General features: G+C 38.9%; 7 protein-coding genes across 19 annotated transcripts; 3 read left to right on the forward strand and 4 right to left on the reverse strand.

Moving 5' to 3' along the window:
* Window positions 1-5,408: 5,408 nt before the first annotated feature.
* Window positions 5,409-22,248, reverse strand: itgb1bp1 (integrin beta 1 binding protein 1). 5 transcript variants are annotated; one of them, XM_042500507.2, is made up of 9 exons: window positions 22,112-22,134; window positions 17,522-17,638; window positions 14,850-14,958; window positions 7,934-8,049; window positions 7,754-7,832; window positions 7,536-7,666; window positions 7,316-7,408; window positions 6,589-6,738; window positions 5,409-6,503 (listed from the first exon to the last, which is right to left on the reverse strand). In XM_042500507.2, the coding sequence occupies exons 4-9, from the start codon at window positions 8,003-8,005 to the stop codon at window positions 6,432-6,434; spliced, it is 597 nt and encodes a 198-aa protein (XP_042356441.1). In that variant the 5' UTR covers window positions 8,006-8,049; window positions 14,850-14,958; window positions 17,522-17,638; window positions 22,112-22,134; the 3' UTR covers window positions 5,409-6,431. The 5 variants fall into 5 exon arrangements, with proteins under 5 accessions (XP_042356441.1, XP_087943485.1, XP_042356439.1 ...); XM_088087359.1 differs by lacking the exon at window positions 14,850-14,958 and having other exon boundaries at window positions 22,112-22,248; XM_042500505.2 differs by lacking the exons at window positions 14,850-14,958; window positions 17,522-17,638; window positions 22,112-22,134 and adding an exon at window positions 9,867-10,111.
* Window positions 10,187-18,154, forward strand: LOC121953421 (cleavage and polyadenylation specificity factor subunit 3). 2 transcript variants are annotated; one of them, XM_042500502.2, is made up of 18 exons: window positions 10,187-10,369; window positions 10,472-10,535; window positions 11,246-11,343; window positions 11,509-11,637; window positions 11,721-11,898; window positions 12,001-12,090; window positions 12,180-12,330; window positions 12,491-12,666; window positions 12,759-12,917; window positions 13,617-13,763; window positions 13,878-14,030; window positions 14,147-14,255; window positions 15,704-15,802; window positions 15,933-16,027; window positions 16,122-16,209; window positions 16,464-16,530; window positions 16,636-16,732; window positions 16,822-18,154. In XM_042500502.2, the coding sequence occupies exons 1-18, from the start codon at window positions 10,299-10,301 to the stop codon at window positions 16,921-16,923; spliced, it is 2,073 nt and encodes a 690-aa protein (XP_042356436.2). In that variant the 5' UTR covers window positions 10,187-10,298; the 3' UTR covers window positions 16,924-18,154. The 2 variants fall into 2 exon arrangements, with proteins under 2 accessions (XP_042356436.2, XP_087943484.1); XM_088087358.1 differs by having other exon boundaries at window positions 10,333-10,369; window positions 11,149-11,343.
* On the reverse strand, window positions 18,373-22,142 carry LOC121953422 (uncharacterized). The gene has a single exon (XM_042500503.2). It carries the CDS (start codon window positions 22,140-22,142, stop codon window positions 21,126-21,128), a length of 1,017 nt encoding a protein of 338 aa, XP_042356437.1. The 3' UTR covers window positions 18,373-21,125.
* A 786-nt stretch (window positions 22,249-23,034) lies between the features above and the next one.
* iah1 (isoamyl acetate hydrolyzing esterase 1 (putative)) lies at window positions 23,035-26,086 on the forward strand. Its single transcript, XM_042500453.2, has 6 exons — window positions 23,035-23,189; window positions 23,350-23,402; window positions 24,332-24,483; window positions 25,185-25,346; window positions 25,438-25,559; window positions 25,734-26,086. Exons 1-6 carry the CDS (start codon window positions 23,058-23,060, stop codon window positions 25,908-25,910), a joined length of 798 nt encoding a protein of 265 aa, XP_042356387.2. The 5' UTR covers window positions 23,035-23,057; the 3' UTR covers window positions 25,911-26,086.
* A 40-nt stretch (window positions 26,087-26,126) lies between these two features.
* Window positions 26,127-49,202, reverse strand: adam17a (ADAM metallopeptidase domain 17a). Of its 6 annotated transcripts, none has more exons than XM_088087357.1 (21): window positions 48,970-49,202; window positions 48,519-48,651; window positions 47,168-47,301; window positions 46,756-46,844; window positions 46,086-46,281; window positions 43,713-43,843; window positions 42,571-42,657; window positions 40,691-40,813; window positions 39,739-39,883; window positions 38,155-38,246; window positions 36,754-36,906; window positions 34,726-34,925; window positions 34,491-34,594; window positions 33,781-33,915; window positions 33,443-33,573; window positions 33,166-33,244; window positions 31,495-31,583; window positions 31,283-31,342; window positions 29,934-29,970; window positions 27,795-28,213; window positions 26,127-27,472 (listed from the first exon to the last, which is right to left on the reverse strand). In XM_088087357.1, exons 1-20 carry the CDS (start codon window positions 49,073-49,075, stop codon window positions 27,819-27,821), a joined length of 2,619 nt encoding a protein of 872 aa, XP_087943483.1. In that variant the 5' UTR covers window positions 49,076-49,202; the 3' UTR covers window positions 26,127-27,472; window positions 27,795-27,818. The 6 variants fall into 6 exon arrangements, with proteins under 6 accessions (XP_087943483.1, XP_087943482.1, XP_042356386.1 ...); XM_088087356.1 differs by having other exon boundaries at window positions 26,127-27,476; XM_042500452.2 differs by lacking the exon at window positions 29,934-29,970.
* Window positions 49,203-51,277: 2,075 nt separating this feature from the next.
* On the reverse strand, window positions 51,278-61,722 carry LOC121953205 (14-3-3 protein beta/alpha-B-like). The gene is made up of 6 exons (XM_042500145.2): window positions 61,567-61,722; window positions 59,841-60,240; window positions 55,175-55,292; window positions 53,734-53,894; window positions 53,546-53,641; window positions 51,278-52,359 (listed from the first exon to the last, which is right to left on the reverse strand). Exons 2-6 carry the CDS (start codon window positions 60,171-60,173, stop codon window positions 52,285-52,287), a joined length of 783 nt encoding a protein of 260 aa, XP_042356079.1. The 5' UTR covers window positions 60,174-60,240; window positions 61,567-61,722; the 3' UTR covers window positions 51,278-52,284.
* A 42,321-nt stretch (window positions 61,723-104,043) lies between these two features.
* On the forward strand, window positions 104,044-124,968 carry grhl1 (grainyhead-like transcription factor 1). Of its 3 annotated transcripts, none has more exons than XM_042500564.2 (16): window positions 104,044-104,227; window positions 107,430-107,619; window positions 107,910-107,983; window positions 109,496-109,629; window positions 109,741-109,952; window positions 110,492-110,574; window positions 110,915-111,068; window positions 111,185-111,296; window positions 112,829-112,923; window positions 115,441-115,684; window positions 116,079-116,206; window positions 118,485-118,513; window positions 118,726-118,814; window positions 121,020-121,105; window positions 123,077-123,141; window positions 123,660-124,968. In XM_042500564.2, exons 1-16 carry the CDS (start codon window positions 104,208-104,210, stop codon window positions 123,772-123,774), a joined length of 1,830 nt encoding a protein of 609 aa, XP_042356498.2. In that variant the 5' UTR covers window positions 104,044-104,207; the 3' UTR covers window positions 123,775-124,968. The 3 variants fall into 3 exon arrangements, with proteins under 3 accessions (XP_042356498.2, XP_042356497.2, XP_042356496.2); XM_042500563.2 differs by having other exon boundaries at window positions 104,045-104,227; window positions 109,717-109,952; window positions 118,729-118,814; XM_042500562.2 differs by having other exon boundaries at window positions 104,046-104,227; window positions 109,717-109,952.
* Window positions 124,969-135,537: the final 10,569 nt, after the last annotated feature.

The following is a 135,537-nucleotide window of genomic DNA, read 5'->3' on the forward strand; positions in this document are numbered from 1 at the left end:
CATGCTTAAAAAATAGCAGGAAAGTACACTTTGTCTTGCATACTGCAGCAAAACAGCTCCAGTGTTATTTCATTGTTTAGCTTCCCATCTTATTCAGTGTCCCATGAGACTGTTGGAGGATGAAGACACCTCAATTGAGCTCTCACTGGCTCCTACATAATAAAAAGGTGAGGGGCTGGGAATTCTTGCTCTGTGTATATTGCTGATCATCTCCTCTGGTCCCCAAACAATACAAACCACAGGATGTTAATTGTTAAGCCGCAGAACAAAATCACACACACAAACGTGATTATGATTTCTGAAATCTCAGCAGTTCATTCCCTCTGCCTCTGTGCTGGGAGTATGCAGCTACTTGCAAATATTGCTGTAAGCAGATAAACACCGTATACGATTAAAAATTCATTCATTTGGCAGATGTTTTTGTCCAAAGCAGCATACAATAAGTGTTTTCAAACTCAATAAGAACAAGAGCTGCTGCTGTAGATGCAACTCTGCCAAACAAACAACTAAAAGTGTATGTGAAAACTAGAATTACCACCATGCAGTTATTTGCCTCCATGTAACAGTAAAGTTGTGCTTATAGTTTACATCGATGTCTGTGAAAACATGGATGCCTCACAACTCTTCAGTGTCTGAGCAAATATCTCCCCTTCTGTTTTTTTTTTTAGCCATGATTTTGAATAACGGCCAGAAAAGTGTTTCTGCTGAACATTATGATGTCAGAGTGAAGCTGACCTATTAGATATATAATATTATCACTACATCTTTTTATCCGATTAGATATTTGCGTAAGATTTTGTCATAATTAGCGCATAAATTCTTGAGTTATGGACAAAAACATGTTTTGTGAGGTCACAGTGACCTTGACCTTTGATCATCAAATTCAAATCAATTCATTCTTGAATCAAACTGGATGTTTGTGCCGAATTTGAAGAAATTCTCTACTGTTTTATTTATATATCGCATTCACAAGAATGAGATAGACAAAGCCACACTGACCTTGACCTTTGACCTATGACCACCAAAATTAAGTTCAGTTCATTGTTGAGTCCAAGTGTAAGTTTGCGACAGACTTAAAGAATTTCCCTCAAGGCGTTCCTGAGATATCTTGTTCAGTGACTATCTTGTTCTTATTTTTTGAAAAATATGTGTATTCTATATATTTAGATCTGGGGCTATTTATAAAAAATTTGGGGCTGAAGCCTCGGACTTCCAGGCCTCCCTTGTGTAAAACATCACAAGGGCAGTGCATGTATTAGAGGTATGCTGACCATGCAAGACATCTCCTTTATCACACAATCATCTTTTTTAATGTACACAATTAAATATTCATTCCTCATCTTCATTTCAGCCTAACCTCCTCACTGAACACAGAGCAGGTTCAGTGGCTTCTCTCATCTCGTCTGACACCACAGCAGAGGGTTGAAAGCCTCTCAGCTATTTGAACTCACTATGTTAAAGATCCGCAGTGATGGGATCATTGAGGGAGATAGTAGAGGATTCAAGTGTGCCCCGTGGCTGTTCAGATTCAGCTCTGTTTTGTCTCAATTATGTAATTAACTGCACAATCTTGTATCCTGATTCTCGTATCATTTCAAGTGTCCAGTAAGTTCAAAGAGGATGACAAGTCGACTACAGTATGATGGGCCACAGGAAATAATAAAGAGGAACAAGCATGTTGTGTGGAGTCAGTCTGTTGGCATCCTCTTGGGAATGCTAATGGAGGGGCAGTGAGCTCAGTCCATGTAACTCAATGACAGCGTCTGTTCCTCCCACAGCGAAGGGGTCAGACGGACTGTACACAGAGTGGAGCCCCCACGTCCATCATGGCCATCCATCTTCCTGACAAGACAGAATTTAACCCTATGGAAAAACTAATCAGTGCTACTGTAAAGTAGTAAAGGAAAACACAGAGTATGTCATGAATATGAGACAGACATGGAAGCTCGTTATCTTTTCTGCATCAGATCAATATAAAAGCCCATCTTAGAAATATTTATAATGGATCACTTAATAAGGTTAATCCGGTTAGCCAGCTACAGCACAGCTGAATGAATCTCTACGACAAGCCTTATTAGTGTATTGATTTTATTGCAAAAAGTCACCTTGAACAAGAGATGATTATCTGTCATTAATGGAGTAGGATTATCTGGTTTACCTTATTAGAACGACGCAATAATGAACGCCGGAGCTCTTGTTTTTGCCAAATTTACATGAGATTTAAAGGTATTTGGAATTTGATATCTGGAGAAGTACTTTTGAGAAATATGTTTATACAAAAAACAAACAAAAAGTTTCTCTACAAACAAACAGACTATACTGCGCTCCATGTTAATATTTTCATTAGGGTTGATCCGAGTACTTAGATGAAACGAGTATCTACAGATGAACTTTTTAAGAGTTCAAGTATCATCAGAGTAAAATGTGTCAATCTCTGTACTCCCAGGGAGGAGTAATCATCATCTGGGTTGCTCTGTCCAATCTCTCTTTTTTTTTTTTTGATAAAAAAAACTGAAGCTTAATCCTGAGAATTTCTGTAAATACTTTTCTAATAAATAACAGTTAGAGAAATGTCTGATCAAATCATATCAATATAATCTTACAGATGCAGATAAAGATAAAATAGTTATTTGAATAGATACATCTGCAGATACAGATGACAGTGTACTCGCTCATCCCTAATTTTCTTAATGTTTTTCTTATTTGGTTTTATTGATCCAGACAACAATTTAATAGCAAACTACTAAACACAGTATATGACTGCTTTTTAAAGAGAGCAAGCCCTTTTGCAATACTAACTACTGGCAGTACATTATTTGTGTATTTGCATTTTCATACTGTAAACAGTGATTGTCTTCAAGTACCTCATATGCATTGCATGATATAGCATGTTATTTAATGAGCTTTAGAGGTGCTGGGAGGCAGAGCCAGGTTAAGTGATTTCCATTCTTTACAGTCATTGTTATTAGATATGTAATCTGGCTGATCATTGTGGCTTCAAATACACCTTTCAGAGCATTAATTTTGTTGTTAGAAATAGCAAACAGTACCATTATTTTTAAAGATGAAAATAACTGCGAAGCTTCACAAGCCGCCTTAAATTCTGCTACAGTCTCTCCCATTCTTTCACTCCTCTGCAGCCTCTATTGTGAGTCCACTTTGCATGCTGCACTGGTTTGTGCAGTGCTACCAAACTTTGGTGCATTGGCCATAGAGTGACTATCACTGAATACAGATCTGAGAAAAACAGATTTTTTTTAAAAAAACTGAGTATTTTGTGCATTTGCTCCCAGAAATAATTGAGAATACAGATAAAGGGCAAGTGTTTACTGAGTGGATATCAAGCCTAAGATCCATTTCTCGTCACTCACCCTGTTTGGGTAAAACTTTTTGCTCTTAGAAGATATTTATCTTCAAAAGGGGCAAACATAGTTTATTTTAATTAAGAGAGGTGCAAACTGACAATAAACTGAAAGAGAAAAAAAAGGAAGGAGGAGCAAGGCATTAGGACACATAAGGTCATACTATAAGTGAGGGAAGATAATGGTCGCTCCACCCTACAGCTCACTGTGGGCAGAAAATGAAACAATGAGCTGAGAGCCACTAAAATAGATGGTGGTTACAGATTTGACTCTACTTTTTCCAAATATTCTGTTTATGTGGGAAAAGGATGGCCATGTGTGCAGTTATTGCATGGCATAGCATGTAATGATTTGCTGTACTATTGCATTTCTCTTTTCCTCTCTATGTTGTAAAATGAAGAAGACACACTGGCCAGCAATAATGTCAAGGGATGAGCCTCATTTCTTATGAATGTAAAGTAATATATGTGTATTTCTTTGGTTTGGGATATGATGCTACACTCATTCACAGGATGTTTTAACTCTAACATCCAGGAAGTCTTTACACTGATATATATTCCCAGTATTCCAGAGCTGGGATTTGTCAGTGAGCAGGGGTGTATTGATTGAGTAACACTGTTTATTGATTGGAAAATATGGCCCCGGTCTTAAGCAACATCTCCCGCAGGTTGAACTATTTTGAGTGATGATGATAATGTGCTCCAGGAGAAATCCCAACTGGATCGCAGAACCATTAAAACAGTCTGCTTGCTAAGTAAGCTTTCTGTGTCTGCAGGCAAGATGGGAAGGGGGAGACAGAGAGGAGGGGGGAAGATAGTGGAAGAGTCATTACACGACTTTTAGAAGATTGTTGTGGTGAAAAAACATGTTCATCTCTGTGGATGTTCTATTTCAAGCAGCCTCGTCCACTGGAGGGGGGGGGACTCTTGCCTCACCCCCAAACACAAAGACATTTCCTGTCTGATCTGCAAAGAAAAAAGTCCCAGGAGGAGCGAGCCTGAGTGCAAAACATGAACTGTTGACTATATAAGGAGCTTATGGACTTTGTCACCACAATACAGACTTAGCATGTAAACAAATGTGAGTCACACGATGATGGGGAGTGCTTTTGCAAGAGAAGCAAGCAAAAGAAAGACAAATGCAAAGTCATCGGACATGTATACACTTGTGAGCTGCCTGGCCTTCCTCATGAATGAGTGGGAACCTCTTGTAACTCATCCACTCATTCACATGCTGCTACAGCCTCTTAAATAGATTAGCGGAGGCTTTGTCTCACCCTGCTCTTTCTCACCGTCTCTTTTCTGTCCTCTAACACCAAGCTCTTTAGGTGGAGTATCAGTCTGTTTGTGAGAGAGAGGCGGTGGAGAGAGGAAGGAGACGGGGTTGCCATGACGATGCCAACTTAACGAACTGTGTCTCTCTTCGTGATTGTGGGCTTAATTGGGTATCGTTGAGAAAAGGAACAAAAATGCAGTTGAATGGAGTGAAATGAATGCGATGGAGCTCTGTCTCCATACGGCTGACTTGATGTCGTATTCTCTTTGTGTAGTTATGAATGATTAAACAAGTCGTGTTTAGTTTGCACCACAAATATGCTTCACTGGAACTTTCAGGGCTTTTAAATCAAGGCTGAAGACTTCTCTGTTTACTGCTGCCTTTTATAAATCAAATATTTATTCATTTCTGACACTGCGAAGTAGGTTTTTACTTGTTTTTTTACCCGTCTTAGTATTATTTTACTCTTTTTATGTTCTATTCTCTAGCTCTCTAAGTTTATAATTGTATTTAAATGTCGTTTTTGTTATGTGCGTCTTTTGCACTTTGTTTTGATTCTTTTAATGTTTTATGTAGAGCAGTTTGAATAGCTTTGTTGCTGAAATGTGCCATATAAAAGAACTTCCCTTGCCTTGTCGCCGAGGCAAAAACTGAACTAATTCTTGATTAAAAGACAAAAAAAAAAGAGACGGCTCAAAAATGATGCTGAAATATAAAGCAAAAATTACATTTTGATTAGTAAAATAATTCAAATCAAAGCTGTCCTATCCATTAATGTACCAGATCAAATTCTTTAATTCCCATAATGTCAAACATTTTCAACTCAATCTTAACATGACCATGTTGAAAAGACGGACAGAAAAGTGGGAATGGGCTATTATTATTTACAAGGTGAGGTCATGTAAGTACCACAATTGTAAACACATTTTTCCTGCAAAAGTCTAGCATATTTGCTACAATTTTAATCACTACATAAAAACAAAGTCAACACACACAGAAAACACATCAAGCTTTTGGTACCAAGATATTTGCAGTAAAAAGAACTTTAAAAACAGGATACAATAAAAGTCAAAACTGTCATTGAGTACTTCCCACAAATGACAAAAAGTTAAACTCCTCTCACACAGTTAAAGCCGCTTTGTGTACCTTCAAGTCAAAAAAGTGACTGCTGTTGTACCAGTACTGTTTATCTCAGCAAAACACACAAGAGGATACTTACGTTTAAAAAGAGATAGAGAAACAAACTGAGTGTGACGTGTGCATGTCAACAAATTTTTGTACCGTGTCGTTTCTTCACCGATGAATGTCTCCCATGAATTACAGCATGCTGTCACAGTTGGGCGGAGACGGGTTATGACGCATTTTCTACCATTATTTGCATTAAATATGATATACATTGTGCACTATACTCAAATCCTTTATAAAATGCAACCACCTCCTTTTTTATCCAAACTTTACTTTTTGACTTCACGTGAAAGTTCAAAGGAACATGTGAGGTAAAGGAAACACATTCAAAGGAAGTGATTCAGACAAATTCACAGTGTCTCAACTGGAGAATGATGAAAAGGTGGTATCACAAACTGAGCAGGACGTGACTTTGCCATCGATACAAAGGCTTGAATCATATTTCCCTGCAAATTAACCTCCAGTTAATCTCTCTTAAACAAAGCAAAGTTGGAGAAAGGGAAATGGTTGCAGTATTTTTTGGCAATACTACTGATTTACTGTTTCTGGTTTTGCAGTTGTTTCATTTCTCTTCTGGACAGATCTCAGCTCCTGTCTTTCTCTCTGCTCTCAGGACTTGTCTGATGTGAGAGCGCAGTCAAAGGAAGCTGACAGCACCTTGCAGATGGAATGAGCCTGCTCCTGTTCACACAGATGATAGAAAACACAGCAGGGAAAAAAAAAACAAATCCAGAAAACTTTCGGTTTCCGCTTCAATCACACTCACCGAGCTGCTGCACTGGTACACCCAGATGCTGCACTCCTCTTGCTTTGCATCGGTGGTTTTGAGAGCCAAGAGGTTCTTCCCTGCACCGAGGCCGTCATCGTAACACAGCATGCGCACTATCAGGTACAGAGGGTGGCGGTGCAGCACATCCTGGAGCAGAGGTAGGATCAAAAGCACTTTATTAGATCAGGCATACATTTATTTGTTTGTATTATGTGGTTAGAGAGACTCTTAACAGATTTTCAACCAGCTTTGTAGCATAACAAAGGGTTCCTGCAGATCCTTAAAAAGTCTTAAAAGGCACTGATATAATCAATCTAAAATAAAAGGTCTTACTTGGTATTAAAATTACTTAAATTAATCTTACAAAAGTTTTGTAATTCTTAGAAATTGGAAGTAGGGTTTTATGAATTGTTTTTGTCTTTATGTTACATTGTAAAATCTCAAAATAAAATTCTTCAAATTCTTCTTTAAGAGTATTAAACAATATGGATCAAATTTGGCTTCAGAGGTAAATCTCTGTGTTGCACTACACCAAAGATTTGCTCCAAACATCAGGGGAAAACCTGAAAAATTCTCAGTCAGCAGCTTTGCACATAAAATATAAATCGATGCTGAATTCATAACCATATAACTGCTCAGCTGTATTGAGGACCCAGTATTACTGCTCAGTCTAATCAATGAGCATTTCATCTGAAGGGCAGTAAATCACTTTTTCTCTACTCACACACTGGTCAAGTGAGGCCACCTTGACTCCGTACTTCGACACTCCAAGAATCATCTCTTCGTCTCCGGGCACGAAGGGCAGCTTTCCATCTTGCTGTAAAAAGGAGAAGAATATTTATAGCATCGTCATAAATGAATGATTTGATATTGACCCCTGTAAACATGGAGTGACCGTGAAAGCAATGATTACTACTTGGAAGTGTGTCCCTTCATCTTTGTACCTGAGCGGCATCAATATAGTTGATGAGGTCCAGAGGCTCCTGGAGGGTCTTGCTCATGTCGAACTGTAACTTCTCAATGGCTCCCACATACTTCACCCGGAACTCAGCACATGTTTCAGATGTGCTGTTACCTTTATGGAGGGTATACATCAAATAATCAGTTAAAAAATTAAAGGCGGAGGTGAAAAATGTTGACCTCCATGAGTTAGTTGACTGACCTGAGCTCTTGGTGGAGTCTGTATCGAGGCTGGCGACGGTGCTGGATCTGGAGAGCCCTCCCAAACTGGAGTCCACAGACTACACAGGCAGAAACAGGAGAAGGCTCCACACAGTAAGGAAAGAATGGCTTTGTTGTGACATTAATGTGAGTGTGTGTGTGTGTGTGTGTGTTGCTGTACTTTGCTTTTGGTGCTGATCTCACTGCTTTGCGAGCTGCTGCTGCTGTGGCGCTTTTTGACTTTCCGGAACATCCTTCACCATGACGAACGCATCCAGCCCTCCAGCCTCATTGAACCTGCATCGTCATGTATTGCAGTGTTAAAAACATCACAAAACTGCTTCTCAGGTCTCAGTAGAGATGATGAATAATTAACGTCTGAATCCTGAATAATGGATAAATCTGTGTTTATTTTTTTGGGAACAACAATTTTTGATAGTGGTCCAGTATCCAGTCACAAAGTAGTCTTTAGTGTAACCACTCGTGGCATTTGTGCACTGTCAGAAGGGTTTGTTTTTGCCATTGACAGACTCAGACTGTCATTTTAAATATTTGGCAACATTAACAAAATGATCCATACAGAGATTTTAAAGACATTTTAAAGACAAAACATTTTTAAAGACTAGGATCCTTTTTGTTTTACCAGAAACAGCCCAAACCCACCAGAGTCAATTTAAATTAACAGTAATTGAAATAAACATAAGTCCTAATACAAACATCCACAAATATTATCAAAAAGATGAGCAACTCAGATCCCTGGCTTTTCAAAATGAGTGTGGATTCAATAGCTTTTGAGATATTCTGTAAAGTTTGATGTCATTATTGCAAAACCAGCAATTTCCTCAAATCATACATACTTTGTAAGCAACTGACAACCAAAACAAAAAAACTAAAGCATTTTCAGTGTCATTTTTGCCATACTTTCATTTTGTAAGAAGAGGTGACTTTTTAAACAGAGAAAGTTTCACTAATAATGTAGCCTTTTTAATAGTTACAAACTTCTCTGTACATCTCCATTTTACAGCTAAAGTTTTTTTTAGAAACATTAAATAATTTGAAAATTTTGCAAAAAACTTGCATTAACTACATACTAGGCTATAGGTACTACAAAGCCTACCACAGATACTACATACTACTTTTACTTAAGGAACTGCACACTATGTGTGTATAATATTGTGTGCATTATATGCATGTGCCATTTTGGACGACATACTACACTTGACTTGTTTGTCTTTTTTTGATGACATGACTTATTTATGCCTATTAAATGACATACTATTTTATAACTTTTTATGCCATTTTGGATGACAGTACAATATGACTTTTTTTTTAGACGACATATTATTCACAATACGTTACACTGTATTTAACATTAAGAATCCAAACGGTAGCATCAATAATAGCAGTAGTAGTAGTAGTAGTAGTAGTAGTAGTAGTAATGGTAGTAGTGGTAGTACTGGTAGTGATAGCAGCAATGACAGGATCGACATTAAATAATAAACCAACACTCGCACATTACAACAGTAATATGCTGATATAACACTGCAATACATACTTCCTTGGTGGTTCAAATCATATTGAGTAAAAAATGAGATTTTGACAGAGGTGATGATTAAATGCTGGTAGTATTTAAGGCTGTAGTTTGTTATAGTCACAGCGGGGCACCAGTTAAATAGAAACCCAGTTTACATGTAACACCTGTTACTGTAACTAACCTTCCGCCTCCACCACGTTAGAGCAAAATATGCTGCAGGTCTCTGTGATGGAGTCGGAGGAGGGTGTATCTGTATCGTGGAGAGGTTGGGGGACATACAGAAATTACAACCCCACGACACAAATTAAACTCCAGAGTCAACAGGTTAACTTGAACGCATAGTTTATCTAGCTGACTAAAAAGCAGAGGACATTATTAGTTAGCTATTTAATATTGTACATGCTAAAAGAAGAAAAGATGAAACTACTCCACCTTAAATGTCCCCCACCGCATTTATTTTCTCACTGAAGTTAGTAAGACTTTCACAGGTGGTTAACAGAGTAAACGGCTACACAAGCGATAATGGTTTCTACCGTAACCATTTCAGTGTTAATTTTCTATAAAGCAGCTTTCTGTTTACCTTCAGTTTGACTCTTTAGCTTCCCTCTGAGTTTCACAGCCTACACCCAACACCGCTTAAAGGGGACGCGACGAAGTACCAAAAAAGTGTCTTTAAAGTTTCAATATTGAGCCGAAAGCCCCGTGGGTAATATATTAACTAACTGACTATAACGATTAAAGAAAATGTTTCGATAAATTTATGATTATCGTGTTTCTTTTAATATTCTGTCATTTTATTAATGAGGATTCGTAGGTGAATAAAAAAAAAAAAAACAACGGCCAACGGCTGTCGCGGAACGTTGTGTGCTTTTGATTCCTCGTCGGCTGTATTTTGGCACACCACCACCGGAAGTGTGACGGCACAAGAAGCCGCCCCCTCCTTTATTCATTCAGCAAACAGGACCGATTTATTTCTTCAATTTTCACATTTATATGCAACATTTAACACACAATGGCGACCAAACGCAAAGTAGAAGTGATTGTTCCCGCAGAGGAGAGTGACCAGCTCCTCATTCGCCCACTGTGCGTTAAATATATATTTTTTAAATGAATAAAGGACTGCCTCTGTAGTCATTATAACAAATGTAACGTTAACTTAAACGCTGTTTTCTCGTGTATCTGCAGGGGTGCTGGTCAGGAGGTTGGGAGGTCATGCATTATCCTGGAGTTCAAAGGAAGGAAAATTATGGTAAATATCTTTGTCTCGACTTTAACTAATATTTAGTTTAGTATTTAGCCTAGAATAGATGTTATTATTGCACCAGAATACATGTAAACACTTAATTACGCTTAATTATTGCACTACAATGATATTATTGTTATTATTATTAATGTTATTATTATACTAGAAATAAATGCATGTATTGCACTATACTAAATCCAGTAATTGTGCTTGAATGTTTTTATTGCACTAAAATAAATGTAATTATTGCACTAGAATAAATGTAATTTTGCACTAGAATTATTATAATTATTGCACTAGAATAAATGTATATATAGAATAATTATAATCAGTGCATTAAGATAAATGCAATTATTGCATTAGAATACATGTTTTTTTGCACTAAAATAAATATATTGATTGCAATAGAATAAATGCAATTACTGCACTGAAACGCCTGTTTTAATGCACTAGAGTAAATGTATTTATAGCAGTAGAGTAAATGTAATTATTGCACTACAATAGGCATAGTAATACTAATATTTTTATTCAAATAACAAATTTATTTTAGAACAGCAGCAACTATAACATTTACGAACTGTGAAGGCTGTTGTTATCAATCATTCTGTTGTTTCTTTAGGTCCATGTTAGTGTACCTGGGACTCCCTGGAAAGCAGCAGTGATACTGTGTGCATTGTCCCAGGTGGAAGAAATACAGTAATACTTGTGTTTTGCAGCTGGACTGTGGTATCCACCCTGGCTTGGAGGGAATGGATGCTCTTCCCTACATAGACTTGATTGACCCAGCTGAGATAGACCTGCTGCTCATCAGCCAGTGAGTCTTCCCTTCTCTCTTTGATGTGTTTAACTGTCTATTTTTAATAATGTATTGATGCTCAATCATATCTGTAATGGTAATGTCCTTACTAAGGCCTGTTCTATTTCTATTATATTCTAAAACATATGCCATTTGATGTTTATGCATCTATCCTCTCTCCAGTTTCCATTTGGATCACTGTGGAGCTCTGCCTTGGTTCCTCCAGAAAACCAGCTTCAAAGGCAGGACCTTCATGACCCACGCCACAAAGGCCATCTACCGCTGGCTGCTGTCGGACTACGTCAAAGTCAGGTAAGAGCAGAGCAGTCGTTCTTATGGAGCACTTACAAATCAGTAATGCACCTACAATAATTTTGTTGTTGATTTTTTTGCAGCAACATTTCTGCAGATGACATGCTGTACTCTGAAACTGATCTGGAGGAGAGCATGGATAAGATTGAGACCATCAACTTCCACGAGGTGAAGGAGGTGGCTGGAATCAAGTTCTGGTGTTACCACGCTGGTCATGTGCTGGGAGCTGCCATGTTCATGATTGAAATAGCTGGAGTCAAGGTAACAACAGTGTTCTTTTGTTTGTTTCAGAGAGTCCTATCGATGCCTAAAAACTAAGCTCACTTAACAAATCCATTGTTTTTCTGTTTTTTCCCCCTGAAGCTGTTGTACACGGGTGACTTCTCCCGACAGGAAGACAGACATCTGATGGCAGCTGAGATCCCCAGTGTCAAACCTGACATCTTAATCATAGTACGCCGCTTGATGATTCTCATCAAACGCTATATTTAATTGATCCTTAGGCGATCACAATGTTGTGAATGCTGTTATTCTCTCTGCAGGAGTCGACCTACGGCACCCACATCCACGAGAAGAGGGAGGAGCGTGAAGCTCGGTTCTGTAACACAGTCCATGACATTGTCAACAGAGAAGGCCGCTGTTTAATTCCTGTGTTCGCTCTGGGGCGGGCCCAGGAACTGCTGCTTATCCTGGGTGAGAGACTGTCACAGAAACCCACAGAATGGAAAAAAAATATTTACTATTGATTTTTACTTTCACAAGATGCCAAATATTTTTGTTATATTAAATTTTAAAAGTTAGTTTTTTCTTTAGCATCTAAGTCTGTAAGATTGTTTTTCATGTTCTCCTGTAGATGAGTACTGGCAGAACCACCCAGAGCTCCATGACATCCCCATCTACTACGCCTCATCGCTGGCCAAGAAGTGCATGGCTGTGTACCAGACCTACGTCAACGCAATGAACGACAAAATCCGCAAGGCCATCAACATCAACAACCCTTTTGTCTTCAAGCACATCAGCAACCTCAAGGTAGACAGCTCTACAGACACGGACACACAGACGAGTATATCTTCAGGCTGCTGCCGAGTATCTAAGACTGTGGGGTGGGTGTTTTTTTCCAGAGCATGGATCACTTTGATGACATTGGTCCCAGTGTGGTGATGGCGTCTCCAGGTATGATGCAAAGCGGCCTCTCTAGAGAGCTTTTTGAGAGCTGGTGCACTGATAAGAGAAACGGAGTCATCATCGCTGGATACTGTGTGGAGGGCACACTTGCCAAGGTGAAATGACAACGGGATGGTAGATGGGGGTTTAGAATCGAATGCCTCACAACGAAATAATACAATGAAATTAAGAGCGCTGCTCCTGATCAGTGCAATAACAAGACATAGCAAAAAAACAACTTCAGCAAAGATGCAGCCAAATTAGCTGATGTAAACTCTAAAATTTGTAAACATACTAAAATTTATTACCCTAGAATAAATGAAATTATTGCACCAGAATACGTTAAATAATTGAACCAGTGTGGATGTGATAATTGCACTGGAATAATGTAATAATTGCACTAAAATAGATACAATTATTGCACTAGAATAAATGTAGTTATTGCACCAGTATGAATGTAATAATTGCTCTGGAATAAATGTGTTATTGCACCAAAATACATAAAATATTGCAATAGAATGAATGCAATTATTTGCACTGGCATGCATTTAATTATTGCACTAGAATAAATGTAATTATTCAAATAGAATAGGATTATTTATTGCAAAACCATACAAGTAATTATTGCAATAGAATAAATGAATTTTTTGCACTATATTGAACTGAAATAAATTAATTTATTGCCCTAGTTTAAATTTAGTGTTGCACTTCATCGACTAGTTTCTTGTCATTTACATTTATTTCTGGCCAACTCTGTAAAACAGAGAATATATAATTACAGTAACTTGCTGTGGTGTGCTGTGTGCTCTCTGCAGCACATAATGTCTGAGCCAGAGGAGATCCCCACCATGTCAGGGCAGAAGCTGCAGCTGAAGATGTCAGTGGACTACATATCTTTCTCTGCCCACACGGACTACCAGCAGACCAGCGAGTTCATCAGGGCCCTCAAACCACCACATGTTGTAAGAGGGAAAAAAACACTGATTTGCGTTTAAAATTCTCAGTTGCCTGCACCCTTCAGTTTTGTCCTTTGTAAATAAAAATCCTTGACTCTCCTGTTTGCATGTTGTGGTCAGATCCTGGTCCACGGGGAGCAGAATGAGATGGCCCGTCTGAAGGCTGCGCTGATCAGGGAGTACGAGGATAACGATCAGGTTCACATCGAAGTCCACAACCCTCGCAACACAGAAGCTGTCACACTCAACTTCAGGGGAGAAAAACTGGCCAAGGTCAATAAACTGTCTGTTGGTCTCACACTGACTCTGTGTTTGAGTATTTTTATGTTAAACACATAAATCCAGTCTGACACTTGAGTGAAGTTACTGAACACCGTTCCTGCTCTCAGGTGATGGGCTCTCTGGCTGATAAGAAGTGTGCTCAGGGCGAGAGGGTGTCAGGCATACTGGTGAAAAAGAACTTCAACTACCACATCCTCAATCCCTCCGATCTTTCCAGTGAGTATTTTTTTAATTTCTCCAAACTGCACCACCTGCAGGCAGCAGTGTTGGACCAAATATGTGTTGTTAGTCAACCTCAGTACACTGAGAAACTGTCTTTTCATTTTCCTGCTGTCAGTGACATCAGATATACAGATATACTGTTTGTTTTGTTCTATAAAGGCATTTCAAAGGTCTCAACAGTAATAGTGGCCAGGTTACCCTTTAAAACTATAATGAGAATTTATCAAATAATACTAATACTAATACTTTTTTAGATACATATATTTATATTGTTTTTAGAGTGTAGAAAATAAACAGAAAGCCAACAGGCATAGCACAGGTTCCAAAATCTTATCAAACACAACACCTCTATCCTCATAATGTAGGTAATTTGACCGCAAATCATTCATTGGAACAGAGTCCATCTTCCAGGCTTATGAAATTTAATTTGCAATCAACTTAAAAAAAAAAAACAACATACTTTTTTTAATATCTACTAGCAGAGGATAAGGAGCCAGTTGCTCCAAAGGCAACCTCTTTTTTTAACATACAAAAAAGGACAGTAAAGCAGAATGCACACCCCAAAATAATATAATACCCTGAGCTCACCAGGTAGAGCGTGTGCCCCGTGTTGGCTCAGTTCTTGTGTGGACGCTCAGAGGGTTCAGTTCTGACCTGTGGCACTTTTCTGCCCCTTTTCTGTCACTCTCCAGCTGCTCTGTAAGAAAGGCAATAAAAGTCCTGAAATGCAGCAAAAGGCCCTGGGTTGGAATGAAACCTGCGGCCGCACACGTGACGCCTGCTCTACCAGGTGAGCTACTGGGCGACCCCACGGGCATCTGTTTTAATTGCAAAGAAAATTGAGTTGTTTGACTATAGGGTGAAAAGTTCGACTAATCTTTGAACATCACAAACAAATGTGCAAATTGATTTAACTGACAAGGAACCAGATGAACCGGGACAAAAAAAACAAAACATTTCTTTTTTAAGCTTATTTTTTTTAGGGGTTTTATTACCATTGTAATTGTAGGGCAGCTGGAGAATGACAGGAAAGTGGGGGAGGACGTCACTGGCAAAAGGCTGCAGATAGGAACAAACTCAGGGGACCATCATGGTCAGCCTACATGGGGTGCATGCTCTGCTAAGTGAGTTAGAGGTTTCCCCAGTATTTCAGCATCTTTAGGCGGGACCAAAAATTACACTGCAAAGTATGTACAGCACACACCTCAGTCAGTGACATGTCAGGTTCATAAGGTTTGGATAACTGCGTAGTATATTAATTATTTGGCAACAAAAGCTGATGTTTAGTTGTCAACCTGGCAACTGTTTTTTAAAAGTTAGAGTTAAGCCCTACTTCAGAATACAACAGTCTCTCTGTTCATTTGAACACACTGCTGCCACTTCTTTTTATATTTGACAACAAGTGAGACATCATGAGGTGGTCTGATGTGTCTGTTCTGTAGCGTACACAGAACTCGCCATGAGCACAGTGAAGCAGACCCAGGCCATCCCCTTCACTGGACCTTACTCTCTGCTCGTCTGCCATCTGAGGAACCTCACCGGTAAGACCGTCATATATGCAACGTTTCAAAATATATTCCTGTTTTTGGTTTTTCACCATTTTTATAACTTTTACTGATTCTTAGTTTGCATCATAAAGACTGTGGCGGCCTTTTTTTTATCTTGTCTCAGGTGATGTGGAAGAGCTGGAAGGAACCGAAAAGAACACCTTGAGGATTTTTAAAAACATCTCTCTGACCCACGAGGTCGGCATGGTGCTGCTGGAGGTGAGTGGTCAGACGGATAACTGTGGTCCTGCTTAGTTTCTCCTCAGACCGGCTCATTTATCCCACCACCCTCGCTCCTTATCTCCTGTCTCAGTGGCTCGCAAACCCTCTCAATGACATGTATGCCGACGCCGTCACCACCGTAGTGCTGGAGGTCCAGTCAAACCCAAAAGCTCAGAAAGGTCAGTCTGGACCCAGTTTTGGGCCTAAGCCTGATTAAAAAACAGAATTTCTAATGTAAAAAAATATGTATATATTATACTTATACTACAAATACAGAGAAATTACAGCCAAACACGGCCCGAAAAGGCTCAAGCAGAGAATCTGAACCTGGAGAAGTTTGTGCTGGTTGCAGTTTCCAATCCTCATCAATAAATGCCACTAAATCTGCCTAAATCTAACACACTGTTCCTTTCATTTGATATATAATCAACAGCCATGGAGACCCAGAGTGTTGTTATGGACATGGACATCTTCCAAACGCGACTAGCAGTTATGTTGCAGTGAGTGAGACACAATACAGATGAACTTGTGTATGACATCAGAATCACTGTGTTTGAAAGGATAACTGCACTGTACTTTATAATAATATATCTCTGTGTTTGCAGGGACATGTTTGGGGAGGAATGTGTGGATTTCAGCGACAGTAAAAACATCTCCGTGACCGTAGATGGGAAGACGGTTCTTATCTGCTTGGAAACGAGGGTGAGAAGTTTTTGGCTTTTCGATATATGCGGTGTATGATTGTTTTTGTTCTTTTTTCTCTCTCATTGACTTCCCTCTCCCTCCATCAGTCGGTGTGCTACGAGGATGAATGCACAGAGGACGACTCTCTGAGAGAGATGGTGGAGCTGGCAGTGCAGCGGCTCTATGACGCCCTAAACCCGGTCATCTGAGAGCAGACGCCAGCGCAGAAGTGTTCATGACCTTCAACCTTCTGCAGGACGCAGGTTCTTAAGCCAAGTCATCACAGAAACAAGTTTAAGTTGAAAGGTGAACGAGAAGTGTTACCAAGAGTCAGAGTGACTACAGTACCAGGATCTACAGTATTTTAATTTGTTATATCCTGGATATGTTTCACAAAGCAAAAAACAGCACAGCTTAGAGGATTGATCTGCCTACAGATCCAATCATTTAGCATCTGTCCCATCTGGTTTGCTGTAACAGAACACCTCGATGGCCAGTCTCAGCGGGTGAATGGAATTTGAAAAGATTATATCGGCCTTTCACTAATTAAGTGAACATTTAAATGTCCACAGGATTCGTCATTTCCCATTTATTGTCTTTGTAATTAGCCGTGCAATGCATTCTGGAAATGCGCATTGCATTTTCCGTTTGCTCTGCCTTTTGCATAAAGTTGAATCTAGGCTATTTTATGCAAGTTTGGGGCATCCAACATGCCTCACCATCCCTGGAAATTCCCAAAAAACGTGTAAGCTAACCGTTGTCGATCTAAAATGCATTCATTCAGCAGCTTAATGGCTTATTTCTTACCTCAACTGTTTCTGTAATATAAGAGAAAACTTCAGAACAAGCCGACGTGTTGGTCCAGTTTGAAGTCTTGGAGGAAACCACCCATGGGCCTCGCGACACCCTCGTTAAATGTCCATGCTGGGAAGACAAAAACGCCACACAAACACAAACCATTAGTAAAGATTTTCACCTGTGACCATGTAGCTAAAAAAAAAGGGAAATTAAATAAGCTGTGTAGATAACATTTGTTTTTTTAAGATATTATTGTTGTTTAATGTCATACAAGCACTTTTAATTATTGTTTATTTTATTTGTGTAGTTGCACTGTAGGTTTTGTTTGACCCGAGTTTGCTACTAATGTGCACTGAAACGACAGATTTGTTGACTTTTTACTGTGATGTGGATCCCGAAATGCACTAAATGTTTGTGTTCATTATATCATGTTTGAAACAGACTTTTGCAAAATGTTGCGTCTTGATTAACTGAGCAGTTGGTGTGGCCAGTCATTTCATCAGGTAGTGTTGAGATGTTGTTTATGCCTCCGTGCTGGTAAAACGTCACCGTCACTGTGACATCTTCATTTTGGACATTATTCAGTGATAACTAAGACATTTGGTCAGATACTGAACTGGTGACACTAAACTTAAAAATGTGCTGGTTGTGTAGATCTTCTGTTGTGCTGGGGGGGGAAGATGTGTGTGAAGCATCAATGTTTACACAGATGTGTGTAAACATTAAGAGAAACTTGACCGGTGTATGGAGGCATATAACCGGCGGGCTTTAATTCTTTTTTTTTTTTTGCATTAAGATTACAGTTAATCAGCATTGGCGTTTTTGACTAACAGTGATGTGAATACAAGACTCAAGCAACATTTGTCTCAATGTCCTCTGACAGGCACTGCTCAAAGGTCCTTTATTTGTTAAAATATAACATGTTTTACAATAAATATCATCCAAGGCACATTTTAAATGAGCATAAACCTTCAGTTCCTATAATGCCCCTATTTAATGGGCTTTCAAAATACAACTGATTCGCACATCCCTTACTTCCTTACATCACCATCATAAAGCATCATTGCTTTACCTTTAACAATAAAGAAATCTGCAGGACAGATGACTTTATAAAAGCCAAAGTTAAACTGTACTTTTACCAGGTTGTAAATCAACCATTGAATTGCGGATTACGTTTAAAACTTTTGTTATCATTTGTGTTTGCAAACATGCTTGCAAATAGTAACTCGCCAACAAAAGTAAAGTAAAAGCCAACCCCAGATTCTCTCTCGTTTGGTGTTTCACCTCATTATAGTTACTGATTACAGTCTGGCACCTGGTTGCTACACCAACCTCACCTGAGCGCTGTGGAGCTTCACGAATGTACCGAACACGGCAAAATAAGAAGAAAATACAGGCAGAGGGCAGAGTCTCTGCTGAAAAAAAAAAAACAGTCACACACACGGAGTGTTTCATTGGGAAATCATGCACAGTAAACCTCAAAAGACAGCCATCATGGCACAGTGGGAGATTAACATGTGGGCAGAGCTGGATGCTGATATTTTTTGGGAACAGGCTCAAAAGTTTCTGTATCAGTATTTTTGAAAAGTTGTCAATGCCTGGTTTTACTCATAATCTTGTGACTTTAATTTAATTATCTAATAATCTTTAATTAGATAATTACAGATTTAGAAGAACTATTTTATCATTATATTTTGATCTTGTATGGCTGCTTGAGTGTGGACGACATTTAACACTTCAGAAGTCTGTCTTATTTTGCTTAGTGTGTACTTTGGACAAAAAATGCCTCAAATTTAAGTTTCAAGAAAAAAAAGAGATGATAGGTAACCTTACGTGCACAAGCACAGAAAACATCAGTTCTTGCAGTCCCTGTGTGTGACTGACAAAGCAACAAAGACGACAACAGACAAAAACCAGTGACGCTGCGTTCACGGACACAGTAAGAATTCAGTACTGTTGTGAGATGCACAGACATGCAGACTGGGGAACTGATATCCCAGGGTGTCTACAGGTATCAAACACTTACATTTTAGATTTTAAGGCCTTTTCAATCTAATTTTTATCCAAATTTTCTGACTTTTTGACTAAGCGTTTCAGACCAGTATGAAGGCTCGTTGTATATACGTGGTCCTGTGCAGAGGTGGGTTTAACAAATGAATATGTAGTTAGGGTGGGTAAGGTTAATCCACGTTTTGCTGACTTTCACACAGGAGAGCTTGACCCTTGTTGAGTCGAGTCTTGGTGACAAATAAGACCTCAAAAAATCAAACTTGAGACTATTAAATGACTTTTAGGGCCTAATATTTATAAAATCAAATTTAAGACTTTTTAAGGACCTGCAAACACCCTGTGTACAACAGAGACACGTCTTTGTTTTTTCAGCTTTTCAGAAGACAGTGTTATCCTAGTTTAATTGCACAATTGCACTGTGTCACATTGGCCTAAAGGATGATGTTAACTCATCCATATTGTACAGTACCTTATGACATAGAGGTCAGAGGTCAGTATGGAGATAAATTTGACTCATTGCTATTTGTGTGAGCAGTTTGACAATTTTGTGCAATCTGTAAATACAAAACACCTTCCATAAAGACAAAAAAAGATTTATAAACTTGAAAAACTATTTTGTTACTTTGCTACTTTGTGTTTTATTTTAATATAAAATGGATCTGCAAATAGCCAAACAAATGTCACTTAAAAAGTAAATATCTGTGAATATATTAAATTATTTTTTTTGGAAATTAATTTGTAAAATCAAATATGTTTCACAATATCAAAGAGATCTGCAAATAGACACACACACACACACACACACACACACACACACACACACACAAAGACTGTGTAAAATGCAAATCAACAAGCATAGATATTGAGATACACAAAAACTGGATTCACAAATATCTTCCAAAGGTGTAACCTTTGGAAGATATCTGCGAATGCGTTGCATTTATTTATTTTAAAATCAAGGACTTTCAAGTCCTTTTACCAGCACATATTTTTATGTTCATTATTTTCATGAAAGAAACTGTTTTCTTCACAACCATCTGTTTCAGGAGAATTGAGCAAATCTGTAAATGGATCAAACATGCTACCAGAAACTAGAAATGACTTATTATTAATAACTGGCTGAATTATTAAGGCGTGTGACTGGCAGAGGACAAAGAAGTTTAATACATTTATCAAATATGTTTCATAAAACACTTCATCACTCTGTTTGTCTCTCAATTACATTCAAGAACTTTTTCAAGGACCAAGTTACAAGGTGTCTGTTTTTTGGGGATTTTGACAGGACAAGTTTGAGTATTTCAAGCACCTTCTACGAAGCCTGTTCATTGTGTAATTTGTCTAGGTATTTGCAGATCCATTTTATATTTGAAAAATAGTATTTTGAGTTTACAAGTCTTTTTGTGGAGGGTGTTTTATATTTACAGAATACATAATAACACATGATTTGTCGATCTGTTCGCACAAATAATAATGAACCATGTCTATCTTCACAAGATAGAGTCAAACAAACGGAGTTTAATAGCAGTCACGTGAACAGCGTTGTTGATTTAAGTGTGTCCAGAATTCATAACAAGGACAACAACATCCTCCACGTGAGTGAGCTTCATCCCCGCTTTAAGCTCATCAGCAGCCACACGGCCATCGCCAGCATCAGCACAGCTCCAGCCTCCACCACAAAGTCCATCTTCTTCTCCTCAATCCTCTCCTGCTTCTTCCTCAGCATCTCCTCTTTGCGGGCTGCGATGTCTCTTTGCCTCTGCAGCTGCTCGCTGTAGTGAGCCTTGAAAAACTTGTCGAAATCAAAGACGCCTCCGCGGCTGTCTGTGCCCATCACAGACCGCTTGCTCTCGGCGTGCGGTCTCGCAGAGCTCCCCGTGCTCTTGGCGGAGGGTCTGGCCGTAGCGATGAGGTCCGACTGGCTCAGCAGACCTCGGTCGTACTTCTTCCGCAGGGCCTTGTTGCCCAGCACGGAGTAGGCCTCGCTGATCTCCGAGAAGCGGACAGTGGCGTCCTCGCTGCCGGCGTTTCTGTCCGGGTGGTAGACGAAGGACTGCTTGTAGTAGGCGGTTTTTATCTGGGCTTGAGTTGCAGCTGGTGACACCTCCAGGATGTCATAGTAGCCCGTTTTGGTTTTGTACAGCGGCTCAGACTGGGCTCCGTTGCCGCTGTACGCTCTGACAAACTGACGCCAACACAAACCGAGGCTCTGCTGTCGACGAGCGGACCGGAAAGTCCTCCGAAAATTTGCGTTAACCTGGCACCGAAATAAATTACTTTCTCGATTTCTAACCTCAGACGTGTGAGAAAGTGGGTACTCTCTGTTGAGTCCAGAATTACAGTTATAATCAGCGACATGTCGGTTTTCCCAAACAGCACCAAACAGCGGTGTTACTCTTGTGTAACCGTCCTGCGAAACTCCAACGGTCACGGTGTCCGCTGCCTTTTCGGCTCCGTACAGGTCTCCATACTGAGTACCACCGAGCAGAAACCCCGCCGATAGAGACGGGGTTTGTATTGCACCTTTACCGTGTTTATTTTGGCTTTCCAGGAGGTGTCGGTTACATGTTTTGTGTGCAAAGTTGTACGTACCCCTTACAAGACGCAGCCTGACCTCCGCCATATTTTAAGGGGGGTAAAGAAGAAGGCTAACATCCGGGATGCTAAAGGAGGCTCTTTTCCCCGCAGCTCCCCCCGGTGGATCATCAATGTACCCGGGGAAATCTAAAAGAAACGCCCCCAGCTCAATTGCAAGCAGATACTTCTACAAATTTCTGTTATGGTCTCCTTGTTTCAAATTTATATATTTTTCGCTGTTTTCAGGAATTTCAGTCCCGCAGCAAAATTCGACATGACCGCGACTTTTGAGGTGTTGTCATAAAAAATACATTATTTGAAATAAGTCGAGGGGGCGTCATTATTAGTGTAGCAGTGAATAGAAAATAACCAAATTTCCCTGTGAAATTAACCAAGACAGAAACAGCCGTGTAATTGAAAGCGGAACAAAAGGCCAACTCTCTTCCGCTGCCGGAGCTAAAGAGTGTAATACCCAGCGGAAGTAAACAATACACACGCTAGAGCGCCTTCACTATAATACACCATGGATGTATTATAAGGAAGTAATACACCCATGCGCCAGAGGGGTGCTGAATGGCTGAAATGTGAGGGGTTTTGGACTCGAGCCGGTATTTTTGTTGTGGTTCTAAAAAAATATTCATCTTGTAAATCAGCAACAATATCTTCAGTTCTGTGGTCGAGAGACTATCTCCATTTTATTTATTTTCTTAAACTTTACTGGCTTACATGTTTTAACTAACTTCACTCCAGATCCTAACTACCAATATATATGCCTTTAATGGATAGGATAGCACACGTGTGAAAGTGGCAGAGAGATACTTGTTTTTTTCACGATACGAGGCAGGCAGGGCGCACTTCTTCATATCATATCTTGTTTTAGGTTTTAGTGCCTTTTCTGTTTTCTATTATTTCTTTTAATGGATATTCCAGTTTTTCTCTCAGTAGACTTTTACTGTGAAGTATGGTAAAACGTCACAACATCCGCCTTTGTTCCGCTTTCCTAAAGGCTGATTGTTGTGCCAGTTTCGTGATGTCTAAACTCAAAACAGTCATTTGGCCGAAAGTGATTTTATTTGGGGACTCCATCACACAGGTTAGCTCACGATGAATCGACTTTAAAATACCGTAATACTTTTTAGGCTAGCAGCTAATGCTAACTGACCAACTCATTCACACCATCAGTAGTTAGCATCACGTGCTAGCTTGTTAGTTTAAGTTTGGAGTTAATGAAACACTGCTTTTAATTCTTTCAGTATTCATTTCAAGCCAATGGCTGGGGTGCAGACATTGCCAACAACCTTGCAAGGTTAGAAGTTTCCCTACATCTACTCTTGATTTTCGTAGAAATGCTCATCTAATTTCACACACATTTCCGTTATTAAGTTCAGTATGAACGGTGTTTTTTAAATTCAACTTTATTGAAAATAGTTAATAATACAGAGACAGCGTAGGAACACTTATTTTTTATATTTATTTTCTCAGTTGCTAAGTAGAAACTACATATTGCCAAAAAACAGGTGACAGACCTAAACTGAACAATAAAGAAAAGAAATTCAAAGGGACAAGATCCAAACCAAAAACCAACATAAAAGAAATGATTTATTTAATGGAGTAAATGGGATAAACTTGTTAGCCTTAAGAAGGCTATATTATACATATATTAAGTAGGGTGGAGTTCTAATTCCTAATCAGGAGAAATTGTTAATAGGTTACTGAAATAATCAATAAATAGTCTCCTTAATATAATGACACTTCAGCAGCTCCTCTGAGAGCAAATTTTATTTTTTACAAGCTCAGAAAAAAATTCACATCCCTTAGATTTATGTATATGAAATTTAACCAGCAGCATCATGAGGTTTACCATAAATTAAAAGAATTAACATTGCTTAAAAACAAACAGTAACATCCTCGAGCTTGATTTTCACAGAGTGACTAACGTTCCTTAAAACACACTGTATGTATTTCCAGTTCTGTCTCAAACTGAATAGAATGTAAACAACTATAAAAACAAATGTATTATTGTTTTGGGTTCATTGCTGCAAAATGTACATTTTTCATCCAAGTCAGTAAATACTGACACCATAATATTAAAAGGGGAAAAACTGTGCAACATTTAAAGTAAATTTAAGATAAATAAATAAAATTCATGAATTTCTCAAAGTATAAGTCATGTAAGCAACCACGCTAATTTGCCATTGACTAATATCTGAATGTGATAATATGTTTTTCCGCCAGAAAGTGTGATGTTGTCAACAGAGGACTCTCTGGTTATAACTCCAGATGGGCCAAAATCGTTTTGCCTCGGCTCATCAACAGCTCAAACTCAGCGGACAACAACATAGCTGCTGTCACTGTCTTCTTTGGAGCCAACGACTGTGCACTGGAAGGTACAATTTCACCGACACAACCGATAAAGACAATTTAAGAGGTTTGGTATCGATAAGTATTTTCCTGAAAACTCTGTATCCGATTACAGAGGTATAGATAACTGTTTTGGTGCACAGAATTTGCTCATGAAGAATTATGTGATACAGAGTGATATAATATAGAACGACACGGTACTAAGACATTGCTATGGCATACAGTATGATTTTTTTATAATATTATGACATATTTATGACATACGATACTATGACATATGTAGAATATTTTTTCATTATATTTATGAGGTACCATAGCATGACATTTTTATGATGTACAATGCCATGACATTGTTAAATAACATTTTCATGACATTTTTATAACAAAGTAAACTATAACTTTTTTCATAAAAAAATGTATATCATACTATATAATGGCTTTTCTTTTTTAATTTTTTTTTATGGCATACAATATTGACTATCTTTAATATGACAAGATGCTGCTGCTAAATGAGGGATCCTGTGTGTTTAAAGATTGGCCCACGCCAAATCTTTAAACAAAACTTAAATAATCAATAAAAATGCAGTATGAAGTTGCTGTAGTACCCCCCTTTAATGTTTTCAGATGTCATACAATGTTTGACATTGAGATATTGTCACTAATAATTATTCATCCTGTCCATGTTTTTGTATGATTTTGCCCAATTTTCTCTGCTCCTGTTACAAAGACAAAAACCCAGCACAACACGTACCTCTGCAGGAGTATTCAGAGAATCTGAAGGAGATCACCAGGCTTCTGGTTTCCGCTGGAGTGTCTACAGACAGAGTTATTTTCATCACCCCTCCACCACTTCATGAGCCTGCCTGGGAGAAGGAGTGCTTTCTGAAAGGTATCGCTCCTTCACAATCTCTCCTGTCTCTTGTTCTTGTATCATGACACAGGCGGGAGGTCATGAGTGCTCCTTAATGTCTTTTTTTCAGGATGTCCTCTCAATCGCCACAACTCTGTGGCAGGGCAGTATGCCCAGGCGTGTGTCCAGGCTGCCAGTCAGTGTGGTGCAGACGTCCTGGACCTCTGGACTCTCATGCAGAAAGATGGACAGGTGGGTTTATGTTAGTGTGGCTGCTGCATGTTAATAGAAGACACTGTAATATGAAATCCCCTCACATCACAGTGGTGGATTTTTTTTGTCCGTTTGTTTCTTTTACAAGCATGTAACCTTCCTCTAAATGAATAATTCAACAAAAGCCATCCTATTTCCATCTCTGCTCCACAGGACTATTCTGTCTATCTGTCTGATGGGCTGCATCTCTCAGAAAAGGGAAACCAGTTTGTAGCTAAGCACCTGTGGGGACTGCTGGAGAGCCGTGTGGCCGATCTGCCCTTCCTTCTGCCTTACTGGGGAGACGTGGACCCCAAGAGCCCAGAGAGCAGCCTCCTCTGTGACCAGTGAAAGAGTGGACTTCGTAACCCAACCGCTGACCAGCACTCTTTTTTGCACAGAGAGCCTGACATGGGCCTGCTTTCCTGCTGTGAAACAATGGAGCAGCCGATTCATTTTTTGCTGGAATGTAAAATGCGACACCATCTATTAATGTCTAAAATGCACAATAAAGATTTTTATTTTGAGATGTGTGCTATTGTAATGCAAGCAAGAAACTTTAAAAACTCAGGGCAGACTTTTATAAACATAGAAACATTAGATATACACATCATCAGAATATATATGACACAGGACACCTGCTTGTTGTGTAACATCAAGCCATTAGAGCCACTGTTATCTACACAGTGTATTTTTTTTTCCTTGACCTACAGATAAATACAAAGATGTGACACAGCAGGAAACAGTGGTGAGACAGCATTAACTAACAGAGAAGTGCGTAACTCACATTGGCACAAGGACAGGAAACCAAGCAGAAAAAAAATAACATTTGATCACCTCAGGAATTTTCTTTTAAAATAAAATTCAGGATTGTCCAGATTCACTTTTCATTTTTTTCAAGTTTTGCACAGAGATAAGTTAAATGTTTAGGCACAAAATTGAAAAAGGCACCATGTTTCACACAGATGATACAACCTTCTCTTAAAGCTTCAACAAGCTGGACAAATAAGTGAAATACTTAAGAAACTATCACTCGCCTCCACAGTGTTAAAACATCGCATCCTTAAGTATAAAGGGGCCAAATATAACAGAAGCCAGCTTTGCTTTTTTTTTAAAGGAAATCTTTCAGGACACACAGCACAGTAAGAACACAGAAAACTTATTTATATCCTCCAGTGATGTGAAAAATACTTCAAGTGCAGTTATGACACAAAGATTCAGGAATAAAACATTTTAAGGTCAAAGTTTGCATCTGAATAACATTATACTGAAAAAATGACCACCGCTACATCATCAATATTATGTTACACTATTGACTGTTAAACTGTTAAAGGAACAAACCAGTGAGGTTATATTGGAGACAGGACTTTGTGCACAGGAGTTGAGGGGGAGAAAGGCCAGGATGTTACCATGATAATTCTGTTTTTAAAAGTTTAAAGTTCTGATCCACGATGATAGCTCGAGTTTTGTTTGTGGTTTTTTCAAGCACACACTAGCAAAATTGGATGAAGCCTTGGGATCTGTCATTGGTTAACTTTATTTGTTCCTGAAAAAAATAAAATATTCAGAAAGCATTTAGCCACTGGGGGTGTTTTTTTTTTTTTTTTTTACAAAAACAACTCTATGATGTGTAATCAGGGAGTTGCACAGTCTTCAGCAGTAATTTTTGTTTGTGCCGCATGTCTGCGTCTTCACAACCAGCAACAGAAACACGAGTTTGGTGACGTTAGATGGGGGACTGCTGTGATTGTTAAAATTTACGAGAAACTACGTTTTGTTATGGTTACGGAGAGGTTGACAGTTTGTGTGAACTGTTGCAATTGCAACATTGCATCATCCTGAAGGGTCTGGAGGACGTATTTCCACAAACCTACTCCGATCTCCCCGGCTTCATCTGGCCAAGGCTCCCCGACCTAACTGAGAAAAAGCACTGCATTATTTCACCACAGTCACACAAACAGATTCACTCAGCAACTTTTTAACTGTCACAGAGGTTTGTGATTACTCGGTGCAGTGGTTCAAACTGAGCTGAAGCTGACTGATTAATATCTACATCTAGTGGTGCCTGAAATGTTGTCCATCGCTCTGTTTAACACCAAATCTGACCTGCCAAAAATATATGCCATTATCTTTCAACAGTTGCTATGAAAATGCACATGATGCTGCAAGTTGTTCCCTAAAATCATGTCGCATGTACGTATTGGTGTTTTTAATCAAAACATACTGGTGATTTACCCTCAGCACTCAGTCTCTTTTGTGTCAATGCATTCCTGCCTCTTGAGGCGCCGCCGGTCCCTGGCTGACGGGTTCTGTTCTGTCAGATCCTCGTAGGAGGATTTCGTAGCCAACGAGGAGGCTCCTGCGGTTGTGAAATCGTCCGACAGGCCCTCCTCTCCCAGGTGAGAGTCGCTGCTGGTGTCCTCCTGGATGGTGGCCATCCGTGGCCCCCCTGCGCTGTCCGGGGTGGGGACGTAGTTCGGGCCGGGGGCCTGGGTACTGGTGCTGGCCGCGGGAGAGGCCGCGACCTGGTTCTGCTGCTGAGGCTGCGGGGGCAGGGAGGAGGGCGCGGTCCGGCCGCCGGAGGAGGAGCGAGGCGGAGGAGGCTTGACGATGCGCACGGATGCTGACTCGAGGTTGCTCAGCATTTCTTGACTCTGAAGAGCAAAAAGAAAACATGTGAGACTGAAGCTCCTCAAAGCCGACTGTCTCAGACTGAGGTGGGATCCATTCCCTTTTTACTGCATTCTGCTCAGTTCTTCATAGTTAAAAGAGATGGATCGGATGTTTTTGACTCTGGGGAAGTATGAGGTACTTGACCACAGTCAGTGTACTACACACAGTAGATGCCGTTTATGGTGCTCCCAGTTTGGAGAAGCAGGCAGGCTTACCGCCATAAAAGACAAGCAATGTACTGCCGTGGACAGAGGCAGCAGCAAAACACATTTTAGCCACAAACAATTTATATCAGTTTAAAAGTACGCTATGTTTAGAATAATAATTTCAACGCATTCCCTTGCCGTCAGACAGCCCTTTGTGACGGGGAACTCAACAGAAATTTATTCATGCTCTCAGCAAAGCCAGACTCCTTTGAAAAAAACAGTCATTTTACCTTTGGAAAGCACGTGAGTTGCTGGTCTACTGCAGCCTTGATTGGTTAGTTTGTTTGTATGATTTCAGTGTTTTAAAAGTTTATTTTGGATTCAACAAAGTTGGAGTGACACATTGGAGTGAAATGATGCCACCGTTGTTTGGTTCTCTGTTAAAATGCAAAAAAAGTATAAAGAAGGGAATTCTTTGTGACGATCTGCAGATAACGGCTTCAGTTCCTTGTCGGAAAGAGCTGTCTGACAGCGATGTAAAGCCGTGAAAATACTCTAAATATAGCGTACACTTACACTGATACTGATTTTTCTTTTAGGTGGCTAAAATATGTAGTTAATACACTGACTGATAAGTACCTCAGACAACCCACTCAACAAAAGTCCAAACTCTCTCTTTAATATCACGAATTAGTTAATTATCAAAACCTTAAAGCTGTTTCCATCATAAAGAGAAATTTAAAAAATAGCTATCTGCTATTTCCATCCCGTTATCTTCCCCAAAAAGCCCTTTCAAAGTGGGAATGAGTAAAACAAACATTTCTCATAGTGGACATTTTGTGCTGTCAAACAGAGGTGTAAGTAATTTTAATAATGGCTGCAGTCCATTTAGGAGCAAAAGGGCCCTGATACTTGCAGGACTTACTGTCACACCTAAATGGAAATAAGCCATCGTTAATGTTATTAGTTGCTCCTGTGCTTTTTCTGCTCTTACAGATCAAAATGTCTGCCATGACAAAGGTCCATAGAGGAATGTACCCTCAGTCTCCACTTGTCCTAATCAAACCTAAAAAAAACCACAGTGCAGACAGCCATTACAAAAAAGAAAACAAAAAAAAGGTAAATAAAAATAACAAATAACAACCTAAAGGACATCGCCCTCTTCTTGTTGTGGCTTTGAACAGCAGGAGATGCAAACTTAAAACGCTGACACACACCGCATCCGAGTTCACAAAAGACAACAAGGTGCAACCTGTTCAGTCCTCGCTCTGTTTGAATACTCCTAAAATGCAATCTTGCTTTCTTGAGGTAATTTCTGATCAGATATGACTCTGCGTAGACGACTCGTGTGCAGAGGAGCACAATTATGGCTATTTATGCACATTATTTGACTTAAGTTTGAGAAGGGCGCAGGTGAGTTTGAGGGCTGGAAAACAGATCAGTGATTACATCAAGGAGTAAGTGACTGCAGGAGTATCCCAAGCGTGGGCCACTGACCATGCATCATCATGGACTCAATGGCAACGCAACACCAAACCATGGCACACGCACTCACCTATGGCGGGAGCTCTACTACAAACTTCCACCATCTGCTGCAGTTCCAATGAGAATGGAAAGGGCCAAGGCAAAGAGTGATGGAAAGGTCATTCGGAGCTTGACAGTGACAGTGAGGCTCTTACTGACGGACTCTGAATCCGTTTGTGTTCTGCTCTCACCCCTGTGTTTTCAAGATTGTGAGCCAATTTAGCACCACATTTCTCAGGACTTCTTTTGGGTATGGTGTTACAAAAATGTTTTTTAGGTATAAGAGTAACAATAATTTGCTGTAGCACATTCTGAATGTCAAAGAGATACTAAACTCTGTGTTAAATTGCAAGGCAAGGTTTTTTTTCCCTCTTTAAGAATCCTTTCAGTGTTTCTTTAAGCACCTGACAACGGAAAAGCGATCAAAGTTAAATTTCTGAAAGCGACAGCCTTAGATATGATCACATGCTATCAACTTTCAAAAGCTCAACTAATCTGCATTATCAAGTCTGTGTGCATGAAGTTTGACCAGATTTGAATATCTGCAGCACCAACAAACAATCCCAAAACTGTTAAGAGATTTAACAGAGTACTGCAGAGATGATGTTTTTTTTTTGGGCCAATCCAGAAGTTAGCATCGCCCTGATTCCCTCGACAAAAAGCTCATGGTGTTTTTTTTAATTGGATTATGGATTATTGCAGGAAATGAGCTCTGTGGTAAACAAATGTGTATGATACTTAAACATTTTTTACAGCAAGATAATCTTCATAATTAATTAATCAATTAATAATTCTCATGTTTTTCCAGTGGAGTTCTGGCACTTCAAACCAGTGAAACAAGAACAGACATGAACACAAATACAAAGATTTCACATTTAACTGCTTTAACTTAAGCAGACTATGTTGTGCTCATGTACAACTCAGTGTTCAAAGCAGACTGAATAAAGAGCTTTGGGGAGCCTTTTAAATTTAAAATGCATATATTTCTTTAACGTTTTAAAAGTTAATTACAAAAGCCAGTCATACAGTTCAAGATTGATTTGACTAAATTTAGACTTAATTAGACTACATTTTTAAAGCTTTTTAAAACACTGCAGCGCAAAGATACATTTGGTGTTAAAAATGCAGGAATTCTGATTTTATGTCAGTTTTTTCATCTTATTTATTTTCTTCCCGGCAGGATTTTTACCGAATGTACATGTTGTATTTTAATAGTGACAGATGATGCAGGGATCCAGGAATAGATACAGACAAAGGGCAAATGCCTGATTAAAGATGTCAGTGTTATAAAAAAAGGGATTGTATTAGTTTGGTTAGTGTGGCAGCAAGGCTAGTGCACAGGATCAAACATCAAGGGCATTTGAGGGATGAGAAACTTACACTTGGAGGAAAGTAGAAGGACTTTGTGTTCTCCTCATACTGCTGGTCTAGTCGTTTGTCCTGCAGGAAGAACACAAAAGTATAGGACTGTCAGGATTTGACCAAGTTAGATAATTAAAGTTGTTACTGTAATGAACAATGGCTACAGTTGGTAATGGCACTATAGGGACACAGGAAACTGCGGTGAAAATTGCTGTGCAGCAGATTCTTACCACACAGTGAACCAGGATACTAAGAGGAATCCAGAAGATGAGCGAAAACACCACGACAGAGCCCACGATGTTATCAGCCAGGAACTTTCCTAATTTAAAGGTGACGTTGAGGACGGAGACAACAAAAGCAAAGTCAGGAGTGGGACCAGGTAGTGACTCAGCGACTACAGTCATCAACAATAAAACACAGTACTGAATTTCCATATGTTTGCTCTGCTCATTCTCAAACGGTTGATTAGATTACAAAATAGGTATCTTGCTTTGTTTTGTTGTTTTGGTTTTCACCCTGTGCGTATGTTTGTAGGTCTACATGCAAAAAAAGCACACATACAGTAGTGTTTTATCGTTTTTATAGTGTGGTGATCACTGATTTGCTGTAAGTGTCAAAGTTACCCAAGAAAAATCAATGGGTAAATTTTCTTACATTTAAAATGTTGTGCGTAAGATTTAGTGGTGTAGGGGTGAGGACTGCAGATTGTAACCAATTCCGATTAAAATTCCTTCTGTGTTTATGTTCAGGAGGTTTTTAACAGGAGCCCAATTATCCACAGAGGCCTCTTTCTCTACAAAATAAATGGACCCTGTAACTTGAATCAGTGAAAACACTCAGTAAAGCAGGTTCAGGTTACAAATCAGTGTTTCTATATGCTGTTTGGCGTGTCAGAGACTGGCGACTCGCCCAGCGCATGGTTTTGCATGCGCACCCCTTTACCCTGATAAATTAAGATCCAGGGTTCATATGCACAAAGATTTTGAGAAAACTCTCACAGACTTTACCACGTAACCTAAAATTTTCAAGCAATGAATCCTAGCTTGAGGTGTGATTTAAAATTCTCAGAGTAACACTGAGCAAGGAAGGGACAGAAACTTTTACCATGATGAGGAGGTGTGGTTTGTGCTAGGTATTATAGTCTTTTAAAAGATGTGATTGGTTGTCACAGACATGTGCTTTTGTGAGCCTTTAAGGTGTGGACACCCAGCCGATATAAAATGAACAGTGTCACAATACAAGACTGTGAAAGCACTTTCTGTGTGATCAGTCTGCTGCACGGACGCATTTTTCCAGTTGCCAAATATCTTTTTGATGGGATCACTTTATCTCTTGTTGTATCATTATATTGTCTGGTAGGAGATGTGAGTGCATCTCTGATTAGATCGACCACAAAAATGATCCCTGCACGACCTAATCTATACCATTTCAGATACTCTTATTCAGAAGAATATTTCTTCTTCCCATTTGTGTTTCAGCTGTTTTCTCCTCTGCTTAAGAAACTCTTAGGCCTCTAAAAAGTACTCCTCTCTACTCCTAAGAGGTTTTTCACCTTACTAGCCCTCTTAAACAGGGTTTTCGTCTCAAATTTTAGAGGAAATTCTAAGAAAATGTCACAAATCTAAGAATTTTTGTTGGCCAAAAACATACGTTTTGTGAGGCCACAGTGATCTTGGCCTTTGACCTTCAACCACCTAATTCTAATTAGTTTATTGTTTAGTACAAGTGGAAGCTTTGGCTAAATTTGAAGACAATCTCTCAAGGAGTCTTTTAGATATCCCATTCACAAGAAAGGGATGGACTAACGTACAACCTGAAAACATATTGCCTCAGTCCACAGTTATTGACACCGCGAAGGCATAAAAAAAGGATTTCAAAGCTGTCTGTTGTAACCAGCTTACCAAATGTGTTAATATCCAGCTTGTCGATAAAATCCCACAACCTCTCGATCACATCCTGCACCTGCTTCATGCATTTTCCCTGTTGTAACAAGAGAAAGTTGATACTTTCCATAAAAACAAGTAAAGCAAAAATCAATAATCTAATTGTAACATTCATACAATTTCCCAGAGCTTGACTATGTTAACACCCACAAACAGAATACTAAACATGATAGAAACATGGTGAGATCAGCTATAAGTCTGTCTGTAGAGTGAATAGATATAAAAGGTGACTCACGCCCTCGTCACAGAAGCCCACGGTGCAGGGTTTTCCTTTGCGGAGAAAGAGGAAACTGCCATTGGCCTGGATAAAGGGAGAGCAGGTGCCATCTTTTCCCCTGCAGCACACTTTACAGGAGTCCTCCGTCTCTGCAAATGGAAGAGGGGATTAATATTTTATTTACATTTTCAAAAGAAAAAACCCAATTATACCCTCTTTTAACAGTGGCAGTGCACACATGACTTTATTTTTCAGAGCAGAGATTAAAAAATCCATTATTCACTAATTTATAATCTACTTAAAGCTTTTATCATCATTTCCCATTGATGATGTGACAAATTTGGACTTTTCTTTACCATTGCAGGCACAGGACTGAAGGTTTTGCATGGCCTCACAGAAAGGGTGACACTCTCCATTGCGACACTGGCCGTTGTCAACACACGTAGTGTTGTCGTCAGCATTTACAGGAGGTGGACATTGACTGCTGTAGCCTAAAATGTAAAAGAAAGAAAAGGTATTTCTTATTTAGCAGTTTAAAAAGGTTCCCAACACTGCCCCAAACAGCTTTGCCAGGGTTCCCACAAGTTGTTATAGACAAAATTTTCACATTTTTCCATGACTTTAAAAGACCCATATTAAATCATTTTGTTTTCTTGCCCAACTAGCCCAGCATTTTTCAAACATATCAGATTCAAACTCTATTCTAACAAAATTTCAGCTAGCTGGCATACATGAAGCAAGAGACGAACCCAACATAAAATTAACATGTATGATGGTAAATAAAATGTTTTCGCAAACTGATGCATATTAAATCAACCTTATGTTGCCACAGAAAATTAATTTGCCATAATGCTACATTATATGGATAGTTATCCATAGAAGTTTATTGTAACAATTTTATTATAAGGCATAAAACTCAATGGCTTTCAATGATTTTGACCAATTCCAGGCCTGGAAAATGTGATCATGAAATTCTATGACTTTTCCAGGTTTTCCATGACTAAGGAAATCCCTGCTTTGCAGTGATTGCTGCAGTTCTTATGTTAGACCAGCAAGAGGCGCTCACCTGTGCAGGAGGATATGCCTTTGCAGGTTGCATTAATGGGTTCCTGGCATGTTGTTTTTGCAAGCTCAAACTTGCAGTTCCTACAGCAAGGGCTGTTCCTGTCACTGTGGAGAGAACAGAGAGGTGTGGATGTCTCAAACTAGAACCACAAAAATTTTAAATTCCGTTAATCCAATGTTTGCATGAGTTTTAGACTGTGTTTAGAGTGTGATTTGTACAATTTATACACTCATACCTGCACTGTGCACCAGGTTTGAATTTGCAGTTGGCTGAGCAGCAGGGGTCGTCATTGAGGTGGAGGAGCCCAGGGTCGCACTCCTCTCCTTCCTCCACTCTGGAGTTCCCACATACCCTACTGTTCCTCTCCTTAAAGCAAATGGGAGCCTTGAAACTTAACGTCTTCCCCACGGAGATCTTGCTGCAGTTGGAGAAACGCTTTGGGAGGGAGAGGAAGACAAGGGTTAGATATAAACCAGGAGTGGATGCTTTATGCTCAACTGCAAAAGATAATGTGGTAAAGGAATGAAGCTAAAATACTAGAATAATAACATGCAAATCTCTTTCTAATACAAAAAATCAACAGCTGCTTAGTTAAATAAAAAGTTTTATTGATAGAATATATAAAAAGTCAGTGAAAGATCTTCAAAAACTAAGCATGAATTTACAGCCACACAAGTTTCTTGGCCTTTGTATGCAAATGCATTACAGTTTTTCTCCATTGTATACACACAAAAAATTAAACTATGCACACAATTCGCAAAACTTGGAGCTTGTGTACAAGTATCAACAAGACTCCAAACTGCTAAACTCTAAGCACAATGTCATTGTTTCCACTGAAATAGAACTTCTGAATATCAGTTTTTTACAACTCTAAGCACAAATTGCATCATCTAAAGCTGCATTTCCACCAGGTTCAGCTCAGTTCAGTTCATTATGCATTTATTGATGCAGTTGTTGATGGTACCACTGGAACTGTACCTTACAGTGCCCATTTTTCATCACCTAGCACACAGATCTGGTACTAAAAGGTGAGGCTAGAAATGCTGCAAACAACACTCTCTGCTCAGAGCTAAGCTGTGGCTGGCTCAACCACTGTTCAAACCGTGACAAATTTTCATACATTGATAAACAACAACTATAAAATTAAAGGATGTTTCACAGCAGCGGTAGACTGAGAACTCAATAATTGAATTCACTGGGACGACTGTCAGCCTTTAAGGAGGAACGTTTACTTGTAATGTTACTCAATACATGAGATGACGATGTAAAACCATCAATGCACCGTAAATATCAATATGACAAGTCTGACCATTCAATTTGTTTTTATTATGTCTCTTGAATTACATACAATTTTAGAGGTGAGTGGATCTTCAAGCATTTAAAAATGTATATTAATTGCAACCGGATTATGTGAACTGCATTTTCTAATCCTCACTTGGAGAAAAAAATGTGTGTCTGAGCTTTGTTCAGTGTGCTCCAGCAGTACTCAACACCTGTTCTTTCCTGACCAGGAGTCAATGCCCAAACCCGCTATTTTTAAATATCCCATAGAGAGAGACTCTAACTCCAGTCTGCAGCCACATTCTGAGGACGATAAATGGGGTGCACACTTCACCCTGTATCACCGATGCACAAGGAAATACAGCAACTACTGCCAGACTGAGCAATGAGTGACAACACCCCTGTCAGCACGCAAGAGTACTGTCCGCTGTGGAAACGTTAAACAGACCTAGGGTCTAGGTTACTGTTCATGGGTGTTACTGTCGGTTCCAATAGTACTATACTGAAAGATTTTAATGCAAACATGCATTTAACCAAACTGTAATGCATACTGTTGTTACTGAGGATTTAGTTTCAACCTTTTAAAAATGTCATCAAGAGTGTCTAATTCAAGTGCAGAACAAGTCACAACAGATAAACAGCAGCTCTTTTTACCCCAAACTCCAGCAAAAAAAAAAACAACAAAAGAAAACGACATATGCATAATAGCTGTTAAGGCCAATGGCGGAGGAGGAAGTACAGTACATTTACTGTCTGTCATCCCTTTTTCACAGGAACAACTGTGACTCACATTTATCAAACGCTCTGTAGATTGAGCAACTCAACTTCACACTTCATGTCACACTTTGCAGCATAAACTCAGTGAATCACCATAACCGTCTGCAGCTTGTAATGTATCGAGAGTTATTTGATACTAATCTGTCTGCAACTGTATGTTGAAGTTTCAGTATCTTTTTTATTTGCGCACTGTTTGGAAAGGTACCTTGTTGTTGACGTGGTCTCCGCTCACAGCAATCGGGTACATGACAAACTTCCCGCCCTGGTCGTCACTGGGAGCGCAGTAAGGGATGTTGTCAGGATCGTGCTCTGCTCCAAAGTTATGGCCCAGCTCGTGAGTCGTCACCAAATCTGCTTCCTGATGAAACACAAAAAACACCAGAGTAAACTTCAGACAGAACAGAGGAATTTGATGCAAAACATGAAACCAACTGTAAAATGCAGAATATTGCAAATTTCCCTGACATTATCAGCATTTTATTGCCAGTACCTTAGCTAAATGAATAGAAGAAACTATATCGAAAATAAGATTAATTGGTTTATATTCACAGGAACTAAAAAAAACAAACTGCATTCCTTATAATTTAAAAAATCCCATTAAATCAGGAATTACTTTATTCTTTGATGTTGGGTTTCCTAAAATCTTGATAACGAACATTATTGTCAGAGCCTGCAGTCATGTGAAAGAGGTCCTCTAAGACTGCTACGTCAAAATTTAGAGCAGAGCAATGCGAAGCTAAGATGTGAAGCACTTTATTTTAGAAAAGAATGGGATTTTTGTTTTATAGCTGTACTCAAGCACTTTCTTTGATGACAAAAAAAGTGCAACGTTGTGTTAGATCACAATTTACTGATATTCATTGAATTTTGAATATTTTCTTGTTAAATTTCTGAAATTCTTCTTCACCTAATACATGATTGGATAGTCTCTCTGATGACAAAATGGGCTTAATCGAAAGAGAAAACAAAAAAAACCTACGAAAAAATGTAAATGGAAAAAACAGATTTAAACTGCAGCATTAAGCAGCTAAAAGACAGATACCAATTAACTGAAAGCTTCAAACATTCCTTGAGGCGATCTCAACAGAGGGAGCTGGATCTAATCTTTCTAAAATGTATAAAAGTGAACAACTGCAGATAGTCACACTGGACAGGAGTAATTCAGTACAAAGATATAGTTTACTATTGTGTGAAACAATAAGGAATAAATCACACAAAATCAATTCTGTCAAGAAACAATTGCGGGACTAACAGTATGTCTTGTTGCACGATCTCATAACACTGACTTCAGTGATTAGAATAAATATGCTTACTATGACAGAGGCTGTAGATACCAGTTTCAAAACTTCCTCCTTGCTTTCATTGATGTTTTGAAACTTGACTATAAACTGTGCTGAGGAGCACGCAACATACTGATGACAGAGGCGTCAAAATGCCACAGCGTTAATATCGTTACTCACAACACCCACACAAAAAGGTGTGTCTGCTCTACTTACTGCCTACACTTGGCAGGATGACATGTTGCATAACATCCTGGCTCCAGGCCGAAATTGCACCTAGTAATTTTTTTTACTAAGTCCTTACCTAAGTCCTAAGTTAAACCCACCTTTGTCAGGATGGTTTTGCCATAGTTCTGTGTGCTGGTCAGCCCTGTGTTGAGGTAACTGGGCTTCTTCGCAGCGGCAGATGGGTAGTACACTAGAAAAGGACAAAGAAAAGCAAGATGTCAATACCCATTTTGCTTTACAAAAATTCATGATAGTTTATCCACACCTCCATGCCACTTTTGGCACTTCCCTGGCCCGTGTTCAGCCAGTTGGAGTCTGTCCAACTAGTAAACAGATCAATTAGCAGCTTTACAGTCTACTTTCACTTTAAATGGTTGTAGCAGATTTTCATTTATACTGCAACAGAGATGGTCTTTAAAACATGGCAGTCGGCCTGCATTAACCATGTACTGTTACTGTAGGTGTTGCAAAATGTAGATGTATAATATTTAATGCACAGCATGTCAAAACAAAGCCATTTTGCCACAATAACTCCTTTTTCACCAACATGATACCAGTTCCTGCAACTGATTTTGAGCCATTCAGAGCATTTCAACAAAAAATATATTGAGTCAGAACCTGAAAAGTTGGTTCCCAGCTGGAACCAAAAAAAAGCAGGTTTTCCTCAGGGCCCCCATGAAAACAGCTCAGCCTTTCTGTCAGTTTTTCTCAGTGGTCACTTGCAATGTTGCAGTAAAAAAAAATACCATATGGCCCAAAAACAGGCCCCAAGGAATGGCGCCTTGCTTAGAAACCAATTTTCAAAGTGGCCAAACAGTCGAATCACAACTCCTGGGAACTTCATGTGATGCCACTGAGCCCAAAACAAATTGTTCCAATTTACTTGTATTGAGAAGGAAACGTCTGTCATTTTTTGAGCGTCACAACCCCTGCTAAAAGACTCTTGTCCCTTGGATTTGATCTGTTCAGTCGATGACATTTGGAAAGTCTAAAAGAGCCGCAAGATTAAATAATTTTATCCCGATTCAAGTTAGCCGAGCGCTAAACCAGGAGTAGCCAGCTCTTTCTAATGCACTTGCTCGATGGGCCCTATAGTGCTGGAGCAGCACTGATCATCCAGGTAAATTCATATAGCGAAAATAGAGTTTTTTTGGCTTCCTGTGCCACTGAGCAGCTTCCATTGGAATGAACGAGGCCCTGCTGCGAATGCTGTATCCCCATCCCTTAATGAACCCTTGCCCAAAAGCATCATCCCCGTAGACCACCATTTTTAAGAGACATCTGTAAAAATGCTGCCAGGACACCTAAAACTTCAAAAAAAGGTCAATTTTGAATCTTTCTAATGAGCCATGGAGGTTATATATTAGTTTAACTTTCCTTTAGCTGAAAAAGCAATTTAAAAATCTGTGACATGATCACAATGTAAAGTCTATGAGTTGAGTGGGAAGAAACACTAATGTGCATTTTCATTAGGCTGCATATCCCCGAAGTAAACCCGGAAGCTAGAAACTTTCTGTAGCGTATTGATTATATAAGTCTGATGACAATGCTTCTGCTCAGAACTGCTTAAAACACAGGATGGCTCACTAGACAGCATCCAGGTTCAGAGAAGAAAGCCGAATGGAACCAGTTCAAGAACCACAGTTGACAGATGCAAAGGGGTATAAGGGATGTGTCCTTACCTTTTGGGCAGAGGCCGCCAAGGGCCTGAGGTTTGGAGGGGGCCACGTAGGCCAGCCCCAGTGTGCCCTCATTGAAATCCTGGTAGGTGAACAGGTGGGCCAGACACACAGCGGAGGCGTTGTCAGCGATGTCTGAGCTGAATTGCTGAGGGAGAAAAGCAGAACTATTTTTTACCAACATTTTATATGTCAGAGTTAGATTTACTTCTTTTTTCCCCACAAGGACTCAAAACACTGACATTGGTTTTATAAGATTATTAAGACGGGGACTTTAACATATGGAAAAGCAGCTATGTGTAATATCATTAATCTAACTCACATTTATCACATCTAATCTTTACGGCAGCATTCGGGCAAAACATTTTTCAATACATTATTTTTTAACCAAGATTTAATGTCCCCATGAATGAAATTTAAGACCAATCCAATTCTACAGTGTCTAAAATTAACAGAAAAAACAAAACTTTTATTTACTTAAGGTTAAGCACAATTTTGCCCAAATTTTTAATGTTACATAAAATATTCTAGTCCAGCGAAAAAGTTAGAACTGATTAGAAATTGGAAATACCTGGCCATGTTTTCTTTGTGATTTTTATCAAAAAAAAATAACATAATTTAAAAAGAAACATGTTATCATTTATTTGGAGATTTTATAATGCACAGTACAAAAAAATGACACATAAAATAATACTTGCCATGTCTAAGCATTTTTAAGACTTTTAAAATACTAATTTGGCAAGTTTTAATACCAGTTAAGGACTTATTTTTATAAAAATAAATTCAATGCCTTAGTGGTATTTCTTGTTACTTATTGGCCAAGAACTTTGGTAAGCTTCCAGCACATTTGTACATTTTTCGCATTTGTGTAAACACATTACACAAAAAAACATCAGAAAAACAGACCCATTGTTTTCCTCAAACATTCCCTTTTTTGTGTCTTTTTCTTTCTCACCTCCAGAAGTTTCTTTACATCCCAGACCTCCTTGTCTTTCACAGGGCTGTCCTTCATGTTATAATGGACCCAGCCTTTGTCAGCACCAGGAGGAGGCTTTGTGGGCTCCTTGTTGATGATGATCTGAAATTGTAACCAAAAACGATATTTAGCAACAATAAATCAAGTTTTATTAAAATAATTTAAACAAATCATAGCACACTGGCTCATATGTATTGTAATGTGAAACATTTCCTAGTCCAAATTTTATGATGCATGACACACATTTAATCTATTTTGATCTCCAAATTACTGATGCAGCATAAATTATTTTATATTTAACTGCTACATAGTTTGTAGGTGCCCAAGTAGTAACATTATCAAAGCGTTAATGCAAAGGCAGAGTGGACCATGTGACTCTAAAGCCGCTATGTCAGCATCCTGTTTTTAAGTTTGCATTTTAAGTCATTGAGGTTTTTTTAAAGGTATTGGACTTCAAAGTGGTGCATTTCAAGTTCTTCTTGATATGTATGGTGAGGAAAATTGGAAAGTAACTCTAAGCTGTTAAATGAATGCATATCTTTTCAGTGAGAAAACCCACAACTCACAGTATGACAAACAGTGTCTCCATTCATTCCCAAAGCCTGTGGAACAAATTAAATTACCCCACAGAGCACACACAAAAGCTTTCAGTTCCTCCTAAACATGCTGTTCTCAAACACACTGAGGGACAGTGTTATTCTCAGCTTCACTTCCGGGAGTAACTCCATGTAAGACAAAGCTGTCATGCTGCTGGGAGCACTGGTGTCAGACGCTAAAACGCCTCAAACTGTTTCACGAGTCAGACTTTGACTACATGTGACTGCCTATATGATTTTCAGTCACATTGACCCTCAAACACGTGTTGAGTTTTATACACTGTTGGAAAGAGGTGGTTAGCTTTCCAATGACAGCAATATTGTTGTTGTACTCAAAATATTAAGCAAAATACATCACACTACAAAAAGATTGTCAGTGAGCAATGATTTTGGGATTAAGGACTTTAAAGTTTGCAGTACGGTAGCCAGAAAGATATGTGACAGAGCACATTAGAGTTCCTAACTGGGAGCCTATGCTGTCTTCAAGGGGCTGTCTCAGGTCTGAAAATACACTGAAAAGATTTTCCTTTTTTTTCTAGCCAGCAAGGTAACAGAAACAAGCATACCCAACAACACGTGTAGGAAGAAAAAAAATGTTTATGTCAATAGAACTGCGGTCAGATGAAGTTAGTATACAGTGAGCATCAGACTTTTAGACAATTCTCAAGACTTGGATTTGTTTTCATTAAAAAAATAATAATAGTAATCATTAGACCTTTATAGACTAAAGTAAAATAAATAATTGAGAAAGGGACAGACCTTAAAACCACTTAAAAGGTAAGGAGTCAACACTTTCCCTCCCTTGTTTACCATGAAATTAAATCTGATGAACGATACTTTGGTGCTCACGGTTTCTGTAAATCGAACTTAACTACTTAATTGTGGAGAATCTAACTGCCATCAAATGTGCACTGCAAACCTGTTTCTGAGAGCACAAATGTCTGAATCAGTTGGATCAGACATGAATTTCATGAAGACATGAAGGGAGGGAGAGAGGAGCCGAGTAGGACAAGAGTGCATTTGATAAATGTTCGGTTTGTTTATCATCATGCCTTTACAAGCTCCAAATCTGAATTTGGCAAAAGAGTTTCATACAGTGAAAGCTGAGGCTTTGTTGAAAATCAAACAAAAAACAAAATGACCAAAATTTGAGATGCTGACAAAAAATCCTCATACATCTAGAAGGAGCCGTAAACATCTGACTGACTTTGAAAGCGTGCCCCATAATACAACAAAGTACAACTCACAGCCAGTCAAACTCACCTGATGGATCTGGACCCCATAGCCTTTGAAGTCGTCATTCCAGGTTGTGTTCCTGTAAATATCATCAACTCGATCAATCAGCTCAATCTGGAGTGGGAAAAATAATAAAAAAAAGAATAAAATACATAGATTTATTTTGAATTTCTTTCACAGATACAGTAGACATTCTGATCATAGATTATAGATTTGTCAATTGTTGGAAAACTGTGGAAATCAAAAAAATACATTCTCTTTTTCTCCACAGGGATGCATGTTAAATCTTAACATAGTGAATTCTTTCTGCACTACTTTTGCACACGGCACCACAGAGCCCGTTTACACCTGGTTTCAACATCACATGTGGACAGTGCTACATAAATACAAACAACCACCAATACGCATTGTGACCACATCAGCCAAATCTTTTGCAAAGGTGGTCTGGGATTCATTTGACCACATCTATTGTAGTGTAAATGCTAATGCATCCTGATGCATGATTTTTAAAGGGTTTTTAATGCCACATGGAATTACATCTAAGACTTATTTCTTTTCTAACCAAAACTGAAGAGAAACAATATTAGTGTGGCTAAATGTTTATTATGACATAAAACAAGAAATTTCTTTGACCAGTGAAACTGTTTGATTATATGTGTCAAATGCAGAAATAAAAATCCCTTCTTTGTGTGAAACACATTGAATATATTATCATTAAAGTTTCTATTTGGTTTACCAACAGAAGTAGGAAATATCTGGCACTTCTGTCTGGTTTTCTTAGTGATTTTGTGTTTACTCAAAACTTTGTGAGATTCAACTGCCTAGATGATGAGTTGAAGAAGAGGAATTTATTGAATTATTTAACAAAAAGAAATTGACTGAACTGATTCTTTGAGATTTTACAGCGTGCACGCACGTGCGCACACACACATACACACACACACACTCACTCTCTCTCTCTCTCTCTCTCTCTCTCACACACACACACACACACACACACACACACAGACACAGTCGTCAGCTACCGCCACACATGCATTCTCAATAGACGTTATAATAATGCCCAAGGCTTTGACCTTGTAGCATAAGTGGCATTAACAGTCACTATATCAGATTGTGTTTGGATCACTTAAATGCATGTTAATACCAACAAGCTAATAAAGACAAACCAGGTAGTTGAGCGTGACACTCTCTTGTCCGCGGCCCATGTGTTCAAAGAAGCGGTAATCTGCGACCAGCAACAGGGGGCAGGTGTTCTTCTTAGGATCGTGAGCCTGTCTCTTCTCTCTGTGGTGGTAACCTACGATGGAGGAGTAGCAGGAGCAGTAAGAGAGAGATGTGGGAGGGTGTAGAGAAAGAAAATTGGTCCCAGCAGAAAAAAAGGGGGGAAAAGAAGCAATAATCAGATTTTATGAGGACTGCTATAATCAAACAGTCAAGTGTAAACTTACATAAGGATACATCAAAAAGTCAAACAACCAGGCCATGTTCCAGTATCCCGTTGTTAATTGCCCTCATTTTCACATTTAGCAGCATGTCTTTTTTCTTTGCCTGTGAACTTATTAAGCTCTCCTTCTGTTTGTCGAGCCTGAATTAAAATCTTATCTTAACAGTAGAGAGCATATTACTACAATGAGTGAGGTCTACTGTATTTAGTACAACATTAAACTACAAAGACCACACAACCTTAAGATCAATTATAGATACTCAATGGTTTTGACTAACAATTGTGTGTTGAACCAAATATTTTGACTTTTCCAAATAGATTAAGTGATGCTCGTGCAAGACATAGCATCTACAAGAAAGCATTTTATAGGGGTCATACAGACAGGGCCAAGTCAAATTCAAGGATTTTCAAGGATTTTTTCAAGCACTTTGAGGAATGAAATCATTTTCTCCACAACTATCTGTTACAAGAGAATTGTGCAAATGTATAAATGGAGCAAACACACGCTACCACAGCCTAATATTAACTTATTATAAATGAACTGGTTATTACTATTAAGGAATGTGATTGCCAAAAGACAAAAAAGCAGGAAAATATACAAAGAACGGCAGAAAAAAAGGAAATAAACCTTAAAACTTCTCAAGACAGTCCAGATCTCAATTGGATTAACAGATGTGAAGTCCAGCAGCTGCTTGCTTTGCCTGCATGCTGCTGATGCGGGTCAGTGGCTAACAAGCAGAGTTAGGTGCTAACAGCCACTAGTGCAACCAACAAACTCTTCAAATCCATTCAACAGCAACTAGAAAATAGTGAAAACTGCATGTCAAAATTTTCCAGAGACCATGGTGAGTAGGGATGCACAATATTGGATTTTTTGCCAATATATAACAACTTATTTGGACAATAGCCATTACTGATACCAATATATCGACTTTTAGTTCCATCTAATTTTAGTGATCATCAAGTCTCCTCTGTGGTGGAATTAGCATCATATTATGCATACTTTATTGCGACAGCCCCCCAGCAGATCGAGACATAAAATACAATGCTTTTCAGTGTATGCTTTCACTCATTGTGCAAAATTAAAAAATAAAAATCCACTTCGGGTTGATATTTTGTACATGTTCACTTTGTCAGTAAAAAAATGGTTTGTGATATCGACAGAAATCAGCACGTGTGCTGATTCTGATATTCCATTTTAAAGCCAATATCTGCTGATACTGATCAAGTGCCGATATTATTGTGCATCCCTAATGGTGAAGTCGTCGTTTTTGTCGTCGTCATTGTCGTTCACATACAAATTAACCAACAAATTATCACATTATCCCACTGCCGCAGGGAAGCATTGAGGAGATCTGCCTCATAACTTTATGTAACCTAGACGCCTCAAACAATGAGTAGTTAAAAAATAACAGAAAAGGACAACAGGAAGACATAACATTGGAGCATTACGACACACACTTGGCTGTACACTGCTGAGAAGTGTGGGTGTGCGCTGCCCTGGCTTCAACAACAAGCAGTGGGAGACCAGTGACGCCTCAGAGTCATCTCATTGGGCAGCAGAGCCTCTATGAATTTTAATGCCTCCTCCATAAGAACCTTCACCTAAACTCGTATCCCTGACGAGAGCTTTCAACAAGCAGCCAGTGAGAGGTGTTTTAGATATCTCCTCTGGCACATTATCATCGTTATATGCTTTACATTTCCAAAGCAGCACAAAAGAATCAAAGCATTCGATCATTACATAATACCCACTTGTCAGCAGTGTGTATGTGCATAACTTAGGCTGGGTTTTACAGATAAAAAAGGCTTTTATTAAAGTGACTGTTACAGAATCTAACACCCACCTCCTTTGTCTCACTACTACAGCCTACCGCTTCCTTCTCTCCACCTCAAACATTTGTTATCCTCCTACTCTTTTTTTATCCACTCTTTACCATCCACAAACAAGAGCACGGAGCCTAGGCTCCACTAGATTTATGCTCTCCAACCCCTGATATGCTCCATCCTCCTCCTACAGATAACCACTATAAAGATGACCACACATTTGCAAGACTCTCCACCTCTATTGAGGAAAACAGACAGCAGAGCTCACCTTTCTCCTCGTCCTCCTCCTCCTTCTGCTGCTCGTCCCAATCCCTCCCAGCAGTCTGTGGCAGCAGGTCATTAGCCTCTGCGTGGATGTAGCCACACACTTTTGAAGAGGCGATGCGGCTCAGATTCCTGATGTCTTCGGAGCGATAAACCAGCAGCCTGCCATCAGCTGGGGAATCTGTAAACCGCCACAGGGGCTGGAGGGCCAGAGAGAAACAGGTGGCATTAGAGGGAAAATATGAGTCAGAGAGGGTCACAAGGAGGAGTAGAGGGGTTGGGAGAAAAAAAGGGAGCAACAAAAGCAAAGACAGAAAATCTGAAAATATAAAAAGACAGATAGGAAGTGAAATGCTTTAGGGCATTTAAAATAATGCCACGTCACTGACGATTGCAATGGGAACATTTAATTTCTTCTCACTCTTGACTGACATTAATAGATTTGTTTGAAAATCATAAAATACACATAAAAACTGCTTCACCTGTAAACTCACATCTACACATACTACCCATACTGTTTTCATACAAAGCTGATTGAACATCTGCAAAGACTCCCTTTAAATCAAATGTCTTAGATAAGATGGCTGAGAGTTAAGTGTTTAGGAAAAAAAGGGGTCATTGCCTTCTCTGTTTGGATTCAACACAGACACAACGATTTTATAGCCCCTTATTACCTCGACGTTGTACTCTGCTTCATCTGTTAAAATGTGAGCAGAGAACTCGTCGCCTTCGATGTGCGCCTGCACACGTGAATTCTCCTCTCCTACAATCAGAACACATATAAGGTTAGTTTAATTAAAAGTTTGACATATGCAGACTAAATCTTGTAATCTGTTAAGCAGAATGTGTACAGATACATTAACATACATAACATACTATAATAATTTCAGAGTTTTTGCCATAATTGGCAAATAATAGCAATTATTACATGATCATTTTTCATATTAAGCTCTTACAAAAACAATAATTTGTCTGTTAAGCTTTACTTGTTTTGAACATGCAAGAGACTACTGTGAAATGCCGGGTCAGGAAGGAGAAAGAAAATCTTATTTTAAAAAAATTTAACCCTGTAAGCGATTTACTCACCAACAACATGTCCGGTAAAATAGTTCTGAAGATGAACATCATAGTTTTCCTCTCTCCCATGTTTATCAACAAACACTGCTTTAAAGTTGTCAGTGAAAAGGTTTGTATTGGTGGTCAAATAAAGCTTGAAATATCTGGGGAAAAAAAAGAGAAAACGTACCTCAATATTTACATTAATCTTAACATGGCTGCTTTCAATAACGCTGTGAGGAGTCACATGGAATTAAGTGATGAGCTTATTTAGTGCCGCAAAAAGGTAACTGTATGATAACCATCAATTTTTATACCATGGGATACTCTGAAACCAGAATACCACTGCAACCCTAATCCACAGTCCTTGTGCAAAAATATATCACAAAAGATCAGTTAAGGGTCAATATTACTCTTTTGTTATTTATCAGGATGGTATCTTGTTAGTAAGTTGTAAGTTGTTAGGTGGTTTAGTTTAGATGTTTAGGTAAGTAGTTCGTTTTTTTTTGTTGTTGTTTTTTTACAGTTTTTGTTTTTATTGGCAGTGTTTTCGACAGTAATTTTGGAAAATACTGACTTCATCAGACTAACTGCAGATGTTTTGGCTGTCGTCTGAACTTTGTAGTTCATTTTTGCACTGTGGAAGGACCTTCTGTGAAAGGGTCAGTGCCACGGAGCTTTTAATTCTTATATAATGCTGGATATTTTAATACATAATAATGCATCATTTGTGTATCATAGTGCAGCATACCATGGTCAAATGAAACTGTAAATGTCATTTTATTTCTTAGATAATAACACTTGATAATAATTTAATGATATACTGACCGCCGAACTGGAAATTTCCCCGGTTTTCATTTCTGAAATCTGGTCACCTTACTTAAATACAGTTCTTAAGTAAATATAGCCTTATTTACATCTCACCACTGTTAACCAGTAAACATTGAACTGTTTAAAACTGTTAAATGTGTAAGGCAGTTGTAAAATACCCTGCCCCCCCTTAATACTAATTACTAACAACTGCCAACATTTTTCACAACAGAATAATTCAGTGTTAAAAAACAAAAAAAAAACAACAAAACTGTTTGAGTTAACCTACACATTTCAATTTCCCAATGGTAAGAATGTGAACTCTGAATTAAAAAAAAATAATGTGCTAGAGTGCGTTAAAAGCATGAAAATAGAGCTTGCTTTTAAAAATGTACAAACAACAACAGTCTACGGTTCCCCCAGGTCCTCACTACAGAGATGCGGGCTAACGGATGATAAACCCATGGCATCAAAATCTCACTATATCTCGCCAAATACCGAAAACAGGCAATCCTTAAACAGCTGTACTTTGAGGTCGGTTTATGCCGGACTTGATGGTGTGCTGCTGTACCTCTGCAGGGCTCTGAAGCTCACCAGGCGCTCCAGGTGGGACTGGGTGTGGACATCCCTCTTCCTCACTGAGTGCAGCTGGAGGCCTGACACTGGCAGCACCTCAAAATCTGACAGGACGGAGTTCAGAGCATCTGGAAGACACGGAAAACAGATAATGGTCATACTCATTACCAAACATAAACCGCGTTCAATCACCGCAGTCAAATACTAAAACCAATCCGCCAATCCGCTTTTTAGCCCTGATGCTGTGGTTTGATTTAGCAGCTAACCAGGACTCTGAATCTTTATAACACGTAACAGGGCATATGTTAATGTCGAGTACACATAAAATAAACATGACATGTATAACATGAAGTTTCAATAGTCCCAATTAATGCTCTTTATTGATAAAACGGCTAGTTTTACGTTAAAGCTAACGTTGGCTTGGTTCAGCTTACTCAATTACTTACCAAACTCCGGGTTTTCTTCGTGATTTTCCTCCGTAGTAACTCTTGATTTAATCCCACCGTTGACCCAACAAGGAGCCAGGAAGGCAATGAACAGTATGCTCCTCATTTTCAGGCAGCTCGGTCACAATAGTAGTGCTGTCATTGTCACAAGTTCGTCGGTTTGGTTTGTCTCAGACTGTCTGGACAGCTAGCTAGCTAAGCTACCCGGAAGTCCGCCAAGTAGAAACATCCGCTTTAGACATTTTTTTTTGACAACAAGTCAGACAAACGAGGACCCCAACATACACGAGAGCACTAAAAAAATGCATTTTACACAGAAGATAATAAATAATAATAAACAAGCATGATATCAATACATAAACCAACACGAATATTTAAAAATATTTATGTATTTAAGGACACTTATTCAGGGACAGTTCAGACAGTCGTTTAGGGGAGGGCATATAACTTTAACCCTTTGAGACCTTTTGAAAATACATCAGTTTTTTTGTGCTGTGGTCAGACGACTTTCATTTGCATTTAAACCTAAAATTGCTAAAATTACATCACTTATCACAACCGGAAACTGTAAAAAAAAACTATATTATAGTTGGTTTTTCAAGTTTCCGGCGGTCCTTGAACACATAATGTGCGACGAACTCTTTCGAGAGAAAACAAAAACAACCAAATCTAGGCTTTAAAAAGTTTTATTTCATTAAAATCACCTCATTCTACATCTTATTTAAACATTTTAAACTGTTTCCACGAACAAACTGGCATGCATAAAAAAACCCACATAAAAACACATCTCAACTTCAGGGTTTCATCTTCAACTTTTAACTCTCAAACATCAAAGAGTACATTTTTAAAATCTAACAACTAATTTATAGTGTAGGGAGGATCATACATTTTTTCCCAGGTCACACAGGGAGGCTCAAGGAAAAATATTTGTTGCCCCAGGAAGGGTCAAAAGAAATTAAAAGAAATAAAAAATAGAAAGAAATCATACCCTAGCTACCCCCTCCTCTGATAAGTAAAGAATAGTTCCTTAAGTAAAAGTTGCAATACAACACTTTAATTAAAAATACACCATTCTGACCAGATTTCCTGCATGGCATGCAAAATATTACTAACATAAAAGTGGGCACTATCAGAAAAGTTTAATTAAAGTATCTCAGGTAAAAGTAATCATTATGCAGGAGATGCCCTTCTCAGATTATTATATTGTTGCAATGTTATTTTCAAAGAAATAATGTGTATTTTATGTTGTAATAAGAGGAGGTGTAGCCACGTTTATCAATACCTGATATTCTGTTGGGTATTTTAATCTGTAATAATATGTCATATTTTACAATTTGACCAACCCTAACCCTTTGAACCTGAAGTGACATCACTTTTGTTTTGCTGCGTTCAGAAGCCTTTCAAATGTATTTAAACCCTTAGCAAATTGGTTTTGATTTCTTTTACTGAATTATAATATTTTTTTCAGGTCATTTCCTATTTTAAAATTGTATTTTTTGTTGGATGTTTGTTGTTGTGCTTGTTGCTAATTTTCACATAATTTTCAAGTACTTTTTTTTAAAAATTAATTTCTCACTAATTTCTGTATTATTTTTTTCCTAATATGCTAACCCTAACCTTTCTAACCATTTTCCTGCCAAGGTTTCAAAGGGTCAATCTGTAAAGTGACCATTATCTGTTGCAGTTAAATAAAGTTACAGATTTTTTTTTTACATACACAGATAGACAGATACAGATGACTCAGCTCTTTCTTAACCATCAGTCTCTACCCTCCCTCATACATTCCACCACTGCCAATAAAATTAAAATTTAATTTTGCATATGAATACAGGCAACTATTGCATATTGTGGACAGAATAACAGAATACATTTTAAAGTCTTTTTAGTATTAGTGCTATTTCTGTTTTCAGATGACACAGACAACTCAATGAGCCTATGAGAATTTCCTTTTTTTTTTGCTTTTAAAATAACCCAGGTGGATGCTCAGATGAGCATGACTGCACTCAACTATCCACTTGCAGTTTCACATCAGGAAAACCAGTGGTAAATTTCGTCAAAGATCAATTTCCCTTCAGAAATGCAACAGGAAAAACCTTAAAATCTTCATAAAAACAACATTAGTAGAATGACATGGACAAAATTGTTAAATTAGGTTTAACTCCCTTAAAATAACAGAGTGAAATTCCAAAAGAAAATAAATTGCATTCTTGTCTAAAACTAAGTCATTTAACAATCAAGTTAAGCAAACTGAAGCAGGGCATTTACAAACATACATTATTTATCAAATAAAAGGAAGAGAAACGCCAACTTAGACGTGGTCTATAAAATGTTTTATTCATGTTAACATAGCTGATACATAGGGATTCAAACAGTTCCACAAGGCTTTGGGGGACTACAATTCAATGAATAGCAAAACAATAGTGGTCCGCATCTCTAATGACAATCACTGGACAGACTACAAATCACCCACCTGAAGGATGTGTACAAACCTGCATTGAAAATTACTAAACTTGACACATGAACTTGCGTGTTACAGCATTTGTTCCCATTCCAGTGTAATATCTCCAGAGACATGCATGACAGAGCCTTCCCATTAAAAAAAAAAAAAAAAAATCCCTGTATTTGGTCAGTAAAGCCTCCACCATTAACCCCCACACCAAACGATAGGCATGCTTCAGTGAAAAGACTGGCAATATAATCAGGGCAGAAAGTGAGCATTTAACCAATTGGCACTACTTGGCTGTATTATAGTATGTGTTGCCAGCATGTAAAGTGCACTAGCTTTCCCTGCAGTGTGAAATTTTAATCTGTTTGAAGTTGGACTTCAGCTGCTATAACCGTACCACGTAACTGTGTAGAGACAGACACTCTTATAAAAAGTCATGTGGGGAACTACTTTTTATATCTTAATATTTCTCATTGAAAACATTGCCTCAATTGATGGAATGTAGGTTTCCGGTTGTTTGATGATGGGACCCTAAAGTGAGCTAGGAGTCTAATACCATGTCAAGCTATCAATCACTTTTCTACAGCTGAGACTGCACAAATGGGAAGGCCAGGACAAACACAAACCAAAGGAATGGAGGGATTCTCTTTTCACCGATTCAAATCTACACTTTGGAAAAAAAAGTTTTTTGTTTTTTTTTAATCATTATTATCATTTCCTTACATGACTCTTTTCAGAAATGGGTTTTAATTGTAGAATATTTAAGTGAAGCAATAAGGAATGAAGGATGTGTAAAAAGTTATTTTTTTTCTCTTTTCTTTTCTTTTTGTTTTTTTTGGAGATGACACAAACATCGAGGGCTTGTGCTCTTAGCTCTCATCCTGGACAGCCTTGCATGCCTCTCCACCATCGTCCTCCTCAGCAGCGGTATCTGATGTCCATAACTGAGGAGAAAAACATACGATATTTTAAAATATAGTGGAATAAATTCAAATATCCAGACTCCTTCACATTTTCTGAATTTTGATGCATTATGGTGCAGTGGTTTCCAACTGGTGGGTTGCGGTCCAAAAGTTTGTTGCAAGTCCATCCTGAATGGAACACTTTATTTTAAGGTAGACCGAATTTCTGGCATAGAGCTTTTATATTGAAGGGCCATTTCTGTTTATTTTTGCAATTGAATTGAACTGAATCACAATGTTTATCTATAAAAAATTCCAGGTAGTAAACCGCTGCATCATGTACATATAATAAAACGGCACTCAGCAAACTCTGCCTTAATAGATTAGTTTTAAGCCATCTTAAAAATAACCCACCTAAAAAAAAAAAACTATCAGTTTAATTATTCACTATATTTAGAATATTGTCACACCTTTACCATAACACAGCACTTACCGACAGGGATTTGAAGCTGTTATATCAAACACCAGACTACACTGACAAAAACAGTCGTTTTACTCGACTGAATGGCAGAGTTGCTGGTCTACCGCTGCCTCGATAAGCTATTGTGTGTTGCAAACACAGATAGCGCTGTTACATCTCCCCCTCATAACCAAGTTGACAAGCTGAGGGATGCAGAGCCGGTGACGTTGTGAGAGACCAAAGAACCAAGGTAAAGTAATGTCGCCAGATTTTGCACAAATATGACCTGCTAGAGTCTACAGCCCATTGTTTGCATGTGAGTATGTGTGTATTCAAGTTAACTGTTGCCATGATGCCTACAGGACGTGAGAACATTGCACAGATTTACAGTACATTTGTATATAGTAGGACTGACTAATCATTCTACTGAATCCATTACGGACTTTCAGGGGAACTTATTTAGCACACAGTGGCAATGAAGCAGCCACTGAAGTTCACTGTACCAGGGACATTTTTGTAGCCAATCCTGGAGGTGTGAGCGACATGCTCCAAAAGCTCTTGGAATTTCAGATTGATAACTGTTTCTGTTTCTCATTACGGCATTAAGCTCAATTTGTACGGTTCATCGTGTCTCATCCCTTACTGTGAGAACAGGCCTTGCCCTCAAGTGAGACCATTTCAACAAATTAGTTTGTCTGAAGACATTGTGGCAATTAGCACTATTATTGCACAGTAAAGATCCTTTTTTTGTGTCAGCAGAACACTCACTGTCAGGTTGTCTCTAAGGAGCTGCATGATAAGAGTGCTGTCTTTGTAGGACTCCTCATTTAGTTGGTCAAGCTCTGCAATGGCTTCGTCAAATGCCTGGAAGCAAAAAGGGACACGTTTAAGACTTGGAACATAAAAAAATGAAGGACATCATAAAGTTACCAATTTTAATAAGAAAGTCTACAGACCTTTTTAGCCAATTCACAGGCTTTTTCAGGGGAGCTGAGGATCTCGTAGTAGAAGACGGAGAAGTTGAGTGCCAAGCCCAAGCGGATGGGATGTGTGCAGGTCATAGATTCGCAGGCTTCACACGCTTTTTTGTAAGATTGCTCCGAGTTTTCTTTGTGCACTGGAGATAGAGGAAGAAATCAAACTGAATATAATAACAGGCATTTATGTATGCGTGTTAAGGCTGAGATATAAATCCACTTAAAGCAACACCATCTGAGAGTTTGTCCAAACATGGCATCCAAGATAATAACATAAAATTAGAAGTTTCTCGTCAAAGATACAAAAATTAAACATTTTAACTCACTGGATCAAACCACAGACCGTATGTAAAGACAGAAAATATGACAGCTCCCCGAAAGTGAAGCGATAATCGATTGCCAAACTTAAAACTACCCGTCATATACATTTTTCCCAAAGACGGTTTCTTATATATTTCACACATGTGACTATAGGTTAATTTAGCTAGTTTTTAGTCACTACATCAATAAAGCAGTAGTCTCTGCTTCATTCTCAGTAGAAAGGTCAGAGACCCGGGTCCAGCCCATTTACCATCACGAAAACTAGGGGAGACGACACAGGAAAAAACAGCAATGTCACTTCAGTGGTGTGAAGTTGGTTTAGGTATGTTAGTTAACTGCGGATAGGTGTGCTACGAATAAAGTTTAAGCTGCCCCAATAACAATAAACGTGAATTAACAAAGGCTATAGTTCTAATCTTTTTTTCGTTCTCAGGAAACTGAAGATTCACATGAGAAGTTATGTTGCTGAGAAACCTCTCAGTTTACTCGGTTAGTGGAAATAGTTTGTCAAAGGAAATTTGAATAGCCAGTGTCACATGAGAAGTCAAATCACTGAGTTTCCCAATTTGTGGCAAAAACAAAATTACTTTAATTTTTTTCACAGCTTTACATATCATGTCTTTCTTTTCTGCATCAAATTATAGAGAGTAGCATCAAGAAGTATCGATAGCGATAAGCAGTACCGGTACAGTACCAATAAAATCCTGACGATACCCATTCCTACATGTGACAGGCTTGAAGAATAAATTCTGTCATTACAAACTTTCTCGTTTGGTAAAGCTGGAGCCCAATTTGCTGCCACCCATTTCTGTTACACTTTTCTATGAGATGGTGTCCTGTGGCAACACGGCTGTGACGCATTGCCCTACCTGACATAATTTCCAGCTTTTAGCTTGAAGAAGAAAGCTGACACATTCCTATTTGAGTGTTAAGATGCCTGGATTTATTAGCTTTTACATATACAAATAAAAAAAGAAAAAGTGGACACCTGTAAGACTTCCAAATACAAAAAAATGTTACACACAAACATAACATGAAGGCCTTTCTTCGAGGATGAAGTGCCTTTCTAAATAAAATATATGTACAAATATGTACTCACCCTGTTCGTCTTGTCTGACTTCAGCAAGGTATCTGTGGTAGTCCCCCTCCATCTTATAATAGAAGACTTTGCTCTCACAATTTGTGGAATTCGGTATTAAATGGTCATTCAGCAGTTTCTGTGAAGACAGAAAATGTCAGATCAGTTTAATTAGATGCACTGAACAAATAATGGACAAATGAACAGTAAGACTCAACACACTGTGATACAGATAAGGTAAAGATACAGACAAAAAATTAAATCCAAAGACAAGTGAAACAGCAGATGCACTGTTAATATTCAGGGTATCCACACATTGTCGAGGACAAAATTTTAAAAAACTTTCCCACAAATTTTCAGGGACCTGTAATATTTTTTTTCTTGCCCCATTACCAGGTGTTTTCCTTATTGCTGACACTAATCTTATTCCAGATTTATACTTTTAAATACCTCACTAAAATTTACTCAAAAATTAGTAAAGTCGTAAGATACAAGCGCTGCATGCGTTACATTACGTGAAACCGCGAAAGTAAAAAAAAGGAACATGCTTTCAGTATATGCATGTATATATTCCAGGTCAATATCTGGCTAGCAAGTAGGATCTGTCTCTATCTGATCTAGAGGTTACAGCAATAAGATTAAGGACAACCGCTAGGTTATTTTTTAGCTAGGATGTTCAATGATGAGTTCACTACATTAACCACTCCTTTACTATTAGATCACTCACAACTTAATTACACATTATATTAAAAAAAATTCATTCCACTCAACAAAATTCCAGGACTTTTGCAAAACTTTTAGGGATTTTTAGGAATTATTTAACTTTACCGGGCCTTGATATTTAGACTGTGAAATTTTGTGACTTCTCCAGGTTTTTCATGAGCGTGGTAACCCTGATATTAAATGACTCTGCCCCACTGAAAAGGCACGGCTGCTTAAATCAGATACAGGCTTTAAACAACATAGTAACTGTATTAAAACAAGTGGTAAAATAGCTAAAATATAAAATAAATGTTAAAAAAAAAATCATCCTTAATCATCTGTCCTTGGATGGACATGAGAAGATTACCAGGGCTAATCCGCATCAATGAAACTGTGGTTTATACTCAAATTAAACGACTTAGAGAATAGATTAACTGTTCACTCAGAAGGAAAATGCCTGCCAATACCTCATCTCTAAGGGCAGTCCTGACAAAAAGGCAATATGGTGTTAGAATAGATATAAACAACCTCTTTGCCTTTTACTTAAATACTTTAAGTCAAAGAAAAGAGCCTTGCTTTCAAACCCTGGGAGAAAGAAGCTTCCATGTCTGAGCCAAACCCACCCCAGCAGCCACTCCCTAGTCATTTACTGACACAAAGATTGGCTCAGCAGAAACATGCGCATGTCTCAAGTACTAAGCATTCCTCTTTCCCTGCATGCTTTGCACAATAGACAAGAAGAGGAGTAGCCTCGCTCTCAGTGCTTTCACACAAAGCTCTGATTTCAGCCACCAGTGCTGACATGAAAGCACAGTGTGCATGTATGTGGGGACCTTTACATGTCAGGAATTTAGGATTTTTTTTTCCCCAGCCTTGACTAATCTCTCGTTAACAGTTCAATTAGCAGCAGCACAATTACCTATGCAGTGGGGTTTTTATGTATTTAGCAAATGTAATAATCAGATACGATGAATGAAAAAAAAACGTGTGGCAGGTTCTGCGACGGCTTTGACGGGGGGGTAGATTCTGAAATATTCCACCACTGGAATACCAGACAAGCCTGCACTGGTATCCAGTTAGAGGAGCCTCATTACAGGTTTCCTACAGCTTACGGCAAACTAGATTTAAGACTTGTAAGACTTTTTTTATTCCCACTCGGTATTAAATTTAAGGCCAAGTTTACAACAACCAAAACTGAAGGACAATTTTGTCCAAGTGTTAAAATATTACATTTTTGTTTGAGAAGATGAATTTGGTAAATTTTTTAACAAAAAAATAGATGTAGCCCATTATTGAGATTCTATACTACAAGGTCAGAAAAAAAATTAATAAAATCCTACTTCTCATGTCTGAACATTTTTTAAGTCTGCTGACAGATTAATTAAGGCCTTCTTTTCGATTAATGGATTCAATGTCTTGTAAGACTTTTTAAGGATCTATGGGAGCCCGGTTATTCACATCCTATGTGGAACCTTCCTTGAGCCCCTGCTGCCGCTCAGCTGAGACCTACTTTTGTCTGAGACTGAAGTCTGTCTAGCTGCAGTCTGCTGTGCAGAGAATCAAGACAGACAGGCACACAAGCAGCTTACTTTTCTCTGGTGATCTCTGTGCTTCTGCTTTTATGGGTCACAACAGGCATGGGCAGTATTGCGGTATTATAACATACCAAGGTATTTAGAAATCTAGACGGTGTGATTTTAAAACCGATCAAAAATATGGACCCTGCTCTTCCTATTAAATTCATACTGGAGAGGTTTAAAGGAGGATTTTTTGTATGCTGTGTGCATCCCGTGCCACCAGAGGTCAGCGTGGTGCAGTAGGCAGCTGAGCTGACTGACAGTTGAAGAGAATAAGATTGTAAGCAGCCGTTCAACAACTATCCCTGTTATCCCCACAATATCAGAGAGAGCAGGAAAAACTGATTATTTTAACATCTAACCTGGTGAATTAATTATTATTATTAATATTATTATTAATTATTTTGATCAAACTGGAGTTGCTGATTGTTAAAACAGTGGAATAAAAAACGAGAATAACTTGAATTCAGAAGGTGCATGGTGATCTTTCGCTGTTTAATAAGAAAAAATAGGTGTAATAATATTAACCTTTGTTGGTGTCACGTGAGTGCTTTGTTTAATGAGTAGACTGAAAATGGCAAGACAGCCTGCAGAAGGTAGCGAACTCGCTCGGCAGCAGTGCTGGGGTGTCTCACACTGATACCATCACACAGTACTATGCAAAAGCCTTAGGCCACCTTAGACGTTATTTTAGCAAGGTCATAATGATCATAATCATTATTAGTCGCCTCTTTACTAAAATACAGCCAGAACATACAGGAAACGTGTATGCGAAATTAAAAATACAAATGAGAAATAAATATATGTATCCTCATTACAACTTTGCTAACTCAACAAATCTACGACTGCCAAAGACTTTTGCTCAGTGCTGTACACCGTATACCACAGTAAAACTCCAGGAAGGTATGAAAAACTAGATACCGCCCTAGCCTAGTGCATAACTAACCTGTCAAGCTTGTGTAGACAAGTTAAGGCATGAGGACGGACACACCCTCCTCCACTGACAAACTACCCTCAGTCAACACTCACCAGCAGAGATACTGAATGCTGAGTCCCAGCTGTGATAGTGCTTATTCTCAGGAACACACATGGGTGGAAGTGAATGGCTTCTGCAGCTTTGCAATGCATTTTTACATACAGTGGCTCAGGGAAATTATCTCAATCTTACAGCTGAGCTTCCACCCAGATCTCCTCTAATCCATTATCAAGGCAGGCTGGAAATAATGCAAAGCACCAATCTGTGCTGTTGCATTAGATTAAACAAGAGTATCCCACCCCCCATTATTCCAGTAAAGCTAAGCCTTGAAATGTGCATTTAGCTCAACTGTCAAGCACAGCCTCATTGGCTTGAAAAAGTGGCTCTGCAGAAGGGTGTCATTTTTGATGATCTGCACAAACTGGTCTTGAGGGAGTGTATGAGTCATTTAGGCATGTAAATTCTTGCACTTGGCTAACCACATCAAGCGTCTATCTGCCAGATGAGACTACGTGGAAAGTGAACATAGCATAGCTTTACAGAGTAAAACATATCTTTCCCATGTATGCCCTGAATTTTCTCTCCACCCCTTTAGACACACCTTGCTGGTGTAGTCACTATGACCTTTTGACGGTTCACGCCCTGACAAGGTTTTGAACCCATTGTTTTAAATCGAGATTCCCAATAGGCAGGAACAGTGGGAGGACTACATAATACATCCTTGTTCTCTCCGGCCGCATTTATACATAAGAGGAGCTCACAGGAAACAGGGCAGATGCCTTCTGACACACATTAACAAACTAAAATAATCATGTGTCACTTTAAATTTCATGACTGCAGATGTGTCATGACAACAGCTGTGAAAGACTCAATGCGAAGGTGTACGCTATTAGGTTGAACGCGTATAGTTTCTTCCTCCATTTCCAAGTGTACCCTTAAAAGCTACACCTGACACTTGTCTTAAAAAACAGACAGCACTTCACCACTAGTCTCTCCCACTCATGCTAGTGGGAGAGTATAAATGAAACCAGACTGAAGTTTCAGACCTGATCAAAGTTGTTTAATTTCTTTTGAAAAAATCATCTAATTATATATTCAAAGTTAGTTTTATTGAAATGTTAGCACTTTCTCTAACCATTTACTTGGTTTTAAGTTTGTGTGTGTGTGTGTGTGTGTGTGTGTGTGTGTGTGCTGATTTTGAGGTAATGATCTTGGGAAGTTGCTCACTGCTTTCCTCCCATGGTTTTGAAAAAGATTAAGCCAATATGCTCAGGATTCAAGGGGTTGAATGTGGTTAAATTATAATTGAATAGTGTAATTGCTCTACTTTGAGGGTACTTTTTTTCCAGCATGGTGGTCTCCATCCCACATACAGGTGACATGAAACCATGCAAAAGAACTTAAAAATCTGTGTTAAATTGAAATACTTTACCAGAACTTCCTGGCAGATACCTTCCAGCTCATCTACCACAATCTTCGTATAGTCTTGGACCAGCTGCTGATGCTTCCCCGTATCCTCTTCAGTCGTGCCCTTGTACTTATTTGGACAGGACAAAACCCTCCATGCGGACCGCCTCGCCCCGACCACGTTCTTGTAGGCAACAGACAGCAGGTTCCTCTCCTCGTTTGACAGCTCACCTCCCATCTCCACAACCTCCTTCATGAATCGTGCCATGTCCTCGTAACGCTCAGCTTGCTCCGCCAGCTTGGCCTTATGAATAAGCTGGGATCGTTTATCATTCGGCACAGTTGTGTCGTCTGACATTTTGGAAAACCGGGGGGTATGTGACAATCAAAGACTGTTGAGTTATTCCCCACAGTAACGCTGCAAGCTGCAAGAATGGGAGATTAAATTAGTTATATGATTGCAAAATATTCTGCCTATTATCATCATGACATGTAGGAACATACATCCGCCTGCTATGAGCTAGAAAGCGGCACCATCCGGCTTGGTTACAGCACTCGTGAAAATTACGTACAAAGGTACCATTGTAGTGCAAACACGTACAAAAAGGCGAAGTAAAACACAAACACTGTATTTAAAAACGTTTTCTAAACTCCGAACATCGGACGCATTGATGTGCTAGCAAGCACAACGCTGAAGTTCGCTTCCGAATCGTAGCTTCCGAGTCAGCAGTTAAGGGAAGAGCAAAGGGAAACGTATCTTACTTTGCTTAAAGACCCATCCTCGGCATTTTGTACCCCCGACTGTGCCTCAACGCTGTCTGACACACACTTTCAAGTTTGTGAAACCTTTATTTTGCATGTAAAATGCAAAAAAAAAAAAGAGTAAATTTCGCCTCTTATTTCACATTAGATCAGGTCCAGATCAAAATCCACTACACTTAGACTTGTCAAATCTGGAATGAAAACACAATTTTAAGATTTGTGAAACCTTTATATTATTTGTGGAATTGCATAAAAGGACCACGGTGCACTTTCAGAACTAGAACAAATGTTTCACAACTCTGAAACAGCATTTCATCGACCTTATATATTTTAATTATTTTAACAGATGGAATACAAAGGGTTACCAAATCTGAAACTATGTTTTAAATAATCTTTAATCTCTCGAAAATGTTTTACCTGTTTAAGTATAGTGACTTTCTAGAAAACTGTTGTAATGTGATGAAGATGCGAAAAAAAAAAAAACCGTGACATTTCTTTTTTTTTTTCAAATGAGGACCCGGTACAAAGTGATCTGAATGTGGAAATGATGGCAATGAAATCTTGATTTGTTGCATTCTCACAAATGAAATACAGGTTTTGGTTTTTTTTGTTTTTTTGTTTTTAAAGCGTTGATGCTCTCCCCAAAACTTTCACACGCTTTGATCACAATAGGGGGGACATGAAGCCAAGGATGGCTCCTTAAATTTTCACTTAACTCTGCTGAATCGGAAGCTACGAATAATAAGCAGACTTCAGCGTCGTCTGACCGCATTACTCACGGCACCCCGCCACAAAGCTGTCTGGAGCAGCTAGCTAGCAAGTTAGCAAAAGCTAGTTGGCGTTAGCTACACCGGCCACTCCTTTTAATTAAAAAAAAATGTCACGTTAGCGTCAGCCTTTCTCACAAAAAAACCCTTGAACGAAACACAGGGCGTCTGTCCGGCGACCATAAACTTTAAAGCAAAAGGAAAAGTAAAAAGAAACCTTACCGTCTCCGACCCACGGAGGTCTAAAATCGCTCCTGAAATTGATCCGCTGTGAGCGACTGATCAGGAAGGCGAGGAACAGCAATGGTAGCGAACATACCGCTGGACTTGTTAAAATAGGGCGGTTCATGTGAATGTCGACAATCCAATCGTAAAGTTAATCTCCCTTGATTGACATGCGAGTTTCGCGGCGTGAACCAGTAGTTGTTTAGCGCGGGGGAAGGAGGCGGTCCTTGAGAGATAGTGTGGTAGACCGGGACGCTGCAGCGGGCTAGGGCCACGAGCAAGGAATGAAGACGTCATTGCATTGCCATGGTGACGCTCATCCAATCACTCGCTGCTCTCACGCGCTGGAGGCGCTGGAGGCGGGTGTGGCACTCACGAGACATTTATCTTTCTTAAATGTTTTATTCAAGGATTATCTGGTGATATTTTACTCTTTTTTTATATTATCAGAAAAGTCCCATGAAAACATTTACAACAAATTCATCCCCCCCACATGTTGCGACTCAGACAATACAGTTTCTGCTTATTGCTTATTCAAAGCTTGGTGTAGCTTGTCTGTGCCATAGACCTCTACTGTTGCCAAAATAAACATACAAACACATCGTTTTTTAAATTATCTTTATTCGGAGAAGAAGCACATTGTGAACATTATAATACACAAACAAACATTTTAACTAACAAAACTTTAAACTATATATATATATATATATATATATATATATATATATATATATATATATATATTACCTGAGCAAAGTGTTAATATATCAGATATTTACTCTACTTAAGTATCAAATCTAATTCTATTAAATTACTCGTAATTAACTCTCTGAAAACTTGATCTGCATCAGTTTTGTGGAGCTGCGTTCAGACGCCTTTTACAAGCTATTTGACCCTTTGAAACCTGAGCAGATTGGTTCGGTTTCCTTCAAAAACATGGGGGAAAAGTAAATTACAAGAAATTAGAAAAAGAAGGAAAAAAGAAGACAAGAACATCATTAGTTTAAATAGGAGGGAAGGATTATGCGAAAATCATCAAAAAAAAATAATTAGAAAATGTGCAGAAAACTATATTTATAATAATGCTAATTTCTATTTAAAATTTTGCTACAGAAAAACACATCAAATATATAAAATACATATACATATATTTTGGTTATTATTATTAGTATTTTAAATTTATGTATTTATCAATTTATCAATTTTGCTTATGCAGGTAATTTTCTTGTAACTTTTTTGTGGGCTGTGTCTTGTAAAGTTTTTTGTTGTGTTATCCCCATGTTTTTGAAAGACATCAAACCAACTGTCTCAGGTTTCAAAGTAAAAGCATGTTGAAAGTACAAGTGTAGAGTACAAGTCTGCTGGTGAAACAAGACTTTTCCCCAAAAAACTTTTTTAAAGAACAAAATCCATAACAGAAATAAATAAAAAGAAAATAGAATGAAAATACACAAATCATGTATAATGTATATTGTATAATCCCATTATGAAACATAACTTTCACACACTTCTGTGCATTGTTTTCAGTTTTGTGTTTTAAGTGCTGGGATAGGCTACTACCTAGCCCCAAAACTGCAGTGTGATTGTTAAAAAAAAAAAAAAAAAATCTAAACATTTTGTAATATTTATAGTAGAACCATGAAACTGAAAATATAAGAAATCTGAATATAAGAAATACCCTTTTCATGACAGGACCTTATTGCATCTAGTTTATATTTTATATGGAGCAATGTTTTATGCATTTTTTCTTTAAAAAAAAGTAAATAAAATAAATACCGTAATGCAATAAAGCAAAGTTGGTAATCCAGCCTCATTTGTTAAAAGATATAAAATGGGGCTAATTTCTCCCTGATTATTCTCTAATGTGTGGAAGTTACTTAAACTAGGCATAATCCAATGTCATTTTGTGCCAAAAAAAGGTTGATCTTGCTTGCTCTCTTTTTCAAACACGATGCATTTTATAATTTTGTCTGCCATTTCTCATCCTCTTTTCAGTCCACATTGTAGTTTTTATCGTGTGTAACAACAGGGTCGATGGCTCTTCTCAGCCCTCGGAGGGGTCTGTGGATTGTCTCCTTATTATCAATCCCACCTTTTAAGTAATGCTGATATGTCTGGATTAGTTTAAACCTCTATATCTTATGGGGACTCAAACAAAATAGGCTAGATAAATACACCCCAGGTATCCCAGTGACAGGCTGTACTGTCCCACTGTGTGTAGTGGATGAAAATGTCCTCTGTACATCCTTAGAAGGATCAGTTTCCACTCAGGACTGTCCCTCCCTGGAAAACTGAAATCCTACCTGAAGCCTTTAGGCTATAGGAGAGCAGACAGGGGTCAACTCACACACGCTGGTACGCCAGTCATTTTGGATGAGGATGGCTTTATTCTGTATTTATCTTATTGTCAGCAAATCTCATGAAAAGACTAAAACCAACAATCTGACGATTTGTGTTTTAGTACTGTCCAACTGTCAGTCACCCTATTTACATGGAGAATACTCAATAGGGCCGATACAAAGTCACTTTTTTATGCCCCCTTTGCATTTTTACACAGAACCAAACAGCAGCGTCATGCCACTCCTGTGTCTGATTTCAGACAGCATGCTGACATTGCAGAATTAAAACAGAAGTGAAAAGCTTAACGGGTGGGATGGGCGTGATGTGTAACACAACAGCATCGGCCTCTTGTGTGACATACAACATACAAGTTGGCAGCACTTTCGAAATAATAACAACAGCATTAACATAGCAACAACAAACATTTACCATGTCTGTTATATGGCGGCTGATCTCATCCTCTGCTTGGAGGGTAAGGAGCTCCAGATGCTCATTACTTCCCCAATTTGTGGAAATTTATGGCTACAATTCTTCCTCTTTGAGTTAGCTGCTAGCCGCTTCTGCTTTTTAAATGTCCTGTGGTGGGTCAAACCAATGCACGCTCATCCCGAGTCGTCGCATATTACCTTTGCAAGGGACTTCCACGTCTACACCTAACACTCCAGATATCCTTCTACACCTGCTTTTTACATTCCAGGATGCCGTTACCGAGATGTCAACACAAGTACTTGGTGGGATGACGCGGGCTGTGGCTATGTTTAGGCAACAACAGCACATGACAACCAATGCCAGGACAGCAACAAACACACATGCTACACAGATGGTCAAGATTAGGGGACTGAGGTACATGGTAAGGTGTAGAAAAAAACCATCACCTTCAGAGGGAAAGCAAACATCGGACTCCCGCGTGAAAGTCTGGGGTTAGCTGGACCCACCCTCCCTTGCGCTCCCTGTATGACATGATTACCGGCAGCATTTTAACCTGACACTGTTCTGTCGCATTTCATGCAGACATGTTAGGTTACATACGGCCAGTTAAAGGAATGCCTGTAAATTATATGTCAGTATGTCAAACTATTACTTCCCCTGTAAGGCACTTGTTTTTTGGCTAAGTGACTCATTCAGTGCACAGCTTATAGTGGCTCAAACATCAGGTAGCATGCGTCTCTGGGGAAATATTTAGGGCTATACAAATCTTGTTTGCCACCAGACGCCCTCTTCAAATGTCTTTTGTTACACAGTTCAAACCCTCTCACTCTGATCTGTGTGCTTTGTCTAGATCTCCACCTATGCTTTACGTCTCAGTCACAGAGGGAGGCAGAGTGACAAGTGGCTGAGGTCATGAAAAGGCGTGGGCTTACATAATGTGTAAAAAACCCCTGGGTGTAGTCAGTTTCAGCTGAAACCTTTCTACCTTGAAATGGCTCACATGCAGCTGGCTGACATGATGACTGATACAATATACTGTATGTGACAAATCATATGGATATGAAAAAATGTAGACCCTTTTTTTTTTAGACAAATTAGTGTTACTGAAGTTAAATGCCATGCAAACAATAAAGTTCAGCCTTAGTTCTCCTCATGATAGCTGCTTTATCACTGCACGCTTGGTCATACATCCCCAAGGTAACCACTGATTCATTATTTACTGTTCCTGACAGACAACAGAGGAGCCGATGGGAACTTTAATGAAAGCCTCAGCTGGAAGAGATCGGGACAAGCAGACAGCCAGACAGCCAGACAGGCAGACAGACAGGATTATATCTTAATAAAACAATTTGCTCAGTATAACATCTTTATTCCTCCTCTATTTGTGTTAATGGTTTGATTGATTTTTTACAGCAGAAACAGTTCCTGGTTTGATTTGTTTCAAAAATATTGGGAGAAGGCAATAGGAGCTTAAGAAGAAATAAACCAAAAATCAGCAAAAAAAATATTAAAAAGTTAAAAGACATAGAGGGGGAATAGGTAAAACACAGCAACATAACAATTACCTACAAAAAGTGCAGATTTTTTATTTATTTATTTTATTATATTTTTTTCTGTAGCATAACTTTAAATAAAAGTTAATAATAATTATGAATTTAATTTGTTTCCTCCCCAACTGTTGGATAATTACCTAATGATTCTAACTAATTTTTAGGTATTTGTCTTGTCTCCCCTTTACTGATTTTTCTTGACAAGACATTTCTTAACAAGTTGTCCCCGCCCCCCCGTCAAACCAGTCTGCTTAGGTTTCAAAGGGTCAAATAGCTTGTGAAAGGCATCTGAACACAGCACAAGACAACTGATATTGATCCGGGTTTTAGAGGGTTAAAAGCTGTTGTTCTATTTCGTTATTTACTTTTACGGTTGACTTCAGGCCTGCTCTTGTATTGACTCCCCGATGGTGAAGCCTGCTGTCTGTTGCATTCTGGGTACTTCAGTCATTCATTTATTTATTTATTTTTCATATGGAAAAAAAACATTTCTTCAAGTGAAATATAAGGTCTGCTCTTAAAGTGGTCTACATGTTAAGAAGAAACAAACTTCATAATTCTCAAAATTCTGGCCACTTGCTTTTTAATAACATTATCTACTTGTACTTTTACTTTCAATACTTAAGTACATTTAGTATCATAAAATTTATTTTGATGCTTAAGTACAGTAAATATCAGACACTTTACTTTTAGGTGACTTTACCCTTTACCAAAGTTATTTTATGGTGAGATTTCGTTACTTTTACTCAAGGTACTTCATCCACTGGATGTGTTTATTGTGTTATTATTCTTGCAAAAGATGTAGCCAGTGTTGTGTGTTTAGTTTTCAATCATTTCACTGTAAATTGTATGCACAGGTGTTGGAAGACACAATGCAATGGTTTTCTGAGAAGAGATTCAGCACTTGATCATTTGTAGTATGAACGCTAACAACAGAAAAACAAACAGTGCATGAGGACCTTTTTTTTTTAACGCCAGCAGTGCAGGTCAGGATACATAACAGGAAAAAGCAATGAGGTTAACATCCTGTATATGGTCCCAAGTCTTTTCTTGCCCTCACACTCATTTACTGTGGTCTCCATTCATGTTTTAAGAGCATGTACATTAGGAAAAAAAACAGATGTAATGTACTGATCTATGTTTTAGGACCCAACTACTACTTCTCTGTGAATGCATTCTGAATAAAAATTAAATAAAATGTATGTTTTGGAAAAATGCATTGTAACTTTCCAATACAACCACTGTAAAGTCTATATGAATCACGACTCACACTCCATGGACTAAGAACAAATACATCTTTTTCTGTCATTAAACACGGCGCTCTCAGATGAGAGCCTCTTGTCCACAGTAGGCCAGATGGCTATAAATAGTAATGGTTAATAGGTTGGGAAATCCCATGGCATCAGCTCTAGTTTTGAGCTGCTTGTGTGAATATTAGCCAGCAGCACGGCAGCTTCTGTAGCTAAGGTTCACATTTCCCCTTGTTTCATGTCATATGTGGAGCTGCAAAAAATATCAGGTTTGAAAAATGTGTGGTCAAATACAGTGGACAATATAAACAATCTATCCCATCTATCCCATCAAATATTAATTCCTGGGTGTGTCCCCATTGATTTGATGCCTTTAGTCATGCAACATTTTATATTAATAGCAGAAAGTCAGGCATATTGCTATGACTCTGGAAGACCAGTTTAAAGGTTAGGCTACTTTTTTGTCTGGATGGAGACTGGAGACCTTTGAAACCTGTACTAATTGGCTTGATTTCTTGCAAAAACATGGGAGGGTGAAAAGCAGTTTTACAAGAAATGGCCCAAAAATCACCAATAAATTAGTAAAAAGTTGCAAGAAAATTATCCCAAAATAAGACAACTGAAATTTACCTTGGTTGGTATTATCAGACAAATTATACATCTTATATTCTAAAGTTTGTTTTGTAATCTATGTCTGACAACAAAGAGAAACACAACCTAAATTTAAGTGTGCCTTTTTTTTTTAAAAAAAAAAAAATTAATCAGCAAATTTTTACAGTCTGATTTGAGATGTGGGAGGAAACCGAAGCACCTGGAATAAACCCACGCCAACACAGTAAAGAATGGTATCATAATACTGTAGTTGGAGCTACAAAGTTAGACAGGTAAACAATGCTTTTATGTCAATATCAATGTCCCGGTCAATTAAATGTTCTGAAAACCCCTGTCGTTGAGTGAAAGCAGTCTGTGGACCACATGTGTGCACATGACGCACAGGCGGAGATTGGCAGTTCAGCATTTCTGTGCAAACAGAAGTGTCCTCAGTTTACTGTGCTGCCCAAATGATCTAGGCCAGGGTTACTTAACTTGTTTTGCCCAGGGCCACTTTTGCAATATGACAGGAGGCCAGTTAATAAACAAAGCTTAATAATATTTATCTGTAGGGCTATATATAATAAATTTCCTATTTTGATCCTTTGTAAGTTTATTGTCCTCACTAATCTTTGCCAAGAGGCAAATCCAGTTGTTGCAGCAGCCCGGTACAGTCTAGATGAAGGTATGGGCGTGTCTAGGATTTGTGAAGTGTCCCTTCAACCCCACACAGAAAGACATATATGTCTGCTGCAAAACCGTGTACACAGCTCTGGTCTACTGGCAATAGGAAAGGAGTCTATTTAGCAGGTTCCCCTGTGTTTAAAAAACTTGCGAAAAACACACTAATTTTGGTGGAAAAGGGGTAATACAGTACATTTTGCTGTACTGAGATGTTGAGGATCATTATTAGCTTGGACAGGTTGGTGCTCGATTAAAAGGAGATGCATTGTCTTTTCATTTACAGCGGGGAAAAAAAAAATATGTTCTGATTTAGGAGACAGGTTAAATTATATTCGAATACAGACTCGAGAATATCATTAATATTGCATGCAATTTGTCCACACACACACACACACACACACACACACACACAAACAAGCACATAAATACTTTGTGTCACTGGTCGATGTGCTACCACAAATGGACAGAGTGTGTTTGTGTGTGTGGAGCTGCTGATGGCAAGAGGTTGAATAATAGATGAGAGATGAAGCTATTTTCTGAATCTCATTAGATTCTTGTTCTGTGTTTTTTGTTGCATCGAAATCCTTTTTAATAATCATCTGTCTTTTACAGTAATTTGCTCGATTCATTTTGCGATGTAGAAATTGATTAGAATATGAAGTCTGGCTGACAAATCCAGGTGTATTGTTTTTCTGAGTACTGTAAACCTCACAGTGTTTATCTTGTGAAATGACTGACTGTAATGAGAGTAGAAGGTGGCCTACGCTCCACACCGAGCAGTGGTGGGAGGTCGTCTCATGGCAATTAGGCCTCTGCGCTCCAGTTCACAGCCCATTTCTTGGCTCTAATTAGAGGTAATTAAAACACTGTCTTTCACTTTCCCTCACACAAAGATGCATGCACACACCAGGATTTCAATAGGGTCTACTTTCTAATTAAATCCAACAGAGAATGTCACTGAATTATCAAGAAGGATTTACACCCTCCTCCTGCATTTTAGTGGCATCAGCGTGCTTTTTTTCCTTTGTAGAGTGTGCAGATTTCAGAGGCGCTGACATGCTGAGCTTCCTCTCCACTTATCTGTCCTGACACTGGAAATCAGCCTCTGCACATTTGCATCCACAGTGGAGGTGGATGAGGTATATGCAGAGGCCTGTGTGGAAAATGTACTGCATAGACTCTGTGTGCGTGTGTGTGTGTGTGTGTGTGTGTGTGTGTGTGTGTGTGTGTGCGCATCAGCTTGGTATGCAGGTTGCATTCAGTCTCTCATTCTTTGAGTGCTTATATGAATTATACATAACCTGTACTCACTAAAGTGCACATTGCTGTAGAGATTCACAACACCAGAGCTCCTCATATGCATGTCGGCCTCTCTGTCAAAAGGGACATGCTCACTGCAGCCATCACTGTGCAGCATGACCTCCATCAAAGTCAGCTGAATCATTTTTCCAAGCCCTCTCCCCTCCTCCTTGTTAAATAACAGATTTGCACTTTACAGTTGTAATCTTTGTGAAAAGCAATTGCAGTTTATATTGTGGCACTCTGAGATGGATGAGCAATCGTTCCTGGATGCCTAAAGGGCAGGGAGGACCTTCAATTTTTCCAGTAGTGAATGTTTTTCTTGACAAACCAAGATTTGTGCATGTTTCATTTAATTCTGCTCCCCTTTAGGGAAAGGAATAAGTGGAACAAATGTGACTTTGGAATAAAATGCACACTATTGCAAGTTTATATAAACAACAATGACCCCTGCAGTTTTTATATAGATCTAAGGAGGAGTTGTGGTTGCTTGTTGACAATTCCAGGAAGTCTTTTTACTTTTACACATGCAGCAATCACTGATTGACGTGGTTTCTTCAAAAATGACTTGAAAAAAAGTTCATTGAAAAATACAAATTATAAAGACAACTTTGTGTCCAACTGAAGGACATAGACTTCACTGGGCAAGTAACTATAACATCTGTGCATTCTTCTACACAACAATCACTATTCAAGCAATGACATGTCATTTTGGAAAGGTTTGGAAAAAAATGCCAAGACTTCTGCAAATAGATTATTTTTCAAATGTTTTTATAGGATTTTAAAACATTTACACATTATACATTATACAGTGATTTATTCATTTTCCACATACTCTTATTATGTCCAAGCTGACATTTATGCCAAATTTGAAGAAACTCCATCAAGGTGATCTTGAGATATCATGTTCACAAGAATGGGACAGATGTACTTCTAGGCGTACATTCAGATGGACAGACACCCCAAAAACATAATGCCTCTGGCCACGGCTATCACCAGCACGGAGACATTATGATTACCAGAGCAAAAAACTGAAATACTGATGTAGTTACGATAACTGAGGTTCAGGAACAAGACCAGGCTTCTCTTTCCCACTGAGTCATATCACCTTGTCTTCATTAAAGTCCGTCTAAAGTGATAATTAAAATGTGTTCTGAGTTTGTCACATCACAGGAAGATTTGTTATTAAACACCTGACCAAATCTGAATACCAAAAAAAATCAAGTATGTAAACCAAGTATGTAAAAGAAGGTCTCAAAATCAGGAAAAAATGCACAGTATTCTATGATCTGAAACGCTGGGGGCGTATCCGCTGGAGGAGCGGAGTCCACGCCCTGTTGCGGGACCATGCTAATGATACTTCTCGTTTTTATACTCCTACATTTTCAGGGGTGGGGTTGTGCTGAGTATAGCTCAAGTGTGTCATCAAGCTATAGTTTTAGGCCTGCCCAAAAAATCTTAAAACAGGAAAATGGTGAAAAAACAGTCAACCGTCTAACTCCACAATTCAATACTATATAGTAAAGGGTCTTTGTAACATGTTTTCAACGATCAGTTTCCAACATTTATAATGTGTTTTGAAACAAATCTCTGAATTCACTTTACACGGTCTTCAATTCAGTCACCTACTGTTACGTATGTAGGTGTGTCTAACCCCTTCTCCCCTATTTGTCTTAGTTCTTAGTTTGGGCCTCTTGTCCACAGGCAAATGGACTTGTAGGTATCTAAAAGGAGATTTTTTAAAAGGTCCTTTAAGGTGAAGATTCATCAAAACTCCAGCTACTGTTTATCTGTGTAGACATGTAAAATGGTGCAACTGTGAAACAATGACATAATCTTCTCATATCACACATGCCTATGGTAACTTTTTGTAATGAGCAAATGCTAAAAATAACAACGGCAATGTCGGGTACCGGTTTGTTAGCACTGTTTAGTCTAATGACTGCTTTACACTTAAACTGACCACTTCACGAATAAACTGAGGTATCTGCTGTGCCTAGTGTTTACGCTCCACCTCAGTGTCAGTGGTTTAAAATTGGCCAGAACCAGCGGTTTTGGATTAGGACCAGTCAAACCAGCAGATATGTTGAAGCTTTCTGGAGTGGGAATGTTGTTAGTGAGGAGTGACAGAAAAACTTTAGCATGTTTAAAGTATCGCTTGTATGTTTAAGTGAGCTCCTTCATCCTTAAACTTTGGTCCTTTTTGAGATAATACTTTTAATATTTGATGTAGATATTGTTAAAAGACAGTCATTATTAACCCAAAATTCTTTGCTTTGGGAAGAACTGGGACAAAACAAACAGTAAAATGGTACTTCTGCACTGACTTGAAAGGTTTAAAGTTTTATAAAGACGCAGTATTCTTTAGACAATGTCCTCTGTGAGGTCTTTCCCACTTCTGATGCTTTCATGCAGTCTGCTTCATGTCATTCCTCCTTCCCATCTCTCTCTGTTCCTCTTGACTGACTCAGCCTTTCCGTGAACGTTCGCCAGTCAAACATGTTCAGACAGACATACGTACTGGCTCATCACTGGCATCACTGCTGCTTGTTCAGAGCTGTGCGTCTTCTCCCCATCCACATCCTGTTCTTTTCACAAGCATGAATGAAGCACCACCACCCCCTTAACACACACACACACACACACACACACACACACACACACACACACACACACACACACACACACACACACACGTATAACATGCTGCAGCCTGGAAGTTGCCAAACATCATTCCAGCTCACTGCAGAGAGGAGGGGCCGCTTGCAACAGAAGAGCCATGGGCGAGGCACACTTGCAGGATTTTGTGCCTCCATGTGAGCCTGAAAACATGTCATACTAACTGAAGATGGGGGGCAGGAAAACAGTCAGTTATTGAGGATTTCTGTGGTGTAATCAGTCCAGCTAAGTCAGCACTGGTGTTATTGGCCTGGTCCAATACAGTAAGAGGTCAATATTGAATAGAGTTAAGTTACTTTTAAATGCTGGTGTAGAGGCTGTTTTATCACTGTCTCCATTAATCTTAAAGCAGGACATGCAGGGAAGCTAATCTCCAACTCAGCACTTTATTGAACTATTGTTGAGGTCAACCAAGAGCAGATCAGCACTGAAAAATCAATGAGGTTCGTCAGGAAGCAGGATTGCTCTTTAGCAATGTGGCAGCTTGAGGCATTATCCTAATTTGCAGCAGCTTTATGAAACATAAATGTTATGTTTGGTCTTAGATTAACACATAGCAGTGATGCAGTTGTTTGACATCAGTGAAAAATTCTGTACATCAGAATTCAGCGTTTCAAACTGACGGCGCTGGGCACCATAGTCCTGTCCTGCTTATACAGAAACCATTTTGGCCCTGTTACTACCTTTCGTGTTGGCTTAAAGGTTAGACAACTCTGTTTCCCCATGCTGCAATCAACCTTTTATACAGAACGTATAAAACATTGCATAATGGGATGATATTCCCCACCTTGAACAGGCAGCATGAAAGGGACTCATGTGCCAGTCCTTTGACAGTCTAGTGACCCGTCCAGAGTGTATCCCGCCTGCCCAGTGTCCACTGGGACAGGCTCCAGCCCCATGCAACCCTCAAGAGATAAGCGGTTACAGATAATGAATGAATGCTGACTTTATTTTTATTTATTCAGATACTGTTCCGCACTTTACACACGTATATATGTATATATGTGCAGTCTCTTAGTTTTTAGTTTGGTTTTTTTTAAGCGTATTCCTTTATATTCTATTAATATTTTTTGCTCTTTATTCTCTTGTTCTTACTGCATGGCGCTGCTACACCCCAATTACTCAGTTTTGAGATCAATAAAGTATATCTATCTATCTATCTGATGAAGTCCACACATGCGTGTTCTCAAAACCAAATTTCTGTAATTTGAGGCCTACCACAAAACCACCTTTGTTGTTATTTCACACACTCAAGAAATTACAAAAAAAACAGGGTTAAAGACAATAAATCCATCTTCAGTATATGTAATCTCCAGAGAATATAGCTGCCATGTGAAAGGCTGTTTTATTAATCTTGTCTTCACAGTTCAAGATGAGTCATGTGTTTTAAAGCTGGCCAACAGGTTTGTTCAAGCCAAAATAAAAAAACTTGTTGAAATCACTTCTTCGCATAAGGATAAGCTGTGATAATTAACGCAGGTTCCTTTGTTGATTTTAAACAATATATTAACGGGGAAATAGGGCGAGGGGGAGCAAGAAAACACCATTAAAAAAGCTGAGTGAGATATTCCACACTGGAAGATGAAAGCTGTTGTGATTCAACCTTGTTGTAGCAGAGTTTGGTGATCGTGTGGAGGAGGGAAAAGGTGTTACACAACAAGTGGGCTTCCAGTACTCCCACCCAGGGTGCTACAGTACCAGAGACTTGGCCAAATGAAACAGTGATAGGAGTAGGCTGAAGTGCTCCTATCTCTCTTTCATTTGCCATCTGTCTCTATCACATTGTTTCATTTTCGTTGTTTGATTTTTGCTGCTGCTTGCTTACAAGCGATAAGCAAGCAGCAGCATGCATGCAACATCAAACATGCAACATCACCACTGCCCCCCCCCCCCCCCAAAAAAAAAAACATTCCCTTATCTGTGTGGTAAGTATTACTGCTGTATTTGCAACAGTGGAAGACCAACACACTTATACTGTGTGCATGTTGTCAGGTAGACCAGACAGGAGGGCTGGTGGGCTCCTGTGTCGACCTGCAGAGATGAGACGCAGCCAGCTCTGCACAGGAATGCAGCCAAGAATGAAGGAAGAAGCAATCGAAAAAAAGAGGGTATGCTTTCTCCCAGGACTCAATGAGGACATGTGTTTCAATAGGGGAGTATAGCATTAGTGTCCTGCCAGGAGTGCATTTTGTAATAGCAGAGCCTGTACATAAAAACATTTTTATGTACTCATTTTGCTATATCTTTATTCACTGGAGTGATCTGGTTCTGTGTTTTTTGTAAGCTCCTTTCTCACTGCATAAAAATCCCACTAACACCCGCTAACATCTTGTTTTTGTAATCAAAGGGAAAGGTTATAATCAGCGTTCATTTCCAGGACAAATGGCTCAGCAGTAGTCACAGGTACTTATCAGCTCCAGCTCGAGCGGCAACCTCTGAGGCTGAAAAAAAAGTGCCAAAAACTGCAGTTCATTAAATGATCTTTTGAGGCTGACTCCAAAACAGAGTAAATCCCCATTGACATCCATATAGAAATGCCAAACTTTACAGCAGAAATAAATGTGTTTACAGCTTGGTACAAAAAGAAATTTTGGTCTCTATAGCTATTTTTTTTATAACTCATCCATTAACAGTTTAAGCCCTAAAGTGTTGCCACTTTGACTATCTGGCTGTATCTGAGGCGTGAACACAGTCTGTGAGTCAACTCCACCCTTTCGTCCAAATTTAGTTACTTGGCTCCAAAAAGCCAAGATGGCGATGGCCGAAATACCACACTCAAGACTTCAGTCCACAAATCAGTGGGTGATGTCAAAGTAACTGTATCCATTATTTTCACAATCGATGCATTCACAATACATTAATATTTACTCAACGCTGGTGCGATGCAGCGATGGGCTGGCACAAAATGGCTCCAACATCGTTCCAAATTTAGTCAGCACTGTGTTTTAGAGAGAGGTTGAATAAGTAGCAGAGAAAAAAAAACTTTTACACTGGTTTCCATGCTGCTTTCTTCTGTATACCAACCCTGTTTTTGAATGTGTTTGTATGTATGTCAAAGTGTACCATGAGAAATGCCTCAAATAATCAGAGGGTAGTGTAGAGGTGAATTTTATGTGTAGGAATTTTCCTTTGTTTTTATGAGCAACAATTTTATTACACACAAAAAAGTCCCATGGATTTTCCACAACTTTCTTTCTTTTTTTTTTTGTTGATAATTCCATGACTTTTCCAGGCCTGAAAAACGTGATTGTGAAGTGCATTGGCATTACAGAGATGGATTCTATGTGTGGGATTTTTCCTTTGTTTTCTATGGGCAAACAAATCCAATGAAACACTAAGGAGATGAAATTAACCTAATCATCTCTATTCAACACTTTTTTGCACAGACAATTTAGTGATATGCCCGTAGTTGCAGTCTTGAGCGGTCTTTAAATAAAGCCCTGCTCCACTCCACTCCTAAGTCCGCTTAGTTCGAGACTGTAACTAGACCAAGAAGGGACCTTGACCTTCAAAAAGGGGTCTTGAGATCTGTCTTGAGAACAAGATTGATCTTAAGTCCTACAACACTTGTTCTATTTTTGCTGCAAAAATAATGCGGTCGAAGCTCAGATTTTTACAAATAGTCTGCACTGTTACCTCATCTCGGACTTGATTGTTCTATAATAGATTACGTGACTCTAAATGTGATACCTAATAAATGGAACACAATGTGCCTGAAAGTGTAAGACAAATACTTATATATATATATTTTATGTATTATTAGGGAGGTATATGTTATCATGTTCGCACAATGAAATTAACGATTGCTCAAGCACAGAGTCTGGCTGTCACACAAGCCTCGCCCTTCCGCCTCTGTGGTGAAGTGAGGTGAAATGGAAAGTTACAAAAGCTGTTTTTTATGATGCGCCGGCCACTCCCTGTGGTTTATTCAGAGGTGAGGTGAATGGCATGCTGCTCAAAGTAGTACTCTCTAATGTGTGACTGGGCGTGTCCCTTGTGTGGCTTCAGTGCAGATTAGCAGTTTAATAAATAAATGGATTTGCTTGTGAAAAACAAAATATTACTTTGACCAAGAGATGGACATAATTGCAAAGTGCAGATGCGTGTACAGATGTCCTTTTTTTGTCTAGTATTTTATGAGTCATCAGAGGGTAGGGCTCAACCACTGGGCCAGTTGGCAAAAAGACACTGCCCAGACTACGCCTCAACATGCCCAAAAAGAAAGTTCTTGCAGCAGAATTAAAGATGACTCATGGAAATGCTGTTTTATAGTTACATATATCGTCAACTATGAAGCTTTTAGAAAACTATTCAGAAAATGTATGTACACTGTGGTAATTTATCAAAACATAGCTATTTTTTTTAGGTTATATTACATTTAACGAGATATCTGAGAACCTGACAACACTGCTGTGGTAGTGACTTGTCAATCACAAGGTAACCACACCCTAAATCATAGCCTGCTGTATCATGTTTTAGCTCTAATGAGACCTTGATCTTAAAAATGAACATCATGCTGTGATGAAGAGGACAATAAACTAATGATTAAGTCCATAAACTCATTAGAAAAATGTTTTACTGAGGTAAAAAAATCAAAAGCGAAGCAGGATAATTTTCTCTCAGACTTTTATATAATAAGACTTATTTTTGCAGGCAGTGCAGACGTCTCCCATTGGCCATTAGAAAGAATACAGGTTTGAGGCACTTGCCCATATCCCCTTTTACACTGCTTCTTTGAGGCAGGAAAATCACACTTTTATGCTGCTTTGCTCTTCTGTATAAGCATGGAGGGACAGCATTGTCTTGCGTTTGAGTTGGCAATGGAAGTATTGACAGCAACGAAACGATATCTGTGTAAATGCGACAGCCAGCAGGATGGCTCCATGGGATATATTGCACAATCCCTTTGCAAAACTATGTTAATAGTCAGTACAAAAAAGGGGCAACACCCTGCTGCACTGCAGTACTACCTGTACTACGACTACAACCTTTGGGGTCTCTATCTTTGTGCCGCTACATCATATCAAGCAGGGCTGAGATCTCTCGGTCCTGGCCAGAGGGGCTTTTCCAGTGTAGCGGGCCGTTTGGCGTCAGACCCAGAGTGATGATGTCAGCTCACTGTACAGAGGTCACAAACTCAATTATTCACAAGCATGCCTCACTTTGGATCAATATATTGACCAATGTGTTTGGAGTATTTTCCAGTGTACCAGTTAAAACAGTTGTGCTGCTCTGGGCAATCTGGTGTCCTGATGCCTTGTTTCCACACAGTTTTGTTTTGTATCTGTATTTCCATATGATATACAGAGTATGCCTCTTTTGTTCAACACAAGGAATTGTATCTCTTTGCAGATGGATAAAAACACCACCACATATAAGGCAGAGAAGTTCATTTTGAGTTTTTTTCGCCTTCCAATTATGTGAAATATGCGCATAGAGCAGTACAGCAGTACAGTGAATATGCTACCGATGTTAGCGAGCTAAACCATGGATATAGAGTGTTAAATGTGGCGCTCTGTTCATTGCTGTGAGAGATGCTCAGTGATGCATGAAGTCAAAATGGTCTAACTGCAGCTTATAAAATTACGCGGATGATCTGGGGATGATTGGTAATACCTCTGCACTGTGCTGACTACAATACACTAGACAATTACAGTAGTACAGCGCTGCCCATAGACATTAATCCCTAGAAATTAGACCAAAGATGGTTCCTATTCAGTCCAAAGGAGTTGCTCACCTTCTGCATATGCCAAAAGAGTTTTCTAGCTTTTATGTTTACTTCCGGGGCTGTGGCCCACTGAATATGCACAGTAGTGTTTCTCCTGCCCACTTAGCCCGTGAGTTGCTGCTCAGCACATAGACTTTACATTGTGATGATGTCACAGATTTTTATAACACTTTTCTCAGCTCTATGAAAGTTTTACAAAAATTCAGAAAAGAAAGATTCATAATTGACTTGTCTGAAATGGTTTTGGGGTCGCAGGGGATTTATTTTTGCTGCAATACCGCAACTGGCCACTGGAAAAAAATTGGTTGCAAGGCTGAACAGATTTTCTGGGGGTCTGGTGATGCCGAGTGCTGCCGAGTGCAGCCAAGCGGCTAACTTCTGCCAGCCACTCCGTTAACTTAAGTGGAGATAAAATTATTCAGTCAAAAGAGATCAAAGAGGTTCTCACGGGAATTTCTGGTCCACTGGTTCACTTGCATATGTATCTTGAAGATGTGAGCATACATGTGTTTTTTAGGCCATATTGGCTTCCTCTGTAAATCAAAAGTCTCAGAGTTTCATAGTGGAAAAAATGACAAAAGAGAATCAAGATTGTAACCTGTTTTCACGATAAAATCTACACCAAGCTGTAGCATTGCAGACTGGAAACCTAGTCAGCTGATCAACTAAACATTCCTGCTGTACAGTGCTTCCTTGAATAATTATCATGGACCACATGAAATGGTTTGGGGGGTTGGTGTTAATTATTAAGTGGTTGAGTCAGTTCCAGAGGTTTTCAGGCAAACAGCAGCAGAAAGGTCACTGAGAACAGGCCAACGAGCTCATTTCTGAAGATCTGAAAGCACTCCGCTATCATTTGCACCTAATATTCTTGCTGCTAGTGTTATGAGATGGTTTCTCACGATTAGCCATCACACACACACCCACATGCTCACAAAACCACCCTTGCTTATTACATGCACATACTCGCCCACAGTCCCTTGTTCTGCAGTAGATTACAGCTCGTGTAAAACAGAGTAGGCCATCATGAGTTTTCGTTCCCTCCTCCCTCCCCTGATTATTCTAACTGACAGTGCACTCTGTCTTTTCTGGGTTGCCTCTGCATGCCTCTGGGGCACAGATTGGCACAGAGATAAACTTAGCAACAGCTAGCCGGGTCAGACTGCAGCCCTAATAGAGAGAGAGAGAGAGAGGAAGAGCGAATGAGGAAGAGCGGGTGGGGGATGCATTTATGAGACATAAAACAGGTCAGCTTTAACACTGGAGATACAGAAAAGATGGTTCTGTGAAGAATTTCACAAAAGAAATGTGACTAAAAAGGAAAGAAGGATATTTAACATTTTGGTTTATACTGTATATGTATTAATATTATTAGGATTTTTTTTTCTTGCCAAAAGTTAAATTAGAAGAGCAGCTGGTTAGCTTAGCTTAGCGTAGGTTATTGTAAAGCCATGAATGCAGATAAGCATTATTCCCAAAGTGTCAAACTATTACTTTGGGCTTGCTTATGAATATGTGTTCGTACGGTGGAGTATTTGGATGCCACACAGGTTTCCATCACACCGAGGCCCTTCAGCTCAAGTGTTTGTTGTACACACTGAGCTGCTGACATTTCCTCTACAACTTTACGCTTCCATCAGAGAGGACGTGAGAGGCTCTTTCCCTGTCATATTGCTCGCCCCTTTATCTCCATTTCTTTGCTTTTATTTCCAACATCATCGTTCTATCAATTGATCTGCTCTCTCTTGCCTCTCATACAGATTTCTACTCTTTCGCCTGTCTCACCTCCTGCTGTGGTCTTGTCACCATAGCAATGTGATTTGCCTGCCCACGCTTTCCATTATGATTAAAAAAAACAATGGCTCAAACAATGGAAAACAGAGACGATATCCTGAGTGTCTGAAGCTCAGTTCAGTCCAAAGATTTGCGACGAGACGAGTTAAAACATGCAACTACTTACAATGCATTGGTATGCAACATTCCAGAAACCTTCACACCAGTGCAACGAGAACAGACGGTGTGTCATCTCCATAGCAACGACTCTATGTGCTTTTGTCCTGATTTCCAGCTTTTCAGGCTCATTTTGTGGTTAAGTATAATTTATTGCTTCTTAAAATACCAATAAGGATAATGAGATATTTGCTATGGTTGCATTTTAGTGATGAGACGGCGAGCAGCAGCAGTCCACCATTCAACAGCGAGACGGACTCAGCTGGGACAGGGTCTGCTTTCGGAGAATGCCATGGCAAGCGAACAGGCTTTCTTGCAGCAAGCAGACTCTTCTGTAGGTCAGTTGAAACAGGTGATGTGCCTTATGTCCTAAAACCACAGCTGGCGATTTGACAGGCTGAGTTTACCATCATCTGGCTTGAGTCACACTGAGACTGGCCAGTTCACACCGCTGTAACTTTTGTTTGCAGTGTTCTGAAATTGTTTCATCTCATTGCAAAATTTAGGTCTGAACTGTGCTTTAAGTAGATTTTCAAAAAACACTGTAATTACATTAATTCCTGTGTTTGACATCATCACACATTTAAAAAGGTAATGACACAAGAGGCCAAACCCTTCAATGCTGCAAAAAGAATGAATGTTCTTGATGTTATGTTTTTTATTTTAGATAGATACATATACAGGATTATGCAAACATTGATCTCATACAGCCATTTTGGAGAAATACTATGTTTGTACTGCATGAAAGGCAAGGTAACGTAACGTAATGTAGCATAAGGTAATGACATGATGACATAGAAGACAAAAGCTTTTTATGCCAAAAAAAAATGAATGTTTAAGGTATCATGGTTTTTACTTTAGATCATAAAGTAAGATCAATCAAAAAATGACCCTCCGCAGGTGATTGCAGACGTCTGCAGGAGGACTATTTTCAAAGGGTTAATGATTAATCCATGAAAAAATCTTTGCAATCTGCTCATAAAAATGAAACTATGTACACATTTCAAATAACTTATGGGGTATTAAGATATATTTTGTGTGTGTTTCTCCATTTAAAAATCTTGCGGCTCAATATATTTAGTGTTTTTGTAAAATGTGATGATAAAACATGTCCAATTTTTGTATTAAAAAAAAAGACACAATTTCAACTACTTTCATCAATTATTGTAGTTTATTGACTTACATAACCTTTTAGTTTAGTTTATACAGATTTCAGAAATATGAAGCATTTAAAGATACAAGGTTGACGCTGGTAGACCATTTTTGCTGTAAAGTTCAAATGGTTAAAACATCTCTGTATCATTAAAGATTATTTTAGGATGAAATGGTGGTTGATATAAAAGTGGGATTAAATGTCTTTATCATTCACCGTTTCTATTCATTTACTAAACACTATATTTGGAACAGGCGTGGAGCCAGAAGTGGTACAAATATCCTGCAGCCATAAACACACGGAGGATATCCCTGGAGGAAGTGCTGCCACACTGTCTTCCCGACACAATGCTTCAACAGGAAGTGATTTATGACCTAAATATGGAAAATCTGATAAGACATTTGTTGCCGTATGTGTTGCATCAGCTTCCATATCTTCTCATCTGATTGTTTTTTTAAAAATCATCCTCTTTCTAAAAACATTTTCAGCAATGTAAGAATAACAGCACTGCGGCGTATGACAGACGTATCAGTTAATTTGTTTTTTGGGCTAATTTTCTGCTCTGATCTGATTATGCAGCACAAGTAGATACATGCAGATGGCGATCTTTAGCTTTTACACTTGTGATGAATGATTTTCTTCTACAGGCGCAAAACTGTTGACACAACGGCTTTGTTTCACCAAAGGTAATCTGGCGAAAAGGCTGTGAAGCACAGACGGCAGAGGAGAGAGAGACGGAGAGAGGCTTCAATCTGTGTCCAAGCCTCAGGTCACGTTCTGCTCTGGTGACGAGCACTCTGCTCTCCTTTCTATTTTCTCCTCCTCTTCCTCCTCTCCTCACCCAAGGTGACCCTGCTCTGTGATGACGCAGAGGACAGCATCTGAAAAGGGCTAATTTTCACCAAATTCTTCTACTCTGTCATCTGTTGAGTGTCTTTTCATGCTGTCCACCATTTGTTTTACTCTGTAACCTAGATACTAAACATGATTGTAATTCATTTTGTGTTTTAATGTTTGTATTTATGCAGGAATCAGGTCACATTTAACTTTTCTAATTTTCTAACTGAAGAATTTGCAAGAATTTTGTGAAAAGTTAGAGTTACAAGTACCTAAAAAAAGGAGCAAACAAATAAATGACTGAAAAAATAAATGATTAAACAACCGAAAAAAGAAAGTAAAAAAAGAGCATTAAATAACAAGGAAATTACACAAAAAGTGTAAAACACACACATTACAATATTTCTGTCACATAATTTTAAATGTATCATCATTATAATTATATTGTAGCTTTTTGTGAATTTTTCCCTAGCATTTAAAAAAAAAAATCTAAATCCAGAAATGTCTTGCAATTTGCAGTACATTTCTTGCCAAGTTGTTCATTCTCATGTTTTTGAAATAAAACCAATTTGCTCAGGTTTCAGAAGTTCAAATGCTTCTAACAGGTGTTTGAATGCAAAAAAAGTGATTTTGAGCCAGGTTTCAAAGTGTTAATCAATATAATAGTCGACAGATTAACTGACAATGCAAATAATCGTTAGTTGCCCTACTCTGCACTACGTTTCTTTAACGCTTCTTGGAAGGTGGGCTGCTGTGTTACACTGCATTAGTTTTGCCTAGGAGTATCTAATAAACTGCTAACTGTAGTGTAAATCCTCATCCAGCCAGCCAGACTCAGAGCTTTAAATGGTCTGCATCCTGTCGTGATTTATCTATACAGACCTGCCTCTCTCACTGTCTCTTTTTCTCTCTCCCACTCCCTTACTTTGACTGTTGCCATGGAGACCAAGCGCAGTAAAAAACAGATTGACATGCTCACTGGCATCCCAGTGTGATCTCTGGGCGGTGAGGTCATGTGGCGCATACAACACAGAGAGACAGACAGATGAAGAGAGTCAAACACAGACGGAGACAGACAGGATTTGGGGTGGGGGGTGGGGGGGCTGAGGGAGGATGCCAAGAGAGTGTGTCACCGTCGCCTGGTCAGTAATCTGGCCGACACCTGGTACTACACACACAAGGGAAGAATGACAGAATAAAGGATGAGTCTGTGTCCTCACTGTGGCTTCTGGTGTTAACACCAGAGGTTTTTTTCACCTCTTTAATCATGACTCTTGATGTGACTAAATCAGTGCTGTTTACATTCCACCATGACAGCTGGCCCAGGGCGTTAACTGGGCTGATAACTGGACCGCAGTCTGCACCAGTAGACATAATGAGAGAAACCAGACAGAGACTAAGAAAGGAAGGTGGGTATGGTTTATGAACGCAGTACAAGCACACAATGTTGTATTTTCTTCTATTATAATCATAAATATTCATATAACAATCATATTTTTAAATTCATACTGTGTAACACGGCTGTGCTATTTCCTACTGTGCAATATTTACCACTTACTGTGCACTAATGTTTATAGGTTATATTCCAGTAAACACACACATATTATCTGTGTAAGTGTATATAGATTTAATGTTTTGTATTATTTTTTTTCTTATCTAATTTGTATATTGTATTGTATTTTATCCTTTGTTGGAATCAAATAACTTTTTTGCAATTTTCTCTGTTCCTGACTCTTGAGGTGCTGTAACGTGAATTTCCCGTGTGGGATTAATAAAGTCTTATGTTATGTTATCTTATCTTATCTTCATATATAAACCAACAAATTACAAATACACAAAAAGAGTTGTATAATATAAAGTATGAAATGAGATCAATACAACCAATTTACAATTACACAAACAAGTAGAGAGAGCATGGAGCCCAGTGGCTAGCTACAAAGTGTGATGATTTTGCTTTGGTATTGGTTTTGTTGTATGTTTTTGTGTGCATTTCCTGTCTCCCTCTCCCTACCCCCTCCTTGTTTTCTTTCTCCTGCAGGGCATGCGTGTGGCAGGAGGTGTGTCTGGCTTCTCCAGCAGCAGCAGACGAGGCACACCTGTCTCCACTCAGCTCATCAACCTGCCTGTATGAGCCTTGTCTTCACTCCACTACTCTGCCAAACAATCCTGTAGTCTTGTGGTGCACTTGGTACAAAAAACAGACATGTACCGCTTTTAAAACTTTTCTGTTCGTGTTGCACACAATATCATACATTTTCAAACTTTTAAAAGAGCAAAAATTACTTGGAAAGAAAAACGAATAATCTGGAATTTATTGGCTCATGAAACAATTGATAACATCCAGGTTTGACCTCAGTAGACCTTTATCCTGGTTTAAACAGGAGGTCACAGGTGTATCCCAACAGCTCGGTCAGTGGCCTTAAATTGCAAACGGATGCTCTATGTACCCCTCTAGCATCACTTTTTCATGTCAGCTTTTGCTCATTACATGCAGTGTCTTTTCAAAATAAAATTCTGGTTAGTTTCAGGCAACAGAACTACTTGATTGTGTTTATGAAGAGATCATGGTTTGGGTTAAAGTAAATAGGTTAGGGTTACATAAGTTACTTATGTTACGTAAGTCAACTTACATACGTAAGTTAAGCCGTTTTCTCATGTGAACTCTGTCTGGAGAACTGACCCTTCATTAAGTCCCTCGAACACAGACTGGCCAATCATAACGCAGCATTGGCCAGCTCCGACAAGGGTCAGAAAACCACACAGCTGTGCTGCATGGACTCTCATGCAATCATTTCAGATTTTTCTCCTTACCTGTAGAAGATGGACCTGGTCTGTTTAGTTGTTCTGCAATACCTAATGTACACAGTATCCATTCATGAGTTGTATACATCCTGATTGCTTAAAATAATTCATTGTCAAAAATTATTTGAAAAACACAGACCACAGCTGGACTTGAACCCCAAAATCCAGCATGAGGTCTTCATACATAAACCAGTCATCTATCACTTATATGGCAAAAGAGGTCTCATTTTGCTTTTTATTCCGGATTGCCCTACTTTACATACACACAAGCAAACACATTCGGACTGAGCATCATCACAGTTTAGTAAATAGTGTGCCCCAGAGCCCTTAAAAAGAGTCGTGTCATCTCCGTTCGCTCCAGTGGACCATTTTTTCACAGCAATGGCGGAACGGGGAGCATCTCAATAGTTTCCGGAAGTAGCATTAATTGCTAGCAGCACAGTGGAGTTACAGCAGAGAAGACCATTTATGATGGGCTTCACCAGGGTAAAACATCTAAAGAATCATTTTTTATATTATCAACAAATAAATGTGCATTGAAGCATGATATTGGATTATCTGCAGCTAAATTAGTAGATTTACGAAGCAATAACAGACATGCTAACAGGGTAGGCTAACGTTAGAACACTGTACTGTATATACTGAACACATTTCGTTAGCCGCTAACAGCCTGTTAATTTAAAATAAAGAGCCACACACACACACACACACACACACATATATATATACACACACAGATATATAAGCAATAAAGGGCAGCCTGCTCCTTTACCATGGTAATGTAAATCTAAAATATGTTAGCATAACCATATATGTCATATCCACATCACTCATGTTTATACTATGCAATTATACATTTTACATATAAGAGTATACATATACAGTATTTATATGTGTCTGTGTGTAGATTTTATATATTTTGTATTTTAATCATATTTAACCCTTATTTAGCACTCAGTTGCTTTTTTTTCTATTGCCTCTGACTCTTGAGCTGCTGAAATGTGTGAGATTAATCCGTATAATCTAGCCCTAGCTGTTAACATTAATCCTCAAATATAAGCATGTTTTACTTTAAAAAAACAATGTAATAATGAAGCTACATACAATGCACTCCGTGTATATTGTAAATCAAAGCGGTTATTGACTGCTATATAGCGAAAATCAGAGTTTTGTCTCTCCGTGTAACGTATTCAAATGGCCCGCCAGACACTTCCGGGAAATATTCGAAGCCTCCATGAGTCACGTAACACCCGAGCATTTTGAACTCCCGTTGTCATTACTCTGTTTGTTCTAGTGCTCCAGTGTGCCTCAGTCCTAAAACTTTTTAAAGCATTTCTCCACTTAAAGTAAAAAAGGTCACACAAACAAAGGTCACTGGACTTGAACCAGCAAAAACAGATATGTGAGATATACACTATAATCATTTACGCCACTGTTGTTTAAGACATTGTTTCTCTTGGAAATGTGTCACTCTTATTGTGTTTATAATACATCCATGCGCACTGTGAGAACAAAAGAAAGGAGCGGAGACATTTATTCTTGGACTCAAGTTGTGTGCGTGCTAAAGTCGACCACATCGACACCCAGCACTGCCCTCGTCATGGTGATGAATGCAGCCTCTTCAGCGGGTGGGATAGTCCCCCTTTTTTTTTACTGTGGGATTCTTATGAATACATTGTACAACAGGCCCGGCACACAGTGGTTCCCATGGTTACCAACGGCACGCCAACGTTTTACAAGTGCAGAGGATTGGGAGGGTGGGGAAGTACATGGGAACATCTGAGTGTGAGTGCGTGGTGAGGAGGAGGAGGAGGAGGAGGAGGAGGAGGAACAGCAGGGGAGGGATGATGTTGTTGCTGCACTTCCCGTCTTGATATCCTGTTTCCTGTTTCCTCTCCTGCGTGGAGTTGAGAATCTGTCCATCCTCCATCTGTCTTATATGTCCTTCTGCCTTATCTGCCTCTGTTCAGCGCACAGTGGATTTCCCCTAAATATATGCTTTAATGTGGTAGTAGTAATTTACACAGGCCCAGGGCCCCAGAGTGTCAAGGGTGCCCCTTGCTTTCATCCGCAAACTGTCACTCAAATTAACACGTACTGACCAGGGAGATACTCGCAACAACCACAAGGAAACACGAAATGACTACAAAGAGACATAAAATAACTAAAAAGGACACAAGTAAACCTCAAAGAAGCACAAAATGACTACAGACACAAAACAACAACACAAAAAGACACAAATGACACAAAACCAAATGACCAAAAAGACAAAACGACCAAAAATCTCCTCAAATAGAGACAAATAACTATAGAGGGAGACAAAACAACAAAAAAGACAGAAATCACTGCAGAGACACACAATTGGCTTAAATTGAGACAAAACAGCCAAAAGGAGATACAAAATGACCTCAAAGAGACACAAAATTGCTTAAATAAAACACAAAATAATCTCATTAGACACAAAATTACCTCAGAGAGACAAAAAAATAACTCTAAGAAACAAAAAACTACAAAACAACCAATAAGATACAAATTACCGTCAAGAGACACACAATTGCTTTGAATTGACACAAAACAACCACAAGGGGACACAGACTGATCTCTGAGACACAGAATTGCCTGAAAATGACACAAAGCAACCACAAGGAGACACAAAACCACCACACTGTCTGTGTGTCTCGTTCTTATGTATAAGGGGTGGTGGGACCTTTTGCATATCTGTGTCCACAGGCTCACTGTCTCATAATCAGCTCATAATTTTCAGATATCAGGGGGAGGTTTCAGGTAACAGACCCCTGGGTGTATAGGCAGCTCCCGTGTCCCCCCGTTTAGTGGTGTAATAATCTGCAAAAGTAAATTCAGTTTAATTTATTAATTTTTTCCTGCTTTGACGGGGACACAAACAGATCAAAACCAAACCCAGACCTCACACTCATCGGGATGAAAAAGCGGAGAAAAGGAAAGGAGAGGAATATGGGAGAGGAAGAGCAGTTTAGAGAGAGAAGCAGCCAATGAGAGCAAAACTCAACAGGGAACAAAAATGGTGAAATATTCATGAGAGAAAGGAGAGAGCAGGAAGGAGAGAGACAAAGAGTCAGACACAGTGTGTGTGTGTGTGTGTGTGTGTGCGCGTATGTGTGTGCACTATTCCTAATAAGAGGCCTTCCAGCTCACAGGCCTTATAGATCAAACATCGTCTTTTATCTGCAGTGTCAGTTACTAATTTCCATAGACAAGAGCGTCTATACACTGTCCCTACAGGAAGACATTTGCATAAAAATAGAGGGGTCAGAAAAGGCTGAGAGTACATGAAGCCCTCTTCGGTTGTGTGAAGTTGTTTGTTGTATGTGGCAATGCAGTGTGTGTGTGTGTGTGTGTGTGTGTGTGTGTGTGTGTGAAGCTCAGTTTCTTGCCTTGAGGTAAAACAGGACGACAAAAGACGTGCTGGAACAGATCTTTGAAAAAGATCAACGTTATACAACCCGTTTCCTTCTAAAACAGGGCAGGAGTAGGGTTTGATTACTGCCTGTTGATTTCATGTAAATGTTATCGCACGTTGCCCTCTTCTGGCCTTCAGCTTACACTGCGACACTGACAAAAGATGTTGCTGTTTCCTGTGAGTGCAGAGAGGGAGCGGCCACGCTGATGTTTGCACATGAGTAGGAGGACTATTTTTCAAGGTGTAAATTGAAGTAGTGAGTGATCATAATCTATGTGTCTTAACATAGTTGATGTGGACAGGCTATGCCAGAGAGAGCTTTTTTGGGGCGCACTCTTTAAGAGCACTTTTTTGTCATGAATACATTTTATATGTTTTATGTTATCCTATATAATGGCTGAAGCCTGGTGTCTACATAGCATCTGTTTTCTATGTCAGTTTTGGTGCTGTCTCTTGTAGTGACAGTGTTCATTTTGTAGTCACTTCTCCAAGGACTACAATCCCCGTGATGTCTTGCTACAAAAGACTCAGTGATTGACACAAGTGTTCTGCATTAAGGCTAATCAAGCGACGTTCTCCCAGCTCTTTATTCTGCTGATTCCACGTGTCACCTGTTACACCTTGAGGAAGGTCTCTTACCAAAAGCTTGCATACTGAACATGAGTGTGCACATCTTTTTTTGTGGAAAATAAGTTAGATCCGCAGTTCTGAAGTTTTGATGACTGAGTGCTATTTTAGGGAGTCAGCATATGATTGAAGGCCACACAGTAAATGTGCACACACTAAGAGTTTTTTTTTTTAAAGACATATTACACAATGAAATTTAAATGACTTTTTTAAAATAAAGTTTTTATGACATACTGACACTAACCCACACCATACTCATATTAAATTCTAGTTTTCCACTTTTTAACATATTTAAAAGTAATTAAACAGAGGAGCAATGCAGTGTCTAAATTTAATTTATACCCACAGCAGTTGAACAATGGCTTCTGCAGTGGTACGGAAACACCACTTGCACAAACTACATGTAGAGCTGCAGTAGCAATATATTTGTTTACATTAGCTCATGATTACTTTGGACAGTGGTGCATGGTTGCATTTCATATCATACCAGTTATATATTTGTATCAATATATTGTAGTCAGGAGCAGTGATACTGAACTTGTGGCCCATAGATAAAAACAACGAAAATGAACTGATTCATACTGGAATGCCAGAATGTATTTAAATATCAATCAAATATCATTAAAATATTTAATAAAAAATATGCACTATTGTTATCATCATTATTGTTTTTTACATTAAAAAGTGTCAGGGCAGGATCTCTTAGACCTCTGACAGAGGTCTGAATATTTACATATTAATTATACTTTTTTTTTAATAATTTGGCCTCCTGGCATGTTGTCATGATGTAAAATTAGTAAGGATAAGCAAACTTAAGTATGCCTGGCCCTTTTTTATGTCTTGACAATTCAGTTTATATTTGGAGAAATTATGACAGACATGATCATTTAAAAGTGACTTAAAGAGTTCAAAAGACACAAACGTGGTAAAAAAAAAAAAAGAAAAGAAAAAAAAGGCAGAAACCTCTGAAGGTTTTCCGTGAGAACATACAGTTCTGTCTTTCTGTGCTCGTGTGTATGTGCTCATGTGCCACCTGCATTTCCACGATCAAATCTCGACAGCACACAGACTGAAACTCTGATCCGCATTAAAAACAAAAAACAAAAAGGTGACGGTTAGCCTAACCCAGCTTTGTCAACCGCAGTGATTTCTCTGCTCCACCCTGGGATGGACCAAGGATGGAGGTGTTGCTGGTTTGACTGGTCTGTGGATCAGCTAACAAAAGACTTCCATGTAAAAAGAAGTTGTTTTAGTAGCAGTTTCACACTCCCTCTGACCTTTGCACTGTTCACACGTGTAACACGTGATGTTGAGAGAAGAAAGTTGCAATCGGAACAATTTAACTGATGCAATCAAACTGAAATCAAACTTATCAGCTACACAGATGAAAAAGATTGCAATTTTAAAAAAACAAAAAATCTGTTTTAGACCCCGTCCTCCCCACCCCCAAGAATCTTAACATTTTTTAATAACTGGATTTTTCATGTTATTTATTTAGTTAGCTGTTTAACTGTATTTTCTGCATTTGAATATAAACAAAACCAAATTGACTAATCTCTGGTTTAACCTCTTCATCCCCAATCCACAATGTGCTGCCAAACATGATTAAAAATCTTTCTAACTTTTTATTAAAAGCTAGAGAAGTTAACAAAGATATTAAACATACCTAGCTAAGTATTTGGGCAGTCTTGCGCTTTATACAGATACTGTGTGACAGTGTGAAAGAAGACAATGTGTTTGGAGCTTTAAGGATAAACAAATAAATTGATTATGAGGGATTAAAGACCTGTTTTAGCAAAAAAAAAAAACCATCTGCTTTACCTGTATCTGATGTATTTAATTCCTGGAAATTTCATATAAAATTATTAGAAAATTGTAGACCTTTAAGATAGGAAATTACCGATTTATTTCCCAACAAGAATTGAGTTGGAGAAATACTGAAATCTATTTATTTTGTGTAAAAAGAGTTAAATTAAGATTAAATTTAGTAAAAAATAGTGTCGTTAATCTGACAAAATGTGCAAGTTTTTTGCTCCCTCTCATTCACTTAAGATCATAGGTTTCTGCAGATGTGTGTTATATTACAACAAATAAACATATTAAATATTTTACTGTAAATGCAATGTCAGTCAGTCAGTCAGTCAGTCATTTTCTGTAACCGCTTGTCCTCGTAAGGGTTGCGGGGGGGCTGGAGCCAATCCCAGCTGTCATCGGGCAGAAGGCAGGGTACACCCTGGACAGGTCGCCAGACTATCGCAGGGCCGACACATATAGACAGACAACCAGTCACACTCACAGTCACACCTAAGGGCAATTTAGAGTCACCAATCAACCTGAGCTGCATGTCTTTGGACTGTGGGAGGAAGCCGGAGACCCCGGAGAGAACCCACGCAGACACGGGGAGAACATGCAGGGTTCGAACCAGGGACCCTCTTGCTGTGAGGCAACAGTGCTAACCACGATGCCACCGTGCCGCCCGGATAAATGCAATGTGTTGAGGAATATCTTCCCAATCTTCCCTGTTTGTCACCCCCCTCAGGCTCCAAACTTTGGCCCTGGTTCAAGTGAAACTCCAGTGTTTTCTCCTGCTCTCCATTGGGGCCTGATAACTTTTTTCTTCTCAGTTGCATCCACCCTCATGGTTTTTTAATTTCTCAATGATTCCCTAAAAGCTACCCATTCAGGATGAGGCAGGGTCCTGCTCTATGTTGCACCATAGTCGATGCTTCTCTGTATGCTATAGGTTAAACAGGCGGAGAGGATGAATGAGTTTCACTACAGCAGCTCCTGCACAATATGAAGATCGCCAAAAAGCAACGGTTGGCTTGAAGACAACAGAAACTCCTGCAGGTTTATACATGTCCTCTGAGATCCTGCTTACTGTATCATCACGGAGAAATTAGATCTGAGACTCTGTGTGTGTGTGTGTGTGTGTGTGTGTGTGTGTGTGTGTTTGTGAGAAAGAGAGAGAAAGCATATGGGTGTGTGTTGTGATAAATCAAATCAATAAACCTGCGGTGAAACTTACACATAAAAAGTGACAATCAAGCCACTTTTTTTGTCAGCAGTATTCACGGCAATCAAAAGTTGTCAAAACTATTTCTTTTTGCGTAAAAATAGGGCAAATATGCCATGTTCTAAAATTTCCTTGCAGAGCTCTTGTACCTGATTTTTCTGTCTCTGTAACATTAATAACAAGCAAGTTAAGCTTTTTAACTTCAACAACAGCCTTGAACAAGCAGCCTGAACAGATTATTTCTTTAACTAATGGCACAGTTTACTTACGGAGAGGAATAGGTTACCACCAAAAACTATACACAGTCTATGTATATAGACTGTAAAGTATAACGTTAATACCGTATTGTTCCGTGACGCCAAAAAAAAGCACTGCCCCTGACCGGATCAAAACAAGACATGATTTGTCCAGTATTTTCATGCTCTTATGCACACACTATGTTTTCACATTTTAAATAATATGAGAAGTCAGAACATTTTTTAAAAGAGTTTTGAGAATAAAAGTATTGAATCAGTTTGTGGAAGAAAATGACACCCTAGTTTCCTTATCTTCCCCTGTTTGACTACATTCTCTGCCTACATTAGAAAAACTTCCCATTATAAAATAAACTCAGCAGCAGACGTCAAATCATGAGTTTAGTCATCAAAGGTAGTACAAATATTTTAACTGTGTCATTAAGGCAGATGAGAGGAGCATAAGCTGTGAGGACATTGTGTTTATTCATTTTACATGGAGCTAGAATCAATAAAGAATTGTTTAAAATGTTCACATAACGTGTTAGTTTCTGTTTAGGAGCTGTAAGAAATGACAAGAAATCTTCTAGAAGGAGTAGATGTTTACCATTAGCTAGTTAGGACTCTGTTATGTTAACATAGCAGGGCAAGCTAACGGCTAACGCACTCTGTTCAAAGGTAAACATCCGATGCTTCGAGACAGCAGAGAGCTGATAGGTCTATGCTCATAATGTTAACATGTTGTTTTTGTGGGGAAAACACGTCTAGTATAAGATAATTTCTCACTGAACCTTGTGAGTTGCAAATGAGTCGAATTTTGAAACAAACCCTTTGTTAAATGTTGCCGTTGTTTCGTGAGTCGAGGAAAACTCCGTTAGCTGGCATGAGTGAGAGGGAAAAGTGGGAGAAAATGAAGAAACGTACAAGATAGTAAATAAAAAGTCACACACACAATATTGCCGTCAGCTTCAGAAAATATATTTGCTGTTTTGTGACATTACATGTAACAATTTCACTATATATACACACAAAAAAAATCAAAATCTTTTCCAGAATTTTCAATAAGTTTTACTGATTCCATGACTTTTCCATGCCTAAAATATGTGATTGTGAAATTTCATCACTTTTCCAAGTTTCCCATGACGGTGGGAACCCTGTACATCAGCTACCATATTAAAGAAAGTACACAAGAAAACCTAATTATAATGACTTAAATGTTTTCAATTGTAGTCAACCCTAATGCTACCTCTTAAAAACTCAATTAAATGATGTGGACAACTTAAAAGATGTATTTCTACAATCTACAATTTCATTTCATTTCATTTCATTTCTCCGGGCTCCCAGTGCCACACACCTGCCTGCCTTCATCAGCTCATTTGCTCTCCGGCATTTCTACCCCAGCTTTTATCCACTTATTGCCAGATTGTTGATTCAGCTCTAGTGGTAGATATGCAGTGAACACAGGCTTAGGCCGCGTGTTTTCTCTTTTACTCATCCTTGTTGTTTTTTTAATTTTTGCCACTCATCATTACCTCCTGTGCCTTAGGATTACCACATTCCCACCTGTCTCCCTGCCAGTTTTCCTGCATTTACTGTCTGTTCACCACAGTGCCTTTCATGCGTCGCTCCAACCTTTCCACACTCCTCCATAATCATCATTCTCATGAAATCTGTATCTTTCATTTCAAAACCGTTCACCTTTAAATACTATCTAATGCTGTGTCAATCACAGCTTCGAAACTTTACTCCATAATTAAAGTTTTCCGAACACGTTTGATTTTCCGCATTTTTTTCCTCATCCGTCACAAGAGTTGTTTCAAGATTCAAGATTCAAAGTGTTTATTGTCATATGCACAGTATGGAAACATGTTTCCCTGTACAATGAAATTCTTACTTTGCTGTCCACAGAATGCCTAAAAAACGTTTAGCAAATATAAAAGAAATATGAAATAGAAATTTAAAAATTTAAAAATGTAAAAATGTACAATAGAAGAAATTTAGAAATTTACAATTGACCAAAAAGTAATGAAGAAAATGTGGTCAACCTGCAGAACACAGTTCTACATATGTAATAAGATCAAATTACCCCTTTAAAGTCAAAAATGTCTTTCAAATTTAATTTAAAATAGAGAGTGGAGCAGGCTGGAAGTGGAAACACGAAAATCTTCCACTATGGAGAAAAAGTTACGTTAGCGTATCCAGAAATGCATTACAGCAAGGAATATTCTTACAGCAGACTGCAAATTAATAGCCGCACAGTATCATTTCATAACAATGGTAGCTGTCAAATGGTCAAGTGTCCAAAATACTGTAATATCTGAAATACAGTGAGTCTATGGTAGTTTTTTTAGCTTCATCTAATTAAATAAATAGTATTTTTCTGACACAGGCTCTTCTCTCCGGTCATGAAATATTCCTGCCTGCCATGTTATTACAGCCACAGACATACTGTGCGCATGTAGTAGTATGCTATGAATGTAAGCAAAATTCATCATTCTTGTGTTTATGTTTCATTTTCTGTGGCAAATTCAGTACCGAAAAATAACGTATGGCGGAGTTTTGCAAACATAAAAAGATCACAAAGGCTCTCATAGGAATGAATGGACTATTGTTTGACTCATCTATGTACACAGAGCTATGTGGAAATCCGGTGTTAAACAATGGGCCAATGTTTTCATGTTGTTGATCGATTTCCATCAATAGCGAAAAACTTTTTTATGTATGGTGTTAAATAATTCTAGGTCTAAGTCCAATAAAATTTGTTGGTAGCTCGGTTTGTAAGAGCCTCGCAGACACCATGTCACTCAAATGGTCCCTTCCTCGAATATGTGTAACTTTAAGACTTGTAATTATATGTATAATAATATACATATAATCACACCCTCTCCAGTTGTCAGACCAAAACCATTTTTTGGTGCCAGGCTGTAAAAGTTTATTTCTGCTGTAAAGTTGGGCATACTACTTGAGTCAGCCTGAGCAACTGCAGTTTTTGGCGCTTCTGTACTGGCCTCGTCCTCAGCCCCAGAGATTGTTGCTTCATACCTATGCATTAAATAAAGAGAAGTCAGATGGGCTAGGCACAGACAGGCACCCTGCGCATTTAGTGGTTTGATGTCTTATTCAGGAGGGGAAACCTCTCCAGCTACCAGTTAAAGAAAAAAAGACCCTATTAATCCAAGAGATATTAAACTGAACATTAAAGGAAAACGTCTAACCAGATCACAACAACTGTGAGTGCTGTTGTGAGTGTTTCCCAGAACATAGATTCTGAAAAAAACAGCAAAAAGATTTTGGTTTTTTTTTCCTGCTTCCTCCTGAAGACACATTTCAGGTTTGACAGCAAATCTGTTCAGGAAGGATTCCTCTCTGCTGACTGGTGTGACTCCGAACGTGTCACGTAAGTGTACTTGCGTGTCAGTGAGAGTGGACTTAGGTTTGCCTGAATCCGTGAAGGTGACATAAAGTCCCTCAGCGTGCATAAATGCGTCCTTTCTCAGGCTTTATATTTTTAATTGGGGTAAAAAAGGCAAATTCTTTGAACAGATTATCTCTGTGGTGACATAACAATTGTGGCAAAGAGTGCAGTGGTTGATAGCAACTATTTATGTTTACTTAAATTATATGCAACGGTCTACTTCCACTTCACTACACGTCAGAGGCATGTGTACTTTTTATTACACATTTCTAGCCACTGTTACTTCTGAGATAAAGCTTTTTAAAACATTTAATGACCAGTGACCTAACAGTGACCTAATTTTAAGTCTAGCAGTATATACAAGTAGAAGACATATAAATCTAGTTTTGTGGCAATTTTCCGTAGTTTTTTGATCATATCTTATAATCCAACCAAGCTAATTTCCTTGTCCCACGTTTTTTTATTTGTCAGACATTTCTTGCCAAGTTGCTCATGTGATTTTTTTTTTTTTTTTAAATCAAACAAATTTTCTCAGGTTTCAGAGGTTGCCAGTGACAATGATGCAAGTGGATAATACAAGTAAGCACAAATGTGAATGTCCATTTTGAACTGCTAAAACATGTTTTTTACTTTGTCACATTGCTACATTTATTCAGTAAAGATCTAAGTACTCCTTCAGTGCAAAAAAAGTGTGAAGGCTGAGATTGCTGCTAATGCGGGTGAGTTAGTATCAATCACAGACAGACACAAAACTGGACTGGGAGGCTGAACCAGGTGACAAGTGGCAGAGCTTGTTTGGCTGTCTCCCACGCTTTCTTCAACAATAACCTCCTTCAGTCACAAGTCACCTCATCCATAAACCTCCACCACTCTGTTTAACTCCCATGTACCATATAAATAAGGCACACATTGTTGTCGTTATGTTTCTGAAGTTACAACACCACATTAAGTAAAGGTTGAGAAATTATCAGCCAGGGAAAGAAAGCAAAAAGAGGAGTTTGTGTGATTATATTGAACCTTGGATGCTTCATCAACTCTGGGAGACTGAAAATTGATATTGTAAGACATGTAAAGGTTGTAAACATCCAGACTTTCAAGCAGATCCAGACAAACCACCCTTTGTGTCTGAGGCCTGATGAGAAAACTGATGTGATCTCATCTGATCTGCATGTTACAGCAGCAGGGGTTGATTTACATAATCACCACTTAAAGGGGGCCTTCATGTCTCTGCAATGATTTCCTTCATAGAATTGTTTAACCATGGTGCTCAAAACTTTCTCATGACTTTTATCAGCTTATGTCTGACTTTTATTTGCCTATTTTTATTCAGTTTTTTTTATTAGTGGCTTGCACTGTTTTTTTTTTATTTTGATATGGAATGTAATTTTCATTTTTTGTATGTATGTAAGTGTATGATGAAGATGACAAGTAAAGGAAATCTGTAATCTGTATAAATCTGTAAATCTAAAAACACTCAAATGAGTGCATGAGACTAACAAGTGGATTTGCATCTGATGGCAGGATCTGACCTGGGCTGACCATTGACCTTTGGGGGCCCTAAACAGGATTTGGTTTGGGGCCCCTACTTATTATAATGTGGTCACATTGTGTAATTCAAATAGTAGTTTAAGCACATAATATATGAAAAAAAGCATGTAAAGACTAAGTCAGACATAGTGAATACTGTTTTAACCCCATGAATGAAACCACTATTGCAGGGGACAGTAAATTACCTGAATTGTCCGTTTTGCCTATTTTTTTGTCGTTATTTATTGGCAAAAATGGCACAAAATTTCATCAGTTTTAGTTAAAGAAGTGCAATTGTCACTCTTGTGTCTCGTGTTCATTAAAAATATGTATTTCTGGGTTGTTCCCAGAGACCAGGCAACTGCTTATATACAGCTCTCCTGTTGAGCTGTTTTGTTTTGCTTTGTGTGCAGGTATATGTAGAGATTTCTGTTATCAAGTCTCAAGACGTATGTCTCTATGTGTCTTTAGATGGATGTGGCAAAATTTCCAATGAACACTAGTCTTAAAATAGTGTGTTGAAGTGACTATGATCACAGGAATGCTGTGTGTTCTGTTTGGCTTCATTCCTCAAACCTCACTCACCTCACACCTATGGCTGACTGTAAATAACAGCAAAACAGTATAAATGTCACTCTTTATGGGATTAAAAATTGTTTAAAATAGAGACAAAGAACGATAAGACAAAGGATGCACACTCAGTGTCTCGTAATAACTGTAATAGAATATGTTTTGAGTGTAATTTGGACATATTGTCTGCAAACGTCCTTCTGCATCTTCCCATGGAAATGTCTGGACCTGTAGAGCTGCTCCACAACACAGTGCTCAGGTTACTGTGAGTGTTTTTACGCTAACGGTTCACAGATCATCTCACCTCTGAATGAATCTGAATAGGTAAATGAGGCAGAGGCACACATGATAAAGTTTACAGATGTGCCTGTTTTTTGGGGGTTTTTTATCCCTATTCTTTTTTTTTTTTTTAATAGCCTTTACCTACATTTACTGGTTGCAATTTTGGAAATTGGAATTTTCTCAGATTGCAGCTTTACCATCAACCAGAAAGTGCAGCCAAAGTAAATTTAAGCAACATATGATAAATTCTGTGGGATGTGTAAAAGGCCCAGACACAAGAAACCGATGTCAAAAAACTAGCGGTGTCTCACGATGCCTGTGTCTTGGCCACAAGGATGTGTCAGGCCTTTGGGTCTGAGGTTTCAGCCTAGCATGTTTTATATATAGCCTAGATCTAAATAGGCTATATAGTTTTAAAAAAAACGGAATAAGTCTATTATTAAAATAGCGCCAGGTCTGATAATCTGGCATTCCATTCATACTGAAACTTCAATAAATGTACTTAGTTACACTCCACTGCTGTTGACATAAATTCATACATTTCACTATTTTACAAAACTATAATAGGATTTGTATTAGTAGCTATACATTAGACAGAATGTTAGATAGTTTTTGTAAGATATATACTCAATACTAACTGTAAACAACTACGAATATTTTTCTCATCACAATTCATAATTAATCTAGAAAGTAAAAAACAATTGAAGGGTAAATCAGCCACCTCCTCCTGCTGTAGTTCGGGTTAAGCCCCGAAGGTCCCAAATCCTAGAAATGCCCATGTATCTCTTGACCTTGTGTATTAAAAACGCGTCCACATTGTCTACAAATCATTCCAGCAATTCAGTTCTTTGCACCTTCTTCTTCTTCTTTGTGTGAATAATAACGGTCCCTTTAATCTGGCTGAATGGTCAGTAACGTCCACAGCTCAGGGCTAAAACATCAGTAGTGTTGTGAAGCAAAACATACAAACACTCCATCAAGAATCCCAGAATCCCATAAAACCTGGAAAAAGTACTGACCTGTTTCCTCCTGTGTGTGTGTGTGTGTGTGTGTGTGTGTGTGTGTGTGTGCGCGTACGTGTGTGTGTACGTGTGTGCGTGTATTAGCTCAAGTGTTTCAGGAGTTGTGGAGGAGCATGCGGGTCTGCCGTGCCCTCAGTGTCTGTGACTGTTTTTACTGTCATCAGTGTGATACCATCTAACCCTTGCCTCAGCAAAAAAATGAAAAACATCACGGAGAGAGTCCCAACTGATGAGTACCGTCTTAGTAACAGAAAACCACAATTAGTTCCACGGAGGCGATGGCAATCCCACAAAGTCAATAAAATAATGTTTGTGGATCACCTGCCATCCAGGAAGAGTTGATGTAAATTGCAATCCTACACATCGTTTAAGGTGTCTGTTAGTGAGACAACGACCAACAACATGATAATGATCTTCAAACACATTACAGCACTGTTTCATTGTTCGTATATGCTCTCCGGCTGTTTATCCAAAAACAGCAAGATTCGCCATGAGCTCCCAAACTTCACTGACGGTCCAGTGTGACTCAAACAAACCTCAAAACAGTTACAAGCGCTCTCGGCTCAGACAAGTGCTCACATGCTAGAAAAGTGGGGATGGATTTGCATCTTATTTCCATCCCAGTTAGATGCCTGGAGTGAGGCGGGACAGTGTCAAAAGCCAACTGTCTTCTAGGGAGGCGGGAGGTGGAAAAGACAGATGGGAGAGAGGACAGGGGGGTGAATCCCACTGAGCAAATAGACAAAGATGACACAAAGCATCCTGGAGGGTTTGAGTCGTTGGAAAGCTGTTGGGATCGGCTTCCAGTTGCATCCAAGGTGCACTGACACATGCTTGGATGTCCACTTGTCTGTGGTTTATTGCAGCGTCTTTTTTTTCTTGTGCCTCTCCTCCAAACAGTCATGAGATCATCTCTTTGCCTCGGGCTGTTGAACACCAGCAACCACTGCAAGCTTGGCCTGGGTGTGTGTTCCCTTCTGTTGGAAAGCAGACTTTAGTTTAAGCAACAAAAACAACAAAAAAAAAAGGTTGCATATGAGTTTTTCTTTTGCTTTAAAAGAAAAGTGGATATAATTATTCTTCTCTGTTTTCAAAGCGAGAAATATTATGAAGGGTTTTCTTTCTCTTTTGGCATTTATTAAGGCGTTCTACCCCTGTTTTGCAAGAAATAAAAAAATAAAACAAGAGAAAGACAGGAGCTACTTTTGCAGGACGTCTGCTCTGGCCATAGACCTTAAAGGGAAAGTTCAGATTTTGGGTTTGTGCGCGATATTTATCCATACTTAATGTATAACCTGCAATAAATGTCTGTCAGTACAACCCAGTTTGGAGAAGCAGAGGGAGGACCGAAACAGAAGCGAAGCAGCGTACTGCTGTGGATGGGGTCAGGACCAAAATGTATTTAGACAGGTAAAAAAAGTCCTACCTGAATCAATCATTATCAGTTTAAGGGTATGCCATATTGAGAGTATTTCCACCACTTTACTATTCCAGGCACACAGCCTGCTCCAAAGGGGGAAGTCATTAACAGCAGCAGTGTGTACCGCACTTCATGTGACGAGGAACAACCATTCACAGCCAGCAGATATATTTCTTTTCTTCTATAAATAAAGATAAAGCTTCTTTTCTTCTGTTAGGTATTTTATTTATTTTATTCATATGTATTATCCCCCTTAAATGGTTTACTTTTATTATCACTATTATTTTTCTTTAATAAAAAAAATCTGTTCTGACTCACATCTATTTGTATCTTTAATTGGTTTATTCTCCATCTTAATTATTATTGTATGAGGTTGTATTTTTAGTTTTAATTAATTTTATTCATTTTTATGGACTGTTCCTTGCTTTGTTTAGTGCCTGTAACTTGTACCTTTGTGTAGCACATTGTACTTAAATCTGGAACATGACATGCAATATCAATGAAGTTTTGCTTGCTTGCTGAAATGCTTCATTGTCTTTGTATTAATAGTCTAAAGGTGTATAATATAACATATACATCAGTCACAGGGGCAATTTTTCTACAGAACAAGTACTTTTACTTTCGACATTTTCAGTATTTTTTTGTCTGATAACTCTGAATATATACTTTACGAGGATTTTAAATGCCATTAATTTTACTTGTAAAGGAGTATTATTGTGTTGCATTTTTACTTTTACTTAAAGATCTGTCTACATCAACCGTAACTTCCACATCCCGAGAATAACCGGGCAGGTCTTTTCTCAGGTTTGATCCCTCACTTTGATCCATACTTGTTCTCTTTAGTCTGTTTTCCCCCCATGATTTGGTCTCTCGGCTCTTTTGTCGAGTCAGCACCGAGTCAGACCCACCATCAGCAGCCCTGGCACACATTCCCAGCCTCGCACAGATACACAAAACTAAACACACACACACACACACACACACACACACACACACACACACACACACACACACACACACACACACACACACACACATCTTCGTATCCCTCACTCACTGTATTATCCCAGGTCCTCAGTGCAAATACAAACAAGCTCCAGGAGAAGCTGGTGTCCTTCCACTGAGATAAATAAACAGTAAACCAGGATACAGGAGCAGGAGGTTGTGTGTGTGTGTGTGTGTGTGTGTGTGTGTGTGTGTGTTAGTTTCTGTCTTACTGTGTGCTTGTAGAGAGAAACTTTGAATATTGCTGATAGCATCTTTTAAGCTTCCATTGTCTCTAACAAAGCTGTTTGTTTTCACTCAGGTTGTTTCTTTTTAATCTCCTGTTTTGGGGTTTTGAAGTTTTTATTAAAAATGTATTGTATCCCAATCATCACAGCTCATTGTAGAGGATTATGAAAAGCAGAGGCAAATACAGTATGTCGCATCAGCTCTAAGCAGCTTAAAATGTATTATTGTTGGATAAAGTTGTTTGAAGTTAGCAATAATTGTTTTGATTTTCTGCACCAGAAAAACTCCCCACATGCTGCAGGATACTGTGAATTGTTAACCGTTGAGAGTGGCCTCCCTGATTTGGTTGCATGCTAATTCATCGTTTCATTTGCACTCTTTTGATGATTCTGGTGGTTTCGGGGCTAATTTGCCTGTTTTTTACCTGCAGCTGTGCTAGTTGATGGTAATCTGTCCTCCAGGAGAATGTAAACAAACGGTCTGTGTCATCATCTGCTAACAGTGGCAAAGGTGGGAGTATTTATTTTGAAATGAGAAGAATGGTTGACTTACAGACACTGATGTTGACTATATGTAATGTATTGTCTACCCTTTACAACCCCACTTTAAAAAAATCTGACCTATCCTTTTAAATTGGCATCCCACTGCTGGCGTGTAAAAATAAATTTAATTTTCTCCAGTTCCTTAGAGAAGGTTTCAGTTGTGATTAAGTTGTAATGCTGGTGCATCCTTGGTGTAAAATACGAAAGCATCCATAACCAATGTTTTTCCAAATCTGAATTAATACACTGTATTTTTCATAGTCTTCACAACTTCTTCATTTTTCAACATAGAAACTTCAGTCAAACATCAAAACATTGAGCTCAAATAGGAAATTATTGGTATGGTACTTATTCATACCATACATTTTCTTCTTATGCAAATGAATGGACATAATTTTAAAATCTCAAAGATTTTCTACTTCTATCTTCTCATTCACCCACAACTCCATTCAAACGTTAAAATTTTCCACATATTGTGTATGTGCAGGGTTTTATTCAACCTCTAAATGCTATTCATACTTTTTGAAACATTAAAAATTGTTTGGAGTTTTTTAAATAGCTATCCTTGAAATATTCTGCAGTATTTGTATGTGTCAGTGACTTAGCTCATTAAAATTATTTCTATTTTTTTAATTTAAGAAAAAAAAGGGCTGTCAGCGTTAATCAGGATGCAATTAAGCCAAAAATGTCATGCTAGCTTCCCAGCAAGAGTTACTTTTGCTCATTTGATTCCTAATCAAGAGAAAATGGAAAGAATTCATTTACGTTTTCAATAAGGACTTCAAACTGTTTTGAAATGCAAAATAATGGTATTGAAAACATATGACTAAAAAAATTTGATTAATTGTGATTAATTAGGCTATTGAAATTCTGTGATCAATTGATATTTTTAAAAAAATTATTGCTTAGCCCTAAAAAAAAAACCCTTCAACATTTCACTTTGGGTCGACTGATATTGGTTTTTCAGAGCCGATACCGATACAGATTAATAGTAATTAATGTGACTGATTACCCTTATGTGGAACCGATACGCATTTACAATCAAAATCAAAATCATTCTGTTAATATTTAGAATTTTGAATAAAAAAACACTTAAAACAAAACTTTGTTTAAATACCTTTAGTAAATGTTTGATCAAAACCAAAACTTTCAACATTATATACAGCAAGTTCCCAGCAACTTTTTCTTCTTATAAAGTCAAGTAAATATTTAAATAAAAATAAATAAATAAAAATAACTCAATGAGAATTGACAAAGTAAAAGTGCATGCTGACTTTGTCTTTGCACTTTTTAATTAGTTTTATCAGTGATCATTAAAATAAAATGTCAACACAGATCATCAGCAAAATGCCAAATATCGACCCCAATAAGCAGCCAGGCTGATTATCTGTCGACCCCTATATTCCACATCATTCATACATTAATGGTATTACTCAAAATTTAAAGCGTGTATTGCTGTGTAGTGTCAGCTTTTCCACATGCAGCATTCCCACCAGCAATTTCTTCAGAAATTGCATTCTCTAGTTTTTGTCACTGTCCTTTTAAAATCTTTTAATCACCTCCCCAATCACGTTTTTTTCTTTTTATTAATTTGTTTATTTTCGTTTTGAAGAATCAAGCTCTAAATTTGAATATGTTTCCCAATTAATAGCCCAGAATGATAAAATCACAGCTGTTGAGCCCTGCTCCTCCTCTGGCTCACCCTGAGTCCCTCCACTGCTCCCAGGTAGCCAACCAGCTGAGCCAATCACAACCTCTCAGAGGGAAACTGTCAGTGTGGCCCCGCCCTCTCGTCCACCTGTAATCCAATCCGCGCGCCTGTCACAGGTTAAACCGGCCTTAATTTCTCAGCATAGCCCCAAAAAAAAGCGAGAAAAGCCGACAAAACCCGTTCTCTCAGTAGGGGACACCTTGTTTGTTGCCGCAGCCCTCATCCAGCGTTAGCGGCGGAGTTTTTCACGGTAAAGAAGACGGATCGGATTTTCAGTACCAACTAGAAAGTCCAGTTCGACCGACCGAGATGTCACAGGAGCATGACAAGTAAGTTGTCCTGACTTTCCACTTGTAGCTCGCACAAGGAGCACGAGACACTACTGACTTTATATATTTTTTAGAGATTTTTTCCACGTTTTAAAAAAAAATCAAGTTTACTGCGCACATGGATTTTAAAAGGTCGCACCGTTTTCCACCTCTGACCTGCAGCTGAATATTTAACTATAATATTTAAGTATTCTTTTTATTTATTTTTTTTTGTAATTTAAAACAGCTTTTTGTGTTTTTTTAAGGGTGAGTTAAGACTTGGCCGCCAAGCGAGAAAAGCGATTAGATCTCATAGTTTCCCATGGAGTAACTCCGCTCGTTTCACCTGTCATGTTCAAGCCTGTACAGGTGTATCTCCACCTGTCGTGCGAGCAGAGGCGCCTGTTAGAATAAAAACTGTCCCGTGATAGCAATGGGCGGTTTAGTGTTTGATTTTGCTTTAAGCTCTAACAGTTATGTGGATAGTCTTAATGATGTTTGTTCAGGAATAAACATGGACCTCAGCTGGGAGCTGCCAGACACAGAAAACTAACTCTGCAGATGGTTTTATTTTTCATATAAACTACAAAGAATTTTAAAAAGAAGAAAAAAAAGATTGTTCATGTTAAATGATTATTATATAGTGTGTATGTTTTTTTGAGGGCAATGACACAGAGACATTTGAGGGGAGTGAAACTGTACACCTGCTAGGCGTTGGCTCAACTTTACTAACAGGGACAATGTAAGCAAGCACAGGGCCATATGAGGTTTTAGTGGATTTAGTGGATATCTACATGATAGAAATGTTTGGGTGTCAAGAAATAAGAGACTGCATGCACGCTTTCTAAATGTTAAAATGATGTTTGTTTTTCATGCTCTTGTTCATTAAAAGTGAATTCATGCTGCTACTTTCATGTGAACTGTAATTTTAATTTCTGTCTAAGAAAAAACAAACTTTTTTTGTGTTTGTTTTAGAAATGGATTACATTTCCTCTGAGTTTTAATGCCAGTAAATAATGGATCTTATCAGGTTGCCTTTTATGAATAGCACAATTAGATATAGGATTACTAATTATCACTTTGCTCTGACCATTGAGAGAAAGAAGCTGCATTTGTTGTAGATACTCAGCGTGGAAACTGAGCCTGTCCGTTTACACTTTATCATAATTACTTTGTTGTGGCAGAAAATCAGGCAGATGGATTTGGTGACAGGACGATTGAAAGTGTATTATACGGGTGTGTAGTTTCCAAAGTTTGACAAGGAGAGCTAATGAGCTAGATTAAACTTTAATGACAAGAGCTCAACTAATGACTTTGTTTTAGTCATTGGGATTAACACGTCTGTGTAAATAGAAGCCGAGCAAACATTAAAATTGACTGTAAATAGGCAAGTTCAGTGTTGAAATGTTTCTTTCTCACTTGTTGAAACTGTCTTCATCTCCCTTTTAATTTAAGCCATTTACACGTTAAATTTACACATTGACACAAAAAGATGAGACATAAAAACACAAGCGTTTTCTCATTGGCCCAGCTCGCTCCTGTTTACAAAGCACTGACTCTAAAGGTGTTGCAAAAATGAAGAGGAAGAACTAGAGAAAAAACACAGGCGGTGACTTGGAATAAAAACTTGTGATTCCCTTACAAAAACAGTAGCATGGCGCTGGAATGCGGCAGGGTCAGGTGCGTCACTAATGACCAGCATCTCCGCCAATGAGAAGTCCCCGAACCAGTCGTCACACCAGATGAGCCTGTAGAGCATCTTTCGCTGGAGACACCTCGGTGGTTCGATGGCTGAGATTTGTTGCACAATCATTGAAGAGCTTGAACAACAGGTCTTACGATTAGGAACATCTACATGGTTGATCTCTCGCTCTTATAACCTGTTTGTCTGTTCTGAACAAGGTCGTGATTGTAGGTCTTGGCTTTGTGAACACGTTGAAAGTCAACGAGCAGAATCAATCTGGACATCTTAATCCTAGAGTCTACACCTGCTCTTTCAAACACATACAGTTGGTGTCCATACAGTGTATTTGATTGAATGCCTTCAATTTTTTACATCAACTAAAATATCTTAGAAGGCATAGCATAAACTGTTAAAAAGAAAAGATTTTTGTGTCAAAAAAAAAAAAATAGCTTCAGAGTTCACTAGCAGGGTATTTACTGACGTATTTTATGTTGCAGGACCAAATGTTGAAGTCTCTTCAGCTTGTGTTAACCACAGAGCTTATTTCAGGCTTCTCACCTAAAAACCAATTCAAAAAGCAGATTAACTTTCAGAGGAGGAAACCAGAGGTGCTGAAATAATAACAGCGTCCTCTGCTGCTTTCAAGTTTTATTGGGGGGGACAAATACGCTTGAGGGGGACATGCCTCCTGCGTCCCCCCCCAAAATCTACAGCTACGTCTGTGGCGACAAGTGCCGCACAGTTAGTGTTGCGTTTTCCATCATCCAGCAGTGGTTGGTCTCATTTATGTGTGAAGCTGCACACTGATTTTTTGAGCTCTCTGCTAATATTAAAAGAAAACAGTTACGATGGCCGAACAATCAAAGAAAAGAGCGATGACTACAAATGATGAAACTTCAAAAATAAGTGAAAGTAAGGTGCTAGGCCATTGAGGGCCTGAAATTCCAAGGCACCATTAGTCCTAAAAAAGTCCCATTGGACCAAAAGCCCATTTCTCAGACAGCTTGTTCCTGTGCTTAGATTTCCGGTGTGTTTCCGCCAATGATCCTAGGTGTTTTTCACCGACCCGTCCCTGCTTTTCCAGTGACTTCAATGCCATGGTGTTTTATGCCAAACCTTAACCAGGTGAAATTTGTGCCTAAACCTCACCACAGCGTTGCTTACAAATGTAACGTATCCGTGGTTAACAGAAACATACAATACAAACATTTTTTCTGGCAATTTGGTTCTCTTAAAGCAGGGAGTGTTTTGTTTTTTTTCAGAACAGGACTTGGGAGCAATGGGCGTTTGTTTTTGGAACAACAAGCTGTCCGAGAAATGGGCTGTTGGTTCAATGTGACTTTTTTCAGACCAACAGTTTTGGGAATTTGGGCCGTTCCCCAAAAGGGAAAGTAAGATCAATAAACACACCTGCAATTACTGCATATTGGCGTAGTTGGCCCCAAAGAGAACAACAAAGGAGATCTTCATGATTGTAAGTTTAACATGTTATTGTTTTGGTTAGTACGTTTATGACACTTCTTCCTCTTCTCCTTGCAGTAAGCGTGCAGTCCTGGTTCTCCAGAACGAGCCAGGCTATGGCGGCCAGCGTCGCTCCTTCACCACAGAAGACGAAGCGTGGAAATCCTTTTTGGAGAACCCGCTGACGGCTGCCACCAAGGCCATGATGAGCATAAACGGAGACGAGGACAGCGCTGCAGCTCTCGGGCTGCTCTACGACTACTATAAGGTAACAGGAAACATAAAGAATTACTGTCTTGACCAGACGAGAAACAATTCTCTTCGTCGGGAATTGGCGCTGGATCTGTAAGAAATCAAAGTCTTATGTCAGGGGATTACTTACCAGATCTTTACAGGCTTTACTTGTATGACCTTTCTCCATGCTGACATCCGACCATGAAGCAGCATCTGTGAGACAGAGCTTATGTCATGTAACTGATCTATAGACAGCATGATGACCCGGCATGTTGGATGTGATGTGGTCAGACGCTAAGCGGCTGTGTTTACCCTTCCATACAGGTGCCCAGGGACAAGAGAACAATAACCCAGAGCAAGCCAGAAGCTCTGGTCTGTGATGTGGATCCCAACAAAAGGTAAGCGGCAGCCCTCACCTAATACCACCCCCCTTTTTTAAAAATACGAGCACAAAAAGCAGAGGGAAACCTTCACGGCATAAACTGATTTTTGTGTACATTTGCACATGTATGTGGGAGCAGTACAGAGTAAAATCTTTACAAAATTACACACATATTCACTTTTTAATCATGCAATCAATTTTATTGTTTCCATAAGAAAAAAACAGCAGCCTAATCAATGACAAAGAGAATTTCATTTACATATTATGAGAAATGACCAGATGGTAAAAGTATATTTAAGATACTCATTCACATAAAAAAAACAAAACAAAACAATTAATTAATTAATTTTTAAAAAGAGAGAATATAATGAATAAAAACAAATATATTCACAATGGTTTCCAGCATCTCCTCTTCAACAGAGCCTGTTAGACACTGGCTCTAGAGAGAGCTTTTTGGGTTTTTACGTTACTTGAAGGCCACTGAAAGGAGGGACTTTCAATCTGCCACCTCACCATTAGATGTCACGAAATCCAACACACTGCACCTTGAAAACTAGTAAAAAAATAAGAAAGAATAAGTTTAAACATGGGTAAAACTAGAATTACCTGGTAGTTGTATGCCTCTACACAAAAGTCAAGTTGCAGTTACAGTTACATCAATTTCTGTGAAAATATGGATGCTTCACATCTTTCTGCCGGCAGCACAAAGGATCTTTACAGTTGGTGCAGGTTCAAGATTAGACTCACCAATTGAGTATCTGACCAAATATCTTCCCTTCTGTTCCTGAGATATGACGTTGAGTAATGGCCAGAAAATGTTTTTGCAGAATATTGTGATGTCACAGTTGACCTTTGACCTTTTTGGTTATAAAATGTTATCACTTTATCTTACTAGACATTTGTGAGAATTTTGACACAATAATGAGTACCTGAATTATGGCTAAAAACACGTTTTTTATTTCTGTGACCTTGACAACCAAATTCTAATCAGTTGTTCAGTCCAAGTGAACGCCAAATTTGAAGAAATTCCCTCAAGGTTTTCTTGAGATATTGCAACCACAAGAATGAGACAGACAAGGTCACAGTGACCTTAACCTTTGACCACCAAAATCTAATCACTTCCTTCTTCCGTCCCAGTGAACATTTGAAGAAATTTACTCAAAGTGCTCTTGAGATCTTAGGATGCAATGTCACAGTGACCTTTTACAACCAAAATCTTATCGGTTCATTGTTTAGTTCAAGTGGACGTTTGTGTCAAATTTGAAGAATTTCTCTCAAGGCATTCATGAGAATGGGTCGGACAACCCGGATACATAATGCCTTCGGCGACAGCAGTGTGGAGGCATTAAAGATAGAATCTTAATGTTATTTAGACTACAGGTGACCTTAGAGAGTGCATGTGTTGATATCAGCATTTCTACAGTACATTACAGGACATTTCTACAGTTGTGTAGTTAATAAGATTAACGATATGTCTGACATCATTTTAAATGTAGTACTTCACGTGTGCTGTTTTTATTTGTTGCAGACACCAGATCCAGACGGGACACCCAATAGTTCCACTTCAGGAAGCCGGTATGGAGAACAGGATCCAGGTCCTCAAGGGACCATTCAATATTCTTCAGCTGGCCCAGGAAAAGAGGGCCCAGTTCCCCTCACCAGGTCAGTTCACATTCAACACCATACACAGACATGAGCAGCTTAAAAACAGAAAACCTAATTGTCAGTTTGCTGATTTTGTCCACTCAGACACGACTGTCACCGTTTCCATAGCCGCTGTGCCAAACTACCCGTCTGTCAAGACAGAGATGCCTACCCACGGTTTCTCCGTGACCGTGCCAAACGACTGTGCCGAAACTGACGGCCACGTGGGAGTCTTTGAGCGCCAGCTCACCCACAACACGGTTCAGTTCAGCCCCAGCACCCAGTCCCGCACGCCCCCCGACTCCACCTTCTCAGAGAGTTACAAGGATGGTTCCCAGGAGGTGTGTGTTTCGATCCCCCTCTTTCTAAACCCCGCTAAAGCTCTCCCCACAACCCCCCCTTCGCTGTGCTCTCCTCTCCGCTCTCAGATCTCTCCCATCACACAATAGGATATTCACCTGATCCCACGGAGCCAGCGGTGGGCTCAGCCTTCCCTGGTTTTATTTGAACATGCCAAAATAGCGGCCAGTGTGTTATTATGCCATTGTCTCACCAACACAATAAAGTGCTGTACTTTTCTCCTACAATAGCCAAAGCCCTTTCTCTCTCCTCTTTTTCTATTTAACCTGGAGGGGAATTACCTTAGAATAGAGTAACCCAACAAAACCGCATCACGGGAGGGATGAGGGGGGTTAGCAACATGAGGGAAGAGACATTTAAACTAACAAATGGGGACGAAGGGGTCAAATTATTAAATAGCCACAAACTCTCCAAGGGTCGCTAGATTAAGAAATATTCTTTTGGTGATTTAGAGGACTTTGTAGTTGTATTTGCGATGCCTCATCTCACACTCTGTATCTGTTTTCTTTGTTTGCTGCAGGTGTTTTCCTTCCCAGGGGATCTCCAGTTACGTATGGCCTCCATGGCGCCTGAGGACTACACTCAGTTTGACACCGTGCCGGGGTAAGTCGCGCTGCCGCCGGCCCACTGTCCAACTTCCACCACCATTCAGCTTTTTGACACAAGACCGCAGAATGGCCTCATTCATGGCAGTCACAGGGGAGACACCAGACTCTTCTAAGTGTGAAAACAAAAGTCTACACACAGGCGTTATCTGGCCCCACACACGGATTTTAAGGTCGCGATTCAGCTGCAGTGGCTAAATAAAGCATGCGCCATTATGTTTTAACAAATTTTTGAATGCTATTGCATTTTCATCCAGTTTTACAGAAAATAAAAGCATGTTTTTAATGTTTTGTTCTTGATGTTAACTTCATTCTGCCTCTATTTCCTTAAATTATAGGAATAACTTTGAGTACACTCTTGAGGCGTCCAAGTCTCTGCGTCAGAAGACAGGTGATGGGACGATGACGTATCTCAATAAGGGCCAGTTTTACCCAATCACCCTCAGGGAGGTTGACAGCAAAGGCATTCAGCAACCCATCACCAAAGTCAGGGTAAGAAAGGAGGACAAAAATAAATCTGAAACAAGCAGCAGCATGGAATGATTGATGTTAATCACATAATAAATTATCATTATGACATATTAAGTTATGTGTTTATCCACAACCAGAGTGTGGTGATGGTGGTGTTTGGAGAGGAGAAGTGCAGAGACGATCAGCTGAAACACTGGAAGTACTGGCACTCCAGACAGCACACTGCCAAACAGAGGTGTCTGGACATTGGTAAGAACCACTTTTTTATTTTTAAGGAATACTTCATCAACATAATGATCATTTGTACATAGATTACAGTGTTACGTTTAATTTGTGCAGAGAACTTTCTTTTCTTGATGAACTGGAGTAAAAGATGTGTCAAAACATCTGTTCTCAGCTTGATCAGCATAATTCATGTCTAATTTATCCTGTTGTACGCTCAGTGTTTTGCATTTTCACTAGAACAATACTAATTAAAATACTTCCGCATTAATAGTATCAGGCGCAGATGAGTAGCGCTGTTAATGTAAAGGTGTTTTAAATCGTTACATTTTAGTGAAAATGCATGTATTTGGGAAGTACTGAGCGTACTGTATTTATAATTAAAATAATTCTATATGTAAAGTTATGTTAAAGTTATGGTTTTTTTGCTAATTTTTGGGCCATGTCTTGTTGAGTTGCTTGTGGCCAACCGATTTGCTCATGTTTCAAAGGGTCAAGCTATTAAAACACTAAAAGGATCGTTTTGTCAGAACAAGAGCACTGCAATATCAAATTAAAAATCAAGTGTAACGTCAGAGGCACTGCTGGTGCACAGATGGTGGTGATTTTAATGATCCAATGATTCATTCCTGGTGATATCATTGAGCAGACTGATAAATCCTCCTGCGTCTGCACAGTTAAGTGGCTGGTTGAAAGGGCAGCTTAACAGTATCTGACAGGAAAAGGTGTGTTTACACGGATTAAATCTGCAGCCTTTAAGGCCCTGTCTACTCCAATACAGACATTTTTTTTAAAAACAGATTTTTTTACACCTCTGTTCTTAAAGAAATCTGTCCAAAGGATTGTTGTTTTTCAAAGTATCTCAGAGCACAGTGGAACACAAAAATGACCCAAATGCTAGCGGTTGTGGCCTCCATTTGTCCATGAAGTGGTGCAGCAGTACTAAGTTTGAAGTAGTCATTAGACCAAGCCAAGCTAACAAAATATAAACACACTAGTAACTTTGTCCACCATTGTTGTTTCTGTTTCTGGCTCAAGCTCATTACACAAAGCAGCAAAGGGTATGCACGAATCATAGACTGTGAAAAAGATGGGCGGAGCTGCTGTGACATCACCCACTGGTTTGAAGCTGCTAGTTCAGCATTTCAGCCGTTGTCATCTGAGTTTACTGGAGCTACAAGTGACCATAGTTAGGCGAGAGGCCGGCACTGTGGGGCGAATCTGACTGAAAAGCTGAGGGCACTATCAGCAGATAGCCTGTCACTCAAAGCAGACTGCTTTTAATTATGCTTAACTTTAATAGTAGCCTCAATAGTATGAGTTATGAAAAAAATTCACCCCTCGCTCAGCTGTCATGAATGTTGAAATTATCAATAGAGACCAAAACTACTAAAAATCCTTGTTTTAGAGACCTTAAACTTTGTTTGCGTGTAGGCAAAAATGTAAAATATGTTTTCAGAAACATCTCTATACGTAATAATAATAACTCAGAGAATGAAGATAAAGTTACACAAGCCTGGTTGTTTCAGTTATAAATCTCTTTTGTTTTACTGTCACAGCTGACTACAAGGAGAGCTTCAACACCATCGGAAACATCGAGGAGATTTCCTATAACGCCATCTCCTTCACCTGGGACACCAACGAGGAGGCCAAGGTAGGCCACTCACTCACACACACACACACACACACACACACACACACACACTCAGCTTCACAGATATCAACACCATCTTCCACTCACAAGGCTGCTTCTGACATCATACATGTGAGGACAAGTACAGCGTTCGGTCCAGAGTGTTTCCATACACGTCCTTGTCTTGAACTCTTAATACAAGCCTTGAACTTTTCACATCAACACACTTACAACTGCTCCTCTTTTTTAAGGTCTTGTGTGGTTTTTGCCACAGACCAGAATTACGGTTTCAGGCATTGAAACCCCTTTGTTGGTGATCATCAGCGGCTTTGTTCGTTGTGATCCTACAAAACAGCCGTTAAAGAAAACTGGGGCCTAAATAGAAGATGCTGTCACACTGTTCCTCCCCTCCTCTTATGTGTTTAGTCTTGTTGCGTAGAGAAGTGGTGGAGGTGCGTAGTATGTGTTTTTTAGACTGGTCCAACCTGCCTTTCACCTCTATTGTGATGCTGCGTGTTGAGGTATTTCTGACAAGAGCAACAAAGAGTGCAGGAATGAGGAAACTCAGCAGGGGGGACGAGGGCCTTATTGGACAGTTTGACAAATAAAATCCAGTTCAGCGGGTCGGAGAGGTGGCAGAACGGAGGAGCTTCTGTCCTCTCTTGACTTTTATTGTTGTCACCGCTCTCTTACACTTATCCGCTGTCAGCCGAGATGGAGAACGACGGACAGGAGACAACATGGCGCCACAGCTCATCTCCTGCGTCATACTCCCTGTAGGCTGCTTAGAGTGCACAGACCCTCTCATACACACACACATATACAGTACACACACACACACTCATACACACCAGGATGTGGGTCTAACTGTCTCATGACTTGAGGGCTGTGTCCATAGGATGTTCATCCTTGTGTGTTCATTACTTCTCTGTGTGTGTATTTTTGGAAGCACCACCCTGCCGCGTTGTTTGAGCGTCTCATCAATGAGATGTTAAATGAAAGATGGAGATGTGTGTGTGTTTGTGTGTGTGTGTGTGTGTGTGTGTGTGTGTGTGTGTGTGTGTGTGTGTGTGTGTGTGTATTGCCCCCAGGGTTGTTGCTCTGAAGCATATATGTATTTGATGTGTATTTGCACAAGGCAGCCCCTCCCTTATGTTTGCCTGCTCTGAGGCTGCTTATTGGTGTTATCACAAAAACATCTTTAGAGGACAATGATTTCTTTTCTGCTTTTTTTGGTATGTTTTTTGAAATTCCTTTTTAAAATTTTTTTTTCGGACGGCACTATATGTGACAGATCGTACATCAAAATGGACAGTTTAATTTCTCCTGCTGTTCAGATTTTGTCAAAAAAACGTAAGGACTTCTGTGTTAAAATACATTTTTCTTATATTACAGATCTTTTAAATCACCACTGTTTTTTTACTTCATACCTGCACTTTCCTGTTGGCAAAATATGGATTAACCTAATTCACTTTAATAACTATAATCCCCCATAAAACTGTAATATGACATCAGCACTTTCAACTGGTTTTCTCTACTTGTCTCTATCTGAATATATGAATTAAGTTTTAAAGTGACTCCGGGCGGTTTTATTTTCACAACGCATACATGCACAGATGAATTCACATTTCATTTGCTTCTCAATAATATTCATAATATCAGTGATATCTGCTGCTCACCCCTTAGTTTGTCTGTGTTAGGTGCTTCCTGAAGCTCTGTTATGAGAGCGTGTTTTGTTGACACAATGATAACCTGTTTCCAATACAAGCACCGCGAAGACAAAGGAGCATCTCCAGGTTAGAAAAAAAATTCACTTGTGATCACTGGAGTCGACCAATAGAGGGCAACACAGAACACTGAATGTAGCCTGAGGACTGAGAGTGCTCAGATGCTTTACATAAATAAAAGCACCACACTGTAAAAACACTCTGTTACAAGTAAAAAAAAAACCTGCATTGGAATCTATCCAGAAAAATTAAAAAAAAGAAAAAATTCAAAATAAATTTGAAAAAAAAAAAAAAATTAGTTAAGAGCTATTTAATTTTACACCAATTATCAAATTGATTAATGGTCAAAATTGTTTTAGTTGTGCTTGTATTAACTGTTGGATACTTTATAACACAGCATCATATTTTATCAACTTATCTTGTGCTTTTTATGCAAAAATCTTAATTTGTAAAGTAAGTAAGCCTGTCGGATAAATATAGTAAAGTAAAAAGTACAATATATTCTTCTGAAATGTAGTGGAGTAGGATTAGAAAGTGGTATGAAAAGATTAGACTCAAGTGAATTACAAGTACCTCAAAATCGTACTTAATTACAGTACTTGAGTGAATGTACTCAGTTACATTCCACCACTGTTCCCTATGATAAAATAATCAGAGGGATAATGTTCCTTATGATTTAGACGCAGCGGTTAAAGAAGTGGAAGTTGCTGTTGACTTTAAGCTTGTCAGTGTTTTTATGAGAAATTTCTCCAACAAGTGGACATTTCCTCTGTGCTTTAAACACGACTATTCCTCCTTCCCTCCTCCACAGATCTTCATCTCTGTCAACTGTCTGAGCACCGACTTCTCCTCCCAGAAGGGCGTGAAGGGTCTTCCTCTGAACCTGCAGATCGACACATACAGCTACAACAACCGCAGCAACAAGCCCATCCACCGCGCCTACTGCCAGATCAAAGTCTTCTGTGACAAGGGAGCCGAGAGGAAGATCCGGGACGAGGAGAGGAAGCAGTCTCGCCGGAAAGGGAAGGTCGCTGAGCTCAACCCCGGCCTGGCCTGTGAGTCACTCAGCAGCACTTCACCTGTTCAACATGCTCAAGCAGGGGACTGAAGTTTTGAGTTTTTTAATGTAAAAATGCCACACTGAGACTGTGAATAACGTCTTATTTAATTCTGGCCTCTTTCTCATCCCAAATCACCTTTATCAGCTATATAAAATGACATTCTCTGTCTTGAAAAAAGGCCCTTTTTTGTTTGTTTTAGAAATTTCTTGCTATTTTTAGGTTATACCTCTCACTCATTGCCTTCTTCCAATGTTTTTGAAAAAAATCAAGCCAATTTCCTCAGGTTTCAAATAGCTAATGTGGCTTAAAGACTTTGAAAATGTCCTACTGCATTAATTGAGACCCAATAAAAGTCTAAACTTCTCTCTGTTGTTTCTTTTCCTCCCAGTTGTTGATGTCAAAGTTCCCATCCTTCAGAAACGCAACGATGTGACCATCTTCAAGATGATGACCGATCACGAGACCCAGCCCGTCCTGTTCATTCCTGACATTCACTTCTCCACCTTCCAGCGCCACGTGAGTGCCAGTCACTGACACAAAACTCTAGCATGGGTTAACTTTTTATATTTCATCTCTGACCAAAAACATTTTGTTTTGCTAACATTTATGTAACACTCATAGCATCTTAGATGGTTCGTAAACAGCTTTATTTTTTAGCTTCCACCCACTCATCAGCCAGCTGGGTCGAGGTGACCTGCTTGCTTGCTGGTTGGCAGGAACAGTGAGTTCTGGGTGCGAGCTCTGATAGGAGTCCTACATACCGATGGCTGTATTTCAGACTGCTTACTCACAGTATGAATCATTTAACAGTGACTCAAAACAAACCGGGGGTTTCAGAAGATACTACCTGTGCTGCCAACTTCATGAGTGCTCAGAGGAAAATAAAGAGATAGATTTAGAGACGGAGAGAGGACGGCAGTTTTGTTAATGATGTGTGGATGCTACGTGTCAGATTTTTATCTTCTTTGTGACTGGACTCTGAGCTCTGCTTCTTCCAGTCAGGAAAAACATGTCACTTGACACTGTAAGAGGTGTGTGTGTGCACGTACACCTGGGGCCAGATGCATAAAACAATCAACTAAAACTGTGTGTACGCACAGAGGCAGAAATATGCATATACATTCTTAATGTTGGATGTATGAAGCCATGCGGACGCCTGATTCTGTTTTATAAATCTCAATCGTTGTGGCTTGAGCCTCATCTCCACACCCACAGTTCACCGTAAATGAACATACAAACACCCTTAAATATTTGTTTACATATTGCCTTATGTCCCCCTCCTCCATTCATTACACTTATCACTGAGAAATACAGTTCTCCAATAGTACCAGAGCAGCCATCATTACGCACAGCTGTGGATATTTGTAGCGTCCGTACCACTAATTCATCGCATTTCTGCAAATCATTGTCATGGTGAAATCTTGATTGTCATCATTATTAAATGTCAGAAGGATCAGTGATTCATTTATTGTGCTCATGTGGAAAGTAACTTGCCCCACAAACTAACAGTCACTAACAGGGAGATGAATGTCAATAAAAACTATGCTGAATTGTATCATTCGTAAATAAAAACTAACAGAACGCAGTGTGAGCTGCAAAATAGAATAAATAAAACAATTTGTGAAGTGGGCAACGGCCATAAAACATTGTTTTCCATCTCTCAACTTATATTTAATCTCCTTCTTATCATTTTACCCACAGTTATCTCAGTTTAAACTGTGTGTACGCAGCTCTGAAGAATGCATGAGGTCCGCACATCATCACCACAAATTCCTCCTTTACAAATGCGTTTATGTTTACAAAAAAGCGTACGCATGGTTATGCATTATTTATGCATCTGGTCCCTGGCCTGCACACATTAGCTTTTGGGGATCATTTGACATGTGATGAGCTGTTGTGTATATAGTGAAAATTACTCTGCAGGAAAAATAATCTTGTGACCTCTGAGTGCCCCCTGCTGCTCACATTATGAGCAGCCCAGCTGTGCACGACTAAAAAAGGACTCTTTTAGCTTTTCTCTTACTCTCACTGTGTTTACTTTGCAACCAGCGAAACCGAGGGAGGGACAGGAGGTTATTTTTGGTGTTGCCAATGACATTGAACCTGACTGAGCTGCTATCAGTTTGTGATAAACTCAGGGTTTACTGGGTTTCCTCTCAGAATAGAATTCTATTAACAGCAACGCCTGCAATCAATACAGTTGCAGAGCAAACAGGCTCCAAAAAACAGAAGCTTAAAACAAGACAAGAACATATTTTTGATTGATTCTGTGCAGTTTTTCAAATAATAGTGAAGGGATTTCACGCACTTGATGATTTACTGTTTGACACAGCCTACACAGAGCAACTTATTACTGCAGTGTCACTGAACAATAACTGTATTTTCTTTACCTATTTTACGTTTTCGTGTTTTTGAAGTATTTTGAAGTTTTTGTGTTGGTTTTTTAACTTGTTTTTGAATGTATTTTCACCTTATGTGAAGCACTTTGAATTACCTTTGTCTGGAAATTAAACTGCTTTATGAAGAGGATGTGATAGCATCTGATATACTATTTATGTCCCTATGTGATTTAAAGATGAAGTGCAGTGTGTAAGATTTAGGGAAAAGTTCAACATTTACAACAATCACATTTCAGTGCATCTTAATGTCAGTTATTTGCATGATTATTGGGTACCCAATCCTCAGATATCTTAATTATTCAAAGTTATCTCTGACACTATATGTGCTTTTTTGTTGTTTGTTTTACTTTCATCTTCCATTTGAGTTAATTTATGTGTTTCTGTTTCCTCTGCAGCCTTTCTCAACAGAAGATGGAGAGGACAGGTGAGTTCACTGAAGCCTTGATTTCATACTTGCTTTTAAAGTAGTTTTGAATGGAGCTCACCTCTGGCACTTTCCCAGTAAAAGTAACACAGAGATACATGTTTCTCGGAAAGGCCTCTGGGCTTTGTGTGCATATGTGCGAGTTGTATAGCCTGTTCAGCGGATGTTAATGACATTTAAGCAGTGATTTGTGTGTTATTTTGTGTCCACAGCAGCTCGGCCATGAAGAGATTACCTTTCAGTGACGATGAGTTCGTTTCACCCCCAACCAAGATGGCGAGAGTGGAGGAACCAAAGAAAGGTATGTTTGTGTGTGTGTGTGTGTGTGTTGCTGTAGTGTAATGGTTTGACAGTTCACATGCTCATCAGGTGAGTTATGCTCTTCTCGTGGGCAAATCAGCCTGTTTAAGTCTGTGTGTGTTTGCTATGGTCGGCCCCTGACAGCAACCCACACACACACTCTCACTCTCTCGCTCTCTCTGGGCCATGTGACTGTTCCAGGTCTTTCAAAACACACACACGTGCTAGAGGCCTCCATTGACTCCACAAAATACCACTGATCACTACGTGCACACACATGCAAACAAGTCTTTGCCCTTTACCCTATATCCCATTCACAGGTTTACCGCAAGTTTTTTTCAGTATATAAATAAATGCTTTAAGATTTGTTATAGCGAGATGTTATCATTTGAAGCCTGTGTCACACAGACTCTGCATGAATGCCTGCATAAAGTCAAAGTATACATCTTGTAAGATATGTTTGTGCAGCAGGATTTTTTAACCTTATCAAATGCATAGCATATCAATCAGTAAATCACAGTGAAGTTTCAAGGGGTGACCGAATGCTCCTGTTGCACAAAATTATGTATATTTTTGCAATTTTCTCTCTTTGTGTGTGTGTGTGTGTGTGTGTGTGTGTTTGTAATACTGTTTACTTTCACCTCATCAGGCTTTTTTAAGTAATGTGGAAGAACATTATCAAAAACTAAAATCCGTCTTTGTTGGTCTAAAAATCACTCACAGCTCAAGTCCTACTATATGACCATTAACCCTCTATGGTACCGTGATGCCTCTACATAACATACCCACTTTTTTGCTGTTTGCAGAAACACAACACATCCTCAATTATGGAGGCCATGTTGAATCCCTTTTTAATGCGGCCTTCTTCACATGGTTCAGCCTCATTAACTCTCTCCACAAAAATGATCTGATAACATCTTTTTCTGTCATTTTTTAAGTCTTGAAAAAAAATGGATTCACAATAATAAATGGGTTAAGTGGTTTGGTGTTGTGTATTTAGGTTTATAGCACAACAGTCATCATATTTTTTTTTTTTATCTCTGCAAATTAAGCTAGATAAATGTAATAATTCTGAATATTTTCCATACAGTATTGTGTATCATTTTGTTAAGATTTTAACATTACTCCTGTTTTTTTCATTTCTTACCGTCATGATACAGTGTTTCTTTAAGGTAACGAAACCAAAAGTGTACATAAAAAAATGTATTTTAAATGTCTTTACGTTATGTTCACTTTATCTATTTTATGACAAAACCCCCCAAAAACATTCCAAACATTTTTTTACTAACCGGCATCATAATATGTACCATAGAGGGTTAAAGAATCTACAAAGCATAATTAAGCAAAAAGCATGGTCAATTTATCACCCTAATGTTAATTTTAATTAAACTAAATTCAGTTATGAAGATTAAAATGAAGTTTTTATAATCGTTTCACAACAGCTGTCAAGTTTTTCCAGTTTGAAAACTGGCAGTCACGCAATGAGTGAAAGAGAGAACTGCCAATCATGTGAAATGACGTTTGTCCCAAAGTTATCCATGGCCGCTCCAGACCACAATGAAGTGTGACCTACATACTATAGCATTATGAAACACCACCTTACAGTCACTTGCCGCACTGTTTCACTTCTTTATTTGATTTTGAACCAAATACAGATGTCAAACTAGTGAAAACTCCTGTGCACATACAGTAGTTTTGCCTTTGAATGTTTGTTGTATTTAGATGCAACATACATAACACGTTCCTGCCATAGGTTGGAAAACAATACGAGGAAATCTATTTAGAGTATGATCTATTTTGAGATGGGTCTTGTGAATGAGAGGTGGGTCTGTCCGTTTATGATGCGTGTGCTTTCTAGGTGTGCTTTATCTGGGCCCAGTGCCACATAATTCAGGCTGGCAGGAGGAGTATTTAGATTAACTGGAACATTACATAGTACATCTTCAGATTTACTAAAGTGGCATGTGCTTCAGTTTCACTGCTTTGAAATCTAGACAGGGATGCAGAAAAGCCACAAATCTTAAAACCCACACAAATGAACCCAACCAGCAGTCAAGCTGTTTAGACTGACGTAAAAACACGCTTCAAGCCTGCCAGGGACTTTTGTCGGAGGCCAGATTTTGGGTCTGTTTTTGTGTCCAACCCATGAACATACGTGCTTTGCTTTGATGCCTGCCTGTATCTTCTCTCCCTTTCCACCACGCAGTCCTGCTGTATGTGCGCAAGGAGACGGAGGAGGTGTTTGATGCCCTCATGCTGAAGAATCCCACGCTGAAAGGCCTGGTGGAAGCTGTGAGTGGTCCTCAGTTCATTGTTCTGGTGGTGGCTGGTATTGAACTTCATGTTTCTGATGCATATCGGTGGTCTCGGCCGTGTGTTTGAGACCCAGTTCTTTCTGTACCTGTGATCAAAATCACATATTAGCACAATGCGTACTCATGGACGGATCACTAAACGGGCCTACCTGGCACACGCCCAGGGGCCTAAAGGCCATGACACACCAAGCCAAAGGTCGGCCGTCCGCCCATGTTGGGCTGATGGCATGAGACCGAGTCATGTAACATTGGCCTTCATCTGCCTTTTTTTAGCCAATTCAGCATGTTGAACTGGTCTCAGGGGTCGTAGACCCTGTTGGTGAATGAAATTACTGTGACTGGCTGTTCAGATCAGCGCACAAGAAGAGAGACGGAAGTGAAAAATGTAAACACAGGGCTAAAGTTAAGACGGAGGGAGGTCGTAGCAAACTTCTTTTATGAGGTAACACTGTTTCTCTTAAAATGTTGAGCTCCTAACAAATATTTCCTGATGGTTTGTGTTGTTGTATACTCGTACACAGTGAATATGCTTTCAACATTAGATTGTGTTAAACTGCAAACTAGCATCATGGCGGTCTTCTGGTTTCCTGTTTTGAATGATTATTAAAAACATCTGCCGTCTGCTGGTGTGGAGTGGTATTTCCTCTAACGCAGGCGCAAAACATTGGCTACTGTACATGCTTGTTGGCCATCGGTTTGGTGTGTTTCTGTGCAACTTTTTGGCTGTGACATAGTGACAAGAGGGCGGTGCAGCAGGGGGCTTTTCACCTCATGTCACCAATTCTTGCCCAAAAAGTTGCACATGACACACTTAACCAACGGCCAACCAGCGCATTTGTTCTGAAATAACTCGCCATACCAGCACACAGCGGTCATCATTGTTTGTCAGCCAAAAAGTGAAACCAGGTGACCATCATGATACTAGTTAGCTAGTTATCATATTAACAACACAATCCAATATTGAAAAAACAAAGCATATTTACCGTGTGCCAGTAAACAACAACACACACCATCAGGATGCATTTCTGTGAATGGCATAACAAAATAAACTTGCAGAACAAGTTTGTTTTGATTTCAATCCCTCTTGACTTTAGCCGAATCAACATGCTGCACAAAAAAGCCAAAAAGGACCAACAAGGGTCAACAGTGAAACACGCTGCAGGGACAAGGGTAACTGATGGCCCAACATCAGTGTTGTGTGTGTCACGGCCTTAAAGGGGGGCCGCTGGCCATCACCTGCAAAATGTAACTCATATTAGCACATATTGACCAGGAAAGGATTTAAAATGACCACAAAGAGACGCAAAATTTCCTCAAAGTGACACCAAACCACAAAAGAAAGTGCAACTACAAAGAGACAAAAACAATGACAAAAAAAAGAGTTTTAAGTGGGTGTGTCTTGCTCCTACGTAGGACAGGTGGGGACAGCCTTTTGCATCTCGGTTTCCATAATCTGCCTATGTTCATACTACATACTCAGTTTGTATGTTTTGCTTACTGCCTACTGAATGAATGATTAAGTATGCCATAACAAGGAGACTGTTTGAAATAAACTACACTTAAGCAATATGTGCATCACATGACTTTATCAATCACGACATCTGTGGTCCCAACTAATGTCTCTCTTCTACTCTTCTCCTCAGTTTAATATTTTCAAGTATTATTTTATGACAAATTTAAATTACTTAATATTACAGTATATATATATATTTTTCTACAGTATATTATATATGTGACCTCCTGCACCTCTTCTCTAAATGTCACTTGCTAGTAGTCATAATTAGTTTTATCCAATAGTATATTATTTAAACTGTCTGCCTCACCATCCTCCATTCGACAGCTTGAAGAGCCACAGAGTGTTTTGGGGTATGATGAGACAGCGTAAAAAAGTCAGCTTTTATGTTTTTCCATCATTTATTTTGTTCTGTGTTTTTCTTTTTTCAACCAGATTTCAGAGAAGTACGAATTACCTTTGGATAAGGTTGGAAAGGTCTATAAAAAGTGCAAGAAAGGGTGAGTATGAGTCAGCAACACTGCACCACACTATGTCTGAAACTTTGAGGAGGACCAAACCTGGTATTAATGAGTAACCAATCGAACAGGAGACCATATTGCGATGGGATCACTATACAGTGATGGACCGGCTTGGGCTGGGTATTTTATGTTATGATCTCAAACGAATCCTCCTGAACAATGAACACTGAAGGAATTGTAACCCAAAGAAGTTTCAGCTGGTTGCAATCTGCAGTCCTCACTGCTAGATACCACATTGTTCTTTTAAAAGTTACAGATAAATAAGTGATAGTGGCCCGGGTTCAGTTGTGACCTTTCCTGTCCTAGAAAAAAGGCAGAAAATTATTGCCCATGCAATAATATTTAAAAAATGATTCTTGTAGCTGACGTTAGATTGATTTCTCTGCTTTTTGTGCATTTATTTATTAATTCATTTTATTTCTAAGTCAAGATTTAAACAATTATTTTCTTTATAAAAAAAGAAATAAAGAGGTCACTAACTATCTCTTTTACAATAGGATCCTAGTCCATATGGATGACAACATCATCAAACACTACTCCAACGAAGACACTTTCCAGATCACCATGGAGGAGCTGGGCGGCATGTACAAACTCACCCTCACTGAAATCTGATTGGACGGGAGGAGGTGACATCACCCAGACCAGAGGGGTGGAGGACTAATGACATGCAGCCGTCAGGAATAGTGGTTTACACGTCTAACTATGCAGTGGTTATGGACTTGATCTGAAACTTAAATCACGTTGTCTTTGTGCTGTATAAATGTCAAGTAGATTTTTTTTTAAAGTCCCACAGGAGGTATTTAAAGAAAAGCCATAGCTCTTAAAAGGCCATAATGCTTGTTAGATATGTAAGCTATACATTTTGATTCACTTTAAAACCTTTGTGTGTGCATGTGAATCAACAAGTGAGTACACATTTGATTGTTATGACATTTTCTCAGCAAGTTTCAGATAATTGTGCCTACTTTTGTAAATTTGTTCGTGGTGCTGCAGTACCTCATGCTATGTAAGCAGCAGTGTTTCTTTTTATGAGGAGAAACGGCTCATCTTCCTAAAGCCATAGCACTGATGATTACAGTCCATAAAGTTGGATATTTAGTGCACAAAATGAAGACAGCAAATTGTTGATGGAGCCTAAGTGGTTCAATGTATTAAGACTAAACAACATGGCAGTATTTAGTGTGTAAAACTCTCTTCAACCATCATACAGTTAGGGCAGAATAATGTAAAAGTTTGTTGTATTTTTTATTAGCATAGGATACATGTTGTTTGTGTTGTTAAATTGATATAAATAATGGCCTCTTTGTAAGTATTAAATAGTCACTAAATATATTGATAATAATGTTAAAACACAGCTACACTTCCCCTGTAGAGTAGTTCTCTGAATGTTGATGGAATAGGTCAGTGAATGTCTAGTACAGTCTATGCAGGCTGTTCTGGAAGTGCAATATGATTTAGTTCAGGCACATTCAGAAAAAACAAATCTCGTCTATTGCCATAAATACAGTATATAAAACACAATAACCGACAAACTTAAAAAATATATATATTGTTGTATATATCCACTGAAAAATGGATCTATATGATCCCTTCTTTTGTATCTCAGTACTTATTGTGTATATATTTATTAAGAGAATGGATGTGGGTCATTGTTGTTTTTTACCATATATATCCAAATTTCTGTTATTCCTATTATTATGATGTTTTTCCTTTTTATATGAAGTTATTCTAACATTACATGTCAAGGGTTTTTGTTTTGTAAAGGATTTGATGCACAAAGTGCCCAATAAAGGCTCTCCAGCAGCATCTGTTTTGGTTGTCTGAGACTTTTTCTACCTTGTGTTCTCTCACAGGTTGTTTGACATATTTTGTTCCCTGTAAAATACAGCAAACTGTCCATCTTACTACAGACTACTGTAATCTATAGAAATGTAAATGCTTTAATTAAGTGATCGTAGGTCTATCTGTGGTTGATGTGTTGAGCTGTAGCAGAGATTGTTTGTGCTTATGCCAGTGTTTTCCTTGTCTGTCCACAGGAACAGATGTCTGGGCATCAACCCTACGGTTGTGCACAGGAAGCAGGCATGACAGGACAGCCTGCTGCAGAGAAACTGCTCTGTCAGAAACCTGGCCACAAATTCCTGCATACGCCATCTGGTTGAAGTAGACTGTTATTTGATATGTTAGCCACATTAGCAACGTGGCTTTGGGGACAGTAATGTCAACTAGAAAATGCAATTCCTGCAGAAAATGCATATGGATGCTGCAAGCTGATATGAATTCATAACAATGGCTGAAAATGCAGAAATCCAAATTTAAAAAACTGCCTGAAACATCTGAAAATCTGGCAGAAATGGAAGCAAAACTACAGTACCTTATGATGCTAACTGCAGAAATACATTTCTAGAAAAGGTGGACATTAAGTTGAAATACTGTCAAAGGTGGAATTTGAAATTATTTACCTCAAAAGGCTGAATGAAGAAAGTATTAGTAATTTAAAAGGTATAAAACACAGAAAAACAAGTTTACTACAAGCATAAATGTTCGCAAATAGCATAATGTTTTGACATTGCAATGGTTCCCTGCAAAGGGAGTAGTCTCAAAACATGCACTGGAGAAGCCTAATTACTATGTGACCTGCTTTAATTCAACCCGTTTTATATGACATCATCCCTTTTATTAGCGTCTTATCTGCTTATTTATATGGTTTTTCTTTTATTCCTAGTTTTTATCAGCTTATATGAGCCTAATTCTTTTATTCACACTTTACTTATTTATTCATGATTTTTTTTTTGCACCCTCATATTTTTTTAGACAGTGCTATTTCATTCTCAATGTTCTTGGGCTGCCTGAGTGGGCGGGCTCTACGCGCCGCTCTCTTCTTATATGTGATTGGTCGGCCGGGGCGCATCATTCAAGGATTATATCCGGTCATGGGGTCAAAGAGGCACATCTGCTTTGGGTGAGTGGCATCGGTTTTTCCCTCTAAATGTAAATTTATCCGAAAAGGCAACTCATGAGGAAGACTCTGTGTTTATGTAAATACACCGCAGATAACGTGATAACTATATATATAGTGGGTTTTCTGTATTGCCCGGGGCAGAGAAGCTAAGTATGCTAGCATATGTAGCTAACGTTAGCCTTGACATTGTAATTTTGGCAACTGAAGTGTGGCGGTGAGCAACAGCTTCAAGCCATGCAAGGGGATCAAACACTAAAGATTGCGAATGCTACCTCAACAAGTTGACTTTGACAAATGGTGACTGAGTTCAGGGTCTTTGTGATATTAGTGAGTGAATCTATGACGTTAGCAAGTGGCCAGATATATGGGCTATCAGTATTTAGTAAAGAAACCAAGCATGTAAACCAGTGAGAAATCAAGAGCACAGGAGTAACTGGACTACGACTATATTATCTTTGGTCATGTGCATAACGTCAAATACCATAGTTTTGTGTCTTGAAATCAAAATTCCTACCTAGCCAAGACAAAGATGCAAAACCACATGTGTAAGTCCTGGGTTTTAATTAACAAACCAGAAAACCATGTTCTCACATGTGCACCTGTATGGCAGGATAAGTAGCCTATTATTTTGTGTTGTGGGCTTGTAGCAAACACAGGTCAGAGGTCGGTGATATAATGTTCTTCCTCTGTCATGTTCTGATATAAAGTGGACAGCACGTTTAATAGCGTGCAGCCACAGACGTTGTCAGGTGCTCTGAAACGGTTGTGATCCTGACGGAAACCTGTAGAACTTGAGTCTGCCTGTGTAATATTGATTCTGACAATACACATATCATACACACAACAACTAGACATTTGTGCTGCTTGTAACAGTTTTTATTCAATGTTTAAAGATTGCTTATTCATCTAGAGCGGTCTGAAAGGCTGGCGAATAATGCCACCTCTGTTGCCAAAATGCGAGTGCATGTTTTTGATGATGTAGGCTGTGAAGGGATCTATATAAAGATGGACGAAACATCCCCACTTACCCCTGCTATGCTTGAGTGAAGCTAAAATATCCCTGTTAGGGATGCTACCGCAGTAGCAATATTTGCAGTGGGGGAGTTTCCGCCAAAATGCAGATATTCGCCTGGTTAAAGGAAAAATCCCCTTTCTTCTGGGTGCATGTTCAACACACTGTTGAGGCCACAAATTTAGCTTAGCCTGGTTGTTAGTGAAATTACAGATGCAGACAGCACAACAGGTACCAGAGCTCTGCAACATTTCAGAAAAATTATGATTAAATATAATTTAAATATCTGTTAAAATGGACTACAGTTCAGTATATTACAGGTCTCTCAAAGAAGACAGTAGAACAGTATGTGCTTAATTCATGGAGCATTGAATTGCGCGCCATTGCAGAAGAATAATATTTTCCCTGCAGCCTGACAACCAGACAGAAAATCATATGAAGTGCATTATTTAATAATATTCCAGATTTTCAAGCCTTTATCATTAGGCACCACACATGCTCAGACAATCTCCAGGGGAGCTCCACCAGGGAGCCCTCAAACCTGCTCATGTTGCTCATGTTGCCAGGACAACAGAAAGCAGGCTGGCGTAAGAGTCAGTGTCTCATAGCAACAGATTGGCTTTCGAATCCCTCTCTGACCAATCAGGGGCCAGGTGCTCGTAGAAGACTCCCTGTTGTTGCTCCATTCTTATGTGTAGGAGGAGAGAAGGTGGAGCCACATGTGTTGTGTGGTACACAAAGCATTCCTCAGTGCAATGTTGACTACTAGAGTTGGCTTGAATAAATAGCTGTCTGTAGTTTGTTGTCAGGCACACACATTCGTACCAGTGTGTTTTTCATTGATCAAAAATCTCTGCGTTGGCCAGGAAAAACTGATTATATCATATTTTGAAATCAGTTTCACACATAATGTGCTGACAAAAACACAATAACAATTTTATTAGGAACTCGAAATGAAAGCTTTTCTCTTTTTTGCTCTTTTTTGTGGCTAAGTTGGTCTGTTTATTATCAAAATGACATAAATCACATTGTTGTCTGTGTGTGTGTGTGTGTGTGTGTGTGTGTGTGTGTGTATTTGTGTTTTTAACCCTTTATAAACCATTTAGTGCATACATATAACCAAATACAAAGTTGGCAACGTGATGATATGGGATTGGATATTGGATAAAAGTAAGAAAGCAACAACAATAATGGACATAAAGATACTTAAAAAAGAAAATAAAAACAGGAAGAAAAACGAAGCGCCATTGCTTGGGTGTAGTTACATTTCATCTAAGAGTTTGCAGGATGAGTTTGGTTTGGCATTATTAATTCTTTCTGCTCATGCGTACCCACATACCCTTTTTTTCCACTTTCGCTCTTGTACCATCAGGTGAATTCTGGACATTGACATTGTGGGCTTCTGTTATTGATGCAGAATTATAATGAGATTCACATAAACAGGCTCTCTATAAAGCGGCCCACTTCATTATTGAATTGATTGCTCTCTACAGCCTCAAAATAACTATGATCTATTAACCCTTGATGAAAAGCTAACTTCCACTGATCATTTAAGATCACCAGGTCATCAAATATCTCCACATAGCTTTTGCAGCATTATCTGAATCAGAGACTGTATAATAAAGAGACATGACAGCTCCCCAAAAGTGGAGCCAAAACATCTCAATCACCCCCTGGTGGCTGGCTGCAGTCCAAGTCCTAATGACGCTCCCATAAGTGGATGAGACATGGGCTGTGTTTGAAAAGTCCAAATAATCTCCTTTACTACCTTTGACCTCTATTGAAAACACCATTACACAGTAGGGTGCTTTCCCATTGCCAGTAGACCAGAGCAGTGTACGCTGCTCTGCAGTAGAGGAGTGTGCATTTCTATTGTCTTTATTGTTTTTTTTCTGGTGTGTCACATTGGACATCATGGACGGGCTGATTAACAGGATAGTAAACAGTAGACAGCAAATTTTGAGTAATGCCCAAGCGCTGTTCAAATGGAGATAGCATCTGTATCCCGGATATTTTGGCGTCATTTCTGTAGAGTGGATGTAAGGATGCGTTGTCCATCTTTATGATCCGAATGTTTTTCTTGTTTGTTTTTGTCCAGCCATGCAGGTCTATTACTCCAATATTTACTTCTTTATCTCTTATATTTTTGTTATTAGTCAGCCGATAGTATGCGCATGTGATTTTACCATAAAATGAAGGCAATAATGTTGTAAATATGGACATGTGATACATTTAGGGGTGGTTTTGCATCTTTCAAAGCATTATAAAAATGGATGTACTAGCATTTAGTAGCTAAAGTAAAGACCAGGAACATTACAGTAAATCATTAAGGATGGCATTTCCATGCAGCACACTTCCTTTAAATGCTCCATCATAATGCACTTTGCTCCTGCATCAATCACAAACAGAATTCACATCCGTGACTACCCGTGGATAAATAATACATTGAATGCCAAAATAACATTCTGAGGTAAAGAAAATCTGGAAAGAACACATTTCATCTTTTCAGGAAGAGCACTTGCACACATCAACTCTACATATGTTTTTTGGCATGCTGCGGTCTGCCTGAACATCACGTCTGCATTAGTAAAGCATTGTCTTTTTGTGTTTTTGTGCTTCTCCATCACATTTGTCGTACTCATAGGCCTAGACAGAGCAGAGTAATAGTTTTTAGCATTTGCATCAGTCTGAAGCAATCAAGGACGACAAAAAGAGGGCAAGATTGAAGGCAGGAAGGAAGGATGAACGATCCTTATTTAAGGGTTTTCCACACACTCTTTGCTGGCTTTGTCCTAGATGCCAACATGTAGGGATGGTGGAGAGGAGCAACTGACTGATAAGTGTTTTTCCACAAGTATTACCGAGCTCAAAAGGCATTTGTTAGGCAAATGTTAATAATATCCGACATAAAACCAGACATAAACAATCTCTTCTCTCATATGACATTTTCTGAAAACCTTTAGAACATGCATTTCCACTCCTCAGTGGTGGGTCTAGATGGTCCAAAATTAATTCAGAAGTGTGTGTTGTTTAATAAATGTAATTGAATTTGAATTTATGAATTTGTGACCTCATGTTACCCCCTCTCAGCAATAAAGTATCCGGGGAATGAGTCCTTAAACCGTGGAATGAGTTAACAGATTTGCACTCCTGGTTCCCTTGTCTTGACGCCAGTGGGTCTTTTGAATGCTTTTTTTGTTAGATGCCTTAAATAAGGTGTGCAGTTAACACAAGCTTAAGAGACTTTAATTTTTTGTTCTCTGACACAGGCTATGTCATTAAATACCCCACTTGTGAGTTTAAATATGCCCTTACATTACATTTGATTAAGGCTTAAAGTTATGCCCTTAAATATGCCTAACCTTTAGCCTTAATGAAATGTAATCAGGTTAGTTATAAAAAAATCAACTCCCCTGTGCAGTTGCCATGAATGTGTAAATTAGGTATAGACACCAAAACCGCTTTTTGTACCAGGCTATAAACAAGTATATTTCTGCTGTGAAGATGGCCATTTTACATCAGGAATGAGTCCTAAAACCCGGAAACGGGTTAGCATTTCAGCACCTCTGGCTCCCTTGTCTCAAAGTTCATGGGTTTTTGAATGGGTTTTTAGTTAGATGCCTAAAATAAGATCTGTGGTTAACACAAGCTGGAGAGACTTTAATATTTTGTTCTGTTATGAAATAAGTCAGCAAATATCCCTGAACTTTGAAGCTTTTATGTGTCTTTTAAAAAGGTGGTTGTTAACAAGTTGCTATGAGACAACAGAAACTCATCAGGCTGAGCCGTGCAGAACATGGCTTTACAGCCTCATTGTTGGTGGTGACTTTAAGTCATGCAATCAGGGTATAGTTCGTTTATACTCAAACGTTAGCTTTTTACTTGTGGCGATTTCACTTAGGCTTCAAAAATCCTAAAAGTGGTGTTCATTTTTGAAGATTTTCTTGCTAAACAAAGTGTCTAAGTGTCATAAACGTTCGTTTACCGCAGACCTCATATTCCGCTTTCATCCAAAATCCAATGGAAAAATTCCCATTGACTTTTTGAAGGGGGACCAGAATGAAGCAAACTTCTCTTCCAGCCTACAGAAAAATTTTTAAAGAAGTGGTTGTAAAGATTATTCTGCTGAACAAAACACTAGTTTGCTAGAGACCTTATATTTTGCAATAATCCTAAAATCCAGTGGAAAAAATCCCATAGGGTTGGTGACGAAGGAGCCAAGGTGGCACTAACTTCTGTGTTGGCCTACAAAAAAATGTCATCCCTGGAACACTACCTGAAGGATATTTTCAAATTAGTATCAGTTCATAACATAAAACATAAAACATTTCACATGCAGAGTGGAAATACTTCATGGGGAAATAACACTCTTGTCTATATGACATGGCCGATGGGGTCCTGTCAGAGCTCAGGGGCTGTTAGTGAAATATAGTCCCAGGGTGATATATTTAACCTTGCCAGGGCAACTCCCCCCTTTTCGAGTCCGGTCCTGGAGTTCCTGAGTTGGGGGAGTTGGCCCGGACAGAGGAGGTGTGGATGTGGAGGCCCAGATAGGGCCAGCATAACCTTTCCTCCAGATTCCCTCAAACGGCCTGCCCCACTTATATCACAAACAGGCTGCTGTGCGAAGGCCCGGGCTGCCTGTCATGCCGGCGTGCTAACTCGTTTTCCTCGTAACTCCTCCCTCTTCCCCTCTTTTCTCACTAACTGCTGGCGCTGCACAGACACAGCTCCAAGCCCTCATTGCTCCCTGAGGTCATGCTTATGTGAGTCATACCGAGGCACGGCCTTCCTTAGCAGCTTGGCGCTGCCAGGGCCAGGCCAACACACCTGCTCCACTCCCTTCTGCTGCAGGCAAACACCGAATGACCAATTTCACACAAGGTGAAGGTGTGATCACAGGAGTTGTGTTTGTATATGAGCAAGCAAGATCAGAAACTCAATATGATGTGTCTGATACTCATGAAAATGGCACTAGGCCTCCTGTTGTTTTTATCAACACATCTTAGTTATAGTGGATAAAGGATATAGTGGTAATATCTCTGAATTCAAAGTGAAACCGTTTTCTTACCGCCCTTCCTGAAGTTTTTTTGGACGTCTTCCGTTTTTTCTTTGTCTGAATGCAGTTGGTGACATAACGGCATATGTAGGTCAAGACCGATTTGAATTTCTTTGACATGTACAGTGCTCGTGGAAATGATCTCAGAGAAATGGTCGGACAATAGGCCACAGGAAAAACAGCCTAACATGCATTAACATTTATATAAAGTTTAAAGGATATATTTAGTATCAGAGAACAAAGCACACTTCTCTGAACCCAGGACAAAAGATTATAATTGCATGCATCTGTAGACCTAAATGCCTATTGAAAATAATTTGTCTGCAAATGTAACATTAATACATAAATCAAAAACCTAATATAGTCCATATGTATATAAATAGGAAACTGAGGTCAGCTCCACCCCAGAGAATTGAGTGAGGTTCATGAGATACATGTTGATTGTTTATCATTGATAGAGTTTAATCGGTGGCCTCTCATTGGTGACCTGGCTTAATGTAAAACCACAAAAACATTGACACGACTACTTTTAAAGGGATTAATATTTAATAATTATACCTTTAAGGTGGGGGATAAAACAAAGTATTTTACTAACTTTGACTCTTAGGGACTATGTGTTTGTGCCATGGAATATTACAGTGATGACAGTAAATCACTTGTTGAAAGCTTTTTCGGTGAGAAAGCTGCACAAACATTTCCAAAAAACAAGCCAGAAACCCGCGCTTCATCTGGCACAAGTGTTGCATTCAAGTGTTGTTGGAAAGGTGGTTTTTCTTTCTCTAGAACTCCTCGGCTTAAAACTTGCAAAAACAAAGTTTTATTTGGATGGACCTTTTAAATTAGCAGAAAAAAAGATAAATGCAATTGAGTCAAGGGGAATATGTTAATTTCTAACTTCCTGACACATAATCTGTGTCAGCCTGCTTCACCATTCCTCAAGAGTTGTGCAAAGTGTAAGCTATAAACTGAATCCACTCCTTCTAAAGATGGTTGAAATGATTTACAGTTGTTACCGCAAGTCAAATCCTCTTTTTTTTTTTTTTTACTTTGGCTGGACGTGGACCGTTGGCCATACATATTCTTCCCTGTATTGTCATTTTATTTATTATCTTCATTATGTGTCATCTTCCAGTTTTATGGTGATCAATTAACCAGACTTTATTTGTATTGCACTTTTCATACAAACAGACTAGCACACATGCACGCAAACGTGAACAAAAAACAAAAACAAGAAAGTGATAAAGTAAAGCACTAAAAAATAGCAGTACTCATTAAAACCAGGAGCTGAAGAAACACTACCATAAATGAGGACACACCAGAGGCAGAGTAAATAAATAGACAGATAAAAGAAATTAAGTTAATAAATTAATAGATAAAATGATAATAGTAACAATGAAAGATAAGTAAGCAGAATACTCAAACTGTAAACGTAAATGACAAGACAACAGCACAAAGTGAAATAATAAACATGTTAAAAATAATAAAATGAGCGGTGCCTGGTGGCTCAGTGGATAGAGCGGGCACCCCATGTGTAGGGGCTGTGTCCTCGCCGCAGCAGCCCTGGGTTCAACTCCAGCCTCGGCCCTTTGCTGCGTGTCATTCCCTCTCTCCCTCCCCATTTCACACTTTGATTGTCCTATCGATTAAAGGCAAAAACACCCAAAACATATCTTTAAGAAAAAATAATAATAAAATGATAAAAGCAGTAGTAACTGTGAAACAGACTAAAATGTATAAATATATAGATCAAGTTTAATCAAAAGTCAAATTAAAAAAGTAGGTCTTGAGTATGCTTTTAAAATCAGATAGCCTATCAGCAAAAAATAACAATAAAATAAATAAATAGATGCTTTAAAAAAGTTTAAAATATTTATATCACTAGGATGCCTGGTGGCTCAGTGGATAGAGTGTCACCCCATACGGAGGTTGTATCCTCACTGCAGCAGCCGCAGGTTCAATTCCAGCCCTTTGCATGAATGAGCCATTGCGTTACCAAAAGTGATATCTGGAATTTGCCTGTTTTTTATGAACAGCAGTCAAAACACAAAAAAGTATTACATTTACATTGATGTAAAATGCAGTTAATTGAATGTTTTACTTTTTTTTTGTAAATCTCCAGTTTATCTTGATAAATACCTTTTTTCCCCTCATCTCTTATGCTTTCTCTAAGTTAACGAGCTACTCTTCATGTTATTTCATTTTATTAAATGTTGCCTCGGCACCACATACAGGGGCTGTATCCTGACTGCAGCAGCCACGGGTTCGATTCCAGCCCTTTGCTGCATGCCCACCCCCCCTTCACTCTCAAAAGTCTCCTGTCAATAAAAAGCCCCAAAAGTAATCTTTCTTTTTTTTTTTATTTTTATTTTATTTACACATACCTACACATATACATATATATACATACATACATATACACATATACACACACCACAAAAAAAAAAAATAAATCAACAAAACCAATAACAACAACAACAATTAAATAATGTCATTGTCATCTTTCTTCTAAAATTGGCCTTAGTCTAGTCCATCTTTTTTCATATTCATTCAACTTCCCCTGTCTTGTAGCAATAATGCCTTCTAGCATAAAGTAATGTTTTAAAAGTGAAAGAAAACAGGGGAATGTCAAACGCTCTTTCCCCTTCAATTCAAAAATAAATCTTTTACCTAGTAATATAATAGTATTTAAGATGGTGGGGCACCCATTTCTTAATTCACCAAGAATTATTGTTTGAGGGCACATGGTTAAAGAAATTGAGCTTGATGCAAGCCATCTTTTGATAGTTGTCCAAAAAGTCGCCACATGGGGATCAGATTTACAAAAACGCCAGTTTCCATCCTCTTCCATACCCCAACCAAAAAGCATTTTTCTTGTGGGCAATATTTTGTATAGAATTTAGTTTTAATTATTTTAATAATTTTAGTTGAAAATATTGTGACTTGGAATCTTCAACTGCTTCATAAATTAGATTATATACCTGTCCCCCAAAGTAATCTTTACTATATATATATATATATATGTATATATATATATATATATATATATATATTACCAATATTCTTGCAAAAAAATGTTTTACATTTACATTTTTAAATCAAAAAATCATTAAAAAAAAATCATAAATTCAAATCTCCAGTTTATCTTGATAAATACCTTTTTCCCCTCATCTCTTATGCTTTCTCTAAGTTAACGAGCTACTCCTCATGTTATTTCATTTTATTAAATGTTGCCTCGGCTCGTTTTTAGCAGGTTTTTCCCACATCCCCATGAACGCAGCGTAGACTCGGTCGACCTTTCGCCTAGTTTAGCGGATGGCAGTTCATCGGGTTTACCCTGACACT

This window comes from Plectropomus leopardus, chromosome 14 (assembly GCF_026936395.1).
Source record: "Plectropomus leopardus strain MGB_pleo_1.0 chromosome 14, ASM2693639v1, whole genome shotgun sequence".
Classification (NCBI taxonomy): domain Eukaryota; kingdom Metazoa; phylum Chordata; class Actinopteri; order Perciformes; family Serranidae; genus Plectropomus; species Plectropomus leopardus.

Bases quoted from the DNA above. Each gene is read 5' to 3' on its own strand.
- itgb1bp1 (XM_088087359.1), bottom strand. From the start codon at position 8,005: ATGTTCCGGAAAGTCAAAAAGCGCCACAGCAGCAGCAGCTCGCAAAGC. The intron at 7,667-7,753 runs GTCAGTCAACTA...CCCTCCATAAAG, and splicing joins AGACTCCACCAAGAGCTCAG to GTAACAGCACATCTGAAACA. The intron at 7,409-7,535 runs GTACAAAGATGA...TCCTTTTTACAG, and splicing joins ACTATATTGATGCCGCTCAG to CAAGATGGAAAGCTGCCCTT.
- LOC121953421 (XM_042500502.2), top strand. From the start codon at position 10,299: ATGGCGACCAAACGCAAAGTAGAAGTGATTGTTCCCGCAGAGGAGAGT. The intron at 13,764-13,877 runs GTAAGAGGGAAA...TGTTGTGGTCAG, and splicing joins CCCTCAAACCACCACATGTT to ATCCTGGTCCACGGGGAGCA. The intron at 16,210-16,463 runs GTCAGTCTGGAC...TATAATCAACAG, and splicing joins AAACCCAAAAGCTCAGAAAG to CCATGGAGACCCAGAGTGTT.
- LOC121953422 (XM_042500503.2), bottom strand. From the start codon at position 22,142: ATGGCGGAGGTCAGGCTGCGTCTTGTAAGGGGTACGTACAACTTTGCA.
- iah1 (XM_042500453.2), top strand. From the start codon at position 23,058: ATGGTAAAACGTCACAACATCCGCCTTTGTTCCGCTTTCCTAAAGGCT. The intron at 23,190-23,349 runs GTTAGCTCACGA...TAATTCTTTCAG, and splicing joins TTGGGGACTCCATCACACAG to TATTCATTTCAAGCCAATGG. The intron at 25,347-25,437 runs GTATCGCTCCTT...TCTTTTTTTCAG, and splicing joins GAAGGAGTGCTTTCTGAAAG to GATGTCCTCTCAATCGCCAC.
- adam17a (XM_088087357.1), bottom strand. From the start codon at position 49,075: ATGAGGAGCATACTGTTCATTGCCTTCCTGGCTCCTTGTTGGGTCAAC. The intron at 39,884-40,690 runs GTGAGAAAGAAA...TTTCTCCCTCAG, and splicing joins ATGTAAAGAAACTTCTGGAG to CAATTCAGCTCAGACATCGC. The intron at 33,245-33,442 runs GTGAGTCACCTT...TTGTTACAACAG, and splicing joins TGGGCTTCTGTGACGAGGGC to GGAAAATGCATGAAGCAGGT.
- LOC121953205 (XM_042500145.2), bottom strand. From the start codon at position 60,173: ATGTCAGACGACACAACTGTGCCGAATGATAAACGATCCCAGCTTATT. The intron at 53,895-55,174 runs GTGAGTACATAT...CTCTATCTCCAG, and splicing joins AGTCAGACAAGACGAACAGG to TGCACAAAGAAAACTCGGAG. The intron at 52,360-53,545 runs GTGAGTGTTCTG...TTTTCTCCTCAG, and splicing joins TCCTTAGAGACAACCTGACA to TTATGGACATCAGATACCGC.
- grhl1 (XM_042500562.2), top strand. From the start codon at position 104,208: ATGTCACAGGAGCATGACAA. The intron at 110,575-110,914 runs GTAAGTCGCGCT...CTTAAATTATAG, and splicing joins CAGTTTGACACCGTGCCGGG to GAATAACTTTGAGTACACTC. The intron at 118,514-118,725 runs GTGAGTTCACTG...TTGTGTCCACAG, and splicing joins ACAGAAGATGGAGAGGACAG to CAGCTCGGCCATGAAGAGAT.